This window comes from Rhinolophus sinicus, chromosome 10, assembly GCF_057876585.1.
Source record: "Rhinolophus sinicus isolate RSI-liver-muscle chromosome 10, RSI-T2T, whole genome shotgun sequence".
In the NCBI taxonomy this organism is placed as follows: domain Eukaryota; kingdom Metazoa; phylum Chordata; class Mammalia; order Chiroptera; family Rhinolophidae; genus Rhinolophus; species Rhinolophus sinicus.
This window is the reverse complement of record NC_142510.1, coordinates 1474774-1582123: the sequence shown is the minus strand read 5'-3', so window position 1 is coordinate 1582123 and position 107350 is coordinate 1474774. Positions and strand designations below refer to the sequence as shown.

The 107350-nt window shown below is 53.1% G+C and overlaps 6 protein-coding genes across 18 annotated transcripts; 2 read left to right on the top strand and 4 right to left on the bottom strand.

Moving 5' to 3' along the window:
• Positions 1-468: 468 nt before the first annotated feature.
• Positions 469-26917, bottom strand: GGA2 (golgi associated, gamma adaptin ear containing, ARF binding protein 2). Of its 3 annotated transcripts, none has more exons than XM_074322990.2 (17): positions 26734-26917; positions 20686-20770; positions 19884-19959; positions 18982-19080; positions 17551-17674; positions 16271-16374; positions 14170-14250; positions 13565-13702; positions 10722-10803; positions 8776-8901; positions 7970-8089; positions 7658-7686; positions 7170-7303; positions 5462-5619; positions 2869-3038; positions 1938-2048; positions 469-1475 (listed from the first exon to the last, which is right to left on the bottom strand). In XM_074322990.2, the coding sequence occupies exons 1-17, from the start codon at positions 26822-26824 to the stop codon at positions 1365-1367; spliced, it is 1839 nt and encodes a 612-aa protein (XP_074179091.1). In that variant the 5' UTR covers positions 26825-26917; the 3' UTR covers positions 469-1364. The 3 variants fall into 3 exon arrangements, with proteins under 3 accessions (XP_074179091.1, XP_074179092.1, XP_074179090.1); XM_074322991.2 differs by lacking the exon at positions 26734-26917 and adding an exon at positions 24330-24351; XM_074322989.2 differs by lacking the exon at positions 26734-26917 and adding an exon at positions 22014-22290.
• Positions 26918-34232: 7315 nt separating this feature from the next.
• On the bottom strand, positions 34233-49629 carry EARS2 (glutamyl-tRNA synthetase 2, mitochondrial). Of its 4 annotated transcripts, none has more exons than XM_074322994.2 (9): positions 49435-49626; positions 46435-46590; positions 43173-43362; positions 41594-42066; positions 40424-40532; positions 39526-39679; positions 39304-39434; positions 35445-35607; positions 34233-35039 (listed from the first exon to the last, which is right to left on the bottom strand). In XM_074322994.2, exons 1-9 carry the CDS (start codon positions 49571-49573, stop codon positions 34956-34958), a joined length of 1599 nt encoding a protein of 532 aa, XP_074179095.2. In that variant the 5' UTR covers positions 49574-49626; the 3' UTR covers positions 34233-34955. The 4 variants fall into 4 exon arrangements, 2 of the variants coding, with proteins under 2 accessions (XP_074179095.2, XP_019605724.3); XM_019750165.3 differs by having other exon boundaries at positions 35445-35580; positions 49435-49623; XR_016022487.1 differs by lacking the exon at positions 39304-39434 and having other exon boundaries at positions 35445-35580; positions 39490-39679; positions 49435-49629.
• A 135-nt stretch (positions 49630-49764) lies between these two features.
• UBFD1 (ubiquitin family domain containing 1) lies at positions 49765-63508 on the top strand. Of its 3 annotated transcripts, none has more exons than XM_074322995.2 (7): positions 49765-49998; positions 50184-50513; positions 51437-51645; positions 54061-54126; positions 54249-54354; positions 57716-57798; positions 57902-59940. In XM_074322995.2, exons 1-7 carry the CDS (start codon positions 49974-49976, stop codon positions 58088-58090), a joined length of 1008 nt encoding a protein of 335 aa, XP_074179096.2. In that variant the 5' UTR covers positions 49765-49973; the 3' UTR covers positions 58091-59940. The 3 variants fall into 3 exon arrangements, with proteins under 3 accessions (XP_074179096.2, XP_088657285.1, XP_074179097.1); XM_088801159.1 differs by lacking the exon at positions 57902-59940 and adding an exon at positions 63482-63508 and having other exon boundaries at positions 49771-49998; XM_074322996.2 differs by lacking the exon at positions 57902-59940 and adding an exon at positions 59952-63438 and having other exon boundaries at positions 49774-49998.
• A 4877-nt stretch (positions 63509-68385) lies between these two features.
• On the bottom strand, positions 68386-73661 carry NDUFAB1 (NADH:ubiquinone oxidoreductase subunit AB1). Its single transcript, XM_074322673.2, has 5 exons — positions 73455-73661; positions 71092-71214; positions 69975-70062; positions 69219-69318; positions 68386-68541 (listed from the first exon to the last, which is right to left on the bottom strand). Exons 1-4 carry the CDS (start codon positions 73620-73622, stop codon positions 69227-69229), a joined length of 471 nt encoding a protein of 156 aa, XP_074178774.2. The 5' UTR covers positions 73623-73661; the 3' UTR covers positions 68386-68541; positions 69219-69226.
• A 2217-nt stretch (positions 73662-75878) lies between these two features.
• On the bottom strand, positions 75879-95326 carry PALB2 (partner and localizer of BRCA2). 6 transcript variants are annotated; one of them, XM_088801154.1, is made up of 14 exons: positions 94562-95065; positions 93602-93661; positions 93375-93477; positions 93056-93196; positions 89777-91179; positions 87211-88040; positions 86838-86909; positions 85081-85242; positions 83952-84037; positions 83529-83690; positions 82407-82523; positions 78768-78855; positions 77546-77694; positions 75879-76367 (listed from the first exon to the last, which is right to left on the bottom strand). In XM_088801154.1, the coding sequence occupies exons 5-14, from the start codon at positions 90936-90938 to the stop codon at positions 76157-76159; spliced, it is 3039 nt and encodes a 1012-aa protein (XP_088657280.1). In that variant the 5' UTR covers positions 90939-91179; positions 93056-93196; positions 93375-93477; positions 93602-93661; positions 94562-95065; the 3' UTR covers positions 75879-76156. The 6 variants fall into 6 exon arrangements, with proteins under 6 accessions (XP_088657280.1, XP_088657281.1, XP_019605748.3 ...); XM_088801155.1 differs by lacking the exons at positions 93056-93196; positions 94562-95065 and adding an exon at positions 95081-95326; XM_019750189.3 differs by lacking the exons at positions 93056-93196; positions 94562-95065 and adding an exon at positions 95081-95302 and having other exon boundaries at positions 89777-91219.
• DCTN5 (dynactin subunit 5) lies at positions 95310-104963 on the top strand. The gene is made up of 6 exons (XM_019750190.3): positions 95310-95564; positions 96252-96320; positions 98913-99031; positions 100049-100160; positions 102324-102426; positions 103670-104963. The coding sequence occupies exons 1-6, from the start codon at positions 95517-95519 to the stop codon at positions 103765-103767; spliced, it is 549 nt and encodes a 182-aa protein (XP_019605749.1). The 5' UTR covers positions 95310-95516; the 3' UTR covers positions 103768-104963.
• Positions 104964-107350: the final 2387 nt, after the last annotated feature.

Sequence of the window (107350 nt, the reverse complement as noted above, 5' to 3'; positions counted from 1 at the left end):
TCACATTTGCTTACAAATCTGCACACGTCGGTGATCTTTTGCAGCTCCCACCCGTCAGTGTTGGGGGATTTCCAACTGGATGCAGAAGCTGCTCAAGAGCAGACTGTGATAGGGCGGGTTTTGTGACGAGCCCCCAGAGCCTTGCAGCATGAGGTCCAATCCTGTCCAGACAGGTGAGCTGCTGGGTTTCCAAGTGCCCCCTCAGGCCGTCTTAGCCAGGTCCCGCTTCCCTCAAACCAAACAGAACTGGGAAACACGCACCAAGTGCCCAGCATATAGTATGTGCTCAGTATTGATTATAAACCTGCATTTCCCTTCACACCGAGGCCGGAACAAAACACCCACCTCTTCTCCAGCTTTGTCAGAGCCTCGGGGCCTGTCCGTTCGCTGACTCATGGGGTCCTCACTTCCTCCGACGCCGTTCCCTTAGGCCCACCGTCTCTACAGCACTCAACACGCCACACGGTGTATTTGCTACACAGGTATTTATTGGGTGACTCGATCTTCAGTCGCCACTGAAACCAGTGCTACGCTTTTCCTCTCTATGTGCATCAGTTCTTCATCTTGGATTGTGAAGGCAACAGACCAGGGGAGCCTGCCAGCTACGACTGACAGTGAGTGGCACGGTGTCACCACGGGGCTGAGTTCATGCTTGGGACCAAGAATGAGCGTCCTGAGGGCCCAGACAGGCCGCCCAACCCACGGGACCTGCCTTCCCTGCCCTGGAGGTCCCCCTATGGCTGACGCTAAGGCACAGTGGTAAGGGACAGGCTGGCCCCCGAGTGCGGTCCTCGGGACTCGTGGCGGCCCCTCGCCTGGAGAACGAGCAGTGCAGCAAGCATTCCACTCAGGTCTTCCTGAGCACAAACAAGCAGCGCTCCAGTGGAAAGAGAGCCGAGGTCTTCCTGGAAGACAGTGTCCCAGAGCCACTCTCGGCCCCAAGGCCAACCAGGCCCCTTCTTAGGTCCCTGAGAACAGCAGCCCGGGGGCAACCAAGACTTTCAAAGGCCGACAAGGCACAGAGTGGATGATTGAAAAGATAACAATACAAAACAACAACCACAACACCTTTGGCTAATAAGACCCCCAACCTGGGCAAGGAAATCAGGTTGTGCCCCCCAACATGCAGAAACAAGTGACTGGAGCAGATGGTGCTCAGAAAGGCCTAGCAGTTCCCACTGCACCCCCCAAATCTGCTCCCCCCTCCCGAGTCCCCCACCACACACACACACACACACACACACACACACAGTGTCTTAGTCAGCATGCACAGAACTCTTGGCACTGCACGCGGTCACCAAGGTCGGTCCCACGCAGACGGCAGTCGCACGGCCCACCCTGGACTGGCAGGGTGTCTGGGCAAGTTAGGCTGCACCCAGGACCGCCAGGTCGGGAAAGTCTTTCACTTCCCCTACTTCACTGAAAGGCTGTCCGCCCTGGTTAAATGTCAGCTTGTACCGTAACCGGATAGGCTCCTGGGCAAAGACAGGAGATGGCACATTAGTGGGATCAACGAAAGCCAGCCCAATCAAGATTCCCACCCAACAGACCCCATGGAGGCCAGGCGGGGGCCTCCCGGGCTCAACAGCCCAGCTGGGCCTGGGTCCCAGGGGCTGCAAACACCAGGGAGGCGGGCACACATCCAAGGAGCCTCCCGCGCTGGGCTTTCCTGCTCAGAGGCCGCAGAGGAGTGGACGACCTCCCCCGGTCAGAGGCAGGGAGCCTGTCACTCCCTTGGTTCCCAGCCATGACAGTCTGGTGGCAGGTCTTCTTTCCAAAAGCCCCCGGGGAAAACAGACCCTGGCAGGGTGGCAGGCCACCAGCACTCCCAACAACCGGAGACATCAGCCCAGGCCTCCACCCACCCTGTCCAGCGACCAGGCTGCCCCCCAGAGCTGGGCCCAGCTCCCTAACGTCTGCCGGACACCAGAACGTACCTTGTGTGGGTTGTCCAGCAGCAGCACTTGCGAGATCACAGCTGGAGGCACCAAAGGGCTGAAGGCAGGGAGCTTCGTGCTGGATGCCGGCTGCAGCTTCACTCGCATTGACTGTCAAACCCAACACAAACAAGTCATTCCTGGTCCACACCAGGTCGCATGGGGGAGAGCAGGTGGCCACAAGCACCTGACCATAACCCGACAGACGACAGACGACAGGATCCAAAAGGCCTCCTTTCCACACCGACGGAGAGGCAGCGGAAGAGCGAGGGCAAGTCTGGGACTGAATCCCAACTGTCTCACTAGCTCTGTGGTGTTAGGCAGAACGACTAACCGTCCTGAGCCCTGGGCTGCTAATGTATAAAACAGAAGCACAAACAGTACGCGCCCCACATAATCACCAGGTGGCCTAGAGAATGAAACCTTCTTCTGTCCGCATTGAATCCCTCCTTCAGGACATGCCCCTTCCCCGACCCTGGGATACTGGTATGGCTGTTATCAGGGGGCTCTACTTCCCCCGGAAAGGGGTGGACCCAGTCCCGAGACTGTCCAGAGCACCGCACAGACCCAAACACAGTGCTGGTCCCAGCCCACCAGGGCCAACCCCCGCCCCTTCCTGGGCGATCAGTCCACAAGCCTGGTGCCAGGGTAACGCTTCTTCTGAGAGAAAGGGGTTAAGGACCATGTGATATGGAGCTGCTGGCAGCCATGTTCCTGCTTTGTGACGAGTCTGTCAAGAGCAGGGGTCACCGAGAAAAGCAAAGTCAGGAGGTGGGAAGAGAGATTCTTAAGGAATCAGCTAAGAAAGCACCTGGGTCCAGCCAGACCTGAAGCCAGACATGCAGGAATCCCAGTTAAATGAGCCAATCGTATCTTCCACTACTGAGTGAGGATTCTCTCCCAGCAAAGGACCCGGGACTCAGCGACTGACCTTTGGCGCGGCCACTTGGAATGAGATGTTCCAGACGGGCTGGGGGGCCGTGCTCATCAAGGTCAGCAGCAGCACGTGCAGCGCGGGGTGCCCGGGGGCCCCCGTCTGAGAGAAGTGCAGCAGAATCCTGAAGCCGTTGCGGTCGTACACGATGATGGGAGGCAGGTCGCCTGGCAGACAAGGACCGACCGACCGGAAGGGGGGTGAGTGCTGCTGCCCGTGCCCGGATCAGAGCCGCCCGTGCACGTGCACTTGACCCCCCGGAGCAGCGGCACAGGCCCAGCCTATTGCTCCTGTGGGTGCCTGTGACTTCCAGCCGGCCTCCCCCAGCACCTGGTTGTCCCGCACGTTACCTGTTCCTCTTTTGAACCACACTTTTCAAAAGGGAGACAAGATGACGATTAAATAATGCATGAAAACCATGGAAAATACAGGATATCGAAGAATGAAGTGAAACCCCCTTAATTCTAGCCAGAATGAAGCACTGTTAACATTTGCACCTGTTTCCTTCTGGTCTCTTGTGTATAAGTCTACACACACACACACACACGCCTTATGCTTCACAAAGCTATAAAAACAGGGTAGCTCTTCAAATTAAAGGTTTACTGGCATCCTCTAATGGAACTCCTAAAAGGATTGTTTTAATGAAGCTCAGAAATGATTCGGAAGTTAATTTTGGGGGCAAGAAGCCATGAGACTAACCATTGAAAAAGAGGGTGGTAAGGCTACTCGTATCAGATGTGAACAAAACCACCCAGTCAAGCAAAGTGGTATAAGACAGCGTGTAGAATAGACCCAAATGAGCTACACTTTAAAGACACGTCTTTCAAAACCAGTGACTGGTTCAATAAATCAGTGGCTGCTTCAGACAGCTGGCTAACGATGCAGAAAAACACTTTCACGAATCCTTACCTTGTATCAAACGTCACTTATCAAAATGCACATATAAAAATACAGCTTAACAATGCAACTGCCAAAGACTCAAAAGACTGACGCTACCCATGCAATACGGGGCTAAGAGAACCTTTCTGGAAGCGAACTTGATAATGCAGATTATAAATTTTTAAGTGTCTACACCCAGCAGTGAAGTTTTAAAAAATGGGCACCCAGACATGTTCACTGCAGCAGTGGTTGTAACAGCAAACAGCTGGCACCTGATTACCCTTCAGAAAGGAATTCAAGGAGTGACGGTGATTCTGTTTAGTGATGTAACGTATGAATTCATTAAACAAAAAAGAAATCAAGGGCCGGCCCGGTGGCTCAGGCGGTTAGAGCTCCAAGCTCCTAACTCCGAAGGCTGCCAGTTCGATTCCCACATGGGCCAGTGGGCTCTCAACCACAAGGTTGCCAGTTCGACTCCCACAAGGGATGGTGGGCTGCGCCCCCTGCAACGGCAACTGGACCTGGAGCCGAGCTGTGCCCTCCACAACTAAGACTGAAAGGACAACAACTTGACTTGGGGGGCGGGGGGAGTCCTGGAAGTACGCACTGTTCCCCAGTAAAGTCCTTTAAAAAAAAAAAAAATCAAGGTTCTGAAGAACAATTAAAGGCATGAAAAAATGCTATGGCTGACAACAGTAATGAAAGCAGGAAAAACCCGTCTGTATGTACTATAGTGCCGATTAATTAAAAAAATGTATGTACATACCGTGTTTCCCTGAACATAAGCCCTAATGCATCTTTTGGAGCAAAACTGAATATGAAACGCGGTCTTATTTTCGGGGATACACATAGGTATGTACGTAAGTACGTGGATAAGAGCGTGCACTGAGACACCGACAGAACTCCCACTTCTGGCTGGTAATGGTACAGGTGATTCCAATTTCCTGCTCTAGTCTATCTTTTCTACAACTTCTACATTGAACACTTTAATTTTTGCTTTTGTTTTGTTGTCTCAGATTTATAAAGTTACAAAACTAACAGAGGAGCTCGTCCCACACACCCTTCGCCCAGTGCCCTCAAACGTGAACGTTTTATAACCAGAGCGCAGTGACCAACACCGGCAATGAGCACTGAACGTGGATTCTTTTTACGTCAGAAGCGAACCAAGCACGTGAGCCACGGCCCCCTGCTCACTGGCTGTTCCAAGTCCTCTGCCTGGTTCCAGGGCCTTGGAAGCAGCCTGGGCAGGGCCCGGAGCCCTGGATCTGAAGCCCGGTCGCTGCTGCTCACACACTAGTGCTGAGTGCACTTGGCTAGCGTCCGGTCTCCTTTCCTCTGTAAGGGGGTTACACCTACGTGCCTGCTCTGATGGGGACCCTGAGACGAGGGTCAGCAGCCAAAGCCTTCCCTTCCTGGACCCCACCTCTTCTGTCACTGCAGACCACACACAACGTTCCCTTCCTGCATCCCCATGAACACCGTGTCGCTAACCGGACTCCAGCCCCACGGACTCTACCTGCCCATATCCCTCAGCGTCGACACAAAGGCAGAGAAAACATCAAGAAAAGTATCAGCGAAGAGACAGGAAGCCACTGCGCCCAGGCAAAACCACTCATCAGCCCCAGTTTAAGAGCCACCCCTCTGAATCCAGAGTGGATAGAGCCGGGCATCAAACACAAAGAAAGGGGAAAAAGCGTGAAACTGGACTTACTGGGCCTCACAGACTCCAAAGGGACAAACACTTGAGCCAGAGGTGTATTCTGGGAAGACGAGGACGAAGCCGACGAGCCAGCCTCCCAGGACCAACCTGGGGAGGACTTAGTACCTGGTGGGACGTCCTCAGGGATACTTTTCTGTGGAATGTAATTCCTGCAAAGAAATGCAAGGTATCAAGACTGGCAAAAATAGAGAATGCAAGGAACCTGTGGTTAGGCTTTCCGAAGAATAAAGAAGGGGAAAAAAGAAATGTGTGTGTCTCTCTCAAAGGTACATGACGTCAAACAAGTAATCTAACCTACGCCGCAGTGTTCTCCTCTCTAAAACGGGAATAATCTAGTATCTGCCTCACAGGGTTGTCATGAGAATGAAATGGGAAAATGTCTGAAAAGCAGTGGAGTATGCACACAATAAATGAGCTCTTAACACAGTTTTTGCAGGAAACGAGTAAACTCGTCATATCGCTTTTTATACCAAAGCGCGGGAGACGAGAATAACACATATTTTGCACCTCTTTTTAAACTAAAACACTGAAAGTTTCATAGAAAAATATCAAATAGATCGAAAGATATGAATATTTTACAGAAAGTCTAATTTTGGCGAGAAAATGTCAAAAAAGCCCCGCGTTACGACGCAATTTGGCGGGAAAATGCCCGCTTACAAAGTGTGTAAGATCCCCACCCCCCATACGAGATCACTAGAGGGACAGAAGCCAGGAAGACGGTAACACAAACTACACTGACCACCTCGTTCGTACCCTTTTATGATTTTGCCCATTTGGAAGACAAATTGAAAACAATTTTAGAAAACTAAAGTCCAGACAAAAGGAACTCACCAAAATTTGAATGATGACTGCTCAACCCCCACCCCCGCGTGGTCAGGAAAAGTGAACTGGAAAGAAACGCCCTCAGATGCCACCGTGACCTCCCAGCACTGCCCCCAAGCCCTGTGGTCTCGCCAGGGACACGGGCTCTCTCAGGCTGTGTGCGGAGAGGCAAACAGCTCCAACCTTTCCGGCGATGACAGGACAGGGGCCCGGAAACCTGCTACTCACAGCTCAGAGCATGTCTGCCTCTAGGTATCTGCACTATAGAAACGCTCCCCCACATGCCTTCAGAGTGGAAGCTATGGAAATATCCATAAGAGGGACATGATTACGTATATGTGTATTATGTGTGTGTGAATTATTATACAACTGTTAGAACAAAATGAGTCAAATTTATACAAACTGATATGGAAATGTGCCAAAGATATTATGTGATATGAAAAACACCACATTGGAGTATGTAAAGTATGACCCATATTTGTGCAAAAATAAGCCACAATAACGTATTACTGCACGGACAGAAAAAAAGTGAAGGAATATTATTGTCCTTAGAGGGTGATACGTGGGGCTTTAATTACTTCTAGTGATATTTTGCTTCGTTTCAAATGACAGCGTCATCAGGAAAACACAAAACCCACCCTACAAACAGCAAAACCATCACTACCGCTGCTAGTCCTTGAGCAAACTGTTCCCAGGGCCGGGCCAAGGCGTGCCCTTTCCTGACTCAGGATGGGAGTCAAGGAAGAGGGGAGGCACCTCAGAAGCCCCTCCATGGGCAGGGGAACAGGCCTGTGGCCGGCTTCCAGGGCCCCAGGCCCCGGTGCAGTGACGTGAGCTGCACACAGGAGCCGTCCCACACCCCTTGCCCACAACTCACAGAGAGCCCGATGGTGGCTGTGAGGACAGCACGTCTAGCAGGCTGCTGTCTGCAGACGGGCTCTGCACCCCAGCAGCTGGCAGTGCCCGGGCAGGGGGGTTCTGCCTCTCCTTACAGCAACTCTGGCCGGCAGCCTGTCAAACCGGGAAAGGCTAAAATAAGGCCAGGTACGAATGCCCATGAGCCATGGCGACACCACGGCTAGCGCTGCTGGCCCCCCCAAAGCCACTGAGCAGACCTTCAGGACGCAGGCATCTGGGCACGCCTGATGAGGGCAGGGGTATGAGGAGAAACGCTGTGCTCCTCTGGGGCCTCAGCCAGACCAGAGCTGAGCTGAGAAAAGAAGAGGCTTCGGCCTCCACTCCGCACGCACCATCGGGCTATGCTACAGTCCCTCTCCGCCCGCCACAGGCGGCACTGCGCTCCTGAAGGGAGGTTTGGGGACGCCCCTCCCCTCTCCTCTGTGGCCCGAGGAAGAGCTTCCTTACCTTGTTGGTGACTGGAGCATCACTGAGTCCTGGAAGGAAAGAGCAGACAGGCAGACCAGTAACTCAACCTGATGTGAGCTGGAGCTCGCCACCACGCCCACCCTTTCTAGAACCCGAGAAAGCCTAGACAAAGCGAATCACCCAAACTCACTGTCCTCCATGGCAAGTCTCGGACTAAGTGCAGAGGACCTCACTGAACGCCCCGGGTACCCGATTCCCACCAGAAACAGGCATCTTCTGCCCAAGGGGAGGAGGCTTGCTCTCTCCCTGGGCGGGTCATTCTGGCCGGCTCCCCCGCACACCCACCCTCACCTAAGGCTGCCAGGTCCCGGTGGAGCAGCGATGGTGACCCAGTGCCAGCCTGCTCAGACCCACTGTCTGCCTCCAAGTCAATCAGGCAGTTCCCCACGCAGCCTGTTGGGTTCCGCAAGACTAGAGAACAGTAAGGAAAGTCCATCAGAATGAGGGCAAGGTCCACTCAATGCCTGTCGGCGTCCCTCAGGCCTCTTGCCCATCAAAAGACATCCCATCGCTCCAGCCTCCACAGCCCCCAGAACATTCCACCTCAGCTGGCACATAGAACATGAGGCAGCCCGCCCATCCCAGCAAGCAGGGTTCTCTGCCGATCGTCACCATGGACAGCGGCAGGCTGACTTCCCCAGCCCAGAGCCCTTTGAAGGCTTCTGGAGAAGCGGGAGAAAAACGCAGACCCCCAGGCCCAGCTCCAAAGTCTTGAAGCAGAAGGTACAGGCGGGGACCGGAGAATCTGCGTTTTAACCAGTATTCCAGGAGAGTCTGAGGCGGCTGGCGAGGCACGAGGAAGCCCTGAAGAGCGTGTTTGGCCTCCAGCTCCCTTAAGGGGGCGCTCATGACGAGGATGGTAACCCTGGGGGCACCATAGCCGCCGCCTCCTGTCACAGCCAAGGCTGGGATGCAGCCTGCACTGGGCTCAGGAGGCAGCTCCTGACAGGCTGGCTGACAAGACCAGCTCTCAGGAAAGAGAGGAGGGCACATTCTCGCGTTTCTACACCGTGACCCAGAACGTTCTGAGGACCCATTCTTTTCCAGGATCGGCAGGCTGCACGCAGGCAGAGGGCGGGGACAGGCCCTGCACGTACCTCTGGGGACAGGCACGTTTCCCACGGGGCGGGGTGTTTTGCTGCCCGCGTTGACGCGGCCCTCCATCACCTGCTTGTACAGCAGGACGCCCTGCGTGAGGAGGTCGTTTGCCTGCAGGATCTCCGCTGAAGAGGGAAAAAGCAGGACCCTGGTTTGGCTACCGACCACCTCGGCCTTTTTGCAGCTGGGCTGCAGAGCAGCTGTCACCGGGCCCCGCCCCCAGGTCACGTGGTCAGGCCCCACCAGGACTAGTCCCTCAGCCTGTGATCCCCACGCTTTCAGTTCTCAGGGCGCGGCAGAAACCCAACGTTGTCACCGCAGTCTGCACAGCCCAACATGATGGCCAACGCTTGAAATGTGGCTCATTCAACTGAGGAACTACCACTTTACTTTCATTAATCTAAAATGAAAGCAGAAAGCTGTTTTGTCAGTGTGAACGTATTCAAGACGTTTCTGATACGTTATCCAGTTACTGGAAAGCTTTCGAGTGTGCAGGGGACAGACTGGTATACGAATCTACCTTTCACTTGTAAATGTTATACAATCTAAGTACAGATCAAGTATTTCTGACGTAGATTTGAGATCCACACCGAAATGTCCTGAAAGTATCAAACACACCCTGGATTTCCACGAGCACCTCACAGCCTCGTCTACCTGCAAAAAAATCTCTCCAGGAGAGTTAGACAGAAGAGCGGCAGGGCAGGGGCCACGGGCCAGAGGGCCAGAAGGCTCCTTCCCAAGAGTGACCAACCAAATTTTCCTGCCAATTTTTCAACTGGATGGAGGTTGCAAACCAACATTGTGGCGTTAAGGTCACCTCGCAAGTGTTTTATTTGTGATGTCAAACTACTTAAAAATTTAAATTTGATTACCTCTGACTTCACTGCAATCAGAGAAAACCATACGAGTTTAGACAATAATTACATCACAAAAAAACAGAAGCAGATCCCATGGGCCTTTGGAACACCACCCATGAAGTGTTCTTACTCCCCCGGCCCCCACCCCAATTGAATCTGAATCTGATCCAGCGCCCCGATCCAATGTGTAAGAAATACCAGGAGAACAGCTCGCTAAATGTCATGGGGCTGCCATCAGAAAACTGAGACAGTGAAACCCTACCGGTCAAAGGCCAAGTTCTTCCTTCCAGAAACAAGGAGAGATGAAGAACAGAGAGCCACCCAACCCAATGAAGACCTGAGCTATAGCGACCTAACATCAAGTTCAGCGTCAATGAACCACAGCTTTTCTTTTGCGTCTGATTTAGAACAATCTGTTACAGAGAAAACCAGGGAAGGTCAGCGAGATGGTGAGAGAGAAAAACGCCGTTCCCTGATCACTGACTGGGTCATTACTTTGTAATATTCAGCATTTGCTTCAAAATGGAAGTGAGGGTGGGGGGTATACAGGTGGACCACGATCTAAAGACCGGCCACGAGCTGGTCGCTGGTAACGGCTGGAGAGCACACAGGGCTTATCCCATTATTTCCCCTTCTCACGTGCTTTGAGATTTTCCATAATCAAGTTTAAAACGTTTTATTACCTACGTGCAGGTATGAAAATTCTGCACTGCCCCTTGCAGCCCCCATCAGCCTGCCTCCTGATCCTGAGGTCACCTACCCGCCCCGAAGGCACTCACGCAGGTTGGGGGACCTGAGCCGACCCCGGGCAGCTGCTTCAGGGTGTGTGGGACGGTCAGCGTCCTCGGGCCTTCCACAGACCTGCCCTTCTTCTCGCCCCTCACTCCCCACCTACATGGCAGATTCCACCCCGTCTACGCTTTCACGCCTGCTGCTGACTTCTTGCTCAAGCCTAGATCCTTCTGGAAAGCAGGCCATGCCTTCCCTCCCAGGCCAGTGGCCAGAGCACCTGACGCCCATGCCGTCCCCTTCCAGGCAGCACAGGTGCAGCGGGCGGCTGCGCCCACCTGGGCCGAGGGACAGCTTACCGAGTGCGTCGTCATCGTCACCGGTGTCACTCGCCAGCCGGAACAGGGTGGGCCGCAGCCTCTCACAGCGCTCGTATACGACCTGGGAACGGGCTTGTGTCAGGTGGGGCCCTGGGGCCTGCAGCGCTCCCGAGTCGGCCCCAAAGCCATGGCTGCAGTTGGAAAGAACAGCAGCTACAGGCTCAGAAGCAGTTTGGGCTACAATTGCACGATTTTTTTAAAACAATAAACGGTGACAAGGCCTTCACCCAGAGGAGCAGCCACCATCTCTGTACAGCACGCTCTTCTTCGAGCTTCAGCAACAGGATGACCCCAGCAAAGCATGCGGCGACCCCCAGCGCCCTGCTGTCTGAGGCCGGCATCCCCGTCACAACACCCCCAGGGCCGCCCTCCCCCAGCAGTTCCCCCAGAACTGACCCTCACGCCCCACAACAGCTGGGAAAGCTGATCCCCGTCCTCCCAGGAGCGTGCTCCAATCTCACCCTCCACATGCTGTAGGGGGACAAACAGCCCCTGTACGCCTCAGGCCGCCTTCCCTCCAGGGAGCTCCGTTACTACCTCATTTTACACTCAGCCCCTTGCCCAGCGTTGCTGAAATGATACATCCAGCCGCCAAGTCGGGGAGAGGAAGCAGGAAGGAGCCCCTTCCTCCCACTTTGCTCCTCACGGAAGGCCACATCCGGCTGTGCTCCCACCTGCCATCACCGTAAAAGTAAAAGGAGGAGCCCCTGGTGGGGAGAACAGGGGCGCCAGGCGTCTCAGGTGGACGGCAAGCCCGGGTTCTCGGGCTCAGTGTCAGGAGGCCACGGTTCCCAGCACCAGCTTCACCCATTATGAAGACGAGGCTGTTTCCTGATGAGGTGGCGCTGTCATGCGTAGCTGGCTGCCACCTTGGCTGGAAGCTGGCCTGTTTAAAGGCCCAAATGCCGACCTCCCTGAGGAAATCTGCTGCAGCCTGACCACGGGAGACCGGCGTTGCACGTCCGCCTGGCCCAAGGCCACCGATCCTCTGAGGACAGACCCCGCCCAGCCACTGAGGGAGGCCAGCCCGGTCTTCTCTACAGCTGCCCAGCCCGTCACTGCTGACTGGATGGGGTAGACCCACGAGCCATGTTGGCCAGAGTTTCCTCTCAGGAATTTGGAACTGGGGAAAGACTAGTTCTCTCCTCCAGACTGTGACATGGAAGGACAGGTGACCTGTGTGAAGGCTGCTCTGCTGGGCAGGAGGCGCAAGAGCTGGGCTGCAGATAAGACCCAGGGAGGCAGAGCCTCTGGTGGCACGGAAGCCCCACCACCTGCCGACACCAGGTGGCGCTGTCTTACACGTGACACCAATGCACCAGCAACCAGAGAAAAGAGACACTGAACTTCAAAACTAAAACCTTGTGCTTCAAAACACTGTCAAGACAGTGAAAAGAACCCTTGGGATGGGAGAAAACAGTCTGAAAAAGGACTTGTATCCAGGACACATAAAGAACTCTGTTAACTCAAAAGTAGACAACCCCATTAAAAAATGGGCAAAGAACTCGAACAAACATTTCTTCAGCGACAATATGTACGTGACCAATACACACAAGAAAACTCAAGTTAAAGCAAAGGAGAAACACAACCCAAACCACCGTGAGGTCCCACTGCACACCCGCTAGAACGGCCATTACCAAAGAGACAAACGAGTGTCGGCAGGACATGAGAAACTGGGACCTGGCACTGAGGACGCAGCAAACAGCCTGGCAGCTGCTCAGAAAGTTTGAGTCCACGCCAGGGTACACGCCCGGGGGACTTCAAGCCTTGTGCACATCCACACGAGGCGTCCACGGACGGTCAGAGCATCCCCGTGACTGCCAACGAGCGAACCCGACCCAAGGCCCAGCTGAGTATGGTAAACAAAGGCAGGCAGCACACGGGGTCGTCCCTCAGCCACAGAAAGGAACGCAGGACTGACATGCCGCGACGTGGACGCACCTCAAACACCGCACTGGTGAACGAAGCCACGTGCTGTGAATCCACGGACATGACACGTCCCAACCGGCAAACCAGACACAGAAAACAGACCAGTGGGCTCGCGGAGCGGGAGGAACAGGTGGGGGGGAGTGACCGCCCACAGGGACAGGGTTTCTTTTAGGGGGAATGAACAGGTTCTAGTCAGACAGGGCTGATGGCTGCTTTTGTTACGTGACTTCTCCATAAAGGTGATTTTTAAAGAGAAGATCTCTGGATGTGTGAGGCGTGGGCAACTGGACGCCTCCCTCACTAGCAGGACACACGATACAGCACCTGACACAGTCATTGGGCAGCTGCTTTAAGTTACGTGGGGACACTCAGCCTTGTGACCCAGGCGCCCCACACCTTGGCGTTTACCCAAAAGAAGCTGCACGTTCACAGGAAATCCTGCAGCCCGATTCATCACCACCAAGGCGGGGACGACCCAGGTGCCCGTCAATAGGTGAGCGGGCACACACACGAGGTGCATGCAGACAGCAGAATGCCACTGGGCACAAAGGAGTAAGCGGTGGATACGTACACGAATGGGCTCAATTATGTCGAGGGGGAGAAGCCAGACCCCCCCCCCACCCCCAAACAAGGGCACACGCTGTATCGTTCCATTTTAGCAGAAGTCTAGGGAATACAAACTCATGAGATCAGAAAGCAGATTGGTGGATGGGGACACAAGCAGGGAGGGAAGGCAGAGCCGAGCGAGGGGCAGGAGATCTGGGGGGGCAAAGTAAGGGGCCTGTGTACTGTCCTGATCGTGACGACGGCGGCGAGGACGGATAGGTGTGAAAACACTTTCAATGCGCTTTGCACACGTGCCCTTTGCAGCACCTCAGCCCCCGAGGACCTACCTGCAGGGCCGCCTGGTCCGGGGGGGCCTGCCCCGGCCTGCGATAGACGCCCAGCATCTCCCGCAGCACCTTCACGTGGCTGCGCACCTCCTCCACGGCACTCACTCTCCGGGACACCTTTTCTGAGCGCTCCTGCTCCTTCAGGGGGAAAGGACGGTGTGGGCGGGAGGGGGCCGAGCCAGGCCGGGCAGGGGGCACGCACTGCGGGAGGGGGCGCTCAGTGAACAAGGACGGTGCTCAGAGCCCACAGTTCCTGGGGATCTACTCCTCTGAACCCCAAAACTAGACCCCAAACCTGGACTCTGTCCACACAGCACCCGTCGCTGAGACAGACAACGGGGCAGTGAAACACTGAGCCCTGGACATAAGTCACTGGGCCACACAGGGCATGACCTGCTCTGTCACCACTGGCTGCCCTCGGGGAGCCGTGGCTGCTCCCTGGCTCAGGGACGAGGGGCCCTCCCTTCTCCCAGAGTCTGTGTGCCCAGACTGCAGAGCAGGTACACACATGCGCGCGCGCGCACACACACACACACACACACACACACACGTGCACCCGTCCAGGGCTGGATCTGCAGAACCCACTGGAAAACCCCACCCCTTACCTCCTTGACCAGACTCTTGATCAGCTGGTTTGCTGCCCGCAGGTCCTCAGGGAGGTTGCTCTTCAGAAGTCGTGTCAGAAGCTGAAGCGGAAACAAGAGCAGGTGACACTAACCCTCGTGTCACATGGCCAGGGCGCAGCGTCAGCCACAGGAGAACCCGCAGCAGTAACAGCTCACACACCCCCTGTGCATCCTCACCAAATCCTCCCAACCGGACAGCAATGGCCGAGCTCCGACCAGCCCACACCCCTGGGATCAGTGGGGCAGGGAGGTGGAGGGCTATCTCCCCCAGGGGACATCTGGCAAAGTCCGCAGGCATCTTGGCTGTCACACTGGGGGTACGCCTGGCACCTAGTGGTAGAGACCCGGGATGCTGGAAACACCCCAGTACACAGGACGGCGCCTTCCCTCAAGAAAGCCACTGGGCCCAAATGTCCCCTGGCTGCGCTGGACCACAGCCTCCACGTGTGACAGGCCTGGGTGTCCTGTCCCCTTTACTCCCCATGCCCAGCACAAGGCCTGGCCCGTGCCAGTCACTCAGGCTTTGTTGGCAGATGGCAGGAGGACGGGCACACTGAGCCCGGGGGCAGAGCTTTCCCAGGGGCCTCAGGACTCCTCCTTTCTCAGGAGCCCACACCCTCTGCGATCGTCCGGCCCCAGCAGGAGAAGCCAGAGAGAAAGGGAGCCCACAGCTGGAGCAGCCCTGCTCCTCGGCCGACAGTGAGTGACCCAATGGCCACCGAGCGCCTGGGCCCGACGGCCGGGCACAGCTGAGAGCTGCAGAGGAAGGTGACCTCAGGAAGGTCACGGTGTGACACCCGCAGCCTGGGCCTTTCCTGCTCCTGCGCGAGGCAGAGCTGAGTGACTGACACCCAAGCCCTGCCACCACGGGCGCCCCAGGGCCCTTTCCCACTCGGAGATGCTCTAGGGTCATCCGGGGTCCTGGCCTCGGTTCCGACCTCCCGCCTTGCCCTTCCCTCTCCTTACTGATGTCAGAGGAGCACGGGCTGAGGCAGTGGAAGGTAGGCGGGCTCAGGTTTGCTGGCTCTAAAAAGACCCGAGCCCACATCCGGCCAATCCTTTTCTTTCCACCCTGCCCGCCAGCACCACAGGACGTGCCGACCACGCACGCTACCCCCTGGGTTACCCTCCTGTGCCCTCTTCCCACAGGAGCACTTGTACAGACAAGATGCAGGCTACAAAGAACGTGGCGTTTGTCACCTGGCCCATCCACGATGAAAACACCCAGCCCACGTTAAGGGTGAACTTCAGGGGATGAGTACCGCGGTTAGACTGAGCTAGTTTGCAGTGTGACTCGCCGCATAGCTCGCCATCCAGCCACCTGAAGCTAGACTGTTTGCAGTTACATGAGTATCAGGAGGGCTCGTTTTCTCTCTGTTTCTCCCTCACCGATAACTGAAGACCTGTTTGCTCCCTTTCTCAAGCCCACCCATAACTTGTTAACCAACAACATCCTAACCTGGGAAAGAGCCATTTCTTAATCCTCAGGCGCCCGGACACTGGAATCCAATTTACAACTTCTGGCAGTTTTTACTGGTGACACATTAAAGCCCCAGGACTCGATGGCCAAGGCCGAGTCCGGAGATAACAGCATCTTCAAACAGACCAGAGCCCAGGAAGGATGTCAGCCCCAAACCTGCCTGCCTGACTCCCCCCACCCCCTTCATATACAAGAAAAAGCTGAGTTAGGTGCAGCTGTCCCCTGAGACTCTGGACTCTGCCCCGCGACCCCCGCTGGTGTTTCTCTCCTTACAACCCGAGGCAGCAGTCATATTTGGACACTGCCACGGGCATTTCTTCTCTTTCTAGCTTTAATAAAAGCTTTCTTCACTCTCCCACTTTGTAGTCTGTGAATGCGTTCGCCTTTCATGAAGGACCAGGAGTTAGTTCCATGCCTTGACACCTTACGCCCCCTCACGCATGAGAACGCGCTCCACAGAGAGCTACCAACCCCCCCATTCATCCCCCCACACACTGGTTCAGGAGTCAGAGGACATTCCCGGGAACACTGCAGGAGGCCCTACCAGAACGGGTCTGACAGACTGCAGGTGGCCGCCGAGGTCACAGGAGCTCTTCTTACCTTTGACTTTTCTTCGTCAGCATCAAAGATGGAACTCTTGGGCCAGGGAGAAGGTGGGGGCAAGATTTTATCCACTGGTAGTTTAGGGTCTTGCTTTATGATTCCTGAAACGTCCAATTTGTGAAGTTAATGACAGGAGTATGCATGGACTCCAGCAGGATGCCGTAGAAAGCCCGGTTTCTGGGTCTCACTAGCAAATCTGTCAGCCACCTTCAGGGGATGCACCCCGGGTATGACCAAGGTCCCCATCCTCCCTCGGGAGCATCCAAGGACAAGAAAGGGACATGCGAGCCGATGACGTGGGAGCAGAGAAGCAGGGCCTCGTCCAGCCGGCCGTGGGCTTTACACGGTGACAGCACTGATCACGTGACACAGGCACATGACCTCCCTGGGCCCAGGAGTCACTGTCACTCCCACACAGGTCCTATGAGTGCCGAGACAGGGAAAACCAGTTCCCCCGAATCCAGTTCCTTCCTCTCAGAGCCCAGAGAGGCAGCGGAGACTCCAGATGCCACAGAGAAGGACCTGGGCCGCCACCACTGCAGCCCAACAACAACACGATGCTAGGCAGCCTACAACCTCAACTTTTCTCGAAACATCAGAGAGCCAAGGTCACAGGTCAACAGGCAAGTGACCTGAAATCCCAGGAAAGACGTGCCTCCAAGGACAGCTGGGAGGCAACAGCAATACAGATCATTCACTAAGGTTTTTAAGAGCTACTTACAGGCCACCGTGACCTGGCAAGACCATGTGGCACTTCAGTCTGTCTCCCTCTGTCCTGTGCCCCGCCCCCCGCCCCCCATCCCTCTCTGCTGGGGGGACAACACAGCCTGCAGTCCTTAGAGCAGCAGCTGGAAAGAACAGAAAGGAAACCTTGTGCCCCTGGGGGACAGGATGAAGAGGGTCCTACCAAGACCAGCGACGCAGTGCCAGCCCCTAACTCAGAGCAGACGACGACACCAGCAGGCCTAGCAGTTACTGACAGGTACGGACGGCCCACCTACCATCAGGACGGCAGGGGAATTAGGCGGGTACAGAGAACACTGCCCCCCCCCCCCCCAGAGAAGCGGGATCTGCTGCAGTGAGGGTGGCCACCCCCAACGCCCGGTCAGCTCCTGCCTACCAGAAGGAAGGGGCTCCCATCTCGGGGGACTAAAACTATTTGTCTCAGCTTCTACTGCCCTACGAGACATCCAGTGCTTACCAAGCTTCAAAGCACACAAAGAACAAGAAGGAAAGGTGAGTGTGACAAGGGAACGCAGCGAAGTACGGGGTCCGACCTTGCTTCTTCAGCATCTGGTAAGCATCCCGGATCTTGATGTCTTCTGGAAACCAGACTGTCCAGCTGAACAGTATCTCAATGACTCTCCCCTTAACTCTGTCCGTGGTCCAGGACCCAAGGTACTGAAACGAAGGGGGAACGAGAATTACAGAAGCTGGAAGGGACGCAGCAGAGAACGAGCCCACACTAGCAGGAAGAGGTGGCTGCTCCCTCCCCCGAGAAGCGAGCTGTGGGGTGGGGAGGCCGGCGGGGTGCCAGGCACATCCAGAGCCCCCCATATGGCGACCAGCCCCGGGGTTCCTCTGGGTTTCAAGGAGTCAACCACCAAAACAGCGCACTGTGTAACGGCCTATTTTAGAGCCACTGGACTCTCACTGCTTGGCTGCGGCGAGTGTGGAATAATAAAATATATTTGCCCTTTTCCCAGTTCCTAGCAGAGTTTCCCAAACCCTTGGGACTTCCCGAGGGATAGGAATCTGTTACTCACGAGCCCCCTTGGACCGTCCCTGAGTTGACGCTAACCACGCAGGGTGGGCACCTAGTTTCAGGGGGACGGAGGCTGACCGCTCCAAAAAGACCACCCACATGATTAGAGAATTGGAACTTTCAGCCTTATTCTGAGCCCAGGACAGGGTGCAGCTGGAGAGTAAGTTCAGGGACTCGGTCAACGATTCCATCAACCGTGCCCCATGTAACTCCAGATAAAAGCTCTGAAACCAGGCTCCCAGGGCGTTCTGCTGGGACACATGACGTGTGGGAGGGTGGTCCCAACTCAGATGCCACAAGCAGAGGGCACTTTTATCGGACACAATGAGAAGCTGGCAGTCAGGACAGTGCTTCCTGGGCTGAGTCTTCCTAGGGAATGCTGGGAGCGGGGGAGGCAGAGAGCAAAGACCTGGGGAGCAGGTGGGCCCGAGCCGAGTACGAGGCAGGAACTGGCGGGATGAACTGAATCCAGCCGCAGCACACAGCTGCTGGGAGCAGCACGGAAAGGTTCCCCACGTGTCGGTCACCCGCGAAGGGCGGGACCAAGGCAGTTCCAGGACAGGAAGGACAGGGGACGAGGGAAGAAGTGACATGAACTGAGAGACACCAGGTGTCTCTCAGCACCTCCACCAGGAAACCTGCGCTCCAGGCTAGAGCTCTGCGTCCCGTCCAGGCCACCCGTCCACAAGGCCCTTTCAGGGACAGACGGACGAGGCGAGCAAGCGAGGGCGGGGACCAGCCGCTGAGCACACCCGCCGTCCAGGCCAGGCAGAGGAAAGGGTGACCTTCCCCACGAAGGTCTCCTCCGTGAGCTGCCCCAGAGGCTGGGCAGCCTGCAGGCTGCGTCCACGTGCCAGCCAGCCAGCTGTTGGGCAGGGGGTGGCAGGAGCGGGAGGTGGAGGCGGGGCGGGCGGGGTGCAGGGCCAGGCCCTCACTCACTCACCTTCGGGGACAGCACTTTGATGAGCTCGTTCAGGAAGCGGAACTTGGCCACCTCGCCATGGAACTTGCCCCCACAGTGGTTCACACACACCTCGAGGACCTGCACAGACACGGGCCCCACGGGGGGCAGGCCCCTGACTCCAGGCTTGTCTCACACGTGAGCACTTGCTGGAACCGGGGCGAGGTTTCCTTACGACTATAGGACACTGAGGTTTGGGAGAGAGGGGACATTCTCAGGCTAAGAACAAAAGCAGCTGTAGGCGACAGCTTTGTGCCCAGGAAACAGTTCAGCGGGGTGTGCCCCTGAGGTCACCCCACCTTTTAACGAGACCCTTTGGGCAGGTGACACAGGTGACAGTTGGTAGTAAGGCCCAAGAGCTGCTAAGTCACGGGCTCCCTACTGCCACTCAAGGGGCATTTCAAATGAGTCACCAACATTGCAAAATTCAGAATTCACATAAAAAGCTGGATTTATGGTGTCTCTTGCAAAACAGGGACTTCTACCACCAATGGGCCAACCTCACAGGCCTGGTACTTGCCGGCTGGTCCCGTGCTGCAGCCGCCCCCCTACACAGGCTGTGTGCTCCCAGGACTCGGGTCTTTAACCAGTGGCTCATTTATGTCACCAACCTGGCCCTGTGGGCCCTTGGCAACCCTGGTCTGTCTATAAAGGGCAAGAAAAGAAAAGCCTCCCTTCCTTCTCCCAAAGCAGGCTCAGGGCTGCTCTTCAGAAGTTTGGGAGAAAGGGTGACAGACTGGGGATGGCACCGGAGCCCAGACTCCCTGTGCCTGCTTTCTCAGGGCCGTGATGATGAACCTGGCAGCCCCCGCCCACCCCCACACTGAAACGGGGCTGGACCCAGCAGGCAGTGGAGCCGAGGCCCAGGGGCCAGATGGACTCACCGTCAAGGCATAAAGAGCTTCCTTCTCTTGCGGAGACTGGATCTTGTGGGCCAGCAGCCAGGGCGCGTGGGTCGGGCTACGGGGAAACAAAGACACCCCGTCTGGCTGAGCACTCGGGTGAGAGGCCTCTGTTCCAGCAGCAGCTCGGCTCCCACAGCAGAGCTGGGACGGACTGGCTCTGAACAGGCCGGCTCCCACCCACCCGTCCTGCAGCCACCGCTGTCCAGGGCACAGACCCCCCCACCCTCCCAGAAGGCTCCAGCTGAGCAGGCAGGCCCAGATCTGAAGGTGACCCGGCACCGGGCAGCACAGGCCTGCCTGCCGGACAGTAAACGCTTGGCACGCACACACTAGAGTAGAAAGTGTGATGGAACTCTCTGCTCGTTCCAAAAAGCTGAATATTCGGCAAGACAAAGCAAACATCTGGAATAACGACTCGATGCTTCGGCTCCTGTTCAGTGGTGTTGGTAACAGAATCTGACCCTTCGCTGCCTTTCTCAGGCAAGACTACGTGACGTTACAGAGAACACACTGCTCTTTGACACGCGACCTGCTATTGGCCCACTCAGGCAGTACTGTGCCAGACACTATTTCAGGTTTTCTAAATAATTGCGTCACAAACGGACTGTTCTGTTTTTCTTTTTTATAAAACCACATGAATTTGCTATTTCTAAAAAAATTATGTTGTCAGTACATCCTCAGGGAAGAAAGAAAGCCTAGTGGTTAGAACAGTCTGGAGAGAAAATGGCGTGCACTCATCAGGTGTCCCCAGAGTCGAGCGTGTGTGTAAAGGTGACCTTACCCATTGGGATCCGTGTTCACCTGGTCACAGAAATTCTGGATCGCTGACCAATCCTGTTCTGACACGCTTGGGTCTGTGGCTTTATCTGCCAAGAAAATAATAAAAAAAAGCAGCATAAAAAAAAAACACGCATCTCCTTCCCTCACCAAAACTAGGACCGCCACGGGCTGTGCCATCACACCTCTCGGGGACCGGACAGTGGACAGGTGGCCGAAAGGGACAGGACCACGTCTGTGCTGTCACCACGTCAGGCACATGACATGGGCTCAGTGAATATTTGCTCACTGAATGAACAGGCATAGTGGGGGACAAGCTACTGCCACGTCCAGTGCAGGGTTCACGCCCCTTGTCAGGCCCCCCGCCTATGGCCCTGGCTGAGGACGGCCAGTGGGCAGCACCTGGGGGGTTACCTGTAAGCTTCTTAGCTGTGACAGGAAGACCAGCACCTATACCCCAGGCTCCAGGTGGTGGCCCCCCTGGGTCATCCCACCTCCTCTAAAGAGCCCCCGAATTGAAGCTGGTGCCCTGAAACCCCCCGACCATCATGTGCAGGAAGCCTCTCCGTGGTCAGCGGCCTGCCCGTCTGCCTGACCAGAGGACCTCCTTGCCTTCTGTCCTCCAAACACTGTCCCTGTCGCCACCACACATTCTAGGGGCCCAGGCCCAGGGCGTCCTCTGCACGGCCACACTAAGTCCGCCTTCCGATGAAATCCGTGGACACTGAGCACCACAGGGCAGCAGGGCAGGCGGAACCGGACACGGCGGTTATCAGAAGACTGACGAGGCCACGGGCCAACGGACGGACAAGCCCCGACCCCCTGGGACACGGGTCGGGGTCTACATGGCTCCTGGGGCTGGGTGCCAGCAGCTTCTCCCTCCCCTCCCACACTGCCACCCAGCAACCCAACACGGACGCACACAGGGTCCCCACCCAGACGGAACCAGAACGCCTGCTCTCAAAGGAGTCGCTGAGCCCTAACTCCCCCTAACTCCCCACTGTCCAGCCTGTCCTGGCCTCAACGAGTATCTTGCTGGTCCTGACAGATTTCGGATGTCACGCATGTGTCCAAGGCCCACGGATTTCCATCTCCTCCCCGCTGGTTTCAGCCCCTAATGATTCTCCTCCCTTCTGGTTACTCAAGTCTAGTCACCGGGAGTGTCACTTCCTAACTGCAGCCACATGCCTGTCATGCGGAAGTCATGTGTCTCCCCAGCTCAACAGTGAGACGCAAAGGACCTGTAATCACCCATCTTCCCACCCACTAACTCCATTCTAAGGGAGAAAAGGCGACAAAGGAATGGGTTTCTCAATCCCCGTAAGCCCTCACCTTTGTCCTGACGGCGCCATAGCAACAGCCAGGTCTGGGGCGCCAATCGCCCAAGGAGCAGCAAGGGGCCAGAGGGGGCTCGGCCAGGGACAAACTGGAGGAAGGCCTTCCCTGCCTGCCCATCAGGACTACGCCGGCCCTGGGGCCCCGACCAGCGAGCACTGGGGCAGCGGCCACAGACCACAGGCCACAGACTGTGCTTGTAACAAAAGCAATGTCTGCAGGCGTTGACTTGGCTACAGTCCAGAGGCATTAAGAAAACAGCTGATGGGGGGGGGTACCACTGTGTGAGGGTGTGCACGTCTAGTACATTGCGTTGTACACCCTGAAACCAGTAAAAAGAAAGAAAAGGGCTGCTACTCCAGCTGAGCGAAATGGCTCAGCCTGAGGGGGCAGAATCAGGTTCCCACCAGCTGCCACCCAACCAGCGGGGTCACGCCCCGGACGGGGGCGGGGGGGGGGGGGGGGGGGGCTGAGGCTGTGGGGCAACAGTCGCCTCAGGGAGCATTTGGAATTCAACGGCATTCACTGCAGGAGGTGCACCCCAACCCGCATAGGGCCCACGCTGAGAAGCCCAAGACCCACCGCTGGGGTGTCCTATGCCGGCGCCAAAAGAACGAGCTCAGCGCTTGGGCAACTCAGAGAACCGGACTTTAGGCTCCTGCCTCCCAGCTGCACTCCCAGCGCTGCACTCCATGGAGCCAGACGACCCGCTGTTTGTAACAGCTGGACACGGCCACACAGGCGTCCGCTGCCAACCAGGGGGCTCAGGTAAAGCCCGAGCCGGAGCCTTTGCGTGAACAGGGCTGAGGCAGCTACACACGCAGAACACTGACCAAAACAGGATGGAGGGGGGTCTAGAAAGCACAGAAGCAGGAGCGTCTACTAACAGCGTCCTGGGGCTCCTCTGGGGGACGACGCCTCCCCAGGTCCCATGTTTTTGTTTTTCTTTTTTTTGTCTTGGTAAGCCAATATGAGTTTGTTTTCTGCCACTTGCAGCTAAAAACACTCAAAACAACGGCAGCCAGCGCTCAGGGCCAGGCCTCTCCTTACGCCTGTGTACACAAGCCCTTTTGCACCTCGCAGCCCTAAGACGCACGCGTTTCTACTGCGCTCCCATCTCACACACACAGCTGCCTGGCTCGCGGAGGGAGGCAAGAGGTCACGGCCTGAGCGCAGCGTCCTCAGACCTCACCGGAGGCGACGTCCTTCTCCGTCCAGCCTGGGCTCATGGCATTCCTTCAATTCCACTCCTGCCCCCGCCATACTAAACTGTGCCTTGTCCGGCCACTGCACCAGCTCTGGTGCCCCACCTCACCCCACCCCAGCAAATCTGGTTTAAACCATAGTTTACCTTCTCTGCTCCTGTGTGGGGGCGGGGTGGGGGTATCACACAACCACCAAGACTACAGGACCGGTTTCTGATGTCCAATCAACACCCCCAGGTCCAGACTCAGAGGATCCCGGATGGAGGGGAGAGGTGACCCTGCCCCTCTCCCCTAGGGGGCATTTGGAAAGTCTGGAGACAATTTTGGTCGTCATGACCAGGAGTGCTGAGACAGGGGATTGTAATAGTGGCACTAAATCTTCTATTTTGAGATTCGGGCCGCCGGTATAATTCAATTTAACAAATGTAACTTAGGTTGGGACCTTTAGAAAGTTCTTTTCTTTCTTTGTCTGCTTTCTGCTAGGCCTTAATGGTTCTGCTTCCTCTACATTTACCGGAATACCAGTTTCAATGTTTCTATTTCCTTCGGCCCTGGGCTGGCCTGGTGATTAGAAAAAGGTTTTGCATCTGTATGGGATCCACGCCCCTGCTTCAACTTAAATCTACATAAAATATGCAAAGATTGCGATAATCAGCTTTACCGCACCTTCCCCCACCCCAATGGACAAAGCCGAACTCAGGAGAAAATTCCACTACAGGCCCAAGCAATTTACGTCCAATTTACATCCTAGTTAGAAAATATAAAGCTTGAGCTGAAACAAAGACTCAACAAACACAGTAGTTTCCAGTAGACGCTGCCCAGCCGACCCTCCTCTTTGGTAAATCTTTCTGTATTTCTACCTCCCTCGTGGATTCTTTCACAACTAAGACGTTGGGTGCTATTGGTATCTGGTGGGTAGAGACCAGGGGCTCCACTCAACACCCTGCAATGCACAGGGCGGCCCCCACAACACAGAATCATCAGGTCCCAAATGTCAACAGTGCTGAGGGTGAGCCACCCTGTCCCCAAGTGTCCAGGTGGGCTCCTTCCGTCTCTCACCAGTCCTTCCCAACGCCCACCTTCTTACACCTCAGCCCCAAACACTCACCAGGCATGGGGGTGGGGTTACTGACGAACTCATTTGCATGTGCAGTCGCACTTATCTCCTTCCCCAAACACTCAGGAAAACAAAAGGTGCCCTTCCTGTCGGCACTCCCTCTTCGATGGCTTGAACAAAGGACCTAGAACTGAGGGGTAGTCCCCGGAAAGATCAGGTGGAGAGGGGCCTGCAAGGAAAAGCCCCCCCCCCCTTACATCTGAATCCCCCTGGCTACCCTCTCTCCATCATTTCACATTCAAACACCATTAAAAAGAAAAAAAGGTGGTGGCCTGAGGCTACACCTCCGCGGATTAATAACGCCTGGGCTGCACCAGGCAAACTTCTATTTCAGAGTAGTTGCCAGCTTTTAAAAAGTCAAGAGAGTTCACATAAAAATGTAAGTTCTAGCAGTGGATGAAAAACTGGAAGAGCTAGCAATTCTGGGGCCACATCAGCCCAAACAACGTCCCAGTTCCCGCATCTGCTCCTCCTGGGCCAGCCTCTACCTCTCCTAACCCAGCCCCCCTGACCCTTTGGCAACTCCAGCCTAAGCCTATGGCCCTCCCAGGCCTCAGCTACCTCTGTCCCCACCATTTAACTCCAAGACATCTCACTAATAGCCTTTTATTTGCCCCAGTTCCCCCTTCTTCATTCTACTCCATCTTTCAGCAGCAAACTACCTACCGGCTACACCCCTCCTTTGAGATCAGGACACCCCACCCTCCCATCTTTCCCCTTCCCCGTGTCTGCTGTCTCCCATGTTCAGGCCTCTTTTCCATCCACATTTTTTTTTAATGATTTGTTTGTTTTTAAACTTTTATTTACTTTAAGTGTGCTTTTCCAGGCCCCATCAGCTCCAAGTTGTTTCAATCTAGTTGTGGAGGGCGCAGCTCACCGTGGCCCATGTGGGGATCGAACCGGCAACCCTGCTGTTAAGAGCACCGCGCTCTAACCAACTGAGCTAACCGGCCGCCCCTCCATCCACTTGTTAAATGCTGAGGTTCTCCACACTCCATCTGCAGACCTCGACAGGCTCTCTGTCCATGAAAGGACTCCCACGCTGACCTCCAGCTCTCCCCACCCGGGGGCTGACCGACTGCCTGGAGAGCGTCTCTCCCACAGCCACAAGCACCCAAACTCCACCACTCGATGGCTAGCTTCTCCTCACAGGGGAGCCATCGCAACCAGCCAGGTATCAGAGCCTGACACCCGGGGTCTACCCCCGATTCCCCGTCTCTGGCCCCCATTCTTACACATCAGGCTGTATACAGTCCGTGGACTAGCGAGCCTGCTCCTAATTTCCACTCTCCATTGCAATGTGTGTCCTACTTCAGCCCCTTACACACAACCAAAAGAGCCTTACTCTCCCCGCCGGCCACTCAGCTCCCCAAGGCTGCAAGCGACGCTTGTAACAGGTGTACTTGACCACAGATTCTCTGGCTGAAACTGCAACGCACCTCCCATCACGGGATCAACTGCAAACTGCTTCCTGCAGCATTCAAGCCCCTGGCAGCGCTGCCCCAATTACCCGGCCAGCCTCTATTTCCAGGCTCTTCAGGCTTTGCACCCCAGCATTACCGACCTCCTGGTGCCCAGAAGGCTCCAGCCTCCTGACCCCCAGCTTTTGCACATGCAGTTAGTGTCCTGTGTCTGAAATGCTGTCGCCTCCGTTGTCCCTTCAAATGCTGTGTCCGCTGGGACTGTCCCCGGGAAAACCAACCAGCTCCTACCGCCGCACCGTAAACAAACGCGCCCTTCTGCGCCTCCTAACCAAGTCCTGTTCCGACCGGCTGGGACCCACTACGCACGTCTCCGCGAGCGAGGACCCTGGGTTCCGCTTCTGGGTCCGCAGCGCCTCGCAGAGCCCAGCACACGGGGAACGCTCTTCATCTGCCTCTCGGTGATCCCTCCTCGGTCCCCCGGGGACGGCACCAGGCCGACCGCCGGGGACGGGTGTCAAGCTTCCAGGAGACGCGACCCACTAGCAGCCGTCCGGCCCGAGTGGACCCGCGCGCACAGACAACGGCGGCAGACAGAGCCCCCCGCCCAGCGCCCAGGAGCGCGGGGGCTGCGCGTCTCGCACCACCGAGTCCCCGCACGTCCGAGGGTCCTCGTCGCTCACACGGGCTGAACAATGGCAGCCGCCTCGCGGGACGTTCGTGGGGATGAACAATGGCTGCGGGGCTTTGGCCCCGTGCAGGGCACTGGCGACACGCGCGACACCCGTGAGCCACGGCGTCCGCGGTTCTGCACCGGGACGGGAGCGGGGCGAGCGGAGTGACTCCGGGGCCGCCCTCCCAGCCGCGCCGCCCCCTGTCCTCGCCGCGGCCCCAGGAGAAAGGCGCCGGGAAGCGGGAAGCCGGGCCTCACGTGCGGCGCTGGCCCCGCGCCGAGGGGCGGCCCCGCTACTCACTGAGCCACAGCTCCAGCGCCGCCGCCGGCCCCGGGGACCCCTCCGCCGACTCGGTCCCCGCCGCCACCGCTGTCGCCGTCGTCGCCGCCATGAGCCTGGCCCCGCCGCGGAGGCCGCGGGCGCCCCTGCCTCCAGCTGCCGCCGCCAACTGGCGCGCTCCGGGGCTGCCGACGCGGCAGGCGCGGGGCCGCACGTGACGGGGCGTGGCCTGTCCGACACGCCCACCCGCCAGGCCCCGCCTCCGCGCAGGCGCCGGGCGGGGGGTGCTGCCTCACCGAGGTGCCCCCCACCTCCAAGCCACCGGGTCAAAACGGATCACGCCACCAATCCCCCAAGGCCAGCGCCCCGTGGTCCTGCAAGGGCAGGCTCGCCAGCCAAAACACTGGACGCAACCGGTTCAATATGAACTTCGGATAGCGAATAATTCTTCTAGCATTTTCATTCCCTCCGCGTTCTGCTTTAGTTAATCCAGAACCCATTACACCGTCCGCGTACTAGATATTTACTTGCTTATTTTGTGAAAGGATCATTTCCCCCAAAAAAAGTCATTTTGCGCATTGTGAAATGGACACGTGTTAAATATTTTCTTTAATTAAAGAAGAGACCAAGTAGATGCTACAATCCATCCAAAAGAGAAAAGTCAGAAAAGAGGCAATTTATACAGAACAAAGGAATGTTGGAACACATGAGCCAATGGACACGCTAGGAGCTGCAGAAAACTAACTTGCATGTCTTTAGGCAAAAATTATTTACCTTGCTATCAAGGACCTACAATTAACAGAGCTGAGACCCACAAGACCAGGAAAGGCTGGGAAGTAGAAGAGCACGGTGCAGCCCAGGCACAACTTTCCTGTGAAGCACCGATTCTCTGTATTCCGGGATTTGCTTCACCCCACTCACCTAAGCAGGGATTTGGCTTCCTACGCTCCTAGATCCCCAGTAGCTAGAATCATTCCCAGCACACTAGTGCCAACAAATATTGAATAGCCAAACATACAGTGGAAGCAGTAAGAGGTAGCTGTGGGGACTGGGGGTCCCCACCCCTACACAAAGGCAAAAAGTACAGACAGTGCTGTCTCAGCTCCAAAATAGGTCTGGCCACACACGTCTCCACCTGACAGACTGCTGCCCAAAGCACCCTTCTGTGTGGAAACCGTCGTGGACCTGCTGTTGAATGACAACCGACTGAACTGCTTACTGTGTGCCGGGTTCTAAATGCTACATCTTTTACAGTTATCTTCGTCAACTAGGGCTGCTATGATGAAATACCAACGAGTGGGTGGCACAAACGACTAACATGGATTTCTCACAGGTCTGGAGGATGTGCAAGCCCAAGGTCAAGGTAATGCAGATGTGGTTCAGGGTGAGGGCCCGCTTCCTGGTTTGCAGATAACAGTGCTTTCTTGCTGTGCCCTCATCCGGTGGTCTCGGCTCTTCCTGTTATAAGGGCACCAATCCCCTCGTGAGGGCCACACCCCCGTGACCTCAGCTAAACCTAATCCCCTCCCAAAGGCCCCACCTCCAGGTATCATCACAGGGGGGTTAGCGTTTCAGCATATGAATTTGAAGGGAACATATTCAGTCTATACACCATCATGCAGGGGAAATTTTGGATTTCAATGAAAACTATGCTTCGTCTATAGCACACCCTTCTGTAATCTGACTGTGGTTCTTCCGGAATTTTTACATCTCCGGAGACAATGGAAAACAAAGGAAATCATTCTCATCTCGACATACGCAGATGAATTCTGCCCCAGGAAGACACACCCCTCTCCGGACAAACCAGTTTTGCCTCCATTTGCACCTCATTTCAATAGTCCTGAGCTATAAATGTGCCTATTCTTCCAATTGTCCTCTGGAGGGGTTGCGACATCACACCAGTTTCTTCATTCAAGAGTTAAATAAAATCTTTAACACGTTTGCCTCTTTAGTATTCTAAACCCTGACAACTCTGGAGGGGGGTTTCCCTATTGTAACCAATGCCTGCTGGTGACTAGAGACAGTGCCCTCTCCAGAGGCCGCAGTTGTCCATTTTGCCAAGGACCATCCATCACTTCCCACATATTTCGTATATGCCTTTCGCTCCTTCTTCTAAGGACCTCCACTCACTTAACATTTTGGCATGTGGATCAGTGGTTTTCAAACTTCCATTTGTCAGCATCCCCTAGAGGGCTTCTTAAAGCACAATGCAGGGCCTGCCACACACATCTCCTGACTCAGCAGGTCTGGGGTGAGGCCGAGAAGCCGCCTTCCTGATGGGTCCCCAGACAACGCTGATGCTGCCGGTCTGGGACCACAACTGAAGGGTTAAAGGGTAAGTGGGTGACGAGGAAGTGGTTGGGGTTCAGGGCAGCGGCTGGGTGCACAGGTGCTGGCCTCAGACAGAACTACATTGTCACCCACAGGAGGACTTCCAAGGTCCCCCTTAGTGCTCATGCACCCCTTCCTGCCCAAGCTCCCCTCTGCTTCCCATGTACGTCGTGTGTGTGGTCTGTGGTTTTTCCCCTTCTGGACGGTACGCTTTCATAGGGCTGTCCCACTACAGTCAGCAGTGGGGAAGGGGGAGCAGGGGGCAGAGCTGAGGGGACTCGGGACTGGGGTGAAAACTGTGACCCCAACATTTTGCCCAGATATGGAGGATGAGCTGGAGAGCCCCAAGCCAAACTTGTATTACCTTCTAAACTAACACACGTTCATATCCTGTTTCACTAAATAGTCACCACAAATGATGTGAAGTTGCTGAACACTGCAAAACAGTAGCTTAATTGGACAGTGACTTTGGCGGGCCAAGCGCCTGTGCACTTTGCACACGTCCTGATCAGATGTGTGTCTGGTCTTTCATTCGAGCTTCCCTGGGCACCTGCTATGAGCCGGCGCCATTCTCAGCACTGGGGACACAGGTGACCAAGTGGACGAGGACCATCTTTTGCTGGACTTGACAATCTGACACAAACGGGTAACTGCACAACTACTTACACTGTTATTTACACAACCAATTCCATTCGTGTGCTAGGGAAAAGCACAGAGCGCTGGTGACAAAAGACAGCAAGGAGACCTGAGAGGAAGTCAGTGGAGGGGACAGTGGAGCTGAGATCTGGAGGCGAAGCAGGTGACGAGGCAAAGGGGAGAAGAGCGGTTGGATGTCCCAGACAGCCACCTGCTCAGAGGGCAGGAGGGAGACACGCCCAGGAACCAAAGGCAAGCTCACATGGCTGGGGACCAGAGCACAGGGCTCGTGTGTGGCAGGAATGGGTGAAGTGCAGCTGGAAAGACAGACGGTCAGTGTGAGGAAACAAGGCTTCCTCAAGAAAACAGCCCCCTCCACGCCTCATCTCCAATCATCTCCTACCAGGGCCGCTGCGTCTGGGTGGGCCCGGCTCACAGGTCCCGTCCGCACGGCTGCCAGAACGATCCTTTTAAAAACACCAATCTGATCACATCGTTTCTCAGCTGAAAGCATTTCAGTGCCTTCTTACCTTCCACCTCATGAAGGCCCAACTCGGGTCTTCGCTAACCGAACGCCCATTTTGTTCAGGTACCCACGGGTCCCCAGCCCGGCCCCCACCCCAGCTCTGGGTCTAACTGATCTGTGGGGTCTCCCCTCCCACTTCCCCAGCAGAGACGGGTTCAGGAATGGGGAAGTCACGTAGGGGAGGGTGCCCTGAGAGAGAAAGTCATAGAAAACCACTCTGCTACCACCGGACACCATGGAGAAGGTGCAGAGGGGTCGCCGGGCGTTAGGCCGTGAGCAGGAGCCAATGCCAGGCTGCTGGGGATGCTGGAGGCCAGCAGAGCAGATGGGAAGACCTACCGTCCTCACTGAATGCTTAATTAACCAACCCTGGACCCTGCCCTACCCCTGAACTCCCTGTTATGGGGGATACTAAATCTTGTTCAAACTGGTTTGAAACCTGGCTTTCTTATTTGCATCAGAAGGCACCTTGATGCTTTTAACCTGCAAAGAGGGGTGTTTGGATTTTTCCTCTGGTTCCTCAGCCACTTCTACCACTCCTTCACCTCCCCCTCCATCGCTCCAATCACATCCAACTTTGTGAAATGCTCTTTTTCATCCCTCTGCTTGAAATACCCTTCCAACTCCCACTGACCTGGGAAACTCCTACTCATCCCTCGGAACCCCGTTTGTCTGTAAAAGCCTCTGACAGCCGCAAACAGATGAAAAGCTTCCCTCTCTGGACCACGCTATCATCCAGACGGTCCTCACTTTCTGAGTATTTATTATCCTGGTCCCTGGGAAGGTAGGAATTTTATCGTAAGACAAAACAGTATTAACTAATGGATAGACTTCTAATTTTAGCCCCCACTAAACATCCCTCTCTGCTGAACCACTCCATCCGTCCTCCTCCTTCACTTCGAAGTCTTTGTTAGAGACCAGTGTCGCTGAGGGCTGGATTCAATGCACACTACAGGCAGTGGACCCGACTGCGAACGCCAAGTGCAAATCTTGCAAAAGAGACGAGACTTCCCCGAGTCCATGAAACTGAAACCGCTGGAAGCCGGCGGGCAGACCAGCTGATGATTGCCACTTCTGCCGAAACTGACCTGACTTTCGGGGCCCTGGGACATTCTGTTCATCACGAGGTCTTCACCTGACTCGACCGTGTTAGGCCACGTGCCAGGTGCTGTGGTAATAACCAAGAAAAAGAAACACTTCCTGCCGGTCTTACTCTTACAGTCCTTAGGTAGTCAACTTGTACAAATACACTACACGATTTCATGTAAGTATTAGGAAAACAATAAAGCAGGACAAAGACAATACGAGTAAGTCCTTTTCTTGAAAGGATACTCTCTAAACTCCATGGAAAGAGAATTATGCTCAGGGGAAGTCACCAGTCTCCCCACTCACTAGAGTGGGGCCCCTGGACCATGATCTTATTATGTGACTGCCCCCCCTCAGCCCCGCCCCCCCGCCAGCTGATTGGACCAGGGCCAGACCGCTGACCAAGATGGGCCAATCAGATTCTCACCTGGGAAGTTGGCCCTGGACTACTAGTTATGTAACCAGTAGTCTAGAGGAGAGGTGATTCAGTTTTAGGGCTGGGGTGGCTGGTGGTCCAATGCAGAGAGAAAGAGAAAGCCAGTCTGCAGAAGGAAGATGAGGGGAGCAGATACACAGAGACAGATTTAGAAACTGCGGTCTCAGAGGGGCCAAAGTGAATGCGTTGGGTCCTCATGGGTTTCCCAGGACAGATTCCAGACTCTTGTAAGGTCCAAGTGGGAGCCTTGCCCCTTGGAGCTGTGAAAGCCCTCTTTCTTCCAGTGACTTCCTTTGTCTGAGTGTGTCTCTAGGCCTGGCAGCCACGATCACCATTTCTAAGAATGGTGATGATGATGATGGTAACAGATAACACTTGTTGAATGCCAGGTACTGCTGTAAGAACTTTACACGTCACCTAGTTCAATCCTTACAACTCTTTGCAGCAGGTGCAAATGTTATCCCCATTTTACAGACGAGGAAACTGAGGTACAGAAGTCACACAGCAATGGCAGGACTGGCTTTTGGGTCTAGGCATTTGGCCTCCGTGACCTTTACTGCTTCACTACAGCCTCAAAAACACTGGGGATGGACCTGAGGTTAATAAAATGGGTTTTTTATTTAAAAACCCGCAGTGCAAAAGGTAAATGCTGCTTTTCACACGACTCACTACAATGGCGGCACTCTATTAGCTGAGCATTTCGGTGACTCGCTGTGTTCAGACACTCGTGTCACCTCACCACAAGCGGGTTTCTCGTAACCGTTCTTCCCGTCTCAGAAGCAGGGGCTCTGACGTCACCCTGTAGTTAAGAGCTGAGCTTGGACTCTGGATTGTCACAAGTCAGAGTTTAAAATCCTTGCTTTGCCTCACACTATCACCTCAGAAGAGTTCCTCGAGTTTCCTGAGCCTGAGTTTCCCTATCTGTAACACAGAAATCATAATTACCATGTTGCCCCGAAAATAAGACCCAGCCGGACCATCAGCTCTAAGGCGTCTTTTGGAGCAAAAATTAATAGAAGACCCGGTCTTATTTTAGCTCCAAAAGACGCATTAGAGCTGATTGTCCAGCTAGGTCTTATTTTCGGGGGGAAACGGTATTACCGTCTCTCGTGGGGTTGTGAAGGTTTAATGAGATGATGGACTAAAGTGTGTACCAGCCAATCTGAACCCAGATGTGGTTGAGCCTCAGGGAAGTGCACGAATTATTAGTGTGATTATTCTGTGTCCTCTTGTCCGTTACCCTTTTCTGGAAAAAGCACCCTCATTTTTCTTGGGAACAACTCCTCCCTTGGATATCACCCTGAGGGACCACCCATTCCCAGCTAAGGAATGGCAATGTGACCTCAGTGAGCCCAACCAGACACTCTGTTCCTGCAGAACCTGAAGCCAAGTCACCCAACACTGAAGAAGTGCAAACAGAGGCAAACCACAAAGACCAGCTGGAGTCCCAGCCACCCCGCTGCAGGACGGCAGACGGGCCACCTGTCCTGCTGTCGCATAGCCAGAGCTGGTGGGTCCCCGGGCCCGTCTTTTCTGGCCCTGGGTGTCTGGCTTTCCCATAGACTCTTTGACTCTCCCACAAACTTAAACTCTCCATAAAGTTAGAGTCTCTAATAAACTTCAGTTAGGCAGAGTGAGTTCCCATAGTTTGCAACAAAGAACTTCAGCTGATACACTTTTAAAGCAAAGACAAGGTCTCTGTGCAGTTCAACACATTCTTTAACCCCCTTTCCCTCGGTCCCTGGATGAGGTGAGTCCATCAGCACTCTCGCTGGGTAACAGATTATCCCCAAACCAAGTGGCTTTAAGTGATGAAGGTGGATTACCTCCTAATTCGTCAGAAATCTGGGACCAGCTTTGCCTAGTGGTTGTGGCTCGGGCTCTTTCATGACGTCAAGACGCCAGCCAGGGCTGCAGTCATCTGAAGGCTAGACTGGGGCTGGAAGAGCCACTTCCAAGACTGTACCCTCATCTGGCTGCCGGCAGGAGGCCCTGTCACATGGACCGCTCCACAGGGCCACCGGAGCATCACGTGGAAGCTGGCTTCCTACAGAGGAAGGGAGCTAAGGGGACAAGAGGGAAGCCACACTGCGTCAGTCCTATTCCATGGGAGTTCTAGGAGGTGACCTCTGGGGCCGTCTCAGAGGCTGGCTGCCACATGGGGGACGCGTGGAGGCCCTGTAGGGCGTCTGGGGAGCCAGCCCCACACTCCTTTGACTAACTACTCCTATTCACACCAAGAACATCTCACTTTGGAAGCCCGCAGTGACTTACAAGTAATGGGTGGAAGGAAGTGGGTATGAAGGAAAAGACGCAGACCAGGCAGGGTGAAGGGCTGCAGTCCAGGGGCCAGTCTGGAGAACTGGAAACGAGGGACAACCTTTTGGGAAGGGAGACAAGGGCTGCCCAAGCCCAGGGACCAAGAGTAGTTAGGTAAGACGTGCTCCAACTCGGCAGCTGAGGACCTTCTAAACCCCAAGGAAAGTTTGACGTCCAGTTCAGCCCTGCTTGTCAATCATCCTTTATTGCTCCAAGTCCAACCAGGGCCTGAGAACTGGGGTCCATGAGTCCAGGCTGCTGCCACGTTGTGATGAGCTCAACTGAGTCCCCTCAAAAGGCGTCTGTTAAAGCCCTAACCCCCGGTACCTCAGCATGGAACCTATTTACAGCTGGGCCTTTAAAGAGGTGATTACGATTAAATTGGGCCGTGAGGATGGGCTGTAAGCCTATCTGACTGGTGTCCTTATAAGAGGATATCTGGACACACAGACAGTAAGAGCACAGGCAGGTGACTTTGTAAGGACAGGGAGAAAACAGCCATCAGCAAGCCAAGGGGCGGCCTCAGGAGAAGCCAAACCTGCTGACACCCTGAGCTTGGACTTCCAGCCTCCAGACCGTGAGACAGTAACGTTCTGTTGTCTAAGCCGCCCAGTCTGTGGGACTCTGTGACGGCAGCCTGAGCCTCTGGGCCGTGCGTGAACCAGCTCCTAACCTCTGCTGTGTACTGTGGGGAGAGAAGCAGACAGGAGCCCTGACGTTCCGGGCTCAGGGAAGTGAGATGGGGCTGGGCTAGCCCAGCCTGCCGTGGAGCCTCAGGTGCCCTGTGCCACCTGGAGACGGTTCCCACCCTTGGTTCCTTCTGCTCGCTTCCTGATGGGCCACAGGCCTCCTGCTCCTCCCCTCCGACAGCAGTCTCCACAGGTTCCTCTGGCCTCCTCCGCTGTCCTGTCAGCTGCAAAGCACCTTCTGTATGCGTTCCCGCACTTCCTCTGGTCCCAAGGACACCATCATCTCAGCTACAGGGGGTCCTTGCTAAGAACAAAGAGCGGAAACATTCCTATGGCCTTACCCTGCCTGAGGAACTCATGCCCAGCCTCAGTCTGCAAAAACCACGCCCCAGGCCAACCCAGCAGCTGCCCGCCACCCCCAGGGAGGGAGCAGCCACCCGCAGGGAGGGAGCAGAGGCTGCAGTTCATTGTAATTGCAGAGGCCGAGGCTGAGGCCAAGGCCCAGGCCCAGGAACCTGCTCTTCCTGTGCTGACACGTCTGTTACCCCCCATCGATCCCCAGCTCCAGGCAGAAGACAGGGGGTGAGGCCAGTGATCACGTCACACTCACCTCGTGCCCCAAACTGAGCGAGCGCCTGCTGATGAGCATGAGCTGAGGGGACCTACGAGAGCCCAGGAACAGAGCTGCCCGCCCGCCTGCCCGACTCACCTGCTGCCCACTCAGAGCCACTCGGAGCAGCTTCATCACGTGCCTGTGCTCAGTGCCGTCCAGGCCTTCTGAGAGCCTCCGTAGCTCAGCGTTCAGCGTGTCCTGAGTTAAGCTGGCAGCGCGTCCTTCTAAAAGCCTAGAAGAGGGCCAGTCTGTGAGGAGCCTGCAGGGGCCAAGGGCAGATGGGTGGCAGGAAGATCTTCAGAAGACTATCGGCCAGCATGATATACACAGGATAAGCAATGGTCAAGCCTGCCTGGGGGAGATTGGAGGAGGGGCAGACCAACACCCCCCAACCCATCCACGTTGGGGAAGAAAAAACATCCAGGAGAACGCAGGCACATGGGCCTAACCCGGGGAGACCAAGAGGGCACCAAAGCAAGAGGATTTACTAATTGCTACCTCTGTGCCTCAGTTTTGTCACCTGTGAAGTGGGGATAACAACAGTGTTTGCACCTCACAGGGCTATGGTGGGGCCCAGAGAAAACTTGTAAAGCACTACGCACATTGCCTGGTAAGTACTCAAAAGCATTAGATCTTATATTTCAACAGAGTTAAGCATTAGCCAATAGTCATTACACCCAAGAGCTCAGAGACACTGCACAAGGATCTAAACAGAAACTGAGGGATGGGCTAGACGTAGGATGGATGGATGCAGCCCTGTGGGAAAGATGTGAAATACAGCTTTGACAGTGGGGAACAGGGAGACAAAGAGCAGGACGGAAGGAGTCAGGAGACCCCGACCCCAGTAAGGGTCCTGCCACCAACTTGCTACCACCACCCTTTGCCCACAGTTTGAAGCACTTGAAAATCTAAGGTCCAACGGGCCAGCGGTCATGCCCTCTTTCCTAGCAGCGCAGCTGAGATCCTCCCTAAAGTGTGTCTGAGTTCAGGAGAAATTCCCTACTTCATTAGAAGAGCCGGACTGGCAAACATATCATCCCAGCCCTGATTCGGAGACAGAGCAAAAGACGGGCACAGTGTGGGGGTGAGAGGGACTGAGGCTGGAGCTCGGACTGCTGGAGCTCGGACTGCTGCAGACGGTCCAAGACTCTCAGTCTGACATGACCTGCTCAGCTGGGGTCCGGACAGCAGCCCCCGCAGAGGCCAGCTCAGCACGGAGCCTGCAGGCTTCACAGGGGATCTGAACCAACAGCCTTGGCCTGCAGACTTCCTTCCGAACCCCAGGACTTGAGCATGTGAGTTCCAGTTTGAGACAAAAGTAATCATTCTTATTGTATCGTTAAGTTGGCCAAGCGATCGCTGTCATTACAAAGCGGAGGGGATGAAATATCGGAAATGTGAAATGTCACGTGGGAAAAAAAGACCGTCCTCAATCTCAGTCGTGGGGAAGCAACCTGCCGAGGAGGTGGAGGAGTTGGTGGAAGAGTGACAGGCCCCAAGTGGCCGACAGTGGCAGCTCAGGACACAGCGAGCTGGCCCAGAGCGTGGCGTAGGCACAGAGGGGACCTAAGAGACCCGGAAGCTTCTGATCACTTGCAGCAGCTTTCCTGCCTTGAGTGGGGGCCCAGGGTGCCTGTACCTCAGTCCCTGGGGCAGAGACGGGGAGTTATGACAGCAGTGCCAAAGAATGACAACCCAGAGCCCCTTGTGTGGAACGTCCCAAATTCAGGGAGTATCATGACTAATAACAATAGCTGTTGGGACTCAATCCCGGAGATACACTTGCAAACGTGCTGAATGATGTCGCTTCCAGCTTATTCGTGGCGGCACTGTTTGTAACAGCGAAATCTGGAAGCAATCCAAATGTCCACGGGCAGGACAGGTATTACAGGCGTTACATTCATTAAGGTAAAGGGACGTAATAATGGGACAGGGTTAGTCCTAGGGGAAGACGAGGGTGCTCTCCAGACACTGGACAAAACACAACCTGTGTTAGGTGGGGAGAAAGACACGGTGTTACTGGATTGTACCTTCTGTGTAAAAAAGGGGGAAATGAGCGTTATTGCGATATCATTAAGAATAGTACTGACGTACAGAGGGTTCTGGAACTGGGCAGATGGGGGACTTGGATGAAAAACGGGACTCCCAATATATACCTTTTCTTTTACCATTTCGAGGTTTTAAACCCAGGCTTAAGAGGTTTGCATGTATTAGTGATCAAAATAGTAAATGTTTAAGTCTAAACAAATTCTAGGAGCAGAGTTATGTATACCTATCCTTGAATGCACGGGCCTTTCACGAAGGAAACTGCTAAGTGTGGCTGCGTTTCTGCTGGGGCTGGCGCTCCAAGCCCTCCTGGACCCTTTGTATTTCCTGCCTGGTGCTTGTATTCTTATCTCCTCAAAGTGTTTATCAGAACGACGTATTGCAAGTCTCTTGGTGTCAGGCGCCGTGGAAGCACTTTCCGCCAGAGAAGTGTAGTGAGTACATCTCATCAGACATGTGGGCTCTAGACCCTGCCTTCCTGGGTTAGAATCCCTGACCTTCTTACCAGCTGTACATTTTAGACAAGTTATTTTGCCTCTCTGTGCCTCGATTTTCTCACCTGTAAAATGGGGATAACGGTACTTACTTTACCAGGTGCGTGACTCTAAGTGTATACACACACACTGCACATATGTGTATACACACATATCGAATGTATTAACACAGCACACGGCAAGCACGTGTATCAGCAAACAAACACTTTAGTGTTTGCTGTTATTAATCTTCACAACATCAGTGGGGTTTGCTGCTCAGCCTCCACCCCCCTTTCTCCTGACACCGCTGCCCATATCTCCTTGGGGAGACTCGCCTTGGGGCCCCACATACGACCTAACCTAAGCCCATCAGCACGTCGCATTCCCCAGGCCTCGGTGACTATCTCGGGGACAGGAAAACCAGACCACTTAGGCCCATCAGAGTTCATCTCAGAACAGCTGGAGCCAGAGCCTGAGGTTTGGGATGTGCAGCTGCCCCAGCTGTCTGACCACGTGGGAAGGTGAGAGAGGCTGCTGCTAACCCTCAATGTACTTTCTCGCTTTCGTAATCAGTAATACAATCTTCAGCTGGGCACATGACTGCCAAGTTAAAACACTACATTTTCCAGACTCCCTTGTAGCTTGGCGTGGCTGTAAGACAGGCGTTCTAGCCCGCGGGATATGGGTGGAAATGGTACGTAACTTCTAAGTCAGGTCCTTAGGGGCAAGGAGTGCCATGTCCCCACCCCTCTTCATCCTCCCTCCTCTGGCTGAATGTGGATGGTCCATGCGGACAAAAGCAAAACCTAAGATGGCAGAACCCTGGCGAGAGGGAGACACGCCGTCCGCCCTGACCGCCCGCTCCGGACTGTTAGGTAACACGGCGCTTCTATGTGTGGGGGAGAATCCCACCACCCCCCACCTTGTCTGGAGCCTCTACAGAGATGAGCCAGGATGGAGGAGTGTGGGGCAGAAAGTCAAAGGGACAGAGACAGATTCGGCCTCGGTGACATACTGCAGGCCACTGCATGAAGCCTCCAGCCAGCCCTTGCTCTGGTCACTGTGATGCCACAGACCGGTCATTCCCTCTAAGGCTGTTTCCCGTCCTTGTCACCGAAAGCGTCTGGTGCTCTTACAGTCAGAACCAGCATCACGTCCACCTTCCACGTGGGGAAGCAGGAGCTCCAAGGGGTACAGGAACCTGTCCCAGGTGAAGCCGTCTGGGCAGGTGAGGTAAGTGGGAAGGAAGAGGCGGGCGGGCAGGGAACCCAGCCCGGAGCCTGGACACAGCTCTCCCGGGAGAGCCGGGCTCCTCTGGGCTCCGCTCCCACCAAGACCTCTCGCTGGCCAGGTGATGTGCTGTGGGCCCAACAGCCACGCTTGGCGGGACAGGGAATGAGGGTGCAGAACCGTGAGCCCGGTCTGCGGGCGCTCACCCCAGCACGCGCGTGGCAATCACATCCACCTTGTCCGAGATGGCGCCCAGCTGTGCTCGCCCCACAGCAGGGCGAGTCCACAGGTAGGAGTGTGATGGGGACACCAAGTCCTGCAGGCGGCAAATGTGACCCTGGGGGCAGAGGTGGACGCTGAAGGCACTGGGGAAGGACAGGGGTGCCACTCACTCGCTTGGCCTCCGGGAGCTGCCGCCCCCACCACACCTGTCTCAGCAGGATGACCCGCTCCACGTAGGCTGGGTCCAGGACAGCTGTGTCCCTGAGCTGGCTCCCAAATGCCTCCTCCACAAGCGCCTGCAGCTTCTCCACCAGCTGGCTCCGCTGGGTCGCACTGCTCACCAGCCGACGGAGGTGCAGCCTGTAGCAGAAGCCGGAGGAATTCTCTTTACACTCACAGAAGGAAAGGGGTCCAGCCAAGGTCCGAAACAGGTAGCCTGCGAAGCCCCAAGCAACCCGCTCTTAAAATAGTACTAACACTTTAAACTAACAAAAAATAACAATAGAGATTTCTGGCTTCTCTTGGGAAATTGGAAAGGTCTGGCTGCAAAGGACCCTCGTTCCCGGGCTTCAGCTGGCCCCAGGGGGCTGCAGGCTGCCCGGTGTAGACCAACAAACTTGTTTGCAGTCCCTCTGCCCCGTGTCTGTCACCTGGGCCACCTGCTTGGCCTCTGCAGGCACCTGTTTACAAAGCAGACTGGACTGTCTGCTTCCCCGCACAGCTTAAAGCGTGGCGCTCTGGCACCAAGGGCAGGTCGCTAGGATGCTGAGTCAGGGGACAGGACAGAGGGCAGAGTCGCTTCAATTCAGGGCTTTCACTGAAAATAGTCAGGTTTCCTTGGTAGCTCAAATATCCTGCCTTCCAGAATTCTTCCAGTTGCCTTTGTTTCCTCCTTTGGAAGCAGCAAAGCCTCTAGAGTTGAAGCGTAAATGCCAGGCCCTGTCAGCCCTCGGTTCCCTGGGTGGCCCTGGGCCCATTCCCAGCAGGAGCAGAGGGACCTCAGGGAGACAATGCAACTCATGAGCCTACAGCCCCTCAGTCGTGGGGACTGACCATCAGCACAAAAGCCCTTTGCCCCAGGCACGCTCCAGGCTCCCCGCTCACCTGTTGAATTCTGGGAGCTTCTCCAGGTCCAGCAGGGCTGAGTGGCAGGTGACGCGGCTCAGGTCGAACTGTGCTATGAGCTCCGCCAAGGTCCTGCCCATCTGGTTCTCTGCGAGAGAGGGAAGCCCTGCCGCTCAGCTCCCTCCCCCACTTTCAACCCCAAGGGAGGCTCAGCCCGCTCACTCTGGGCTCTGGGCTCCCCACTCCGTGTTCACTAAGGGATTCCACGTCTAGCTATTTTATGTATCAAGGGCCCCAATGAGCTTTCCTTTGCAGAACAAGTTCTGCCATTAAGAAAACAATCAGGCTAAGCCCACCTTCACTGCCCCAAAGATGGGAGCAGGCTCACTGCCTCGCGGTGCCACCCAAGCCCTGAGACACTGGTCTGGGGTGGGGTCAGGCACCACGCGCTTGACAAGCGCTTCCAGGGTGACTGCAAAGTGCAGCCAGGCTTGAGACCAGCTGTGCTGGGGGCTGTCTCACGAGCAGCCAGGGGGTCTCATGGGCAGGCATAGGCCTACAGCGAGCCTCTGCCATGTCCCTTATCAGCTGTGTGACGCTGGCGAGTTATGCAACCTCTCTGAGCCTCACAATCCCCTTACAAACAGTGGACATGATAAAGACTTCTCAAGGACGTTTTAAGGACCAAGTAAGATAAGAGCAGAATGAACAATAAGCAGACTATTATTGTCCCATTTTCAGAAATGCCCCAACAAAGAGGTCATCCTACTTGGTGCTTCTTGAAGATTTGGGCTCAGCTTGGAATAAACTAGGGTCAGCGTAGTACCAGTGATCCTGGTAGAGGACGTGCTAGTAACACAAAGGAACAGTCACAGGAGCTTCTCGTGTAGCAGATGCTGTGCTGGGGCCCTGGCACTCCTGAGCTCCATGAACCCTAACTCAAGCCTGTGAGGGAGACACTTGACCCCATTTTACAGATGAGACCACCGAGGCCCACAGACATGGCTCCTGGAGGGAGGGCTGGGATGACATCTACCCGCTCACGGTTGTCGCCCTAGCACCCAGCACAGCATCTGGCTCAGTGAACTTCTGAGGGAGGAAAGAACGAGCTCGTGTGAGCTCAGGCAGCTGGAGGGTGGCCCAGGCGGGACTGGGGACCAGTGGGCCGCACCGCTGTGGTCCCACCAGGACCTGTCAGGGGAGCGGTACCTGCAAAGCCCGAGCCACAGTTGGTGACCATGTCAAGCAAGGCGTCTGGCAGGAAGCCGGCAGCAGCGAGACGCTCCAGCACGAGGTCCCCCTGCCTCTTGGACAGCTTGCTGCCGTCCGCGTTGACGAGCAGTGGCAGGTGTGCAAAGCGGGGTGGCGACCAGCCCAGGGCCTGGTACAGGAGCAGGTGCTTGGCAGTGGACACCAGCCACTCAGAGCCCCGCAGCACGTGGCTCACGCCCATGTGGTGGTCGTCCACCACGCAGGCCAGGTGGTAGGTGGGGAAGCCGTCGCTCTTCAGGACGACCGGGTCCCCCTCCACGCTGGCCACCTCGTGCCGAGTCCAGCCGTACACCAGGTCCTGGAAGGCCGGCGCCTCCTCGTCCAGGCGAAAGCGGATGGCCGGCTTGGGGTCGCTGGCCAGCTTCTGGGCCACCTGCTGCTGGCTCAGGTTCCGGCATCGATTGTCATAGCTGTTGGGAAGCAGAGGACCGATGAGCCCTACTGTGTCTGTGATAAATGTACAGCCTTGTCCAAAAGAAATAATCTCCTGGCATCTCACAAGTACACTGTTTATGACGTAAATGCAAGGCTGCAGTGACTGTCGTGACCTTGCTAACAGGTCATGGAAACCGGAATGTAGGTCAGGATGCCGCTGGGGACGGCAGGGCCACCAGGCAGCACCTCTCACTGTGACAACAAGACCCTGCAGTGCACATCTCAGAAGGGCACCTATGACACACCGCACGTGTGCAAAACGAGGAGATGATTGAGGAAGTGGGGGTACAGCCACACGGTGCAGTAGGACCACGTGAGTGTAAAGACACCTTGGACAGGGACAGACCGCCCTCCAGGCAGGAAGCTGCACAGCCCGTACACTGCCTGTCACCGTCTCAGCAGGAGGAAAAGCCGTCGGCACTTGTGTGCGCACACGCTGCGTGTCTCTGGAGGAGACATGTGCAAATCCTGACACCAGCTGTCTCGGGACAGGGCACTGAGCAGCCAGACTTAGGTGGGACAGAGCGATGCGTCCATACCTTTCAGAACACGAGAAAATGTCACTTATTTGAAATGACTAATGATTGAAACGATCTTGTGTGTTACTGCCTGGGACCCAGCGTGGCAGCGCTGCCATGGCCCGGCCTCTTGCTGTCTCAGCTTCGGCGTCACCCCCGTGAGCGTGTGCTGAGTCACCTGGTGACTCCCTCAACAGGACACAGCACGACAAAAGTGGGGAGATATCGCTTCCAGGATGAAGCCACACAAGGACCCTGGCTTTCTCCCCGGCTCTCTCTGCGGAAAGGCAGCTGCCACGTTGGGAGCTGCCCTATGGAGAGGCCCTCATGGGGAAGGGGAAGCAGATGGTCTGCGAGTCGAGCCTTGGGGTGACTGCAAGCTGGCCAGGACCCTGACTGGGACATCGAGAGACCCTGAGCCAAAGGTCCAGGCGAGCCGTGCCAACTCCTGACCCCCAGAAACTGGAAGGTAATAAAAGGTGAGGGTACTCTGTTATGTGGCAACAGCTGACGCACACACCCAGCTTGAGGGAGGCAGGGGACGGACGGGCTGGGGCTCTCACCGGGGCGTCTGCCGGTTCCTCAGCGCTTCCTTCTTCAGCAGCTGCAGCCGCTGCGGGGAGCAGAAGCAGGGGTAGGCGGCGCCCGTCCTGACCAGAGCGTCTGCGGCCTGGGCGTACAGCTCCAGCCGCTGGGACTGCAGGTAGGGTCCGGCAGGGCCTCCCCGGCGGGGGCTCTCATCAGGAGGGATGCCTGGAGCGCAGAAAGAGAATAGTCACCAAGAAGAAGGAGATGCTTGTGGCGCTGGTTCCCGGGCCCGGTCTATGCACTTTACCTTTTCATCCTCCCAACGCTCCACGCGCTCGGCTCTATTACGAGCTCCGTTTTGCGGATGAAAAGTTAAAGCAGGTTCAGAGCTCAAGGTCACGCTGCCTGGTGGGTGCCAGGTCAGGCAGAGGTGTACTGCTCCCCACCCACACCCCGCACATCAGCTCCGTCCACCCTTCCCCTGGGACAGGGAACCCGCCCAGGCCTGGACCAGCCAACTCAGGGGAAAACAGCCCGTCAGGGCACAGCCCGTCAGGCCAGGCGGGACTCCTGACCCCGCCCACCAGCTGTGCCAAGGCATCCAGGTCTGGGACAGCTGCTTTACGTTCTGTGACCTCCATGAGGCCTCAGAACCCCGTACCAGGCAGATGTCGTTAGTACCCCATTAGTTAGGCACACGGGCACTTTGTTACGTCACTCAGCCAAGGACAACGGGGGGAACGAGAGCCAAACCCAGGCTTGCTGGCCCCACCCCCGCTCCTGACTGCTCATCGCGCTGCCTCTCTGCAGTCCTGGGCCTGTCGAAGCCTCCGTTTCCTCCTCTGGACCGTGGAGCTAACTGTCCTGTGCAGCGAGTGTGACGAGGACGGAACACGTCAGCGCTCACAGAGCCCACCGTGCTCGCAGCAGCTGCCATATAAGCCCTTGGAGGAATGTGACCTACGACAAGCCACCCCACCCCAAGGCCCAGCTGCTAGGTCACTAAGGACAGATTTAACTCTAAACGCCTCCAGGACAGGGCACAGCGGACACAGAACGCAAACCCCCTGGTCTGCGCTGAGGCCGTGGCGAGTTGCTTTCAGAGCCTCCATTCCCTCCCTGGTAAAGCAAAGACGGTAATAATGACGTTCCCCTGAGGGTCGCCATGTGGCCAGAATGAGATGGCATAAAGTGTGGGCACAGCCTGGCACGTGCCAGGCTCTCACAGCTTCAGCTGTGATCACTGAGTATTATGTAGCTCCCTGGCCCACCAGGCCTCTGTGTCCTCATCTGACAGAAAACAGGGTGGGATTAGGTACATTGGGGGGGGTCCCCTCCTGATGTGACTTAATGTGTTCAGCATGTGGAGTGCCCAGCGTTTAACAGTGAATTAAAAACATATATTCACATAAACACTAGTGCGTAAATGTTCACAGCAGTTTGATTGAAAGACGTCAAAACTTGGAAACAACTCTAATGACCACCAGCGGATAAACGGACAAGCGAAACGTGGCATTTCCCTACGACTACTATCTGGTTGCAAGAAGGAACGGGGCGCTGACACGCGTACGACACAGAGGAGCCTTAGGCTAAGAAAAGCCAGGCACACAGGCCACTTACTGTATAATGCCATTTACAGGAAACGTCCAGAACAGGCAAAGCAGGGGACACGAAGTAGCGGAGTGGTTGCCAGGGGCTGATGGGGGGAGGATGGGAAGTGAGCGCTAACAGGTACGGGGGTTCGTGGTGAGGTAATGGGAACATTTGGAATTAGACTGGTCATGGTTACACACACGGTGACTATACTAAAGACCACTGGATTGTACACTTAGAAATGGTGAATTTCATGTTATGTGAGTTACATGTCAATTAACAAAAAAAGAGTGGCTCCTGAAGCCAGGAGCTCCAGCAGTCAGCCACCGGGGTGCCTGGGGTGCAGGCGTGGGGAGCTCGGCCGAGGGGCTGCAGACGGCACTCACATAGGCTCGCTGCACCACGGGCTCCAAGGGGCTGGGCCTGGCTCATCACCACACCTCTGGGGCCGAGGAGAGTGCTGCGGTGTAATCCAGGTTCTCACCACGCATGGCATCACAGGACTCGGCTCCCGCCACGCTCTGTCCTCACGTCTCCCGGCACTCTCTCTGCTCACTGGCTCAGGCCACACTGGCCTCCTTGCTGCTCCTCTGACACGCCTGGCACTTAACTCCCGTTGGGCCTTTGCACCTGCCGCTCCCTCGGCTTTGAACACTCTTCCCCTGGGTGACCACTGGGCTGGCCCTGACTCCGTGCAACGTCACGTCCGCAGTGAAGACCACACACCTCGTCGGTACCAGAGCATCCCTCCCAGCGGGCTCCCAAACCCGCTACCCTTTTCTCCATAGCACTTATCGTCACTTAATATCCTGATAAGAACGAATTCACCTGTCTGCCTGCCTCCCGCTCCTTGCTGAGCTGAGCACAGGGTCCCTGTTTAACTCTGGACACTCCACAGGCCACAGTAAGCGATCGTGGTGAATGAACACCTTTACTGCTCATCCTGACCAAGTCTCTGCTACGACCTCCCACAGCGGAGGAAAGACATGCAATCGGTATCTGCCTTTTAGGGCCCAGCGGCCAGTTAATGATTTACCTGAGATGAAAATACACATCTCCAAACAGCCTTGGTATTTTTGGTATTTCTTCTTGGGGAGCTGAACTAGTCATACCTGTCCCGGCAGGTAGGCAACTGTTGACCCAGAGAACACAAACACACTCCTCTTTGTCCTCCCTGAGCGTGCCTGGGCTCGGGAATAAACTCCCCACGAGAAGACTGACTTCAGAGGCTGCACGCCATTTTGGTTGGCTCATAAAAGGTAGATTAAAAAAAAAAAAATCCCCGAAACCTGAGCTGACAGCGCAGTCATTAAAACAAAAGAGAAAGAAAGAAAAAAGAAAAACCACCTGTAACTCTGGATCGTCTTGGAAATCAGGAGATCTGGCCAGCTGGGCCAGCAGCCAGCATTCCCACGTGGGAATGAGAGGCTGGAGCTTTCTCCTGCTCCCCACAGGCCTAGTGCCCCCGGTCCATCTGACGCTTGGCCCGTGTTTCCTGCCTGCTCCCAAGAGGACTTGAGATTCTGAGATAGGACCGGGACTCTCAAAACAGCCTTGGAGTTTTTCTTCCGGGAGTTGCAGCATCTTTCCAGGTGGCACCCGCCACCCCAGCCAGCACAAATGTACCTCTCTCTCCAGGAACTCCTCATTCTCCGTCCCAGGGTCCATGGGAAGACCACAGGCCCCCTTCCCTGCCGGCCTCACCTGCCCATGTCAGCATGTCCTCAATATTCTCCGCTGCCCCGGGCACACGGCGGGTCTGGTCCGTATCCTCCAGCCGCAGGATGAAGGTCCCTCCGTGCTTCTTGGCAAAGATGTAGTTGTACAAGGCGGTGCGGAGGCCACCCAGGTGCAGGAAGCCTGCGAGGAGACAAGACGGGGACGTGAGCTGCTGGGTGTCAGCCGCAGGGCCAACTGTGCCTGTGACAGAACGTCCCACTGAACATCAAAGGCCAGGCAACAGTGACCACCATCCCATCTCTCCAGCCAGCGCCCAGTCTGACTGCCACAGGGGAGGACAGGGACAGTGACTCCTTTCGCCCCTCATTCTGGAAGTGCAAGACCACCCAGGTTTTGGGGGCTGGCCCGGTGGCTCAGGTGGTTGGAGCTCCGTGCTCCTAACTCCGAAGGATGCTGGTTCGATTCCCACATGGGCCAGTGGGCTCTCAACCACAAGGTTGTCGGTTCGACTCCTTGACTCCCGCAAGGGATGGTGGGCTGTGGTCCTGAAACTAACAATGGTAATTGGACCTGGAGCTAAACGGCGCCCTCCACAACTAAGATTGAAAGGACAACTTGATTTGGAAAAAGTCCTGAAAGTACTCACTGTTCCCCAATAAAGTCCTGTTCCCCTTTCCCAATAAAATCTTAAAAAAAAAACAAAAAAAAAAACACCGCCCAGGTTTTGGACCGTATCATTTTGTAAAGTCTCCAACTGCCCCGAACTACACCCTTCATTCTACTTTGAGATTTGCATCAAGGCCGAGTTTCACCCAAAGGAGAAGTAGAAGATTATTCACTGAAGCCATTATCACACGTGCACTTCCGCAAATTCAGTGACGTGCTTGGGCAAAGAAAAAAAAATTAATCACCAATTTAAAATACTGCAAAACGACAGGCTGCATACACTCTCTATGTACTGTCGTGACTATCTTCATCACACATTTTGAATTTTATCTACTAGCGATTTTCACCGTAAGTGCTGGCTTTAAACGGTAACCAAAAGGAACATTCGAGTCCAAGGTTTTTCTCTTCATCCACGTTGAAACTCCGAAGATTTTACTTTCCCATCATTCCCAAGTGAAAACTTAAAATGACGTGTGCCAGGGCTGTCGTTTCCCTTTGCCCTGCCTTCTTTGCTCCAGCCTGGCCCTGTTTTCACCATGAGCTCACCTGTACCTCCAGGTACAAGAGGCAGTACAGGACACAACACCTCCTCTGGGGCCAGGCAGACTCCAGGTCAACACTGACTATGTGGGTGACCTCCAGCCAGGTATTGCAAGGCCACCACAAAACCAGTGCTCCCCAAGATAAGAGACTGGGGTCCAGCAGTGGGAAGCAAGGCCTCTTACGTCAGAGAGACCTGCACCCACCATTTACTGGAATAGTTGCTACCCCTCGGCACTCTGTTTAACTTGTGTGAGCTTCAATATCCTCTCCTAGTAGAGGAATTCAAAACAAGAAATAGAAACTTTCCTTATGGGGTTGCTGTGAGACCTAAATGCTGACCAAAGTACACCCTGTGATCAGTTTTAGCGATTGTAATGATCGATGTTGTGTGAGCTTCAATCATCCAGCAATGATCGATGTTGCTAGATGATTCTTTTACGTCTATAAACAACAAGACCTCTTCCTCCAAATCAGCACAGAACCACGAATCGTAACCACCATGATAGGGGCTACTGTGTATTAAGTGCTATCTGTGAGTACCAGACTTTACTAAGTGTTCCAGGTGCATTAGCTCAAACCCAGGAGACATACGATCACTAGCCCTACTGGACAGATGGTAAAATGCAGAGGCTCAGAGAGGGTAAGTAATTTGCCCAAGTCACACAGCTAGGAAGTGGCACGGCCAGAAACCTGGACCCAGGCAACCCGAGGCCTTGCAATCCAACCTCTACATGAGTGTCCCTCGCTGCACGGTGCAGACAGGTGCTGCCTGCAAACCGTTGACCGTTCACAACCAAGGAAGTACAGAAATTGACAGTAAATGTTTAGAAACTGATAGCAGTCAGACACAGTCATTTCCTTCCTATTTCCAGTACGGAAAAAAAATAGGCTTATATTCTGTATGCTTTTCAGCTTTTCATCTTCCTAGTAATTCATTTATATTGATTTTATAAAAGTATCGGTCCACAATTGATTGGAAATTAGAAACCAGTCCTTTTACCACGGATGGGTTGAGAAGCACGCTATACGCTGCACTGCCTGCCAAGGAAAACCCTGTCACTCCGTGCAGCTGGGGACTTGCCACAAAGGTAGCTTTATACAAGTACACTGACCCCGGGGTTCAGAGTGAGAGGCCTGCTCCTTGTGGCGACGGCAGAAAACGGCCTCGGCGAGAAAAGACTTTTGGGAACCGGAGCGGAGGCCCTGACAACCGGTGGGGAGGGTACACCACGGGCCCCGCCTCCTTCTGGTTCACTAAGGTCGGCGACACCACCTCGGGGCCTGTGTCCCCTTCGCTTCCTCTGCCCAGAAGGCTCAACCTACGGGCTTCACGTAACTGGTTCCGTGTCACCCGGCTCCCGCCTCGTAGGTCACTTTCTCAGCAAGGCCGCCCTGCGCGTCCCACCGGACCCCCGGCCCGGCTGCGTTCCCCGCACGGCACACGTGACTGCCTACAGTTACAGGCCCTTTATACGTGTCTGTCGCGGCCGCTCCCGCGCAGGCTTACGAGCAGGGGCCACCCTTTCTCGGTGACAACTCTATGCCAGCGGGACAGTACCTGGCAGGTTGTACTTAGCACAGTGTATTGAATGCATGAAAAAGAAACCAAACGAGGTGGTGCGGGCCAACGCACACAAAGACATTCCTGGCAATGCGAGTAATTTCCGCTCGAGGGCCTGTCTGCCTCCCTCTGTAACACGGGGTCGCACTGCCCGCCTAGGCTGACTCCACCGGAAATGGCTCGTTCGGGAACATTCGGGGGGCGGGCACGGGACGGGGGGCCTCGGCCGGCGGCGTCACGTCCGCCAAGGTTACCTGTGGGGCTGGGGGCGAACCGCACTCGCACCGTGGCCCCGGGATCAGTGCACAGGTTGGCCTCGCGCTGTCCCAGGGAGCGGCCCAAGGCCGCCGGGGGCCTGCCCGGCTGCAGCAGTCTCCTCAGAAGCACCGCCATGTGGGGCGGACTCGCACACGTGGGACTCTCCGTGCATCACTTCCGGGGACTCCTCCCAGCCAATCCGCTTCCGCCACAGCGGGCCCGACCCCGCCCCTTAAAGGCGCAGGCCGCCTGCCTGCGAGCCCACGCCCCCCTGCGCGGCCGCGGCCCCACTCGGCCTCTAGGGGGCAGAGTCCGTCCAGCGGGCGATTCCCGGGGCCCGCCCCCCTCGGCCGCGGAAAGCTAAAGCGTGGCAGGGGCCGGGCTGGGGAAGCGGAGGAGGCGGGTCTCCATAGAAACCTTCACCTGTTTCCGGCCAGGCCGGGCGAGATTAGGGGCTGCTGCGGGGGCCAATCTCCGCCAGCTCGCCTTTTCCCGGCGGCCTCTGCGGGCTCGGTGGGTGTTGTACACAATCATCATGGCGGCGGCCGGGGCCCCGGATGGTGAGTGGAGCGGGGTGGCGGGCGCCGGGGTGGGCCCGAGTGAAGCGGGAGCTCCCGGGGGGTGCGTTCTGGCCCGGGGCGGGCAAGGGCGGCCTGGCTGGGGGGCGGAGGTCCGGCGACGCGCGGGTCGAGTCCGGCCCCAGGCCCAGCCCGCGGCGAGCGCCCACCCCCCGACCCCTTTGCAGGCGTGGAGGAGCCTGGCATGGACACCGAGGCCGAGGCCGTGGCGAACGAGGCGCCCGCGCGGCCCCTCAACTGCGTGGAGGCCGAAGCCGCGGCGGGGGCGGCGGCCCCGGACCCCTGCGCCGCGCGAGGCAGCCTGCAGCCGGCCCCGGCCCAGCCCCCTGGGGACCCCGCCGCCCAGGCCTCGGTCAGCAACGGCGAGGACGCGGGCGGCGGCGCCGGCAGGGAGCTGGTGGACCTGAAGATCATCTGGAACAAGACTAAGCACGACGTGAAGTTCCCCCTGGACAGCACGGGCTCCGAGCTGAAGCAGAAGATCCACGCGATTACAGGTAAGCCCCGCGGCAGTGACAGCGCCGGCCGCCTCCCGTCCCGTCCCGCTGCTGGCGCGCGCGCTGTCAGGTCCCGCGCTGGCCGCTCTGTGCCTCAGCTGCCTCAGTGCGCACAGCAGCCCTCCCAGGTGGGTGCTGGGATGCCCATTATTCAGATGGACAAAATGAGGCCCAAGATCACAGCTAGTAAGGGGCGGAGCTGGGATTGAGCCGCCGGGGGGGAAACTTAGGCCCAGGCTTCTGACTAGTGTGGCCCAAACACCTCTAATGAAAATCACCTCCCGCACTTGTTAGATTTACAGGTCCTGGGCCCTTCTCCCCGGAGATTTTGATTCAGTGGGTCTGGAATGTGTCCAGGCATTTATTTTTAGCAAAAGTCTTAGGTGATTCTCATAAGGGAAGTTGAGGAAAGCTGCCGCTGCTGTCATGCTGGTCCTTTCACAGATGCTCGTGTTACTTAATTTCGTCTCGTTTACAGCTCTCTGTCATCTGAAATGATTTCTTTTTCAGGCTTTCTCCATGTAGCCTGTAAGCTCCCTAAAAAGAAGAACTTGGTCATTAATGTTTTCTGTATCCCCCAGGCCTATGGACTCTTGATTCTTCCTTCACATTTCAGTGATTGGAAGATTGAGGAACAACTTGGAATGAATGACAGCTAATAGTTATGGAATAATTACTAAATACCAGACAGTGCACCCAATACTCCGTTTTACCTCTTAATCCTTAAAACAAGCCCATAGAGGTGGAACCACTGCCATCACTGTTAGAAAGTTCTGGAAAGTGAGGCTGAGACAGGTCGCCCAACACACAAAAGTAGTGGGTGGTAGAGCAGTACTCGCTCTGGGGTCTGTTGCCCAAGGAGCTCGGGTCCAGGTTCGTTTTTCGTTCCCTGGTTCACTGTCTGTCTGCTCCCTTTTCCCAAGGGCTCCCGCCTGCCATGCAGAAAGTCATGTACAAGGGACTCGTCCCTGAGGATAAGACGTTGAGGGAAATAAAAGTGACCAGCGGAGCCAAGATCATGGTGGTGGGCTCCACGATCAACGATGTTTTAGCAGTAAACACGCCCAAAGACGCCGCACAGCAGGACGCGAAGGCGGAAGAGAACAAGAAGGAGCCGTTGTGCCGGCAGAAAGTGAGTCCACCGTGTGCCAGCGTCCTGGGAAGTCGGAGGCTTTGTCCTCTGGAGCGGGGCTGGTTACGTTCTCCCTAGAATAAGCTCCTTTTCGGACAGGGCCCATGATGGAAATTTATGGCAGCAGTTGGGTGCGGCTGGCTGTTGAGTGGAGGTGCCAACTACCTGAGAGTTGCAGCTTTGTCTCATCTGGCGGGTCAGTGTGTGTCAAGTCTGTCTGTTTTAGGATAAGGCCCTTGTCAAGGCAGGCTTCAAGGTGGGACCTGTCCTGTTCAGTGCCAGAGAAAAGTGCCATCACTGGGGTTCCCTCCCAGTTGTGTCAAGTGGTTACGTGTGCTTCCTGCTGTATGGCTTTCCCCACGTCAGCAGGCCATTTCTGGAGAGGCATGGAAATCAGTAGCTTTCAGAGGTTCCTCTAAAACTCACCATTTCAGGACGCTAAGGGAAGCAGACTAGAAAGATAAGTCCGCTGGGTTGTTTTACGGCCTCCTGATCCGTGAAACGAGGGCCTGATCTTTCACGTTCTCTGTTGTCCTTCTGGATGGACGAGATGGAGCCTTGTCTCGTGCTCATTGCAGCCATTAAAATCCTTTGCGTAATTAGGAAAGGAGAGGAATTCACCATCGGGGTCTGGCAGGAAGCACCATCGCTTGTGCTCTTCCCCCTCAGCAGCCCCCACTCATTGTTAGGGAGCCTCCTGGCCCCTCTGAGTGGTGTTGCAGGAAAACAGGTTTTCTCCTGCCAGCCTGTGTCCCGAGTCGGAACCAGCACTGGTGTTAGTGACCACGGGCACCAAGCCACGTGACCGACTGTGAGAAGGACCGCTTTCTGTTCAGGCCCATGTTCCCTCGTGTGTGCGTCCCAGACCCCGAGAGAGTGGAAGCCAAACGTGTTTTTGTAGGCGTAGCAAGCCCTGGCCAGGGTTACTGTGAATATTCCTGTTTTACCGAACACACGTTAACACGTTTGATGACGCAGGGCTGCCCCAGACCCCGGGAAGGACATTCCATAGTGTGTTTTAAAACTATATGACACGCATAAAACCCCTGAAGCTTTTGGCAAACATCTGCCCATGGGGTTTCAGATAAGGGGCTATAAACTTAAAAGGTGTTTGTTAGGACACTTGGACCCCCAGATACAGGGTCAGAATGTTTTGTATGCAGCTGAGTTCATTTCCGCCTTCCTATCTTCCTCTCTCACGTATGAAACCGGCAAATGTGAGTGTCCCGCGGCCACACCCTGGGAGCGTACAAGCCTCTTAAATACAGGTTTTGAGTGGCTAATGGTAGCTGAACAGGCTCAGAGCTACTCTCCAGAGTGCAGGGCGAGCGCTTCAAAGGGCACTCGGGAGGGATGTGTCAATCGAAGCTGCTCCGTGCTGCTGTGTCTCCTCGATGCCGCCAGGAGGCCTGACGTGGACTAAGCAGAGGGCCGTTCTCCCGGCTCTCACCAGCTGTCGGGAATCGGGGCTGACGGACGGCTGACCCTTCCCCAGCAGTCTGCCAGTGTTCGTTCCCACTGCGGGTTTGTGCCGTGCTGGTGGGGGTTCGAGCTGGCTCATGGGCCCTGGTGGTTGAATTCAGCTCCACCCACTCACGGCCCTGTCGCGCTGGCTGTATCACTCAGTGACTCCCTGTAAAGGCAGCGAGGGTCAGCGGAGCCGGTCAGGAGCTGTTTCGGGGGCCATGAGCCTCGTGAGAACCCGTAATGAGCTGCCTCACCCTCCTGGGCTGGGGGGGCGTGGGCTCAGAGACTTCTCAGGATCCGGCTATGGAGTCGTCAGCATTTCTCTGCGGAAGTTGGTTCTTCAGGCTTTGTGCTTAGCTGGGGCCGATGGGGGGCCAGTGGGAAGACCGCCGTAGGCCCAGTCTCTGTTTTTGTTGCTGAAATGCCTATTTTAGGCAGGTCTACGAGTGGCAGCATTAGAGGTTTCTTTGGGAGTTTCCGTTGACAGAAGTGGCTGTCATTTGTACTTGTCAGCAGAGCAACACACTTTGTGGCTGTCAGCTTGATGTTGAATCCTTTCAGTGGTGACCTGGGGGTGGAGGGAGTCTGGAAATCTGGGAATCCTCTTGGCTCTAGAACTGACGTCTGAGGTGGTAGCCACACGTGGCTGACGAAAATGGAATAAAATTAAGGATTCGGTCATATTAGCTCCATTTCGGGTGTGTAATGGCCACACGTGGCTCATGGCCACTGTTTTGGGCAGCACACACAGAGGACATTTCTGTCATCTCAGAAATGTCTGCTGGCTAGCGCTGCTCTAGCGTCCAGGGGCCCCTTAATTGTGGACAGGAAAAGCTTTGCGCCCGAACACCAGGCTTTCTTCACCTTCCCCTTTCTCTTCAGAGCTAGTAATTTGACGAAAATGCAGTCAGCTGTTTCATGTAACAACTCCTCTGACTTACGTTACAGCAACACAGAAAAGTGCTGGATAAAGGAAAGCCAGAGGACGTGATGCCGTCTGTCAAGGGAAGCCATGTAAGCCCCAAACCAGCATCCCGAAGCGGCCCCCTCCCGAGTCCCCGAGGCCCGTCCCTTTTCTCCTTTTCCTGTCCCACTACGTTTGTGGTCCCTCCCTCAACACCCTTGTGTGTCTCCAGGAGCGCCTGCCAACTTTCCCCTTGTCCGGCATGTACAATAAGTCCGGAGGAAAGGTGCGGCTCACCTTCAAGCTTGAACAAGACCAACTGTGGATCGGCACGAAAGGTATGGATGCCGCCGCCTGGCTCCCTGCCTCTGGCCCCCGGCCTCTGTCCGGGGTGCGGGTCCACTCCTCTTCACTCTGCTTTGTGTGCTCCTGGCTTCTGGTTTTACTTTTATTTTTACTGGGGAATATTGGGGGACCGTGTGTTTCTCCAGGGCCCATCAGCGCCAAGTTGTCGTCCTTCAGTCTGGTCGTGGAGGGCGCAGCTCAGCTCCACGTCCAGTCGCCATTTCAATCTTTACTTGCAGGGGGCGCAGCCCACCATCCCATGCGGGGATTGAACCGGCAAACTTGTTATTCAGAGCTCGCGCTCTAACCAACTGAGCCACCTGGTCCCCTGCTTTTGCTTTTAGATGCTCACCTTCTGTGGGAGGCTTTTCCCTTATTCTCTGCGGTCTGATCTCAGGGCCAGGCCGTCAAACATCGGCTTGTTAGTTGCACCCAGAACCAGCCGTCCCAGACGTGTGGCCCTGGGGGCCGGGTCTGGTCCATAGACGACGGTTCTACAGTTTACACACAGTCTGTAAAAATCAGAGATTTCGGGGTGGCCGATTAGCTCAGTTGTTTAGAGTGTGGTGCTGATAACACCAAGGTTGCTGGTTTAATCCCCACATGGGCCACTGTGAGCTGTGCCCTCCTTTAAAAAAGAGGTGGAGGGGGAGATTTCACTTGCTCTGATTTTTTTTTTTTTGGCTTCTCTTGAAAAACCACCACCGGACGTAGCCATCCTGACGCACACACTTGCATGGCTGCAAAGTGGTCTCAGATGGCCTGGCGGCGGGGCCACTGTCCCATATTTCCTTTATTCGTGTCCCCTGCCTGGCCCTGTCCTCAGTGCCATGTTCCTAGTCCTGGGGGCCTGCCCTCCCCGGCCTGGTCGCCCTCTGCCTGTGCCCAGTGGGTCAGGCCTGCTGTTTGCCGGGAAGTGTCTCCAATGTCCTCCCCTCCTATCCCCTAGGTGGTTCAAAGTCTTGTCAGTTACACTCCACCGTCACCTGGGTCTCTCTTTGCCACTCTGTGTGCCCCTTAAGACGCCTCCCATCTTCCCCCTTGGTCGTGGCAGAAGTTAGCCTGTCTCCCTGCCCCACCCAGGGTCTCTTCCGTGCTCCCACCTTCCTTGCAGTTTTTTTCTCACTGATTTCCCTGCTCAGAAACCTTTGGGTCTTGAAGCCAAGTTCACGTGTCTAAGCATAGTGTCCCGTGCTGTCAGTGATGGGCCTGTTTCAAGGGTTGTCCTAGTGTCCTGCCGCGCTGGCCCTGCGTGCCGTCCCCAGGCTCCCACGTGCCTCATGCCTGTGCAGTGTCCTCAGTGTCACCTGTTACTAATAAAACCTCTGCCACAGAAGCCTTTCCCGACTCGCCCCCTTGCTGTTCATAGAACAGAAGACTCATTACTCTGACTTGTCTGCCCTGTCAGATTCCCGGAGGGGACCCAACATGCCTAACTCACCTTTTCTGGCCACCACTGTAGGTGTTCAGTGTTCCAGGTAAATGCTAAAGAAGTACAGGGGATCCCGTCCTCTGAGGCTAATTCGTTTCAGGGACAGGCCACAGGTGTGATTTTGCCTCAGAGGGGACCAAAGTTTTCTGGAAAATAATCGGGGCCGGGGTGATGAGAGATTTTTATCATCTCAAATACGGACATAGTTTCTTGTTTCCCATCCACCCCTCGTTCTTAAAATGAACAGAGACAGAAACGCCAAGAGCACTCATCCTCTAAAAATTACACGGCAGCTAGTGCGTCCGTTTCACGCGTGACCCTAACTGCACGGTCAGCGCAAACTGGAAACCATGTCAGGGCTCCCCTTTCTTCCAAGGGCCTCGACCTTCTCTGGGTCGCTGTCTTCTGCATCGCGACCCGTCCGGTCGTCCCAGTTGTTCCCCAGCTCAGTGTTTATGGCTCTCTCTCTCTCTCGAGCCCTGCATCCTGGACCTCAGGCAGGCCTCGCCTGCCCTGGAGGGCTGTCACCTGAGCGTCATGAGCCCGCCCTCGGAGCACAGCTTGTTCTGGGAGTTGGCACCAGCCACTGGCTTCATCTTTCTGCTGGCGAGACTGCGTGGCCATCCCACAGCTACTTGGCCTCTTTCTCCATGGGCCGCGCTCTTGAGTGACACTCAGGCTCCCGTTTGTGGCACAGACTCTGCCAACTTGTGTGGGAGGCAGGTCTCGGCCGCAGGCCCAGCAGAGCGAGCACAAGCTCCAGGCAGGAAGCCTGAACGGGGAGCACGTGGCTTGTCACTAGCCTGTTGTCACTCGGGATGGGGCCCGCGAATGTTAAGTCTGGCTTTTTCAAGAGAAGCCAGAAATCCGTATGTTTGTGTAAAATCTGGACACTTCAGGGAGCCTAGTATTTTACGGAGTTTCCATCCGTTCAAAGCCACCTGCGGGTGAGGTCCTCCTGTGGTCACTGATTTACAGCCACTGAACCTCAGAACCTGAATGAACAGCTTCAGGTCCCACCCCCATTTTTCAAAGACCAAGGCCCCCCGGACAGAAATAAAGTCTCAAGTCACCAGCTAGATGAAAACCCCGGTCTCTGAATTCCTGGTCGTTTTGTCAAGTTATCTGTTCTCCGATTCTGCCTTTTCCAGACGTTTCTCTCTGCAAAGGCTTCAGTGTTTCTTTTTCACCTTGGTTTGACTTGCTGAGAAACCCTGTCCCGGGGGTGTCCGCTGCCTCTGGGTGCTGGCTTCCTGTTGCACGAGCACCCCACGCCTGCTGTCCCCCTGTCCCGCTGCACGTCTCACTGCCAGCAGTCCCCTCCCTCCAGGCTGCCTTGCTGCCGCCGCTCTACCTGCCACCCTTACCCTTGCGGCAAAACGTCTTCTGACTCCATGTAATAAGGGTTGTCACGAGAGGTTACAGACGCTTTAAGAGAACTTCCAGTGTGTGTGTGTGGAGGGTGGGGGCCAGGGGAGGGAACGGGGTGGGGAAGGTGAGGACATGGGCTAGACTAGTGGGACGCCCCACAGGCCCCTCTGCGGGCCCCGGGGCCATGCTGGGACCTCTGTTTTGGTCCTGTGGACCATCCAAGCGCCAACGTCCTCAGCCAGCGCTGGGCTCGGGCAGTGAGGGTGCAGCGCGACTGCTTGGGGGTTTATTCATTGTCAGACTTAAAAACAACACCGGGAAGGAGGCAGCTCTGTTCTCAGAGACCCTTCCATCGCCATGGCCTGCCCCCGTTTGCTCCTCAAGTTCCCAGGGCTCTCCGTGCGCCGTCAGAAGGGCCTAGTCCATCGTCTCTAGAGGGCTCGGGGAGCACGTTCCGGTGGGTCCCCAAGCCCCCAGCCCTGACGAGGGCCTGCCGGGTCCCGGGCGCACTCGGGCGGCTTCTGAGTAACCGGTCACGTCTGTCGTCTTAGAGCGGACCGAGAAGTTGCCCATGGGCTCCATCAAGAACGTGGTCAGCGAACCCATCGAGGGCCACGAGGACTACCACATGATGGTGAGTCGGCGGCCGAGCTGTCGCCAGCCCCACCCCCACCCCTGCGGGACGGACGCGGCTGGGCAGGGCTCAGTGTTCAGGAGCGCTGTCTTCATCTCCCCAGAACTTAGTCCAGAGCGTCCTGGGGCTGTTCATTCTACGCACCGCGGCCCCCACCTTCCTGCAGTTTAAAGGGGACATGCGAGATCTCTTTTGCCTCCCTCTTATTTGGAATATTTTGTTTTTAGACCAGGAAAATAAATATGAAGAGGAATGGCTTGTGGGTTTTCATTGTAACTTTTGTCTTGCCTAGAGAGCAAACCCTACCACCAGCCTTGGCGTTTGGGGCACCAGGCACTCCCCTCTGGGGTGCCGCAGCCGTCCAGTGGCCGGGGACCCTGTGGGGGGTGGTGGCGGTGGAATTCCGTGCTGCACGGGGATGTGCGGTAGCGGGCGGCCGCCCTTTCCCGAGACAGACGTGTGGGCACGGCCCGAGTGCCGTGAGCAGGCAGCCTGGGCACACCCTCCGCCTGGCCCAGCGCGGTGTGGAGCGGCCACACTTCCAAGTCACGGTGACGGGGAGGGTGGCCGTCTGCCACCGCCCTCTGCGCCGGTAGTTTCTTCAGTGTCGGCCCCTCCCAGGGACAAGAACAGCCAGTGTGTCGACCTGTGGGTTGGGGTTCCGAAGTCCACGGTGTGGGGAGGTGTTGGAAGATCCCAGAAGAGGGGACCTGGCATTGTGGCAGATAGATGTCCTGGCTCGAGGAAAAGTCAGTGGTGCCCTGTCCTGTGGTCAACACCTGTCTGTCAGCGCAGCTGCGAGGGAGCGAGCCTCGCGAGGGGCAGTGACCATGACCTCGCCCGTGCGGCCAGGCCCCGCCCCCATTGTAGGCTTTAGAGACTGCAGGTGGATTGTTTTGCCTGCTTACTTGGGGTTTTGTTTTAAAAGTTGGATTCTAATCTTTTCGGCTGGGCCCCTGCACTGCCCTTGGAAACATCTGCCCTCCCAGTGTGGCCCAGTTTTCGGGCAGTGTGGTGAGCAGTGTCACACACACTGAGGGGCCGGTGGGAACATCTCTTAGGGCCTGGGGTAGCTGGGTCATGTCAGCCCTCACCATCCAGTTTCAATGCTCGCTTCTCTCTGGAGTTCGTTCTGGCAGCTGCGGTCTAATCGCCCCTTCTCTTCTCTAAATGCCTGCCACTCATTAGCACGTTTACTTTGTGCCAGAGAAAGTCTTTCTTTCCCTCTGCAGACACCATTTCACCAGCTAGAGTGGTGTGCCAGGCTTCACATTAGAACGGGGTGGCAATGCCTTTGCATTTTTAGAGAAACCTTGAAAGATGCAGAAAAGAGCAGAGACCCTATAACAAACCCATATATTCATCACCAAGAAATGACAGTTGTAAATCTTGTGTAACTTGCTTTCAATCTTATTTTAAATAAGAGAAAATTGACCGGCGCAGAATGCGTCCCCGTTGTCTTCCCCTTCCCCACAGCCACTGTCATGAGTTACCGTGTGGACCTTCCCATTTCTCTGCCTTTATTTTCGTGTGTAGCCGTGAACAAGATTGAGTGTTGCTTTGTGTTTTTTCAGTTTTCATAAGTGGTACCATGGTATGTATCCTCCGGCAACTTGCTTTTTCTGGTCCGACGTTACGATCTGTCTGTATTTACTGCTCATCCGGTTCATCCCTTTTAAAAGTGATCCAGTGTTGGTAGGAATAGGCCACGTCACTTTTAATTTTGCGTCCCCTCACTGACGGGCGTGTAGGTTGTTTGCAGGTTGTCACCCTTTCTGACCGTGCTGCTCTGAACGCTCATCTTTCCCTCTGCATGTGTCACAGCCTTTCTAGGGCAGTGGCTCCCAAACTGGCCTCCGTATCAGCACTGTTCCCCGCCCGGGGACTTGGGGATGCAGAGTCTCTGGCTGCAGGAACCAAGGGGCGGAGCCAGTCGGCCGCGAGCCCGGGGTGCCCGGGTGCCTCCCAGTTTGGGAACCGCTGCCTTAGGGCGGCGGTGCGTAGCTCCCTCCTTCTTTTCCGACCAGCGAATGCTCCCACGTGCACAGTCCCCCCCCATGACCTCACTTCTTAGCACCCCCGTTCCCATTTTTGCTGTGCTGCTGCCGGTCCTCACGTCTCACGTGTCACTGGTTTTCCTCTCTCCTTTCCAGGCGTTTCAGTTGGGCCCCACGGAAGCCTCTTACTACTGGGTGTACTGGGTCCCCACTCAGTATGTGGATGCAATCAAAGACACTGTGCTGGGCAAGTGGCAGTATTTTTGAAAGCACTCTCACCTCTGGCCCAGGAGACCGACCCAAGTGAAGGACATTGCTGGGACAGGCCTGCAGCACCCCGGATTTCAGAGTTCTGGAACTTTGTTCAAAAAAAGTCTATATCCAATCTAAGGTGATGTGGTGACCGAAGCCAGAGGTGATGTACTTTCACCGTTAGCTTAATTTTAACTTAAAATCACCGGTTCCCTTTCTCGCCGTCAGCTTCATACCATTTTTAAAGTCAGTATGGCGGAAGTCAGTACATCTGCGTTCCGGACACGTCGTGTGGGACACAGAAGTGTGTTTGAGAGTAGATCTGCCAGTTGTGTTTAGAAAGGAATGATCAAAAGCTTTCTGGTTTCTTTTTTTTGTTTTTTTTAAAGTGATTTCAACTGAAATATTTTCATAAATCTTTGGTTGCAAACATTTGGACTACGTTGTGATGAATTGGGGTGTTTTTCTTTCTCATATAAAATTGTATGCAAATTGGGGGGGTTAGTAAGCCATATTTTTCTGTCCACTGATTCAGATTTAATTCTTTCCCTTTTTTTATTTTCTCACTTCCTAGATTTGAGTTTTTGTTTTGAAAACCCAAAGATGTCAGTTCCTCTTTTTGTACCTCATCACTGCTTCCTCTCCTGGCCTCGCTCCCGCCGTGCTGCTCGTGGACGCGCGTTGGGAGGGGAAGAGCCAGTGGGTCTCGGTCCGGGAGCTGCCACACTCGCTGTGACGTCTGTGCAGCAGTGTCACAGCGACTCCTGTCCCAGCATCTTGCCTTTGGGGCCTGATGGCAGCAGTTCCACCCCCGCTGCTTTGATGGTTGTGTGCGGCCCTCACCGAGCGTGGCCGTGCCTGGGCCACGCCGCGAGCTGCCGTTCCCAGGCCTGCAGGAGCCTCGCGGACCCGGTGGAGGACGGTCCCCATAGCCATATGGCCGCAGGCCCAGGCCCTCTTTCTTTGGAAGTTGCGCGAAATTCTTACGCAGTACAGTGATGCTTTCAGTTGTGCTTTTCCATCTGGTCCTTCTGCTTGTGCGTTGGGTTCGAGCGGCTTTCATCCCAGGTTCTGATGTGCTGCCTTTCTCAACAAGAAGACGTCCGGCCTGGTGGGTTGGCGGCGTATTTACGTGTCGGACTGGGCTAATGGCTGTGGTGAGGCGCTCCCCTCTTCTGGTTTTAGCCCCCATGTTCTTTGCAGACGTGACCTCTGCTGCCTCCGGTGGCTGGGCTGACTTGGATGAGGGGGTCTTGGGGTGAGTGGTGTCCGTGTGCTGTTCGCTGTGTCTGCTGCCGTCCCCCCCTCGCCCTCCACCCCTCGGGTGCAGGCTCTCGTGGGTTTGGTGAGAGATTGAGTCTCCTGCCCGCATGTTCTGGGTTCCAGGCTGCTCCGTGTCACTGAGGTGCACGGTGTGTGTGGGCCTTGGTGACTGTCCTGTGAGCCACCTTACTCCCACCCCGCGCCCCGAGTTGCTGTCCAGGAGTTCAGCCCGTGTAGACAGGCAGGTGCTTCTGGCAAAGTCCATGCCAGGGGACGCATCTGGGCAGGGAGACCTCTCTCACTTTGGGGACGCAAGTACATCTGTGATGTGTAGCGTCCAAGCCACGGCCCGTTTTCATCCCGGGGAGCTGCAGGATGCAGCCCCCGCAGCTGACACGTCTGCAAGCAAGCGCTCCGGCAGAAGCAGCAGGGCATCCTCAGTGAATATGCCCTTTCTGTTGACAAGCACCCAGTCCTGGAGACGTGTCCTGTCAGTGCCACGCCCCCCTCCCTCCGTCCGACTGGCCTGGGTGCTGCTGGCAGAGGCCCTTCCCACCAGGTGTCCGCCTGGCCGTCCACGTGGCCGCCCGCACCTCTGACGTCCATCCCTCCCTCCTAGTGAGAGCGCGTGTCCTGTCATCTCGCTGCTCCCCAGGGGCCAAACCGCTTCTCACTCAGGCTGGTGTCATTTTGAGACAGGACCAAAGCCTGCGTGAGCCTTTTTATTTTAAGTAAAATGGTGCTTTTCCCCTTCCTTGGAGATCTCTCTGCGCGTCGTGGTGTAAAGGGCAGCTCTGCGTACGGAGCTGTTGGAGTTCTGCTTTCCACAGCTCGCTCAGCTGCTGGGACGGACACCTTGCCGGGAGCCCTCGGCGAGCAGAGGCCACGGCCCGGAAGCCCCAGCAGGCGTTCCTGTTAGGCCCGTCGGGGCCCCTCCTGGCAGCGTTCTCTGTTCTGTCCCGTGAGCGGTCTCTTCCAGAATGTACTAAGTGTGTTAGCAAGTGGGGATGGTCCCCAGTGTTCATGATCCCTCAGGATGGTGTCTGTGGTCCCTCCACTGTCAGGGACCTGGGCTTTCGCTGGGGTCCTAGCCTTCCCTCCCAGACAGGCCACACAGGTGGACAGCGTAGGTGCCCAGGGGCGGCCGCGTGTGGGAGGCCGCTAGGGCCTTGGTGCCTCTCAGCCTCCTGCTCTGGCATCTGTACTGGGTGCTGCAGGACGCCATCCTGCCTTTCCCTCCCTGAAGTGATGAGGATGAGGACAGGGCCACGTGCTGCGGCCGGTCCCTCGGCTGTCGGTCAGCCTGACAGAACGTAGGCTGCTGGGCCGCTGAGCTCCGGTGTCAGCATTTGGTCGGTGACACGTCTTCTGCACGTAGGGTCACTTCTTGGTGCGGCTGAACCGAGTGAAGGATGCACTTTCCTGTCACCTCGGCCACTGGAGGCCCAGTGAGGCCGCAGCAGGTTCCTTAGTTGCCGCTTTACCTCCGAGGGCCCGAGAGACCGCCTGCCACGTGGCCACGGCTCCGAGAAGGGGCCCTGTTTTGGCCAGAGGGGGTTTCCTTTACCACGTGCCTGGAGGAGCGGTCCAGGGCTCCCGCATCTGGCGTGCCCTCTCTTTGCCAGGGCAATCCGTGTGCCACTGGCCGTGCAAGGGCCGGCTTTCTTTCCACCCCATCTTGAGGGACTGCCCCTTGCATCTGTTCATGCCTGTTGTCTCGGAAAAGCTTGGTCCCTTTGTCGTGGGGCTCAGTGCTAAAGTCAGGCCTGCACCTGGCCCCTTCTTCCTAGGGCCCGGGGCCTTTCTGGGGTCCAGGCGGTCAGTGCAGAGCGGCTGGTCCACTTCCTGCCAGGCTGGCTGGCTCTGCTCCCCAGATTCCTAAGAACCTCTTTCTTTCTTTCTTAAAAGAGTTCTGCAGTTTAATTGACAATATACGTAAGTACTGTGTTTCCTTGTGGTGTGCGCTCTGTTCTGGTTTCTGTTTTTAATCAAATGCCTGTTTGGGAGGAGGTGAACATATGTAGTCTGTGAGATTTGCGCTGCTGGATTTTTTAAAAGTGTAACCTTGACTAGCTGTCTTATTGTTTGTCCTGTAAGATTAGTCTATCAATTAAAGTTTGATAATTAATTGCGTCTCCTTTTCCTTCCATTTCTTCCTGCGCCGAATCTAGACTGGGGATTGAGCCGTATTTGGAACTGGGCCCGAAGCCATGTTTTGCCAGCTGTGGCCACCAGTTTTACTGTCTGATTTATTTGGCTTTGAGTGTACCCCGCTGACAGCAAACAGTTGGTGTGGGGGTTTGATCTGATTCACTCTGTATCAGAGTGAAGGCCAAGACCGCCCTCCGCCACCCGCTCTGGCCTCCGCGACCTTGTGCCTTGAGTGACATCACCCGGCCGTTTGGCCTTGGAGGACACTGAGATGGAGCTGCAGCCCTGGCCACACACTGCAAAGACTCGGGCGGGGGAGAGATCTATTAGCAAAATGGAACCAACGCAGGATCCTGGGCACAAAGAGAAGATTACAGCTGTCGCACTGGTTTTGACCCAGCACCTCTCCCACCGGACCCTCTCGTCTGCCCCTCCGCTGTAGATGTTCCTGAAGGTTCTGGGCTCACTGCCCCACCCTGGCTTCCCCACCTTCCAGCACCTTCTAATCTGGAAGCCACGGTTAGGGTCTCCAGGTCTGACACGTGCTGTAACCGGCTGCTGTCCACCTCGACAGCCTGCTCTGCCCAGAGGGTACATCTGGGTTTTACCCGTTTCCCACTTCTGAACGGTCCCTTCAGGCACCTTGACACAAATGGGGTGACTGACTCCCCAAATGGAGCGTGAAATGAACTCCAGTCTGAAGATCTTACTATGCCTTTTGAGGAGTCTGTGACCGAGACCCTACTAGCCAGACAGTCATTAGGGCCAGAAGCAGCGACTCCTTCCTGCTTTGGCCCAGAAGGCCGTGTGTTCAGCCCACCCACGTTGGGGCTGCAGAGGCTTCCCACGGGGACCCTGGGCCACCAGCGCCACCAGCCAGGATTAACCTCTGGCTTTTCCTTGCTTATCAAGGCTGCTTTTGTTCGGAAGCCCTGTTAGCCTAGCTCCCTCTCCTGATGCTACTTTTCATGCTCTTCTCCCCGTTTGATAACTTCTAGTTTTCAAGTTTCTTGCTTCTATTCTTACTCCTCTCCCCTTACCTAATTTTAATCCCTCGTTTTCCCTTTTTTGTTTTGGAAATTTTCATACCTACAGAAAGTTGAAATATGCTACAAGGACCACCTGTACTTTTCACCTAGGCTCACCGGTTGTTAAAATATCAGCCACATTTGCTTTCTTCTCTAGACATGTACACACATCATTTTGCTGAAACATTTGATAGACATGGAGACGTCGTAACACTTCACCTCTGGCTCCCTTAGCGCCTAGCTTCTAAATAAGGACGCTGTTAGACCTTAGCACAACCAAAGACCTCATCATACGAAAATGAATGCCAATTCGGTAGTATCACCTAATACACACACCAAATATCTTCTAGAACTTTCTTCACAATCAATAACCCTCACGTTTTTAAATCCTTGTCCTGTATATCTTGTATTTTTCTAATACACTTGTAGCTTTTCTATTGTTGGTACTCTTGGCTTTTCCCTCTCGCCCTAAAGAAATTTCCCCCATATATTTTTAATCCTAATTTTCATTACGACCCCTTGTCTCGATCCGTGCCTTCTCATGAGTTGTGCCGTGTGTCGTGGGTTTATCACGCCCGGCTGGAGCTGTGGGTCTAGGAGACATGTTGTCAGGCAGCTGGCATCCCTGGAGGGCAGGGTCCTCTCGTCCTGATCACTGGGGCTCCCTTCTCACGGTGCAGTTAAGACCTACAGGCTCCAGGGGTCGGTGACTCAGGACTCTCGGGTCTTAATGACAAACCCAGGTCACGAGACTTAGGCCAATGCAGGGGCTCCTGTTGGGTCTGCAGGCCCCTAACCCTCCCACCAGACTAGCAACCCCCAGGGAAAGGGAACTCTTTTCTCCCCTGGAATCCCAGTAAAGTACCACACAGGGCTCTCACCAGCCCGCTACCCCTGCCCTCCACAAACAATAATCCTAGCATCTAAGATGCATCGTTGACTTACGTCATTGAGTCTGGGGACTGCAGACGACGGAGCAGCTCTGGCAGGCCACCCAGCAGGGCTTGGCCTCTTGCTGTGCCAGGCTAGGCTCCTGTGGGGCTGCAGCCTCGGCTGAGGCACGGCCACCTCCTCTGGGCGCTCTGTCCACGAGGGTCGTGCTGCACTCGCTGCCTTCCAAACCAATCCAACACGTGTCCACCTGAAATTCTATCCCCCTGTACCAGCAGCGCAAGCCTTGGTTCCCTCTCCTTCATCTGACAGTTCTGCCATCTTTATTCCGAGCGTCTTACCAGTGCACCTGCGTTTTCTCACGGGCTCTCCCAGTAACCACAAGGCTCGCCCCTCAGCCCAGCGTTTGCAGCCACCAGCGACCGCCGCCCCCCACAGAAAAGCTTGTCGCTCCCCCTGCCGACAAGTTCCTCAGCCCGACTGAGGCCGTCCTCTGCACCCCAGCCGCAGGCACACACACGTGAGTTCATGCTCCCCCGGCAGCATTCCGGGACGATTGACTCACGTCCCCGGTCCTTCTGTGCTCTTCCTGCCCGAATCCATCCTCTGCCCTCTGCGCCTGGCTGTCGGGCCACCCACACCTTTCCGAGGCCAAATCCTCAGCTTCTGCCCAACTACTCCCAGTGGTCACACTTTAAATAGTACGTTTGTTTCCTTTGTTACACAGTCCATGGTACTTGTAATTTAGAAAATGCTGATTAATAAAAACAAGGCACGTTTCTATCTTAACCATTAACGCCTTGGTGTGTTTTACAGAAATGAGATCATACTGTTTATAATCCTCACTTAAAACAATCTTTCCATGTCATTGCGTAGAACTGTTTCTATTTAACATTCTCATATTGTTGGATACACCAAACTTCTTGTTATGTGGATCGTGAATTTTCTCCTTTTTACAAATTTCAGAGGACAGTTGAAAGAACAGCAGTGAACACACATGCATACGTGTGCCTGTCACCTAATCACTAGTTACCATGTTGCTGTTTTGTTTGACCCATTTGGAAGTCAGCTGCAATCCTGATGCTTCATCCCTATGTATTCAGTAGGTAGCTCCTGGGAATACGGGTAGTCCAACCACTATTACCAGTTATTATACTTAAGAAACGTAATGTTGGCTTATCACCTACAAACAACCCATTTGTCTTCGAAATGTCTTCTGTGTTTTCTCTAATCCTTTTCGGCTTCACATCTCCTTGAAGTTGGCACATCCCTGGCCTCCTTTAATTCACAATAGTTGCTCTGTCCTTTTTCCCCATGACATTGATTTTGTTCAAGCCCCACATTCTGGATCTTTCCTCCCGATCAGACTCAGGTTCAACGATTCTAGCCGCCTTTCCTTCTCAGTTCCTGGTGTCGCGGCCGTGTGGCCGCACTGCTGGTGATCTGCACGTGACACATCACATGGGGCCACTGTGTCCCTTACTGGAGGGGGAGCTTCTGGGAGTGGAGGCACACGCCTTACCTGTGTGGGACTCGGCCTGCCTGGTGGCATGCTGCACATGTGGTCGGCGCATGACTGTCCCTGAGTGAGGACACTTGCTGTCTGGGGGACAGTGAGAAGGGTGACATGGCAGCCGGGAGACAGGGCTGGAAGCCGGTCACGGCCGGCCTCACAGCCCCCCTCCTACAGAGGGAACCGCCCGCAGCAGACACAGGTCCTCAGAGGCGTCTGTGGAGGCCACGAGACTTCTGTCCTTCACACGCTTCAGAACGCAGTCCCTGGCCCGCTGCCGCCTGCCCGGAGGGGCACACGTCTCCCAAACACTCCAGGAAGTTCTTAGAGCAGAAGAGCCTGAGGTTGGTGAACACGCAGGCACCACCAAGGAATGGTCTGTGTGACTGCATTTTCTTCCGATTCTGGCTCCTGCAGGGCTTGGAACAGTTGCAGAACGATGCGAATAGGCCGCTTCAGGTGAGTGGTTCCGGTGCCAGCAAAGCCATCACTTGGGTGGCAGTACTGCTAGGCTTCGTGGTCTTAGGCAGAAACAGCCAGATGCATCTTGGGGTGAAATGTGCAGCTGCCGTGGGGATTCAAACAGCAGAACAGTTGGTCCCGATGTTAGATGATGGCACACTGCCGTCAGAGGCGCACGCACTGCCAGCAGGCACCGTTTCGTTCCCCAGTGGAGCCCCCGTGCCTCGTAAGCACACAGCTGTGCTGGTAAATGCCATCCTGAGCAAGGTGCCAACCTCCAGATGTTCCACTTTGCAGTTTCCCAAGAGCAGCTTGTTAGGAGTTCAAGAAAACGGCACCAGGAGACAACGGACGCTTCGTATTGCTGAAAGGGTGGGGGGAAGGGGGGTGCGCCTGCCTGCTACACCTGCAGTGACACGGGAGGAGCTGCTGGCAACGGCCGTGCCCAGGGCGGGAGGCGGGTGTGAGTGCGCCCGATGCCAGGCCTGACCCACGACTCTGCAGGTGAGAGTCACTCAGCCAGCCCGCCATGTGTGACACGACTCCCTACTTATCACAGGCCCTTGCTTCCCTCCCTCCTACAAACCACACAGCTCAATAAAAGCAGAGAACTACTATATGGCAGTAACCCTCATCAACAGCTGGCACCTTAACCCGAAGACCCACCACAGGGCTAAGGACCAAGGGGCCGAGCCGGCACTGCTATGTCTCACAAAGGGACACGACGTCACACTGACCTTCCAGGAGGAAAGAGCTTTAGGACAGGAAGGAGAAATGAACCCACAAGTGTGTGTGTGTCACAGGAAACGTTTTTTGAGGCAAAAAGTCTTTTTGTCACTAACACACTCATTCCTTATAGTGAAGGTGATGGGAGAAACTGATTTCAGATACAGTGTGGGGAAGTCACACGTTTTTGATCCGCACGAAAATCAATGACCGATCAGACAGCTCTTTAAAAATATTAAGCGAAGTCAGTATAACAAGCACTTTAACAGACATCACTAAAAAAAACTAAAGATGGAGAAAAATGTTGGTTTCATAGATTTATTTTCAAAGGGCAAAAACACTTAGACAATTTAAATACAAGTCTGAACAGAATCAGTCTGTCAATGTCAGCTACAGGGCTGACCTGCGTCCTCACGGCCAGACACCGCCTGTCTTCCGAGTCTTCTCGGCGAGGAAGGGTCTGGCAAAGACACGGGCAGGTCAGCGTCTGTGCCGCTAACTTGACCTGACGCGCGGAGCTGATGCCCCTGCGTGGCTGCAGTTACGGGCACTAACGTTACATTTCAAGTCTTTCCACCTGGTGATGCTGGAGCCGAAGTCGCCAGAGCTGGAGTTTACTGACACTTCTCTCCCAGCAAGCGCAGCATTAAGGGATTCACACCCACTATTGAATTTGACCTTCATAAAAGCCCCAGGTAGGCCCTGCTTTTATCCCCATTTGACATATGAGGAAACTGAGGCTCACAGAAGCTACGCAGCCTGCCCATGATGGCCAGACCTACAGGGTGCAGCCGCGCTGAGAATAAACGGGCATCTGACTCGAGTCCATCCTCTCGCCCATGAGGCCTGTCTGCCTAAGGAAAAGCCAGGCACCCCCACTTCCTGGACGGCAGGCGGGGCTACCCAGCTCAGTATTTCCCACAAGACTGCTCTGATGAGGGCTGACCCCCCAGGGAGGACCCAGGAGTGAGGGGCTCTGAACCCTCCTGAGGTTTAAGACGACGGCTGCGGGGGCCCCTGTGAGAGCCCCCGTGTCAGCCATTCCCACTTCCCACTTCCTCCCGAGTCCTACTTTACTGAAGAACCCCAGGCAGATCCATTCTACGGGGGAAGGTCATTCTGTAAGCCGTCATTTACCTGGTACTTTACTCATACACATCCTTCTTATCTGCAATGTAATCGACAATTTCTTGTGGACACATCAACTTCTCCGCATCTATATCAGGAATTTCAAACCCTGAAAGTAAAGTTTACAACAGTCCATGAGTGTAGAAACAGCAAATCCTCCAGCACTGACAGCACCTACCACTTCTGTGACACCCACGAGGACATGAGAAGATTCCAGCACCCTCAAAGCCCCTTGAGGCCGTGAGCCAGTTGTGTTCTGGACAATGTGTGTATCGTACTGGGTCTACTCTGTGGTTCTTGTGTTAAGATATAATCCATGTAATAGAAAATCCACCTACTGAGAGTGTAAAATCAGTGGTTTTTAGCCTATTCGCAAGCGTGTGCACCATCACCAATTTTAGAATACTTTCATCACCCCCCCAGAACCCCGACGCCTCCCTGCCCTAACGTCCCATCCCTCTAGCCAGCACACGCTGAGGGGAATCGGAACGCAGTTCTACTCTGCAGGACGGCCCTCAAGTCCCTTGGTTTCTCTGCTGGCAATTCACCCCAAAAATGAGTTGTGGAGCCTTCCCAGGTCTCATCTGCACAACTCACTGTCCCAAATGAGGAGAACTTGGAGTGTGCAGGAAACCACGGTGTGTGGGGTTCCTGCTTCCATTACACATGCGATTCCGATCCCAGCTCAGACTCCCACTCTCCCTGGCCCTGTGACCCACCCAGACCAAGGATCCGTGCGGACCCCACGCTCGGCCGCGCGTTTACCAAATTCGTCTTCCATGGCCATGATAATCTCCACTTGGTCCAAGCTGTCCAAGCCCAGGTCCTTCATAAAATGGGAATTGACCGAGAGCTGCAAGAAAGGAACAGCAAACACAGGACTCAGCCTGGGAGCGCTGCTGCTTCACAGGGTGGCTGAGTGGGGCCATGCTGATCATGACCGCGCTTTATTCTATATGGAAGGAGCCAGCACTGCCATTCCTTTGCCTGGCGCCCGCAGAGACCTGGCGTGCTCTACGTGTCAGCTCACCTAACCGTGTGCAGAACTGGTTACTAGTGGTGGGTTTCCCTTTACGTGTTTTATCAAGACCTTTGCTCCCTGCTCTGAAGGACACGAGCGGGTGCTTTTTCCTGCTGCCGTATAAACGACGACACACCTGAGAAGGGACATGCTGTCCCTCAAGAACAGCCGACAGTGCTGACTGCCACTCTGCCTTTAATTCAGCTCTCAAGCTGGCCAGGACGAATTCTTCACAAACCCGCATCAAGCACAAACGACCCTGGGGAGTAAGCCGCGTGGTGGCTACAGTGAACACCATGTTGCATATGTGGAAGTTGCTGAGACAGTAGATCTGAGAAGTCCTCATCACAAGAAAAAAATTCTTTGTAACTGTGTGTGGTGCTGGATGTTACCTCGGCTTATTGTAGTGACCAAGTCATAATATATGCAAACGCCAGGTCACTGTGTTCTACACCTGAAATTAATATGTCATCTGTCAAACAAACAAAAGCCCCACTATCCTACCCCCAAGAGATTCAATGATCAGAGGAGGTGTTTACGTGCCGCTGTGAGAAAAACCGCCAAGCACTGAGTTAAACAGCAGGACAGTGTTTACGGTGTACGACCACCGTGTTTGTACACGGGTGGGAGACGGCTCACAGAGCACACACTCCACACGTGTACGTGCGTGTGTGTACACTTCCTCCCATGCGCACGGAGAACCTCTGGAAGCTGGTCCCACCAGCTGCCTCCCAGAAGGGGGACTGGGTGGCTGGGAGCCGAGAGACTGGTGGCTGAACATCCTTCTGAATGGACCCTTTGAATGTTGTACCATGTGATCAAATACTCATTTAGAGAGAACATTTAAGCCACACTGATTACCTTCTGTGGGTCGATTTTGTCGTAGAGTTTCAAGACATAGAGCACACGGTCCTGGATGGCCTCCAACGTCAGAGGGGGCGCGTCGCTGTACTGGCGGCACAGCTGCGGGACACTGCCAGGAACCTAGGGCAAAGGCAGGAAGGGACGTGGTCGTTGAACACGAAAAGACTGAGGACCTCGGTCACAATGTCATTAGGGCACTAGAGAAGCCACCCCATCTGATTCTAACTGTGGCCACTAGGTACCCGCATCACCGTGCTGAGTACTCAGGCAGCACTGAGACCGTACACCAGAGGGTCTGCTGGGGCCCCAGCAGCTACTGTCCCCTGGGTCGGCTTGCCTTCCTGCCACCAGCCTTTCTGAGCTTTGTCACAGTTGAGGACCCCCCCCAGTCTCTTGATATTCCACTGGGTGTCAGCGTCTTGACTGGGTTCCTTCAGGAAACGGGGCCAGCGCTCCAGATTGCACATCAGGGGGCCTGACGCCATAAAGAATGAGAGAAAACAATGGCTGACGCGACTTTGCTCCCTAGGACGTCCCTGATCTATCTGTGCCTGGCTGTTCGCCTTCTGGAGCGGAGTTTACATCTGCGGTCTGGAGCGCTTAGGGCATTTCCCACAGAAAATAGGTTTTGCTTCTTGGGGCTCAGGTCATGGATACTCACAAAGGTCCATGGAAAATGGTAATAAAAACACTGCCAAATGAACCCAACCTATACACACGTCTGTATAAGCAACGCTTATCTTCCAAAAAAAAAAATCAGGTTTAATCAGCAAGCTGAAGAGAGCAGACTTTCAGGGATGTTCTAAAGAATATTTCTATGCACTCCAGAGCTTTGGAGCACTTGCTCTATTCTGTCTAAGTTAACGGTCTCCTTTCCTGTCTGATGATGGTGATAAGGAGACCCTCATGTGGGAATGTCACCGGCCCACTACCTATGACAAAAGGTTTGCACAAAGGCTGTGAGGTGGTGAACTGGGCGGACTCCGTCAAAACCACTTCATAAACAGAGACAACAGGCTTCCTGTGGTGTCCGTGACACCCAGGCGGTGGCAGGGGGACATCTTCGAGTGCCCTGCTGTTGTTGGACGGTCCCAGGACCAGCAGCAGCAGCAGCAGCTCCCAGTTAATGAAGACTCTCGGCCCTTCCCAGAATCTGCTCCTTAACCCAGGGGATCTGTATGCACAGTCGAGTCTGAGTATCAGTGACGTAAGAATAGGGACAGTCACTTTGCCTCTTGCCGCAGGTTGAAGTCAGTCTCAGGAACCAAACACCCAGCAGCTCTACAGGGCTGCTCTTTTAACCCTTAATTAATTTCCAGGTGACTTTCGGTCTTTGATTCAGGCGACAGCGCAATCAGTGCACCATAAATGAATCCACTACAGTGTCAGTAACTCTCAACACAAGCTGCAAAAAGAATCACGTGGCGACTGACGAACAGACATGCCGGCCCCTCCTCGAGAGAGTCTCCCTCATCTGGCCCAGGGCATCCTCTTGATTCTAACATGAGTCAAGGTGGAGACCACAATTACCATGCAGTCCCTGAGTTTGAAAAGGGTTTCTCAACTTGACCTTGGGAATCTGTCCCACCTTAAGACAGTTGTTAATCTGGGTGCCTTCAGAGTCACCGGGGGAAGTTAAAAACCCACGCCAGGGCCTCATCCCTGGGAGTAAATCAGAATTGGGCGGGGGTGGGGGGGTTAAGCTACCCCAGGTGTCTGGAATGTGCAGCTGGGTTGAAAATCACCGCCCTCGGGAGGGTTTCTGGCTCAGGGGCTTCATTAGGTCAAAACAAGCCAGACCCCACCTGCTTCCTGCCCTGTTCCCAGGAAGCCAGGAAACGGGGGAGAAGCGCCCCGGGGAGGAAGGCAGGAGCCCGCTCTGGGGACGGCTGCAGGCGCGCGGTCTCCTTCCCCGGCGCCCGTCCGTAGTGCCCCGCAGGAGCCATCACGGCAGTTCCCGCTGTCACCGCGCCTGACTGACCGCCACCCGCATCTGAAAACCCAGCGAGCAGCGCCCGACGTGCTCTGCCCGCCCCACCTGCTCCGAGCCCCGTCGCACCTCCACGAGGCAGCGACCGGCGCCGCACCGCACGTGCAGACGGAGGCTCAGCGCGGCGACGAGGCGCGTCCGGAGCCCGGGCGCGAGGCAGCCGGGGGGGTCGGCGGCGCTGCGCTCACGGGGCGGCGCGGCCTCCGGGCGGGGGGCCCCCCAGCGCCGTCGGGCAGCGGGAGGCAGCGCGAGTCCGAAGTCCCGGTCACCCGCCCGCGGCCGGCGCGGCCCCGCGGCCTGACCCTCCCCCTCCCCCCGCGGGCCCGAGCCCTGACCCCTGTCAAGCCCCAGCAAAGTCACCGCGAGTCACCTGCGCGAGCCGCGAGGCCGGCTGCGGAGCCCCGGGCCTCGTCTGGATGCCCGCGGGGCACAGGGTGGTGCTGAGCGGCCGGGCAGCGGCCGGCGTGGGGACCCGTGGAAGCGCCGCGAAGGCCGCGGGCAGTCGGCGGACACAGGCGGAAAGGACACGAGCCGCCATGGCTACGCCGACCCAGGATGCACTGCGCCGCGCCCTGCGGGTCAGTTTCCGCTGCCGCTCGTCGCAGGAGCGGCGCTGCCGGGCCCCGCCGGGCGCTGGCGGCCCCTGGCGGCCCCTGGCGGCACTGCGCCCTGCGGCCGCGCGGTCCAACCATCCAGACGTGCAGGCGAAGGGGTGGCGAGGGACAGAACTGAACCTGCGCAGCAACTGTCTTTCCCTAAACACTAATCACGGCCGCAAGAAAGGAGCTTATGTCTTCTAGTCTCTGAAAGTTCTGAACACATTTATTTAAAGTTTGGATACCGCAGTTCTTCCATGGGTAATAAAATTATTCAGTAGGTCAAAAACTCAGTATAAAATAATGTAAAAATACGAGTTGATTTAAATATATGACTAATGAGTGTGGGAATTACGATAAAAAATACGTGTTTTAAAACAACGTATACATAATATAGCTCACATAAATGGGTAAGTGGGTGAAGTTTAAGTGTGCTAATTCACTCGCATTTCTTAGCAGGGAGGCCAAAGATACTGATTAAAATCCAAACATATAGCAAAATGACTCCAAACTGAGTATTTCAGTTTTACATGTTTCTTTTTGTTAAAATAAAGTGTAATGCCTTTCATTTAAAGTAGAATACGTAGTATGATCCCTCTGTTGTCAAATTCTTTCTATGTGTTCACTAAAAAATTGAGTTTCTTCTATGTGCCAGTTGTGGAGGCTACAGCAGTTAACAAGCCAGACAGGCAGTCTGTTCTCGTAGAGTTTACATTCTACTGGGAAGCCAGACGATAAGCAAATAAAATATGCCCCCTCCCCCCAAGAAAACCCAACTGCAGGAAGCAGTGATAAGTACAAAGAACAACGAAACGGGGAAGGGGACAGTGTATTACATAATAATACACAGGAGCTGTGTTAGTTCAGATGGGGTGGTCCCGGAGGGCCTCTCTTAGGAGGTGTATTTGATTTGGTCAATGGGGAAGGAACACAGAAGCTCAGGAATCACCTGCTCTTTGTTATGCCAGCAAGTCTGTAAGGCAGTGCTAGCCGTCGACACCAGGCTTCTCCTGCACCCGATTTCATTGGCACCACTTCTCTGTTAATTCAGCAATTGGAAGAACAATTGCATTACGTCTTCCGAGTGGTCAGTGGGTAAATGGCCGAGCTCCATTTTAAGTGGCAGCCTCCTATTTCTGCAGAAAACTGATTGGCACCAAAAACCTGAACGGAGACCCAGGATCAGGGCCCATAAGATTTGTTGAAGTCACCAGTGACACACCAGCCTCTGATCATAACTTCCCGGTCACACTTTGGGGCAGACCCATAGGACAGACCCTGAAGGTGACATCCAGCAGTAACAGAAGGAGAACTCACAGAGGAGCCTGATAACCTTCCAAGCCCACGCTTGAGAACCTCTTCCCATGACCTATCTGTGTTTCTGTCTTCCATTTAATCCTTTGGGTCAAACATAATAAGTCACCTTGTGTTTAAATGACGTATTTTGGGAGAACTGGTTTTCCCTTCTTTCCCTACATGGCCTGTGGGGTAAAAGATTCAATATTGAGATCGAGTTCTCAGCAGGTGGGGAAGATTTGAGAGAGTACACGAGTGCTGTTCAGAGCAGCCATCAAAGGACATACAGCATAAACTCTGTTAGCTCCCTGCACACGTCACCCCGCCAGCTCAGCACTTGTCCCTACCTCCTTCCAGCCCATGTGCACTTTCATCTCACCCTCGCGTTCCCGTTATCTCTTGTCCCTCCATCGTCATCTTCCTGACTCTCCTTTGAGCCCATGAACATGCCACTTTCTCCTGGCGTAACAACAGCCAGGAGCCTTGTCCACTGACCTTTACGCCTCTCTGATACTCCCATTGTTCCTTCCTTTCAGAGCCAAGCTTCTCGAAAACAATCTACACTTTCAGTCTTTAACTCCCCACCTCCTAGTCACTCGTTACTCATTAATCCACTCATTAATCCTAGTCACTCTTTAATCCACTCAAATCTAGATTCCACTCGACCCCTCGGCCGCCACAGCCACTGACGCCTGTCACAAAGCTCAGCACTACATCTCAAACTGTCACATCCAATAGATATAACCTTTCCGGCCAGTCCTTTCCTGCCTCAGTATAGTAAGTTAACTGAAATTTACTCTTACTATGCAAACATCACTGACTGTTTCAGTAGTAAAATAATTAGTTCTTGTTTGTGAAAATGATCTTAATAGGATGGGAAAAAATATATGCCAAGCAGAATGTATCAAAATACGTATTTATTAACATTTGAAGCTTTATGTAAACCTTTAAAAGCAAATGTGCCAAGAGAGGAATTCCAAAAATCACAGTGAAGTCCTTTTCCCCGAAGTATAAATGAACATTAGAGATCAGCAGTCCTACCACCGTCAGAATAAAAAGTCTGTCTGAAAGAATACAAGGAATTATTTTAAATGTCATGTAGGTATTTTCCTTTACAGTAACAACTCCAGGAAGCACTAGGAGGCCAGAAAGAGCCAGGACATCGTGTCCTTACCTAACCCTAACTTATTAAATATACAAATATATTTCCATCTTTTTGTCCAGCCAGTAAATGAGAATCTGCTCCGGACCATTTAACAAAAGACCAATTCTGGTCCGAGATGGGCGGGCGGAGAACAGTGCAGTGACCCAGAAACAAGTCCCAAATGGCGATGGTTCCAGAAGTCAACACGGCGGCTGCAAAATTACCTTTCACGTCACCTTCCAGGAACCTAACATCAAGCAGAGAAGAGACAATTCAAATCACATATTACAAAAAAAAAGAAAAGAAAAGAGAAAGGGTCAAAACCACACTCCCCAAAGCAACAAGAAGACAAACACCTGGAAATCTGAATGCCTCCCTTTGGACCGCCACCTACAGCTGCCTCTCTTGATGCAGCCTGTCCCTTGCACCCCAGCTCAGGGTGGCCTGCCTTCCACTCTTCAGTGCAGCCAAACTCAGTGCCCTCAGCGTCTTCCGTCTCGCGGCGGGCTCTAAGCCCAGACCTTGGCATGGCTGGGCTCTTGCCATTCTTCAGCCTGGTACCCCCACAGAAAGGCCCTTGCTGACCCCCCCGCCCCCAGGGCCGGACACACCTACCGACTCTGCTCCCACTCTATCTCACCTCATCCTGTTTCCTCTTCACAGCCCTTGTCACTGTGTGACATGATCCTATTTCCATGGTCGGTGGGTGTCTCTCCCACAGAAACAATCACCAGGCGGAATCTGGTTGTGTTTTTAAGACAGGGGCTCTGCAGTCAGCTACCTGGCTTTGAATCCTGACAAAGTAAGAGCTGCATGACCCCAGCAAGCTAACATCCTCAGTGACAAAGGGACATGGCGATGGGAGCACCTTCTTACAGGACTGTTGTGAGGTTTAAGGAAATCGTTGATACAAAACGCTTACACAGACCCTGATGCACAGGAAGTACTTAATAAAAATGGGTCGGCATTCCTTACTGCCGTATCACCGACATCTTGCCGAGTGCCACTGATAAATAGATCCTCTCATCACCAATAGATCAATATTTTTCAGTGGATCAATACGGCCTACACGACGGAGGCTCAGTCCACTTTCAAAGTAAAGATGTAAAGTACATGTAAAACTTTTCTTACTGGAAAGAACATAAATCCTAAGTTCTATGTAGAGAACATTCATTACTGTTTGTATTTAAAATGTTTTCCCTCTGGGACAAAGCAGGGCTTGAATACACATACAACACTGCTCAGAGCCATGGGGGCGGGATACAGGGAATCTGAAGTCTGACACCGCTCTACCAAGCGCCCCTCTTCACCCCCCTTCTGAGCCTTCTGTGACCTACAGTGTCCCACGTTTCCATTCAGCCAAGGGACACAGAAATGTGCGCTTCCATAAGAGCACCAGTGTCTTTCAGAACGTCGCACACTTGCCTTCCAGCCTGCCCGTGAGGAAGGCGGTAGAGCATGACGCCCACGCTCAGGGTTGTCTTGGGGTTCACTGCAAGCAGCTGAAACACTGCGCTTCCCGACGGCTCGCTCTCCTGGGCACAGGGGTGACTCAGAACAACAAACAGGAGCCCCTGGTTTAGGAGAAAAATTAATAACCAAAGAAATCTGCATGAGTCTTTTGGGGGCAGAGACACAACCGAAGAAGCATAGGAATAACCGACAGGCTTGTAAGTAGCCAGGAGTCGCCACTGGCTCACTTTTGTTCAGGCTGGAACTGCTGAGATTACCCCTGGCCTGGACTTCTGGCTTCTTAGGGCAGGGCACCCCCCACCCCCCGTGTTCAGGCAGCCTTTGCAGGTGTGAATCCAGCTAACGCACCAATTCCCTCCTATGCCATCCATGCTGCATAGGGAAGGCGGCCACAGAAACACGTGGAGGGACTTCTCAAACTAGAAATGTTCATTTGTCAGTTAATTTTTGAAAATTCAGAACACATTTTCCCATGTGGTAAGGGGACCCTCATAAGTGGTGACTGGATTTTCAGGCCAGTCTACAACAGCCTATTCATAGCATCAGAGGGACCAAAAAAGGCACCATCACACATGGTTGTTTCGGTGGGAAAACGTGCTACAGATCCCTCCCGGCTTTTAAATTACATGGTCTGATAACAGCGCTGAGCTGGCCGCTACTGCCTCTGCTCATGGCTCAACGGGGGACACTCAAGCGGTCATCCCTGCCTCACGGACAGACACCTCCTACCTGTTCAGATGCCCACACAGGCAGGATGCCAAGTCTACTAATGCAGTGGCTAAGGAGCTGTTTGCTCCCACGCGAGAGCACGAAACCCCAACAGGAAATGGGCCCAAGACCATTTACCACCCTCCCTCAGGGTGTGTGCTCACGTCAGCAATCAGACGGCAGTGCGGTCGGGAGCCAGGTCTGGTAACGGACATAATACTCCCCTGCACAAATTCACAGCTAGAAGGAAATGTGTGCCCTCAGGTCCTAAAGCCAGAAACCTTACCAAGCAGTCATATTGTACCAACACATTCTCATCCATAAATTCCAAGAAACAACAAACACTGCTACCTAATTGTGAGAAATTAGGCACCAGGGAGGGTCCGTTATTCATTACTTCCTAGGTGGCTGCTCTCACTCAGTGAGACCGAGTGACACAGAGCGGTCCCAGGAGACGGGTACTTACCATTTCAGAATAGGCCTTGTGACAGACGGAAGCTTGGCAGGAATCGCCAATGTGCATCTTTTTCAGAAGCTGACCGGTTTTTAAATTCCTTAGACACCAAAAATAAATAAGCTGATAAAACTCTTCTGGCAAACTGGGATTCACTAATATTCTTATTTATCACGGCATCCGTTAGGAGGGAATCAACGGAAAAACTAAGGGACACAGTACCTTCATTTTGTTTAGTCACAAATTGAGCTAAAGCTAGAACTCTCGCTTAACTTAGCCAACGGTCTGATTTGATAGTTGAGCTTTAGATTGACTGTTGTGCCACTAGGGAGGAATCTCTCCAAATTCCAAGAGAAAAGCTTTCCATTGTCTTCTTGTACTTGGTACTGACATTAGGCACGTGGTATAGCTCTATCCTTATGATTTTGTCACAGTTCTCGTTACGCCTACGTTCTCCATGGAAGACAGGGGTCAGGAAACCCAACTTGGTTAGGTGAGAGATGACACCTACAATAGACGTACAGTTATGTCTCTGACATCTGTTTACACTAGCACTAGATCAAGATGATGGAGCGAGAAGGGAAGACCGAGCTGGGGTAAAAAACAGAAGGGAGGAGAGAACAGGGTGAATACAAAAAAGAAGAAAACAGAAAGTCTGTCGGGAACACTCCTTAGCTTTCTTGAGGACGTGTGACATTGGCAGTGCTCCATCATGGGAGACTACCGATGGCCCACGTCCAGCTGGCTCCTGTCAGTCACACACAGAACGCCAGCTTATTTTCATGGTCCTGACAACTCATGGACCCAGCGCTGCAATTCTGCACCACTCACTGCTTCCGTATCTGCGATCTTCCCACTGTCCGTACAGCATATTATGCATATTCCTGGCTCTATGTCTTGATCCAAACTATCCGTTCCAGTGCTCCCCCATCACTGACCAACCCCATCCCCATGCTGACAACCTTCCAGCCATGCCTGAGGCCTCGGGTCCGACCCCCGCCAGCTGCATGAACTCCCTTCGGACTCCCTGACTCCCTCCTGCTGCACCAGTGCCCAGAAATCGCCTCACCTCCATCTCCACGTACTGCTGTCCGTGTGCCTCCTTCTTTATTTAATACAGACCCTAAGAGGGTGTAATGTATTCATTCAATACTTCCGAACTTACTAAGGACCAGGTACTGTGTATGAGAACTGAAGACAGACTGAATTCTCATGCACCTGTGCCAGGTTTTCCCAACAAGAGGGGACCAGAACGGGTGTGTCCCTTACAGAGGTCGCTGTGTGTTCTGTATTTAGTCATTGCTCCTCCCCCAACCCCAAACCTCTGTCACTTTGACCTTGTGTGACGTGTACAGGAACGGCATATTTTGAATTGTGAAGCACCCTTATTTACCTACGACATTTTAGGGGCCTTGGGACCAGGCTTCGTCTCTGATTCCCATCTTCATCTCTCAGAGAACGGTATATAAGTAAAGACCCAAATATCTATTAAATGATTGAACCAGGGGAACTCAGTTAATATAGCGACCAAGATTAAATATTGAGACCTTCAGCAATAGTTTCAAAGTGAGTATAATACGAGTCGCTGTAGACATCTAACACATTAGGAGTTCAACAGGAAAGACGAATAGCTGCTATACGTAAACACAAAGTTATGTAGAGCCCCAAAGGTCACAGGCAGCTATGGAGACAGTACAGCCATACAACCTTGAGTAGCTACCGGCAGCAACGAGCTACGGCAGGCTGAGACCAGATGCGAGATGTGGTACCTATCGTCAAGGACTCTCATAATACAAAGTAGCGGATGCTGTGTGAAAAATAAGGGCAACATGAATTCAGAGAGGGAAATGCCGGTGAGGGCAGAGGTGACACGACAGAACTCAGGGCTACAGGTGGGCAGAAGATCGGCCTTAAACTTGGCGGCTACACGTACACTTAGAAGCTAAGTGTAAAGGTCCTCTCCCAACCTCAAATTCTGCTGGGACCCATCATATAGGAAATGCCAAAGGACTACGACGAGCCCAAGGGCAGAACTGAGGGATGAGAAGAAAATGGGCAGCTAAGGAGCGCGGAAGAGGCGAAGAGGAATTCTTGTAATAAAGCACAGGAAGCTGAAGACCAGCAAGCGGGGGCCCCTCGGAGGTTTTATTTCTGGGGCGGAGGGGGAGGGCTGGGTGGAAGGCTTGACAAAACAACAGCACAGAAGAGGACCTGGAGGCTGAGCATGGACTGACGGCAAGGAGGCCGACTCCTAGGTTACATTACCCGTCTAGGAGCCGAATAGTGCAGGTCCAGATCATAGAAACAGCAGGAGGAATAGAAAAGACAACTGGCGTGAGGAACCTCACCCTTAAATAAGACCTATGTGCAGAAACCGAGGCGCATACCAAAGCAATCTGCTGCTCTAGACAGCAGGACGCCTGAAACCCCGGTCTCCCTCCCAGCAGACTAGATGCGGACAAACGCCAGAGGCTCCTTGGTGGGGAGGGGCAGTTTCTCTCGGGGACCATGCTTTCCTAGTCCAGTCGTAGGGCTGGAAGGTGCAGAAGAAGCAAGGGAGCAGTGACACTGATTATCTTAACTTTCTCTTTACCAAGACCCATTCTGCCCCCAGGACACAGTTAATGGAGAAGGCGTCTGAGAAAACAAATCAATCTATTCTCCTAACACAGATTAACCCCGCGAGTCCCATGGCCAGGTATGCTTCTCCCTGCGGTCGGGAAAGAGAGGTGGCTGGCCACGCCCTGACTTCGGTTTCCCTGGCACAAATCTGTTCACCTGGATCCTCTCATGAAACATTTTTTACAGATCTAGTAATTTTGGATCGTATTCTACACAGCGTGCATGACACTTCACGTGAACTCTGCACTCTGTTAACTTCCTTTGAAGAACAATGATCTTTTTCCTAGTTAAACAGTTAACATGGCTAAACTCAAATCCCAATTGCTGGAAGCCAGTTCAGTTCCTTCTGCCTTTACTTGGGCTGCTTCGAGCCCACCCTGCATACGTGTCGTTTAAAGAGCAGCAGCTATTTACGCAGAGATGCCAGCCAGACTTTTTCCTGGCTTTCTACTTCTGGGGGGTTTTTCTCACTCACTGTCTAGCTGCCGTGGCCACCCACTGTCCTTCGGTCCTTTAAGTCAGTAGGACAGGTTTTCTATCAAGCTTTCGGCCACCCAGTGTGCAGACTGGGGCCTGCCCTCTGACTAGAAGCCGTAAGAACAGGAAACTCACCCGGGGACATTTCCTTTCTCTTAGTGTTGAACCTCCCGTATCTTTCCTCTTTTTCTCACTCTCCAGTGCCTTCAGAGGGTTGTTCTTTATATTTTGTCCAGAGTTTATAGTTATTGGAGGCAGGAGAGGCAGTCTGATAGAAGCCACTCGGCCATGAACCAGAAGCAGGAACAGTCACACATTTTTTTAAAAAAAACAATGAAGTTTCATTGATTTTTAAAAACAGTCTGCACAGACCAACCTTTTTCACGATGTCTGAATGAGTACGATGTCCTTGTGAAGACAGAACAGGGCATCGGACCACATACCCACAAAAGCACAGTCACATTTAGAGTCTCATCTCTAACCCCAACAACCCTGTGACATTCGAGGTGCAACCTTGTGTCACCGATGAGGAAACCGGGAGGGAAAACGTACCAGATAACAATGCTGTTCATAACCGTGGTACCAAGCAGCGCTTCCTGCATCCCCTGCACCTCGGCGAAAGTCAGTAACGTCTCTTGAGGCGGCGTCAACAACTGTTTCTCTTTGCTTCTATGTGAAAACCAGTCATGAGAATCAGTATTTTGTACCAAAGCAGTTTCTAAGCAGCCCTTCCTCCTAGCACTGAACCCTACACAATAAACACTAACCTAATACCGGAAAAGAATTTCAACCAGAAGACATGTACATTCTAAACTTTCTACGGTGAACATGTATTACTGTTGTATTATCTGCCTGGATATGTTGCGAGCGCCTCAAACTCATCATATCCAAAGTGAAACTCCCCGGCTCTCATTAAGCCTCGTGCTTCTTTCTGTATTCCTGTCTCCACGAATTGTACCGCCACCTACCCAGGTGACCAGCCAGAACCCTGGACACGATCGTGATCTACGTCTTCTACCTACTCAGTCACCGAGTCCTAATGATTTCATGCTCTCATCTCCCTCAGATCTGCCTGCTTCTCCCCATCTCCTCCAACACTTTCCTGATTTAAGGAACCTCTTTGTCTCTTCTCTGGATTACTGCAACAAGACATAAATAAATAAGACAAACAAGAGCCACGCCCTCTGATTAGGAAAGATGTAAATAATGACCACAAAGTGTGACAAGTATATGGCAGACGTATCAGATGCTACAAGCCCCGTTTCCAACACGCTGCATGTGAGGTAATCACGGGGTGTCTAATAAATAGGCATGCAGGTGTAGAGGTCAAGAAAGAGCTCAGCTAGAACTGTGTGTTCACAAGTACTCAGCATCTGGATGGTGATGGAAGCCCTGAGAACCAAGTGTGTGGAACAAAAAAAGGGGCTGGGACCTTGAGGTACACTTAAGGGACACACGGAGATTTCAAAGAAGACGGAAGGAAGAACCCACTGAGCCGCCCCTGCTGATTTCCTGCCTGCCATGTCCTGCGTCCCCCCCTGTAAGCTGCAGAACCTGCGTTACCACACCGACAACAGCACAGAAAAACAAGACGCCGGGATCCAACGTTCTCTGAAACCCTGGGATAAAATCATGCCTTGTCTGGTAGTTACAATCATCCAGTGCTTTTCTTACCTTCCGTCTTCTGCAAACGTCATGATTTCTACTTGTTGATCACACAGGGTCCCGCTGCTACTGACTAGCCTCCGCTTTGTCAGGCCAAGCACAGCTTGGATGTTTCCAGAACTCAGGAGCACCTGCTTTTCACTCCCACTGTCAGGGGAACAAAGTAATGCCCTAAAACCAATAGAAGGAACAATGCATAGAGGTCAGGCAAGCTTTTGATATTAAAGGACTAAGTTCACATTCCAAATGGAAACTTCAATCCAGAATGTCATTCTATTCAGAGTTTTATGTTTATTTGGTTAACACATCTCTCTTCAGACCTAAACTCAGATTCCTTGAAGACTCAAGCCCGGGTTATAACTTGCACTCAAAACAAGCGGACAGAGACAAAGACAACAGGGAAGAAGAAACCCCCCCTTGAGAATTACATACCTGATTTCTCGGATTTCCAAATTCCCCAAAGCCACACACACCAGGTTACACACATCAGGCATGGGAACTATTTGTAACACGGGAACCTGAATAAAACAAAGCAGCCAACACATTATATTTGCTTGACTCATGTTGAATTCATCTAAATTTTCCAAAATGCGTTGCATTCCTTTCTATTCTCCTTGTACCAGGACGGCTTCCAACATCTGGACACATGTGAGAAGGCTCAGCAAACCCGCCTTCTGATGAGCTATAAGTCCAGATAAGCCACACGCGCACAGCGTTTACGGTAGCACTTATTTAGTGCAACCTACACCTCTAACAACAGGGGAATAAGTAAATTCTGACATGTCAATGAAAGGAACATCATGCAGCCATTTAAGGTAAGTGTATTCATTGACTAAATATTTAGAGCTGCCCTATACAAAGCACAGTTGGAGCTGTGGACACACTGGAGAACACGAATGAAATCGGCCGAGAGTAGATTCTCACACACACACAAAGAAAGGTAACTGGGGGTGACGGACGTGTTAATTAACTTCGTTGGGGGTTCTTCACATTGGATACATGTATCAAAGGATCACATGTATACTTCAAATATATTACAATTGTATTTGTCAATTACACCTCAGGAAAGCTGGAAAAATAAATAAAGCTCTGAATAAATAAGCATGAAGAATGTGTAGAAACAATTTTAAGCACACTAGGATGGCGACCGTGTAAGATATGTCTGCAGGGCAAGGACTGGAAGAAAACACACGTAGAAAAGAAGCAGAAGTGAGAGGTAAGGTGCACGGGTTATTCACAAGAAGTTGGAATGCCCAGGAAACCCCAAACTGCTCCAACAGGTCTCATGTAACAAACTATCTCTGGATAAATGTGTGACAAGCAAATAAAGCCCAACGTGAAGAGCAGAGTCTAGATGGAAGGTACACGGGTGCTCATTGCACAATTTTTTGGTGTATTTGAAATTTTTCATAACAAAACGTTGGGGAGAACTTCATCTCTCTGTCTTACATGGTCACAGATCCTGTTTTTGTTTTTTGGGGTTTTTTTTGGTAAGCTGCCCACCTACATTATCATGCAAATGGCTGCAAAGGTCTCTTTCAGCTCTACGGTTGGGACTCACCTCAGTGAAGTGCCAGGAATACATTTCTTCCCACTGCCAAGTGTCCAGCGGTCTCCAGAGAGAAACTGCATATTCACAAGCAGTTACAATGCATGGCTCCTGGAGCCCAGCGATTTCCCACCACAGCGCACTCACGTCCACCGAGCAGGACCCTGAAGGGTTCTGACACACAATGGCAACAATGGTTCTGTGAGATGGGGATTTGGGGTCTGCTTTATGGAAAGAATACATATGCAAAGTGATGGGTTACAGGATTAGAGGAAATACCAAGTCAATGTAATGAAGTTTATGTGGGTCGCTTAGGTAACTAAACAATTGCCCCAACACGCTTGTACTGTCATAGAATTAAAAAATATAGCTCAGACTGGAACAAATTCGGATGTGACCAGAAAAAGACAGCCCACAAAACTTACCCATTAGGAAATTAAACACCCTGATGAACTAAACAAACAGCAAGGAGGGTGGAAGGCATCCAAACACAGCAAGAGAACCCCAAATAGAGAATCATAAGGGCATTCATCAGAGATAAAAATAAAGTGAGCAAGCAGCTCAAGAAAGTTAGTAAGAGAACAATGAGAGAAACACAGCAAAAAGCAGAAGGAAGGAGCTATTAAGGTTAAAACAGAAATAAATGCAACAGGAAACAAGAAAACCTCAATTAACAGTCACTACAAACAAAAACTAGTTTTCTGGAAGACCAAGAGAATGGACAAATCTCTTAAGTCTGATGCAGGAAAGGAACACTTTTAGAAGTGGGGGGTTGTAGGGAAAGAGGCTGAACTGCACATACAGACAAAAGAAATATGAGTAATAAATAACTTTTCACCTACAAATTTGAAGATACAAATGAAATGGTTGATTCCTTAAGAAACTAAGTTATTCAGATTGATTCAAGAGGAGCTCTGAAATGACCTAGGTAGGTATTACTGTGTATCTTATAGAAAAGGAGTCTGGGGCTCAGAGACTGACTCATCTGCCCAGGGTCACACAGCCAGTAATTGGCAGAAACAGCTGAAGTGGAGCTAAGGCTCGCTCTTCTACACCAGTTGTTCTCAGCTGGGGGCAATTTTGCAGCCCTCCCCTGGGGGACACTTGACAATGACTGCAGACAGTTTTGGTTGTCACACCTGGGGTGGGGGTGCTCCTGGCTCCAGTGGAAACAGGCCAAGGGGGCTGCTAAACGCCCCACAGTGGGCAGGCCAGCCCCCCCAACAAAGAAGCCTCAGCCCCGCAAGTCAACAGTGCTGAGCCTGAGGAACCCACGGCCCGGTTAGGACACGAGGCCAATCTATGTATTTCCAGGACCTACTAACAGAAGGCCGTAATCTGTATTTCTCAGAACCACATACGTCACACGGCGTATGAAAGGGTGAACCCCCCACTAGATCACTACCCATTTTCTTATAAATCCCCAGGGATTCTTCTAGAAACACTACACCGTTTGGGGAGGAGAGCCTGACGGACTCCTCTCTCTCTCCCTCTGTCAAATTGCCTGATTTTAATTTTGATACCAAGTTCAGTTCCTTTGGTTAAAGGTGTTTTTGGCAATAGGTTGATATCAACTTCTTCAGGAGACGACCTCAAAATATAAATACAGGTAAACATGGTGAAAAACAAAGACTTTCCTGAGTTTACTTAACAGTATTAAATGACGAATGACAAGCTATCTGATCAAATTCTTCTCAGTTTTCCTGTCAATCCAGTACATTTTTCACGTGTAAGATGCAGGACACGTTAAAAGGTAACAGTCTTCTGACCTGTAACTTTGAAACCAACTGCAGGTCGCCTGGGTTAAAGCTGTCACAAGTGGGACCGTCTGCTACTTCAGTCTGTGGAAACGAAAGGGACAGCGTTAACCCTCACTCTATGCTGCCATCAGGATGAGAACTTCATACAGCACATTATTCCACTGATGACAAAGTGACGAGGATCCCCCTGCTTTCAAAAATATGCTTTTTAGTTGGTCTTAACTTCCCCAGAATGCATGTCATGTTCACAGTCGCTTCAAGGGAACGGGTTAAAACAGTCTTAAACGGGTTAAGGACCCCTTTGTGTAGGGACATCAGGCTGCTGTGTTCCCCAAGGCACGTCATTCCTTCAGAGACAACGTCACAAAGGAGGGGGCCGTACCTGTTTGGTGGGACGTCGCCACGGTTCCAGGCACGTGTCTGCACAGAGCTGATTTTCTTCGAAAGTGAACGACTCGGTGGGCAGAGGTGTGGCTTGGGGACCAGAATCGCAGTCCCAGGAAGGCTGTCCCTCATGGCTCGACACAGGCAGGCTGCCGTCTAACCTTGGTGGGTGGGTGCGACTGGCGCAGGGGTTACGATCACCAGCAAGGCTGACGGGGGCCTGCAGGGGAGAGAGCGGGGATGGAGAGCACGTGTGTGCCACAAGCTCCGCAGACACTGCGGCCCAGGGAGCCTGGGAGCCCGGAGCTGGAGTCGTGCCGACGAGGGGGAGAGCGGGTGAGCACGTGTCGGCTGTGGGTGTGTCCTTATCGTCAGGCGCCAGAGTAGCCGAAGGGGTGAAAAGGAACGTGGGAGAAGAAAGGCCCTTCCTGGGACGCTGGCGCTCCGGCTCGGGCACTTGACGACAAGCTTGTCCTGGTCGGAGCGTCAGCTGCTCTCCCAAGTCCTCCACGTGGCGGGCAGTTGGCCGAGGGGTCAGCTCCCGCACAGCGACACAGTTCCCGTCCTCCCGATGCCTCCGTCTGGACCTTCTGGACCCAGAAGGCGCACTCGGCTTTCCGGAGCAGGACTTCAGCTTTTCCAGCTTAAGGGGTCCAAAGTCTTCCTCAGGTAGCTGGAAGTCTGTGATTCGGGGGAAAGACGACAGCGGCTTCCAACTCAGCTTTTCATTCTCAGGAGCTGGAGCACTGCCCACGTCCTCATCCAAAGCTACACGAGCATCTTCACTGGAAGAAAGAGGGTCCTCTTTTTGGCAGTGACTGTCCTTCCCTAAAACAGAGAGCGACAATAACAAATATCCAACAAGAGGCATGAACCCAGCAGAGTGAGACCCTATGCCCACCTGGACCTGTTCATTCTGTTCCCCATCCAGGGCTCTGAAACCAGGGCGCACCGTTCAAACACCAGCCAGATTGGTGGTTAAATTAACTAGCAGGTCCCCTTTTGGTACCAAAAGCAGTACGGTGCTGCGGCATCGGCTGGGGGAAGACAGATGGGGTCCAGTCACAGCTTGGCCACTGGCCACCGATCTGCGGTGTGACCTGGGGCACGTCAATTCCCTTCACTTCCCCTTGTCCCTCCTAGGGAAACCGGACTAAAAAAAAATCTCTAAGTCCTTTCGGCTCTAAAACTATGATTCCAGCAGGCTACCAGAAGACAGTCTACAAAATGCTGGCTCTCCTCACTGAACGAAACGTAGACCCCCTTTCAAGCAAAGAGTTATTTACTATTCTTAAAGCGACTGGAATCCTACACCATTTAAACCGCAGCTGCATACATCACATTAACAAATGGATAAACAAACTGTGGAACATACATATGACAGAATAGTACTCAGCCATAAAAAAGAATGAAGTCCTGACACACGCTGCAACGTAGATGTATCTTGAAAACAAGCTGAAAGCAGCCCGACACAACAGGCCACACAGTGTATAATTCCATTGCTAGGAAAGGTCCAGAACACATCCATCCACAGAGACAGACGACAGACTGCCAGGGGCCAGGAGGAGAGGAAATGGAGCCAATGCTTAGCGGGTATGGGGTTTCCATTTGGGGTGATGAACAGAAAATCGTTTTAAAGCTGCAGGTTACTCAAATGGCAGATTATTTCAAAGTATACAAAAGAATGTTTCTAGTTTATTAGTAGACTGCCCTACTGATTCCTTCGTATTCTTGTTGACTTAAAAGATTTGATAAAAGTCGTAATAATTCTCAATTTTAAATTAATTAGTTATAGCTCATAGACCAGAGCCTGCGTCCCAGGGTAGAGAACAGCTGGCTGCTTATTTTTGTAAAGGATGCTTTATTTATGAAATAACACTGTGCACTCGGCCTGAGCTCAGACGAGCACAAAGGCAGTATGTGCGGCCTGGTCTTTTATGGAAAGTTTGCGGTTCTTTAGTGTAGAACCAGAGTGAGTTTTCTAGGTTTTATGCTCAGTTTACCAAATAGGACAATTCCTGAGTGAACGGAGAAAAAAGTGTATATTCTAACATCCTCCAAAATCTTGTGTCCCACAGACCTCAGAGAGACTATATTGGGTGTTTTATCCGAAAAAGCTGCTCAGACCTACTGCGTTTTATTACACAATCATTCCTGAGAGGGTCTGTCAGTGACCTCTTCCTCTGACACCCATTTGATTTGATTTCCAAAACACGTCCTGTATTAGTGATAAAGCTTCTACCCACGGAGAAAGGCTGTGTTTGCCTGAAAATACTAATTTTAGTCAAACATCCAATATATTTGCCTCCTCGGTGTCAAGCGTTTCAGCCCCATTCGTGAACTCTGGTGCCACACGACGAGGCTGGCGTCGCTGTAATTAACGAAAAGCACGTTAACGTCCTTGGGCCCCGTACCGGGGAGGATAAAAACGGTCTCCGACCCGCAAGGTGCTGTGATGACTCAATTAGCATCTGCACATTTACAAAGCGCCTGCACACAGTAGGTGCTGGCTGCCATCACGGCCACCATCAACCACACTCCGATTTCCCTTTACCTCTTCTTACCGTGAATCATTATCGGCTTTTCACTCTGAGCTCTGGGCTGGGCCACGTCTTCCTCCGCGCTGGGGACACCTGATGTGCCGGAAGTGGGCTCACGGGGACGCAACGGAGCAGCGAGCCCTGCTTTGCTCTTTCCTCGGTGTCGCCTACCAGGCGGCCGTGGAACCGCCTTCTTAGGGAAAAAGTCGTCGTTAGGGGGCTGGGCGGGAGGGCTGACTGCAGAGGACGAGAGAAGCTTCTGAAACGGCCTTCTGGAACTGGGGCGGCCTGTGCCTGTGCCAGGTACCTGCATTTCACCCGGGTTCGCTTCTTCACTGGGAAGGTTTAAATTGTCAGCAGCCTCCTTATTCTTACGTTTAAACCCTTTCTTTCGGGCACCCAAGTGACTCGGAATTACAGCCTCCAGGGCTACTTCCCTCTGGCGATTTGACATGCGTCGTGTTGTTCTAACATAATATTCCGCAGGAAAAAGAAGCCCTTCCAGCTTTGGGCAAGAATGTGTTTGATTTTCTGCAGAAACAGGCAACACGACTGCTAGTCCAAGATGCCTGGATGAGCTCCCAACCTCATTTTCCTGAAGACTTTCCTTTCTACCGTCAAGAGTGCTACTGGGAGATTCTGAACCCTTCTCTGTGTGGTTTGGTTCTTTTAAGTTTTGGTTTTCCTTTGCCGCTAAGTTGTCATCACCGAGTTCATTTACAGAACAGGCATGGTCTGCCTCCAAGCCAGGACCTCTGGGCAGCTGACCACTTACTCCTGTAGCTTTATTTACCTCCGGGCTACCTGGCAAGACAGTCGTTCTTTTGCCTCCTGCCTCTGAGTTTACAGGTGGGGTAGGGCTAATGTTCTTTAAACCGTGAGCGATAGGTTCCCAGTTCCTTCTAGAAGGCTGGTGTTGAAGGTGCTGGCTGCTGCTGCTATCTGACGTGGGCGGAGGAAGTGGCGTTGCCCTGCGGAAATGCCTTCCTTTCACGAGCGGATCCACACGGTTCTGTGGTCTGGCAGCTGGTGGAGTTAATACCCTCCCTCCCTCCGTTTCTGGTACTGGTGAGTCTGGACTACCAGACTTAGGACTTGAAAGGGAGGATCTTACTTCAGTTACAGGCATCCTAGGATTTCCTCTATTGATGTCTTCTTGTTCCTTTAGTCTTTTTCCTGAGAGCATGAGCGAATCAGTGTCAAAGAAAGATGCTCTCTCTTGTGAAATAAATGTTGTCTTCTGCTGCTGCTCTCTTCTCCCTGGCAGCTTACTTGGCCTTTTCTCCCCATCAGAGCCATTGAGCCGGGAGGCAAAATGGTCGTGGGTATCATCTGTTCTTTGTGTGTCTAACCCTCCCACTGGGCCGCGTCCAGGGGTAAAGGACTCAGGCTCAGCGTCTCCAGCTTCTCCATCGAGATGGATGTTGCTGTGTAATGTGTCACAAGAAAATACTGCAGTTTTAGGTTCTGAGAGGAAAAAATTATATAATTAATATTTCCCTTCAAAAATGAAACAAAAGTACTCCATATTTATTTTAAAATAGTATATATACATACTACCATTTACTTAAGAAAAAATCCATGCTATTCCATTCATGCAGGTTAAAATTCAAGTTTTTAATAATCTGATAAACTATAATCACTTTAAGTAAACGTAAACAGAATTGTGCTCAAAAAAAAAAAAGTGATTTTTAAACTAAAAGGTTAATCTATTCCTCATTGCAATGATCTTTTCCCTTAGTTTCCCCCAGCTATACTGAGGGACAACTGACAAAAATTGTACGTATTTAAGGGGTACAATGTGAGGTTTTGATATATGAATATGTGGTGAAATGGCAGCACAATCAAGCTAATTAACATAGCCTTCATTTCACACAGTTGCGATTTGTGTGTGTGGTGAGAACACTTAAGATCAGTCCTCTTAGCAAATTTCAAGTATACAATATACGTAGACTGTTAACTACTATCATTATGCTGTACATTAGATCTCCAGAATTTATTCATTCTGTGTAAATGAAAGTCTGTACCCTTTGACCACCATCCCATTTCCTCCATATCTCACCTAATGTTTATTTCATGTCTTTTTTTTTTTTTTTTGGCTCAAGTAATTTTGATACCTCTTTCCTTTTTCAATAGCCTCCAATTTTATGATTATAAATTACCTAAGTATTAACATGAGAAATGACCATTGTTTTTTAGAGTATTTCCAGCCAGACATTTCCTCTGGGCTTATGTATAAATTTAAAAGTATCTTTCCAGTCAACTATAATTTTATATATATATACATATATATATGTATAGTCACACGATGTGGAGAACAGAATAAGGAATAGACTCAGTGGAACTATAACAGCTGTATGCGATGTCAGAGGGGTAGTAGATTGGGGGCGGGGGGTTATCACTTTGTGAGGGGTGTGAATGTGTAACTATTACATTGTGTTGTACACCTGAAACTAATCATTAAAAAATATATATACTATATATAGATATAGATATAGAGATATCTCTTTCCAATAATTAAGTAATAAATATAATTTCTGAACGTAATTTCTAGGGGAAAAGAGCAACTAAATAAACAATCCAACTGAAAGCACAGTTTTTTGCTCATAGGATGGAAGACAATATTTACAGACCATGTATCTGATAAGGGTCTAATACGTACAATATATGAAGAACACTTACAACCCCAGAATAAAAAGACAAATAATCTAATTAAATTATTGGCAAAGGACTTGAACAGACATTTCTCCAAAGAAGGTACACAATCGGCCTCCAAGCACATGAAAAGACGTTCAACCTCATTAATCACTAGGAAATACAGATCAAAACCACAATGAGATACCACTTCACACCTACCCGGATGGTTATCATTTTTAACATGGCAAATTACAGGTGTTGGCAGGGATGTGGAGAAATTGGAACCCTTGTGCACTGTGGTGGGAATGCAAAATGGTGCGGCTGCTGTAGGAAAATTTGGCCATTCCTCAAAAAGTTAAACCTAGAATTACCACATGACCCAGCAATTCCACTCCTAGCTATATACCTAAAAGAAATAAAAATGTATGTCTACACAAACGTTTGTACATGAATGTTCACTGCAGCTTAATAGCCCGAATTCATAATAGCCAAAAAGTCCAAACAACGCAAACGTCCATCAACTGATGACTGAACATAAAATTATGGAACAGCTATACAGTGGAGTATTACTCAGCTGCAAAAGGGAATGAATAATGAGCATGTCTGGATGTATGTATGGGTGGACGGCCACTGAGAACATTATGCTAAGTGAAAAAAGCCACTCACAAAAGGGTGCATGTTGTACGGTTCAACTTCTCTGCAATGTCCCGAGCACGTTAATCCACAGAGACAAAAAGTAGATTAATAGTTGCCAAGAGTTGGGCATCGAGTGGGTAAGGGGTTTCTTTCTGGCGTGGTGAAAATGTCCTGGAATTAGATAGTGAGGATGGGTCCACAATCTCATGAATATACAAAGAACCATCAAATTGTATACTTTAAAGCGTCTATTGCATCCTTATCTTCTGACTGTGAGGAAAAGAACCCCAGCCAAATACACCTGGGAAATGAATAATAAAGCAAACCTAAGTGAATGGGCCAGCTTTACCTGAATGGCTGAGCCGTGCTGCAACGTCCCGCTGGACCAAGCAATCTTGTTCTTTCACTGTTTTCTGAACAGCATTCTTAACCTTCTCAGCTCTTTGGGCACGCTAGAGAAAGCAAAAGCAGCTCAAGAACAAATTTAAGGGGAGAAAGTTCTTTTAAAGCTTCATTATGAAAAACTGTTTTTGTACAGTTATACTACCTCAATTTGAGAGAAGAAGGTTGACTTACCTGAAGGCGGGCCAGTGTCTTGCTGTATTCCCTTTTCAAGAATGCCAATTTTTCCTTCAACTGGAAGAAGAAAAACACCAGACAATACTGAGCAGGTGGGAAGGAGTCAGAAAGAAGGGGTGCAGGGCCTGTCAGTCATGAGTGTGCCGTGCTCAGCGGGTCGCTCAGTAAGCAGCAGTGGGGGGAGCAGCACTGGCCCATGTTACTCTCAGTTCACAAGGCACCAAGCCCTCTCCTGTAATCTCGGAACCTCTGCATAGACTGTTCTCATCACCTGGGGCATTTCTTCCCCAAGTCACTTCGCTAATTCCTCCTGATTCAAGCCCCAGCTTAGAGCTTTATTTCCCTGGAGTCGACTTCTAGGTCAGGCTCCAAATCCAGGTTAGACAGCCCACCTCTCCTCTGTGCTTCCTTTATCACAGCACTTAGGATACTATGTTGTCTCCTGTTTACTCCCTACCCCATCTCACTGTGAGATCCCTGAGGGTAGATAGAGCTGTCAAGTTATGGGTCCAGATATCTTTGGCACAATAGCTGATACCCCTATGTATCAGCTATTGTTCCCAGGTGCTAGATATACAGTTACATAGTGAATGATAGATAATAAACATAAAAATAAACAGATAAGATGACTTCGCATGGTGCTCGATACCTAGACAGGGAGATGTGAGAGCGCCTGGCTTATGGGAACAACTACTTTCGGTAGGATGGGCAGGGAGGCATTTCTGAGGACTACGATTTGAACCAAGAGCTGGAGGAGGAAAGCGCTGGCTACAGATCAGGGGAAAGCAGTGTGTCCAAGGTCCCGCAGTTCATGCACAGCTGGATGGAAACCCATGCAGTCCAGCTCCAGGCTCTGTGCTCTTAAACCCACGCCAGACTGCTGCTCACAGCTTCCTCTTTAGCACCAAGCTTATCAGTATCTGGGAATTATCTTGACTTGTACACGTCCTTCCTCACCCCCGCAAGAAGGCAGGCCGGGCAAAGAAGACTGACGGGTTCATGTGAATGAAGAGCGTAGCGTAACGCCCGCAACAGCCCACGCAAGCCAGGGGCAGGCGGACGTCATCAGCCCGAACAGCGCGGCAGGGACACGCCGGTGCCCGCTGCAAACGCCAAGCTGGCAACAAGCTAAGCCTCTCAGCAGCCGCGGAGGGACGTCTAAACGTCTAAAGAGACGACGGCACTGCCGCGCTTCCCAAGACCACACGGGGCTTAAAAAAACGAGGTCGATAGACACGTGCTAGCACGGACGTCAAACCTGCAGAAGGGAACAGGCGGTTGGCACTTTGTGTTTTTTATGCGTCAGTGCTGTCGTGGAAAAACGTGTCCTTGAAGTGCCACCGCGCCGGGACAGCACGCCTCTACACTTTCACTCCCGGGGACTCGCAGCCCAAGGAGCGTGGGTCAGAGGACAGTGGCCTACAGTCCTGAGAGGGGGTCAGAGTTCGGAGTCCGCCGTTTCCGCGCCCCCCGCACCTTTTCCTTCTCCTCACAGCTGAGGGGCTTCCCGGGTGGCTCTTCCATCGGGCCGGCGGCCGAACGAAAAGAGTAGCAGCCGTCGCGGATCCCAGGGCTGCGGACACGACGGCCCCGGCTGGCCCTGGGCCCGGGAGGAGCCGGGGAAGGAATGGGGCGCAAGGGGAACCCTTCAGCGCGCGAACAAGCGGCCCAGGAGGGACCCGCGAGCCATGTATCCGGCCAATGAAAGCCAGCGTTCGGTCTGCGCACGCGCAGTCGGGGATTGCCGAGCAACGGAGCGGGGCCGGCGAGCGGAGAGCCGAGCTATGGATGAGACCAAAGGCCGCCTGGGAGCGGAAGTGCAGGAGGCGCCGGAAGTAGTCGGCGTCCGAGACCGACGGACGGGCTGACAGACTTTGACAGGAGCCAAAGCTGCGGCAACGACTTGGTGGCCATGGAGTTAGGCGAGCTGCTCTACAACAAGTCCGAGTACATCGAGACGGTGCGTGTGTCCAGGCATCGGCCGGCGTCCCTTTGCGGCCGATGCCCCCATCTTGTCCCTGCCCCACCCTGTCGGGTCCCCGTGGCGTGTATGGTCCGGCTTTGTCGTTTATTCCTTGCGTGGCCAGTTTAGGCTTTTTAAAAATTTATTCCTGATTTCCTCGTAGAGATAAAATGCCTTCCAGAAGGTAGGACAAGCCTCATCCATCCTAACATTAATTACAGTTTGGGGCTTCTAAAAACTATTTTTTAAAAAAACTAAGCCTGTCGTCACTTTTTACTCTGTGCTAAAGAATGTTACGTTCTTTATAGTCAACACAAGATGCGTGTAAGTCGCTCGATCAACGTTGCTACTATTATTTTGCTTCTCGTTGAGTTGTCACAAGTCTATGACATTAGCGAAGTCATCCTGGGTTCAGGACTGCAAAACCGAGGTGCAGAATTGGGACTTGAATCCACGTCTCTGATGCCACTCGGGCTACAGACACACCTGTCACATCCAAATTCTGGGTCTGTCCGTTGAATCTCTGCTTTCCGGGTCCATCCTGGCCTTTTTGATATCTGGACTCATTCCACTGAAGACTACATTTTAAATCCTTTTCTCTCCAATATGAGATTTCTTAGTGGAAACCGATAGCCCAGAATCCACTCAGTTTGCTTACCCTTGTCTCCTCCTGTTTCCTCTCAGGCCTCTGGGAACAAAGTTAGTCGCCAGTCCGTGTTGTGTGGAAGTCAGAACATTGTTCTCAATGGCAAGGTAAGGCACGAAGCCAGCTCCAGGATGCATGCCTTTCTTTCCCACAGATGATCGCATTAGCAGGGCAGGTAAAATGTTGCCACGTCTTTCATTTATTGCTGTACATGTAAAAATTACCTTTCTTTTGTCTTTCTGTCTCCAAATTGGATTTATGGAATACAAAAGATATTCCATAAAAAAAGAGGCAGCAGAAAGCCTCTTTCCTTTTATGCCAGGAACAAAATACAGCGGCACCCAGAACTGAAATCATTATAGACCATTGTAGTGTGTCCTAAACTACTGGACACAAAATGTAAATAGGCAAATTGAAAACAACGACTTGACTGGGAGCTGATGGATCCTAGAGAAACACAGTGTTCCCCAATAATCCCCAATAAATTTTTTTTTTAAAAAAACCAACATAAATAGGCAACAATTTATTTTAGTGCAGAAACGAAAATAGTACTAATGGAATTATCTGTTTAACAATTAATGATTCTGTATTTACTGAAACTTTTAAATTGATGTGAGAATTTGGAAAGATACTAAAATAGACAAATTTGCAAAATGGAATACGAAAGGCTCAGAATTTTGTAGTGTGACTAATTGAAATAGCAGAGAGGTGAGTATAAACCTGGGAATAATAATATTACAACATTTCAGAACCAGTGAGACTATCAAGATATATTTGAGATTGACAAACACTGAGGTCCATGTCTTGCCTGCCATCTGGAATACTCAATTTTCCTTGAACTGTGACATCTCTAACATCCAGAGGGAAAATAGTGTCACTATAATCAACAGATCACACATTTTCAGTAGAGACATAGTTACTAACCCCATTACCCATCACATCATGAGATTTAATGGAAAAGACCTATAGTTCAGTAATTAGATTTGCTTAGTAATTACAGACACGCTGCTTCTGCACAGAATTAGGAAATTCAATGAACTCCATCTCACTCAATAGCAAATGCATGGAGGTTTTTTGGAAATCCCTCAACTAATTCCAAAACATTTTCTGTGATTTTGTAGGGGAGACTTTATTTTTATTCTGGTGATATATATGTGACAAAATTTGCCATTTTAAGTGTACACTTCATTGGCGTTAATTATATTAGCAATGTTGTGCAGCCATCACCGTTATTTCCAAATCTCTTTCATCACCCAAGCAGAAACTCTGTACCCATTAAGGAGTAATTCTCATTCCCGTCTCCCCTCATCCCCTGGTAACCCCAGGCTACTTTCTGTTTCTATGAATCGATGTATCCTAGATACTTCGTTTAAGTGGAATGATGTAATATCTGTCCTTTTTTGATCTGGCCTATTTCACTTAGCATAATGTTTTCAAGATTCATCCATGTTATCGCACACATCAGAATTTTACTCCTTTTCATGGCTGCATAATATTCTGTTGGCGGTCTACACCATGTTTTGTATATCCATTCATCTGTTGAGAGATCCGTGGGTTGTTTCCACCGTTTGGCTGTCGTGGGTAATGCCCCAGACGTTTAGTATTTACAGCTGCCTGTTGGGCTTCCCACAGATGCTTCAAACTCAGCACCTCAAAATGAGTTTATCATCTAATCCCCAGACTTGCTCACCCCATCCTGGGCTCTCGTTCTGCTACCCCCAACAGCTAAACAGCGACCAAGTCACGGGGATTCTCTTCCTTCTTCCTCTTTTTTAACATTTTATAATGGAACATTTAAAATATCCTTGTTGAGATACAATTTACACACAATAAAATGTGCCCATTTTAATAATGTAGTGACCAGTTTTGACTGATGTGACCTCTGCAACCACTGCCACAATCAAGGCACCAAATGTTTCCATCACCCTGGTTTTCCTGTGCTTTCTGCAGTCACTCTTCCTCTTCCCCCCCATGGCCCAGGTATCCAGAGACGTAAAGCGAATGTAGACTTGTTCTGCTTTTTCTAGAATTTCACGTAATTGGAATCGTGTAATACTTCATGTCAGGCTTCTTTCATTCCCTGTGACGTTACTGAGATTTATTCATGTTCTTACATATTTTAGTGGATTAGTAGTTCATTCCTTTTTATAGATGAGCAGATTTACTGTGGAACTTTTAAAATGGGTACAAAAGTAGAGAACATAAAATGAATCCCCAGGTACTCATTTACCAGCTTCTACAATTAGCCATATTCTGCCATTCTTGTTTCTTCTCTGCGCTGACCCCCCAAACTCAGACCTATTTTGACCAGGGTGAGGTGGGGCAGTGGAGTATTTTAAAGCAAATTACAAGCATCGTATTATTTCATCCATAAATACTTCAAATATGTATCACTAATATTTGAAGACTTAAAGAATAGAGTGCACTTATATTTTTTTTCATAAAACCAGTAATTCCCTAATATCATCTAATCCGCAGTCCATGTTCAATCTTTCTGGCATCTCAAGATGTTTTTTACAGTCGGTTTGTTCCAATCAGGATCCACGCTAGGTGTGAACCTTACAAGTTATCCCTTTTGACAGAACGTGTGACTCAGTAGATGACAGCGAAACTGTCCCTCAGTGTCTTGTTACCTATTCTTTTCTTGTTGTTATGTTTTTGGCTATGTTGGTAACTTTTAAATGTGCTTTGTTTTATAGACCATTGTGATGAATGACTGTATTATCCGAGGGGACCTGGCAAATGTGAGAGTTGGACGTCATTGTGTTGTGAAAAGTCGGAGTGTCATAAGGCCACCGTTCAAGAAATTCAGCAAAGGGTGTGTAATTTAAATCTCTTGTCTCAGCCCGGGGCAGACCGTTGCCACGGGTGGTGTTATCCACGTGTGCAGCTGTGGTGTCAGCGCGGGGCTGTGCTTTGTGCACGACACGGAATAAGAGTTCACCGTGACGGACACAACTCCAGTGGTGGTTGTCTCAGGCTCGTTGCTGGTTGGTGCCCAGAAACAGAATCCACTTACACTGGCAAAAACAAAGTGGGTTCTGATTAAACAGACACAGGCAGATTTGATGGCGTTTAAAGGCAGATAAAGGGGCCGGGCTTCACGAGGGGCTCAATCTGGACCCGGACAGCCAGCCAGAATCAAGACAGCTCTGCTCTCTCTCTCTCTCCAACATTATGCTGTTCATCTGTCCCCCTCTCAGCACTTCTGCTTCCCTCTCCTCTCTCTCAGATTGGCCAACCTTGCTGCCTCAGCCCCTTATTTATATCACTTCTTGGAGGCTTCCAGCAGATAACAACGAGAGATCTTAGGTCTTATTTCAGATTCTTGGGAGAGGGACTCTGATTGGCTAAGCATGAGTTAAGTGCCCAGCCCTCGTCCAAAGAGCTGTGACCCAGAGGGCAGAGTCAAGTCAGGCCGCTGGTCTCTCAGCGGGAATAAGGATTGTCCCAGAAAGGACATGGACCGGGCAGGAAAACTGGCCACTGTGCCTGCTCCGCGTCCTCCTCTTTGCGTCTCTCGCCCTGGGCTGATGTGCTCCCCGGGGGCCTCCCTGTGGCCCTTAAAGTAACTCAGTAAGGACTTCCTGAGTGCTTTCCTCATGCCAGTCACGGGTTATAAGCTGGGCATATCAAGATAGATAAAATAGTTCTGGTCTAGTACATCTGATTTGCAGCTAATAGGCCCGTTCGTCTTCAACAGCACAGACTTTCTGTGGCGTGAGGACTCCCCTTACTGGGAATAGCTTTGTTTGGACAAGATGATGACGTGGAGATTGCAGCCTGTAGCTCTGTAAGCCTTGCCCTGACCCGGCCTTTTTCTCTCTTTCCATAGCGTGGCATTCTTCCCGTTACATATCGGGGACCATGTCTTCATTGAGGAAGATTGTGTGGTCAACGCAGCTCAGATCGGCTCTTACGTTCACGTGGGCAAGAACTGTGTGATAGTGAGTATGGTGAACAGGCTGAGGGCCCCCTTCCCTCTGGCTCCTGCCCCTCACGCCCTGGGCTTCTGCTGCCGAGACCAGCCAAGCTAGAAGTGTGGTCGTTTCTGGCCTACCAGAATTATTATTACTGGATTTGGAGCGTTTTCTAATTAGGGCTTATGTTCAGGGGATGTCATCCTGAAAACTCATGCTAGGGCTTATTCTCCGGTTATTTTCAGGGAAACATGGTACCTCTAATCCCAACAGCATCCCTGCACGTTTGGTTTTAAGTCCTGTTTCACAGGTGAGGAAACTGAGGCTCAGAGATGCTAAATAACTCACATCAGGAGACAGAGGTAGCTTAATGCTAGTGGCATGGAGCTCTTGACCCCTCCTCGGAAGGTTCCCCAGGAAAGAATAAAGAAGTCGTCTCAGCTTTTAACCTCCTTGGCTGTTGCCAATCCAACATGTCCATAAAGTTTCTGCATGTTTTATTTTGCTGCTCATGAACTGCTGAGTTTACCCAGGATGCTCTGGAACCCAGTTGAGCATCGTACTTCTAGCCGGCAGAGGGGGTGCTTCCAGCTGTGTGGCCACTGGTGGCACACAGAAGATTGGTGCCCACTGTCCCTCCTTCCCAGGCTCACTGTGGACAGAGCCCTACGTGTGGATGCGTCATGCCCTGCACAGCCCATGCTGTTTTCCCTTCCTCAGGGGTTATTAGGTCCGAGTTATTAGGAGCTTGCGTGTCATCTTGGAGTTAATTTGGGAGTCACCAGGGGAGCCGGCCAGCTGCCGGATTTTTGAAATGGCCAAGAGCAGGTTATCCATGGGAGAGAACTTGGCAGAGGAGTGAAGAGCTGCAGTCATAACTTGCTTCCAAGCTGAAGATGTTACCAGTTATCACCACTGCTGTTACCCGCTCAGCTGGGGACACCCCGGGAGCCCCTTGAGAAATCCAGACCTTTGAGGGAGAAGCTTTTTAGAACACACATTTGGCGATCGACCTGGACATCCCTGGAAATGCATCTGATTTGGGTATTTAGTAATGGGGGGAGTTTGAACACAAATTGAAGTCTTTCCTTTTCTTTGGTAAAATCTGAGACCTGGACAGGTTAGCACTGCGCTGGTGTTTGTCAGGAGTTCACATTGTCGGCCCGGTGGACTGGGTCAGATCATCTGGCCCCTCACACTGAACTACAGGCCCTGGGGGGTGAACACAGGTCAGTCGAGACGGAAACTGCAGCAAGCAGCCTTGGCACAGCTCTAAACTGTGACACAAACCCGCCTGCCCTTAACCCGTGGAGGAGCTGAGTCTCCCAGACCTTCCTTCTTGCCCTCAGAATGCGGGGGTGACAGCCGAATTGAAAAGAGACGGTAGTGGATGAAGCCTAGCGTAAGATTCAGCCTGAAGCTTCAGAGCGAGCAGATGCCACCACGGGCACAGGCAAGGACCCTAAGTGCATGGACAGGTGGCTCTAGGAGTTCAGTTGCTGTCGTGAGAATCAGTCTCCTTCCCTTTGTTTGCCTCTGGCTGGCTCAGGCAGGGCTCCCTCCTGGAAACGAGGAGTCCGCTCCCGGCTTCCATCCTGTGCTCTAGAAGCCCCACTGGAAAGAGCCTCTCCTCCCAGTAGTCCCAGCAGAAGCCTGGACGTGGGGACTCATCAGACTGATTGGGCCCAGATGCCCGTTGGGGTGGGGGGTGAAGCCCGTGGGCCAAGATGGGACTGGCGTGGTTCCCGGGAAAACACAGGTTCTGTTACCAGAGGGGAACAGATGTTGGACAAGCAAAACAACAGATGTCACTAAATAAAACACAGAAAGACAAATAGCCTTGGCAGACCAAATGTCACATGGTCTGTGATGCCGATGATGACCTGAACTCCCCTACCAAACATCCCCACCGCAAGTGTGTATGCATACATGCACGCACGCACATACACACGCACACACTGATACACGCATGCATACATGCACACGCACACACACACACACACACCCCTACCTCCTGCTGGTCAGGTACCATCTGAGTAGGGAGTTGTGGCCACGCCTCTTGTCGCTGTCCCTGGCTCTTATGTGATCTCACGAGTGGAGAAAATACAGAATAGCCTTCCACACAGTGCACTAGGCGATTTGTACTCCCATCTCCTGACCTGCTTCCTAGTGACGAGATTTTAATTTCAGGGGCGCCGGTGCGTGTTGAAAGACTGCTGCAAAATTCTTGACAACACAGTATTACCCCCGGAGACTGTGGTCCCCCCGTTCACCGTCTTCTCTGGCTGCCCAGGTAACTTGGCTCATGGTTATTGAAACTCAAGTTTATTTTCCTTCATGAAAGTCACGCATGCAATGTCTGCCTCTGACTACATGTTGATCTAACCGACTTAAAAATTGTCCTGTTACAAAGTACCTAGAAACGCTGTCTAAAATATAACGAGTGTCTTTTGAAATGCGTAATTGGACAAGGAAATGACTAGGGTCAGAGCAGAGAGGAAACTACACGGAGGCTAGAGGCGGCTTCCGTTGATGCCGTCTTCAGAATCCATGGCTTAGGGATTGACACGTGTGCGATGACAGCTGAAGCCTGCGTCACACGTGAAGTCTCCTCTCTCAATTAGGACAGACCTGCCCCCAGCGCAGCAAAAGCACAGACAGACGTCTCTCTTGGCCTGGGCTCTGGGTGGAAAAACAAAGTCTATACCAAGAATTCTCACTAGGGCCTCACCTTCACATTGGCCGGGCCTTGAGCTTACACCTCCTGCCCTGCCCAGGGAAGCCCAAGTCGAAAGCTAACACAAAACACGGTCTGAGACCAGTGATGGATCCAGGCCACGCGAGAGAAGTAAATACATCACCTCTCCGCCCTGCTGACAGAATGCCCCTCGCGAGCTCTTGTACACATATGGTGCAACTGGGCGAGATTATCTGTGGAGTAAATCCTTAGAATTTGGGTCGGCAGGGCACAGGGTATAAATTTAAATAGACACTCCTCCATTGCTCTTCAGAACAGTTGTAGGAATTGACGCTCCCACCTGCGGTGCCGGAGAGTGTCTTTCCGGGAATTCTTCAGCACAATTGCCCCATCTCCTGTCTTGCAGCACATTTCTGGTCTGCTCCCATCCACGTTTCTGTGTCTGGCAGGTGCGGGCATCTTCGATAGCAGGGTGGTTTCTCACCTCGAGGGTGCTCCCTGCCCTGTAGGTGTCACCCCAGATCCCAGGGGTGGACAGATCAGTGTCTGGAACAATCTCTGGCTTACGAGTAGTCTTCAGGTCATGCGATCATGTGCTGACCTCTTGAACCTGGCATAGATTTCTCCATTCGGGGAGCAATATTATTTGTCTCCCCACAACACACAGAAATTCACATCATCTAGGATACAGGGTCGGTGGAAATAGTCTGTTAACACCACAGATGGGAAACCTAGCACGTCAGCACTGGTGACTGAAGGCAAGGGCCTCTGGGTTTACACAGAAAGCAGAGCCGCAGGCCTCCCGGCTCCTCGTGCTGACCGGCTCCTTCTTCCCCAGGACTCTTCTCAGGGGAGCTCCCAGAATGCACCCAGGAGCTGATGATTGACGTGACCAAGAGCTACTACCAGAAGTTCTTGCCCTTGACACAGGTCTGATGTCTGCCTCGCGTGGGGCATTCGCTTGGGCTCTCAGATGAGCTGGGGACAGTGCGCCAGTCGGCATCTGTGAAGAGCTTTTGTGTCTTTGACACCTTGCACCCCTCCTTTTCGGTTCTTGGGTTTTTTAAATTCTTTAGAATTTCTCAGTCCTCTGCGGCTCGAAGCTCTTAAGACTTTAATAATAGAATGTCTGGAGGAGTTGTCTCCAAATGCTGTGCTTGAAGTGTATCTAGTAAGAGTCGCTCATGCCATTATCTGTGGGACAGGCTCATCTGCCCCCTGCACTCCCACCCTGGGCGCTGGGTGGGCGCTGGGTCCTGCCCGGAACACGCTGAGAGTGCTCTGTCCCAGCACGGAGGGTGTGTGTGGGGGGGGACGGGGGTGCTGCTCGGCGTCGTAGGCTCCCCAGCCCCCGGGGCCAGTTCCTGCTGCGGCGCCACAACTGCTCATCATCTTGAAAACAACAGTGTGTGGCCTTTCAGAGCTGAGTGCTGCTGGCTACGGAAACCTGAAGGATGGGGTGCTTAGCGTGTCTTCCCTGATGGCCTTAACTGTCTTCTAACTGAGCTGACTTTCTAGCGTTCTGTTCCAGGGCCTTTAGCTTTCACTAATAGGGTGGCCGGCAGCACCCAGATTTTAGTTTTGCAAAGTCCGGGTTCAAAGTCCCGTGTGGGTGGACCGCTCCTGGCCTCGGCAGCAGTTTGGGGGCAGCAGTTCACGGCTTCGGCAAAGACGCAGCATTGGTGAACCCTGTCCCCTGGCCTAGAGCCAGTCACCTCTCGCTGCATCTGCCGGAACCTGCAGGTCAGACCAAAATACCGATTTGGGCCCAGTCACGTGCACATGTGGGGGCCTCTTACAGTCGCTCTGTGGGCACCAAGCCCCAAGGAAGTGAGGCCACGAGTGCCGTTGGCATCACCTTCTGCTGATGGCACAACCCTGCTGGCTCTGCTCTGACCTCTCGGTGTAGACAGAGGACATGGACGTGAAGGCCCGAGGAGGACGGCCTGGCTCTGCTCCCCCTCTCCTGCCACGAGGGGGACAGCTTAGCCTGGAAGCCCGGATCTTGGCTCAGTATCCCGTTGCGGGGTTTGCAGAATTGACTAACGGAATGATCTCCACTCGTTCGATGTAAAACTGTTTCCTTGTTTGTCATTTTTTTATGTTTGTACATTAAAAGATTGACACATGAACCGAGTCATTTGAAGGTGATAGCTGTCCCCCTCCAGTGATGGCTTCCTGTGTCTCCCGGGCACTTTGCTCCGTGCCCGGTGCCCGCTGCAGGCTTTTCAATCCCTGGCCCGCTCCTGGCTCACCCCGACCCTGTCAGGTGGACGTTGCTCCATTTACAGGGGAGAATGTTAGGTGCTTGGGTAAGGGGCTGCCCCAGGTCTGGTTCCACTGCCCAGGCCCTTCAGCTCTCCCCTGGTGAGACGGGACACGCCTGCCCCTGGAGCACACCTGCTCTGCGTCCTGTGCAACGTGAGCAGTCTGTGATGGGTGCAGGTTCTTCAGCCATTTCCCTGCCTCTCCCCTGTTTCCCTTCCCTTTTCGTGCCACCAAAAAGGTGAATCTTGGGGCTGGCAGAGCTCAGGTGCCCCCTAAGCTGACAGGACACCCTTTTGCTCCCTAGAGAAATCTTCCAGGTGATGCAACACATCACCGTCCCATCTGTGTGTGAATACCTCGCCGCTTTATATGACTAACTGTCCATTCTCTTTTCAATTTTACTTTTGCAGTTTTATTGAGATGTGATTGACATATAATTGACTATCCAATTTGTTGGTGAACAACCCAAATTAAGAGAACGTGGGGTGGGCCGGCCCGATGGCTCAGGCAGTTAGAGCTCCATGCTCCTAACTCCGAAGGCCGCTGGTTCGATTCCCACATGGGCTAGTGGGCTCTCAACCACAAGGTTGCCAGTTCAATTCCTCGAGTCCTGCAAGGGATGGTGGGCAGCGCCCCCTGCAACTAAGACTGAACACGGCACCTTTAGCTGAGCTGCCTCCCGGATGGCTCAGTTGGTTGGAGCGTGACCTCTCAACCACAAGGTTGCTGGTTTGACTCCCACAAGGGATGGTGGGCTCCGCCCCCTGCAACTAGCAACAGCAACTGGACCTGGAGCTGAGCTGCGCCCTCCACAACTAACACTGAAAGGACAACAACTTGAAGCTGAACGGCACCCTCCACAACTAAGATCGAAAGGACAACAACTTGACTTGGAAAAAAGTACCCTCCACAACTAAGACTGAAAGGACAATAACTTGACTTGGAAAAAAGGCCTGGAAGTACACACTGTTCCCCAATAAAGTCCTGTTCCCCTTCCCCAATAAAAAGAAAAAAAAAACGTGGGGCATGGTTTGTTTATTTATTTATTTATTTATTTATTTATTTATTTATTTATTTATTGAGTCTCTTAAACACAATTTTAAAATCTTTAAGTAATTCAAGTATATGATTCCAAAAGTGCAATCCAGGCAGGAAAGAAGGGACAATAATGAAGTCGGTGTACCCATCCCGTGTCCAGCCCCGTATTCTGCTCCCCAGAGGCAGCCGCTGAGCAGGTGCTGGGCTCTCCTGCCAGGCGGTCTGCGTGCGCACACGGGGTGTCTCCGTCTCCACCGCCCTGTGTTCACACAGGTGCGCTCACACCGGTGGTGCCACTCTGCTCTGGCTGCTGTGACTCCCTGTGTCTTAGAGACGGCTCCGTACTGCCACACACAGGGTTAGAAACAGCCAGGTACCCTCCTGAGACCTTTCCGTATATGAATCCCCTACTCCTTGCAACCACTGCGAGGCAGCCACACCTACTCTCCCCAGGGACGGAGGCTCAGTCAGGACCTCCTGTCTCCTAGTCACTGGCTGGACCTCCTCCCTGTTGTGACGCCTTTCACTGCCCTAGATGTGTCACCTGGCCAGCCCTTGCTGTGCAGAAAGCTGAGAGAATGCGTCTTGGGTGTTTCAGGCAGGCAAGGAGAAGCGGGTGGGATGGGTTTGGGGTGAACCATGCAGCGATGTCTGCCGCAGCCAGGAAGCCTCGTGTCCCCTCAGAGGGCAGTGTCCTTACACTGTGCCCGTGGTCTTACAGCTGCAACTCTGGTCTGAGTCGTTAGATGGGGGCAGGTTTCTCCGGAGAACTGTCTCGCTTGCGGTTGTTAATAGTGTGAGAAGTTCTGTACCGCGTGGCTGGCGCTCTAGAGAGAATACACCCACTAGATGAAACAGCAATCCTGTTAGAAGGCTTTGCTGCAGGTAACAGAAATCCAGCTTGCAGTGGTTTAAGCAAAAAGGGGGTTTTGTTGGTTGGTGTCTATGGTGGTTTCTGAATTCCGCAGTGAGTCGTTTCACTCCGCCTGAGGCCACAGTTCTTTTCTTAGTCACTCTGACCCACCTGGGTGCCTGCACACTTGAAATGAGTTAGACAAGCGTTGCTCCTACGCAGTGCATCCTTGGGAGTTTCTCAGCGTAAGGAAGGGAACAGTGGCTGGGGAGCTCTGTCTCAGCGTCGCGATCTGGCTGGTGAGAGCCTGCAGGGGGCCCAGGACCTGGCGCCTCAGCCACGTCGAGGCCCTGAGCCGCT

Bases quoted from the DNA above. Each gene is read 5' to 3' on its own strand.
- GGA2 (XM_074322989.2), bottom strand. From the start codon at position 22,266: ATGCCTCTGGACTGTAGCCAAGTCAACGCCTGCAGACATTGCTTTTGT. The intron at 13,703-14,169 runs GTAAGGGGTGGG...TTCCCCCTGAAG, and splicing joins TCAAGAGTCTGGTCAAGGAG to GAGCAGGAGCGCTCAGAAAA. The intron at 3,039-5,461 runs GTAAGTCCAGTT...CTTGTCTGCCAG, and splicing joins TTTGGAGTCTGTGAGGCCCA to GCGACCTGCCTCCCATCATC.
- EARS2 (XM_074322994.2), bottom strand. From the start codon at position 49,573: ATGGCGGTGCTTCTGAGGAGACTGCTGCAGCCGGGCAGGCCCCCGGCG. The intron at 42,067-43,172 runs GTGAGAGCCCCA...GCTTCCCAACAG, and splicing joins AGGAACCGGCAGACGCCCCG to CTATGACAATCGATGCCGGA. The intron at 39,435-39,525 runs GTGTGGTGGGGG...CTCTGCCCCCAG, and splicing joins GGGTCATCCTGCTGAGACAG to GGTCACATTTGCCGCCTGCA.
- UBFD1 (XM_074322995.2), top strand. From the start codon at position 49,974: ATGGCGGCGGCCGGGGCCCCGGATG. The intron at 50,514-51,436 runs GTAAGCCCCGCG...CCTTTTCCCAAG, and splicing joins GAAGATCCACGCGATTACAG to GGCTCCCGCCTGCCATGCAG. The intron at 57,799-57,901 runs GTGAGTCGGCGG...TCATCTCCCCAG, and splicing joins ACGAGGACTACCACATGATG to AACTTAGTCCAGAGCGTCCT.
- NDUFAB1 (XM_074322673.2), bottom strand. From the start codon at position 73,622: ATGGCGGCTCGTGTCCTTTCCGCCTGTGTCCGCCGACTGCCCGCGGCC. The intron at 70,063-71,091 runs GTAATCAGTGTG...CCTTTCTTGCAG, and splicing joins ACAAAATCGACCCACAGAAG to CTCTCGGTCAATTCCCATTT. The intron at 69,319-69,974 runs GTAAACGCGCGG...CTTTACTTTCAG, and splicing joins GGCCATGGAAGACGAATTTG to GGTTTGAAATTCCTGATATA.
- PALB2 (XM_019750189.3), bottom strand. From the start codon at position 95,128: ATGGAAGAGCCACCCGGGAAGCCCCTCAGCTGTGAGGAGAAGGAAAAG. The intron at 88,041-89,776 runs GTAAGAAGAGGT...TCTCTGTTTTAG, and splicing joins AAAGCCGATAATGATTCACG to GGAAGGACAGTCACTGCCAA. The intron at 86,910-87,210 runs GTACGGCCCCCT...TCGTTTCCACAG, and splicing joins GGCGACGTCCCACCAAACAG to ACTGAAGTAGCAGACGGTCC.
- DCTN5 (XM_019750190.3), top strand. From the start codon at position 95,517: ATGGAGTTAGGCGAGCTGCTCTACAACAAGTCCGAGTACATCGAGACG. The intron at 99,032-100,048 runs GTGTGTAATTTA...CTCTTTCCATAG, and splicing joins TTCAAGAAATTCAGCAAAGG to CGTGGCATTCTTCCCGTTAC. The intron at 102,427-103,669 runs GTAACTTGGCTC...CTTCTTCCCCAG, and splicing joins CGTCTTCTCTGGCTGCCCAG to GACTCTTCTCAGGGGAGCTC.